A 122959-nucleotide genomic window follows, 5' to 3' on the forward strand; every position below is an offset into this window, starting at 1 on the left:
TGGGAGTAACAGTAATAATATTTTTTAAGCACTTTTTGCATGCAGAGCCCTGAATCAAGTGCTGAGAAAAAGTATGCAGGTGGGAATGAAGGGGTCAAGTCTGCTCAACCTGGCAGCTTGGGAAAGCATGTGGGAATCTTAGCTCAACTTTCAGGCTAAGGGGGAATTGAATTGAATTAATTTTTTTGGTATGGGTTAAGTACTTACCATGTGCCAGGCACTGTACTAGTCGCTCGGGTGGATACAAGCAAATCGGGTTAGACACAGTCCCTGTCCCACATAGGGTTCACAGTCTTAATTCCCTTTTTACAGATTAAGTGACTGAGGCACAGACAAGCAAAGTGACTTGTCCAAGGCTATATAGTAGTCAAGTGGCAGAGTCTGGAATAGAACTCATGACCTTCTGACTCCCAGGCCCTGCTCTATCCACTAAGCCATGCTGCTTCTCAGATGATGATGATGACAGTGGTATTTGTTAAGTGCTAAGTGCTGGGATAGATACAAGGTAATCGGGCTGGACACAGTCCCTGTCCCACACTGGGCTCACAGTCTTAATCCCCATTTTAAAGATGAGGGAACTGAGGCCCAGAGAAGTGAAGCGACTTGCCCAAGGTCACAGCGGACAAGTGGCAGAGCCAGGTTTAGAATCCAGGTCCTTCTGACTCCGAGGCCTGTGCTGTTTCTATTAGGCCTTGCCACTTCCCATAATAACAATATTTGTGTTATTTCTTAGTAAGCGTTGAATAAATACTATTGAATGCCAGACACTGTACTAAGCACTGGGGGATGGGGAATACAAGAAAATCGAGTTGGACACAGTCCCTGTCCCACGTTGGGTTCACAGTCTCAATCCCTATTTTACTGATGAGGTAACTGAGGCAGAGAAGTGAAGTGACTTACCCAAGGTCATACAGCAGACAAGTGGCAGAGCCAGGATCAGAACCCATGACCTTCCGACTCCCAGGCCCGTGTTCTATCCACTAGATCACATGAGCCCAATGTGGGTTAGGGACTGTGTTTGAAGTGATTATCTTGTATCTACTCCAGGGCTTAGTACAGTGCTTGGCACAGAGTAAGTGCTTGGCTATTATTATTACTGTTACTGTTATCGTCATCATCATTAATACGAATTTCAAAGCAGCCCAGGTGGAAAATGGTGTCGGTGTTCACAAGCACCTGGGGGGGGAGAACACAATATCCAGGAGTGCCCCTTGAATAAACTCAGTCAGCTACCTGCATCCTTTTTCTAAAAAAAATTCAGTCCCCATGGTCCCACGACTCACGACCTTCCAGTGTGTGCCCATCCACTTTCGCATCAAACAGAAACTCCTTACCATTGACTTGAAGGACTCAATCAGCTCACCCCCTTGCTGATTGCCTACTACGATCCAGTCCACACACTGTGGTCCTCTATTGTCAGCCTATTCACTGTACCTCGATCTCGTCTATCTGGCCTGGAGCTCCCTTCCACTTCTTATGCGGCAGTGCACCATCATCCCCACCTTCGAAGCCTTAGTAAAATAATAATAATGTTGGTATTTGTTAAGCGCTTACTATGTGCCGAGCATTGTTCTAAGCGCTGGGGTAGACACAGGGGAATCAGGTTGTCCCACGTGGGGCTCAGTCTTAATCCCCATTTTACAGATGAGGTAAACTGAGGCACCGAGAAGTTAAGTGACTCGCTCAAAGTCACACAGCTGACATGTGGCAGAGCAGGGATTCGAACCCATGATCTCTGACTCCAAAGCCCATGCTCTTTCCACTGAGCCACGCTGCTTCTCTAATCTAAAATCACATCTCCTCCCTGACCAAGCCCTTATTTACCCTACTCCCTCTCTCTTCCGCATCGCCCATGCCTTGGTTAATAATGTTGATATTTGTTAAGTGCTTACTATGTGGTTCTAAGCGCTGGGGTAGACACAGGGTCATCAGGTTGTCCCACATGAGGCTCCCGGTCTTCATCCCCATTTTACAGATGAGGTAACTGAAGCACAGAGAAGTGAAGTGACTTGCCCACAGTCACACAGCTGACAAGCGGCGGAGGCGGAATTCGAACCCATGATCTCCGACTCCTAAGCCCGTGCTCTTTCCACTGAGCCACGCTGCTTCTCTTCTTGGATCTGTACTCTTTTAAGCACTTGATATCCACTCCTCCTTCAGTCCCATGCGTAGCCATGATTTCTTTTAACACCCGTGTCCCTCTCTAGACCGTAAGTACCTTGAGAGCAGGGAATGTGTCTAGCAATTCTGTTGTATTCTTCCGAGCACTTAGTACACGGTGCTCTGCGAACAGTAAGTGCTCGATAAATGCCACTGCCTTTGCAATGACACAGTTCAGAGCGCTCCACTTGCAACCAGCTTAATGTGGTGACTTCATATAGAAAGTTTTGTGCCAGCTCAACCTAATGAGATGATACCATACAGAACAGGGTGGGAGGATGCAAATGACTCCTTGCCTCAGTGCTCAAATATCTGCAGTCCGGGGTCCTGTCAATCAGAGCAGTGAGGCAGGGATTTCCTGGGGAAAAGCATTCGGTGGCTCAGTTTCTTCTCCTGACCTTCTCCGGCAGAACCCCAGGAAATGTATTTAGAAGAGCCCAGGGAGGCAGACCCTGTTGAAAGTGTGCCTCAGGTGACAAGCAGAGATCCTAGGTCTTCTATGCTGTTCCCCGAACTTTGCTTTGCATGACGTTACTTTACATAAAGGAGTTACTTTGCATAAAGTCCCTGCAATTTCTTTTTTTCTGTAAGTGTGCACTGGCCTTGGAGGGAACCTGGCTGGGTCTGGCCCAGCGTGACCAAGTGAATAGAGCACGGGCCTGGGAGTCAGAAGGACCTGGATTCTAATTCCGGCTCTACCGCTTGACCTTGGGCAAATCATTTCGCTTCTCTTGGCTCAGTCACCTTATCTGTAAAATGGGAATTAAGTAGGTGAGTCCCATTAGGGACTGTGCCCGACCCGATAAACTCGTATCTTCCCGAGTGCTTAATCCAGTGTCTGGTATATAGTAAGAGCTTAATGAATACCATTAAAAAAAAATCTTTCCCAGCAGCTCTGAGATGCAATAATAATGATATGATAAAAATAATAATAATGATAATATGTGTTAGTGTCCACTATGTTTCAAGCACTGTGTTAAGCACTAAGGTAGATACGAGATAATCAGGTCCCACATGGGGCTCACAGTGAGTAAGGAGAAGAGGTATTTAATCCCTCAATCAATCGATCGTATTTACCGAGCCCTTTTTGTGTGCAGAGCACTGTACTAAGTGTTTAGGAGAGTACCATATAACTGAGCTGGTTGGCATGTTTCCTTCCCACAAGGAACTTACAGTCCCACAAGGAATCTGAGGCACAGAGAAACTAAGTGACTTGTCCAAGGTCACACAGCAGGCAAGTGGCAAAGCCGCAATCAGAACCCCGGTCATCTGAGTGCCAGGCCCGAGCTCTTTCCACTAGGCCACACTGCTTCCCTGAATCTCTGGCTCCTGATCCTCGGCCTTCTCCTCCTTGGTGCCCTGGACTTCAGAGCTCTGGCAAAGGTGGACTGAGGAGAACAGCAGGGGGTTGGAGAATGGGGGAAAGGGAATTGAGCAAGGAGCAGGATGCCCAAAATTATAGTTCTTATTATTATTGTTATCATAATTATCAAGCTGTTAAGTGCTTACTATGTACAAAGCACTGAATTAAGCACTAGGGTAGATACAAGTTAATCAGGTCAGACATAATCCCTGTCCCACATGGGGCACACAGCCTAGGAAGAGGGAGGAAGCTCCCTCTAGACTGTAAACCTGTGGGCAGAGAATTTGTCAGTTTATTGTTATATTGTAATAATAATAGTAATGATGCTATTTGTTAAGCACTTACTATGTGCCAAGCACTAATCTAAGTGCTGGAGTAGATACAGGGTAATCGGGTTGTCCCACATGGGGCTCACACTTTTAATCCCCATTTTACAGATGAGATAACTGAAGCTCAGAGAAGTGAAGTGACTTGCCCAAGGTCACACAGCAGACAAGTGGCATAGGTGGAATTAAAACTTGCGTCCTCTGACTCCCAAGCCTGCACTCTTTCCACTAAGCCACACTGCTTCTCTTGTACTCTCCCAAGCACTTAGGACAGTGCTCAGCACACAGTAAGTGCTCAATAAATGTGACTGAATGAACGAATGAAGGGAGGAATTTTTTTACAGTATTCGTTAAGCATTTACTACATTCCAGCACCGAACTAGGTTCTGGGATTTATTTAAAATCATCATTTTGGACACAGTCCATGTCCCACAGCTTAAATCCCCATTTTACAGACAAAGTAACTGAGGCACAGAGAAGTTAAGTGACTTGCCCTAGGTCGCACGGCCGACAAGTGGCAGAGCAGGGATTAGAACCCACGACCTTCTGACGCCCAGGCCCGTGCTCTATTCGCTCTGCCATCCAATCTAAGTACAAGGATAACACAGAGGGGAGAGGCCTCTTGGAGATGGGATATTAATAAGGCTTTGGAGGTGGGGAGAGTGGTGGTCTGTCGGAGATGTAGGGGGAGGGAGTTCCAGGCCAGAGGCAGGACACGGGTCGGCGGTGAGATAGATGAGACGGCGGTACAGTGAGTAGGTGGGTGCTAGATGAGTGAAGGGAACATTCTGGGTTGCAAAAGGAAGTCAGTGAGGTAGGCTAGGAGGGGGTAAGGTGATTGAGCGCTTTGAACCCGATGGTACGGAGTTTCTGTTTGATGTGGAGATGGGTGGGCAACCACTGGAGGTTCTTGAGGAGTGGAGAAACGTGGGCTGAGCCCACAGTGAATCAGTCAGTGACATTTACTGAACATGCGCTGAGGGCAAAGCTCTGTACTATGAGCCTAGGAAAGGGCAGTGGAAGAACCACCCCCATCACACTTGGTCCCTGCCCACGACGAATTTACAATCTAGGGGAAAATCCGCTAGGTCATTTTCACAAGTCAGAGCAGCAGCCTGAGCCCTGGACAGGAGGAGCAATGCGTTATGAGGGAAAGATTAGCTCAGACTTCCTCAGCTGCTTCCAGAACAGCGTGGTCTTGTGGAAAAAACACGGGCCTAGGAGTCAGAGGACCTGGGTTCTAATCCCGGCACTGCCACGTGCCTGCTGCGTGACCTTTTAATGTCTGTCTTCCCCTCTTACTGTAAACACCCCATTATGGGCGGGGAACATGTCTCCCAACTCTGTTACGCTGTACACTCCCGAGGGCTTAGTACAGTGCTCTTCACACAGTAAGCACTCCATAAATTTGACTAGCTTTCCACCAGACTTCAGTGAAACTGAGTGCATCGTTATCAACAGAGTTTATGGAGGGCCTGCTCTATACAGATCACAGTGTTTGTCACCTTGTGACTTGGCTACATACAATAAAAGTGGGACACTTGGCCCCGAACCTCAAGGATCATATTCAGAAAGATTGCCCCGAACAGAATCCGTAGCCAGGCCTCTCCCACACTGGCCGAGAAGTGGCCGAGAATAATAATAATAATGATAACGATAGTAATGATAATAATAATTGTGGAATTTTCTAAATGCTGATTATATGCCAAGTGCTGTACCGAGGGCTGGAGTACATACAATACCTGACAGACAATTACTCTCCCCCGCTTCAAAGCCTTATTGAAGGCACATCTTCTCCATGAGGCCTTCCCAGACTAAGCCCCTAATTGCATCTTCTCCCACTCCCTTCTGCGTCGCCCTGACTTTCTCCCTTGGTTCTTTCCACCGCCCCAGTCCCACAGCACTTACCTAAATATCTGTAACTTTTATTTGTACTGATGTCTGTCTCCCCACCTCTAGACTGTAAGCTCACTGTGGGCAGGCAGTGTGTCTGTTTATTGTTCTCTCACAGGCGCTTAGTACAGTGCTCTGCACACAGTAACCACTCAGTAAATACGATTGAATGAATGAATGAACACAATACAATCAGATTGTACTCAGCTCTTGTCCCACATGGGGCTCACAGTCTAAGGAGGAGGGAGAATGGTATCTTATCTCCATTTTTACAGATGAGGAAGTTAAGAGACTTGCTCAAGGTCACTCAGCAGGCAAGTGACAGAGACGGGATTAGAACACATGCATCCTGATTCTCAGGACTGTGCTGTTTCCACTAGGTCTGCCTGATAGATAAATTTGCTATTTGCTCACGGCTGCATGTCTTGGTATATGCACAGACAAACATCCAATTGACACGTGAAAACAAATTGATAACTTTCGTAGCCACCCCCAAGAGGACTTTCAGGTTCATCTTCCTCCTTCAAGCAAACAGTTGGGTTTAGCACTAAACCCTGGAGAACTACAGACTTTGAAACTACAAAATGACCTACAAATGGAAAAAAAATGACTTGTTGGCTCCACAGAGAAATCTGTGGCATTTCCCCATGATTAAAAAAAAATCAGAAAGCTTTGGTTTGGAAGATTCCATTTAATGTTTTTTCATTCCATGTATTTCCCTGTTAAACAGAGATCCCAGGTAGCTCTAATATCAAGGGTCTGAGCCTTACAGAGTGTCTCTGGGTCTGACTGGGAATCATTCCTGGCACTTACCCTGGCATTAAGGAATACTTGAGTCGGGGTCTTCTTTAGTGAGAGGGAGAAGCAGAGCAGTTTACCTCACCTCAACCCCTAGGACCGGATGGACACTTTGGATGCTGGGGGAGGGGTGGTCTCAGACCAGTCTTCCCCCTCCCCCAAACAGTGCGCCCACTTTTCTCCCCATCCCTCACACTTTATCAAAACACTTGCCCCCTCCTTTCTTCCCTCCCTAACTGCCATCTTTAAGTGTTCACTTTCCAAAGGCTTCTTCCCCACTGCTTTCAAACAAGCCCAAGTCTCCCCTATCCTAAAAAACCCCTCCCTTTACCCACGGCTCCCTTCAGCTATGGCCCCATATCCCTCCTACCATTCTTCACCAAACTCCTTGAGCGACTCGTCTACTCCCGCTGTCTCAAGTTCCTCTCCTCCAATTCTCTCCTCAACCCCCTTCAATCTGGCTTCCGTTCCCTTCACTGAACAGAAACCACCCTCTCAAAGGTTACAAATGATCTTCTTGCCAAATCCAACGGCCTCTATTCCATCCTAATCCTCTTGGTCCTCTCAGCTGCCTTAGACACTGTCTACCACCCACTTGTCCTGGAAACATTATCCAACCTCGGCTTCACTGACACTGTCATCTCCTGATTCTCCTCATGCCTCTCACCGTTCATTCTCAGTTTCTTTTTCGGGCTCCTCCTCTGCCCCCCACTCCCTAACTGTGGGTGTCCCTCAGGGTTGAGTTCTGAGTCCACTTCTATTCTCCATCTACACCTACTCCTTGACAAACTCATTTGTTCCCATGGCTTTAACTATTACCTCTATCTACCTCAAATTTACATCTCCTGACCTGATCTCGCTCCCTCTCCTCAGTCTCTCAATTCTTCCTGCCTTCAAGACATTTCTTCATGGATGTCCCGCCATTACCTCAAACTTAACATGTCCAAAACAGATCTCCTTTATCTTCCCACCGAAACCCTGTCCTCCGCCTCACTTTCCCATCACTGTAAATGGTACCACCATCCTTCCTGTCTCATGAGACTGTAACTTTGGCGTTATCCTTGACTCCTTTCTCTCATTCAACCCACAGAGTCAATCACTAAATCCTGTTGGTTCGACCTTCACAACATCACTAAAATCCGCCCTTTCCTCTAAATCCAGACTGTTACCATGTTAATACAATCACTTATCCTAACCCACTTTGATTACTGCATCAGCCTTCTTGCTGACCTCCCAGCCTCCTATCTCTCCCCACTGAAGTCCATAGCTCTGTCTGCTGCCCAGATCAATTTTCTACAAAGATGTTCAGGCCACGTTTCCTCTCTCCTCAAGAAACTCCAGTGGTTGCCTATCCACCACTGTATCAAATAAAAACTCCTCAGCATTTGCTTCAAAGCACTCAATCATCTTGTCCCCTCCTACCTCTCCTCACTACTCTCCTACTTCAACCCAGCCCACACACTTTGCTCCTCTAACGCTAACCTTCTCACTGTACCTCCATCTCATCTTTCTCGCTGCCGACCTCTCACCCACGTCCTGCCTCTTTCCTGGAACGCCCTCCCTCCTCAAATCCGACAGATGGTTTCTCTCCCCCCTTCAAACCCTTACTGAAGGCCAATCACCTCCAAGAGGCCTTCCCTGACTAAGCTCTCCACATAGTAAGCACTGAATAAATACCACTGATTGATTAAGAGGAGTTGCAGATTCAACCAAAATTTCAGGCCACAGAGCAGAGGGTAAACACTTTTCAAAGCAACTTCCAAACCACTCCCCACCCACTCCCTGGAGAAGAAGCGTGGCTCAGTGGCTAGAACACAGGCCTGGGAGTCAGAAGGACATGTATTCTAATCCTGGTTCCGCCACCTGTCTATTGTGTGACCTTGTTGTTTTGTGTCGCTTTACTTCTCTGTGCCTCAGTTCTCTCTTTTGTAAAAAATGGGGATTAAAACTATGAGCCCCATGTGGAACAGGGACTGTGTCCCACCCAATTACCTCGTATCTTCCCAGTGTTTAGAAGAGTGCCTGGCACATAGTAAGCACTTTAAAAATATAATTATTATTATTGTTATTTCTGATGTCCCCAGCAAATACTTGCAGCCTCCAAAGAGCAGCCCCCTTTTTATATTCATTCAATCGATGGTATTTATTGAGTGCTTACTATGGGCAGAGAAGTGTACTAAGTGCTAGGGAGAGGACAATACGGCGGGATTGGTAGACCCCTTTCCTGTTCACAATGAGTTTACAGTCTAGAGGGGCGGGGTTTTTATAGCCTGCAGTAACGTTGGGGTCTCAGGGGAGGAAAATGCCCTCTGTCCCTCCCCACAGTTCTGTCCCCAGTTCCTCTGCTTTGCGAAACACCCACGTTTCTCCTTCCCCAAACTACCCTACCCAGTCCGACCGGGAGCTTGGCTTTAGTTTTTACGGCGTCCAATCCGATTTGCTTGTAAAATAATAACAATCTTCATGTTTGCTATGTGCTTACTATGTACCAGGCATTGTTCTAAGCACTGGGGTGGATACAAGCAAATCGGGTTGGACACAGTCCCTGTCCCTCTTAGGGTTCACAGTCTTAATCTCCATTTTACAGATGAGGTGGCCGAGGCTCAGAGAAGTTAAGTGACTTGTGCAAGGCCACACAGCAGACAAGTGGTAGAAGCAGGATTAGAATCCAGGTCCTTCTGACTCCCAGGCCTGCCATCTACCCGCTAGGCCACGCTGCTTCTCCCAGCGGTCAGTACAGTGCCTGGCACATAATAAGCGCTTTACAAATATCATAATTATCATTATTATTTGGAGGATCTTCCCTCCTTCCCCGCTCCCTCTCAGCTGACTGGACTTTTGACCTGCAACACTGCTTCTTGGTACTGATCATTTTACTAAATCATCACATTTTCAAATTCCTTACATAGAGTTGTTATCAGCAAGGGCACAGGACAAGTCCTTGCTCACCACTAAGTTTTTCTCTTTGACTCTGCTGGTAGGGTTTTTCATGCAAACAGATGGCAGTTCAGGGTGGAGGAGGAAGGCGCTGCTTATTTCCCTGACTCAGTTAGGACCTGAAAGCATTCGGTTACAGAGTCTATCTCGGCAGCAATACTTCCTCTGTGTGTGTGTGTGTGTGTGTGTGTGTGTGTGTGTGTATTTCTGCTATTCAAACGTAACACCGTTGAGGGACGGGTTGCATAAATCTAATGGCCAAATCTCTCTAAGGTGAAAGCTTGTCTTTTTGTCCTTTTGCTTCATTCTATTTTGCTGGTTTGCTCATTTTGGGGAGAGTTGGTCTCTGGACAGGTTTTTGTGTGTGTGTGTTTTTTTTTTTTCCTGCCAGCAACTCACATACACAGACCGGGCAGGGCAGGGCAGGGACCCTTACATCATTTGACATCTCCGCTTCCTCATTTCAGTCTGACGGCTCGAGCCAAAAGGCAAAACAGGTTCAAACATTTTTCAAAGAACTTCAGTAGTTCACTCTGGACTTCGACAGACCTTGCGGGACTCTGGATTTCCTGCCCAGAGGAACGACGACGACAGACCGATTCACCAGCACCTTACTGAGTTGAGAAGTGAATCACTTCCAACTTTCTTCAGAGTGTAGCAAGAACAACGGCAGAGCTGAGGTCTGCTGCTCTCTATCTGTGGGAGAGACCTGTCGAAGGATTATAACATTTCTCCTCACCGAGAATGACCCAGCTGCAGTTCAAAGATGCCTTTTGGGTAAGTAAGGATTTGATCCTAACTTTATGAACATTCTGAGTTCTTTATTCGCAGTCTTTTCAGAAACAATGCGTTTGAAATAATCATTTTATGAAGATAGAGCGTCTCATCTTTCCTCTCCACCCCCAGTTTATTCTGCCTAAAATACTTTTTCATGATTTCCTTCCTCGACGAAATAAAGCTTGAAAACTGGGCTTCCCAATTTTAGACTAATGATTTGGCTTTTGTTACATGAAATCAATTCCTTCTCTTTCCGTTTTCTCACTTCTTACCTTGATTATTAATTGGCATCAAGGCGGCATGGGATATCATTTGAAAGAGGAAAAGAGTCTGGACTCAGTGTGCCAAGGAAAGTCCTTACTTTTGAATTCACTGCCAATGCCTCACGAAATTCTCCCTGGGCAATGACAACAGTGAAAACCTTCATTATTTATCCTGAAATAGGCATTTGGTACCATCCCCCTCGTGCAGATTTGCTCCGTTCCATTCTAGCTATAGTCACCTTTAGAAGTTGGAGATGAATTATTACTGTTGCTAATAATAATAATTGCTATCGATGATAATTCTAATAGAGAGTTTTGAGTGATAGGCCGACTCCTGTACTAAGCAGGTCCAAGTGGATAGAGCACGGGCCTGGGAGTCACAAGGACCTGGGTTCTAATCCTGGCTCGGACTCAAGTCTGCTGTGTCAACTCAGGCAAGTCACAACTTCCCTGTGCCTCAGTTACCTCATCTGGAAAATGGGGATTAAGACTGTGAGCCCCATGTGGGACGGGGACTGTGTTCAACCGGATTTGCTTGCATCCACTCAGCGCTTAGTACAGTGCCCGGCCCATAGTCACTTAACTTCTCTGTGCCTCAGTTCCCTCATCTGTAAAATGGGGATTAAGACTGTGAGCCCCACGTGGGACAACCTGCTTCCCCTGTGTCTACCCCAGCGCTTAGAACAGTGCTCGGCACATAGTAAGCGCTTAACAAATACCAACATTATTATTATAGTACGTGCTTAACAAATACGACAATTATTATTATTGCTGGGGTGAATACCAGGTAGTCAAGTCAGACCCAGTCCCTGTCCCACAAAGGGATCACTGTCCAACTAGGAAGGAGAATAGGTATTTTCCAGATGAGGAAATGGAGGCTCAGAAAAGTGAAGTGACTTGGCCAAGGTCGCGCATCAAGCGAGCCCTGGTTCTCCAACTCCCAGGCCCGTACTCTTTCTTCTAGGCCACAGATGAAAAGGTTAGAGTGATGGATAGTATTGGCTGCAGCCAGCTCCCTCTCACTCTCTGACTCACTCTAAAATATCCCTGAGCTCTTTCCTCACTCTTCTTAGTGCTGGAGAATTGGACGGGAGGAGTGGGAATGACATTTATTGAACTCACACTGATTGCAATGTACTGTACTAAGCACTTGGGAAAATAGAGCAGAAGCACAAGATAGGTTTCTGTTGCTCAAAGAGTTTATAATGGGGGAACTAGTAAATCCGGTTCCTCAGTTGGTCGGGGGAAGACTCCTGGGGAGTTTGTATCGTCCTCTCCAAGGGCTTAGTACAGTGCTCTGCACAGAGTAAATGCTTAATAGATACCACTGATGATGAATCATCTCTATTTGTTGCTGAATTGTACTTTCCAAGTGCTTAGTACAGTGCTCTGCACACAGTAAGCACTCAATAAATTTGATTCAATGAATGAATGAAGTGATTATAAATTTCTTTGCCTTACTCTACCTGCATTGGAGCAGAACATCCCTCCTGAGCAGTGGGCTGATTTGCCAGTCAGTCAGTCAGTCAGTCAGTCAGTCAATCGTATTTACCGAGCACTCACTGTGTGCACAACACTGTATTAAGCACTTGGGAGAGTACAACATAACAATAGACACGCACATTCCCCGTCCACAACGAGCTTACTGTCCAGAGAGGGAGATGGGTATTAATAAAGGCAAACAAATTATCATTATAAACGTAGGTGCTGTGGGACTGGGAGAGGGGATGAATAAAAGAAGCAAGTCAGGGTGACACGAAAGGGAGTAAGATTTGGGGAGTGGGATGGTACCGCTGAAGTTCACGGCACCATGTTCACTGCTTTACCCCCATGTGGGACAGGGATTGTGTCTGATTGCATCTACCCCACCGCTTAGAACAGTGGTTGACCTATAGTGAGGGCTTAATAAATCTTATTATTATTATTAATATTATTATTACCCATCCATCTCTCCCACTCAGCGTCATAATAATAATTATGGTATTTGTTAAGCGCTTACTATGGGCCAGGCACTGTACTAAGCGCTGGCATGGATACGAGCAAATCAGGTTAGACGCAGTCCCTTGTCCCACGTGGGCTCACAGTCTCAATCTCCATTTTCCAGATGAGGCAACTGAGGCACAGAGAAGTAAAATGACTTAACCAAGGTCACAAAGCAGACAAGGGGTGGAGCCGGGATTAGGACCCAGGTCCTTCTGACTCCCAGGCCTGTGCTCTATCTACTGGGATTGTATTTCCAATGTCACAGGGGCATGAAAGTCTCAGGCCAGGGGATCTGCAGCAGTCTGGATTCAGTATTCTGTATCAAATGGAAAGGAAAGAGAGGGCAAACCTCTCTGTATCTAGAATGTCTATTTAGAACGTCTGCCTATCTAGAATTCTATCTATATTGAATGTGCCTGTTTATTGTTACGTTGTACTCTCCCCAGCTGGCATTTGTAAGCCACTGGCTTTGGTCACTGAGTATAAATACCATCGGCTATGGGGTCTGGTAGGAGGAAGAAATCACAGATTTCAAGACGAAGGGACTCACTCTCGCTCTCTCTCTCTCCCCTTTAATGTTATTAATTAAGCACTTCGTTATGTGTCAAGCAATGGTTTTTGTTGCTGTTGTATTTTCTTTTGATGACATTTGTTAAGCGCTCACTATGTGCCAACCACTGTACTAAAGCCCTGGGGTAAATTCAAGACAATTCAGTTAAACACAATCCATGTCCCAAATGGGGCTCACAGTCTTAATCTTCATTTTACAGATAAGGGAACTGAGGCACAGAGAAGTTGAGTGACTTGCCCAAAGTCACGCAGCTGACAAGTGGCAGAGCTGAGATTAGAATGGCTGTCCTTTGGGCTCTCAGGTCCACGCTCTAACCACTTGGCCATGCTGCTTCTTTCTTTCTGCCCTAGTGAACGTAATAGGTGGAATCCTTCACAGATTAAATTTTTCATCTCCCATTGTATAGTCTCCCAACAACTAAATCAGCACTATCAGAAGTAGTGCTTTTGAATATGCCGATTTACATACCCTACTATTTAAGCACTTATTCATTCATCGAACCAGTGTTTCAGTTTCTTCTTCCTTGTACCTGAAAATTATTATGTGTACCTCCCCCACTGGACCAAAAGCTCTTTGAAGGCAGGGACCATGTCTTTTACCTCAATGGTACCCTCTCAAGTACTTAATACAGTGCCCTGCACACAGTAGGTGCTCAGTAAATACTGCTGAGTGACTGAGTGGGGCAATCCCCCCAGGTTCATTCAGTGCAACATGAGGCTGGATGTTAGTCTTCTTAATCTGGGCCTCTGCCCCACCTTTCTTTAGGGTTCAAACCTCTGAGTGAATCGCAGCGAAACGCTCCGGGCCCGAGAGCCGTATCACTTGCAGAGGGTGGAGAGGTGGAGAGAGGGGTGGAGAGGCAGGGAGAGGAGGTGGATGACGGAGGTGAGAGCAGGAAGTCATGCTGGAGGGAAAATTTTGGCTAGAACTAGGGCGGTTGAAAAAAATCTCAGTGATAATCATCATCCAAGGGGGCTGGTCCTCGAACACTCTAGAGCATCAGACGAGGCCCGGGAGCATCCATCGATGGATCCATCAATCAGTGGTATTTGTTGAGCGCATTCTGTGTGCAGAGGACTGTACTAAGTACTTTGGAGAATACAATATAACTGAGGTTTTTTTATGCTACTCATTAAGTGCTTATTATATGCCAGGCACGGTTCTAAGCCCTGGGATAGATACAAGGTAATCAGGTTGGGCACAGCCCATGACCCACAAGGGGCTCACAGTCTTAATCCCCATTTAACAGTTGAGGGAACTGAGGCACAGAGAAGTAAAGTGACTCGTCCAAGGTGGTACAGCAGACAAGTGGCAGAGTTTAGAAGCCAGGTCCTTCTGACTCTCAGGCCCGGGCTTTATCCACTACGCACACTGCTTCTTGATAGACGCAGTCCCCGCCTACAACAAACTTTCAGTGTAAAAGCATGCCATCCCCCTGCTGACCTGCTTCTTCCTGGTTCTGACCAAGGCCATGGACCCCCAAACTGTAGTGGATAGAGCACCGGCCTGGAAGTCAGAAGGTCATGGGTTCTAATCCCAGCTCCGCCATTTGTCTGCTGTGTAGACTTGGGCAAGTCACTTCACTTCTCTGGGCCTCAGTTACCTCATCTGTAAAATGGGGATTAAGACTGAGAGCTCCATGCAGGACAGGGACTGCATCCAACCCGATTTGCTTGTTTCCACCCCAGCGCTTAGTACAATGTAATACAATATTATTACATAGTACAATATTAATACATAGTAATTGCTTAGCAGATACCACCTTTATTATTATTATTATTATTATCATCATCAAAGATGGCCATGCTGGTCCAGGCTGCTTCCCCACTCATCCTCTCTCTTTGTTTCTCCGGGTCTCTTCCAACTGCTGTAAACCTTCTGCGCAGAGGAACTCTGGGTCGATACCACGCACTAGCGAAAAGTTACAGAGGAAAAAAAAAGAACCAAGAAATCCTAGGGGAGGCATTACAATATTTTCACCTGAAAATAGCCCGGAGCAATAGTCTACATGGCCATGTATAAATTACTTGCAAATGTAATGCCCTCCTGGCTCAAAACAGCTAAATCTGGCCCTTGGGGAATCCTACTGACAACCAGTAGGCTAATGGTCAGGGAACAAAAAAAGAAGAGGCCTGAATTCTATTCTGACTTTCGCAAATTGAGATGGGCTTTAGCACTCTCGACATCCTCTCGGTCCCCAGGGTGCTTGAAACTGAGCAAAACCAGTCCTACAGAGAGAATGTGCCTTCCTACTTCTGCTTGTGGTTTCCCGGGGGCTCGTCAACTCTGGAGTTGCAACTCAAGTACGGCCATTAGCGGCAGTGAAGCAACAGCCGCTGACTGATTTGCTGAAGTGCAGCAAGAACGGAGAGAGAAATGGAGTGAATGTCACAGTACTCCTCTACATATTCTTATTCTCTGTCACTTCCTTCACCTGTAATGAATGTAGTTCAACATCTGTCACCGCCCCTAGACTGTTGGGTGGGAATCATGGGCTACTTCTTCTAGTGTACTCTCCCAAAAGCTTAGTACAGTACTCTGCACACGGTAAGCACTCAGTAAATACTAAGGATTGATTAATTAAATGATAAAGAAGGCTCATTTGGAGCAAAGACCCCTATGCATCGTGAGAGATGGTGGGGGCATGTTGTGAACTTTTTAAATATCGTCAGCAGACACCAACGAAAGGACAGGAGGAACAGATGCTTAGTGGGTCAGGGGCAGCAGGCCGGGGATTGAGCTGTCCGTCTGTCAGTCGTGTTTGGATATTATCAGGATATACATTAATGCATTTAGTTACTTATGGCTTTTCTTTGGCCCTTTATTACGTGCCAGGGAAGGCACTGTGCTAACTGCTGGGATGACTATGAATTAAACAGTTCAGATAAGGTCCCCGACCATTATGAGGCTCACAGTTTAGGTCTAAGGTAGTACATAATCCGCTCCCTCGGCTTCACCTACCACCATTCATTCATTCATTCATTCACTCATTCATTCAATCGTATTTATTGGGTGCTTACCGTATGTTAAGCACTGTACTAAGCACTTGGGAAAGTACATTACAACAGTAAATGGTGACATTTCCTGCCCACAACGAGCTTACATTCGGGGGGCGAGGGGGAAAGTGAGAAAGACATCAATGCAAATAAATAAAATTACAGCAGTGCAGATGATTCCCAAATCTACTTTGCCAACCCCTACCTCTCTTCTCTGCAATTTGGTATTTCCCTTCGCCTTCAGGATGTCCCGCCGATGTGTCAAACTCAATATGTCCAAAACTGAACTCAACTTCCTTCCCCAAACCCACACCTCCTTCTGACGTGCCCATCTCTGTCTGCAAAACCACCATCCTCCCTGCCTTTATAAATCTGCAATCTTAACATTATTGACTCATATGATTCTTTTAACCTGCATAGTCAGTAACCAAATCATGTAGGCTTTATCTTCACAACATCTCCAAAATCCACCCCTTTCTCTTCATGCTGGTTCAAGATCTTGTCACTGTCCCATCTCAACTGCTGTTTCAGCCTTCTTTTGATTTCCATGTTTCCTGCCTCTCCCCTTTTCAGTCTATACTTCATTCTGCTGTCTATAACATTTTTCTAAACACATTTCTGAGCACATTTCCGTGCTCATCAAAAATCCCCAAAGGTTGCCCATCCATGCCCACATCAAACCAAAACTTCTCCTTACCATCAGTTTTTAAAGCCCTCACTCACCTCTCTCGTACCTACCTCTCCTAGCTCCTCTCCCTCTACAACGCAGCCCATATCAATACCTCCTCTAATACCAACCTTTAACTCTTTCGCTTTTGTCTCTCCCACACTCCCTCCGGTCTGGAACTCCCTTCCCCTTTACTCTGGCCACCTTCAAAGCCCCACTAAAATCACATCTCCTTCAGGAAGTCTTCCCTGACTAATCTCTTACTGCCTTTACCTCCATACTGCATCATATCTGCACTTGGGTCCTTACCCCCTCAAATTTTTGATACTCATACATTCTCTAGTCTCACTTTCATTCAATAGTATTTATTGAGCACTTACTATGTGCAGAGCACTGTACTAAGCGCTTGGAATGTACAAATCTAGTCTTGGCTCTGTCACACCTTCTCCATGACCTTGGGTAAGTCACTTCATTTCTCTGTGCCTCATTTCTCTCATCTGTAAAACAGGAATTAAATCCTACTCCCTCCTACTTAGACTGTGAGCTCCATATGGGACTGTATCTGACCCAATTACCTTGTATCTACCCCAGGGCTCGGTACAGTGTCTGGCACATAGCAAGCACCTAACACATACTACAAGTATTACTAGGTAGAGTCTTCCTGAAATTATTAATAATGACTGTATTTAGTTGTGCTCACTATGTGCCAAGCATTATCCTGTTTGTGGAGGTGGGGCTGGGGGGCAAGATGAGACAGCAGGCAAGTGATGGATCTGGGGTTAGAACCCAGGTGCTTCCAACTCTCAGGCCCGTGCTCTATCCACCAGGCAAAACTGCTTTCCTGGGCCATGCTGTTTCCCTTGCTCAGTTTTACTCAGCTACCTAACACGTCTCTGAATTGTACTTTCCAAGCGCTTAGTTCAGTGCTCTGCACACAGTATGCACTCAATAAATACAATTGAATGAATAATCAATCAATCAGTGGCATTTATTGATTAATATTTATTGATAAACAGAGATGTTTATCTCCATTCTCCAGTAGCCCAGTGAATCAGAAGAACACTAGATTCTAGACTGTGAGCTTCCTATGGGCAGGGAATGTGTCTACCAACTTTGTATTGTATTGTATTGAGATGTTCATCCCCTTGAATCTATTTATTGCTATTGTTCTTGTCTATCCGTCTCCCCCGATTAGACTGTAAGCCCATCATAGTGCAGGGACTATCTTTATCTGTTACCTATTTGTTTATTCCAAGTGCTTAGTACAGTGTTCTGCACATAGTAAGCGCTCAATAAATACTACTGAATGAATGAATTGTTGTATTGTACTCTCCCAAGTGCTTAGTACAGTGCTCTGCACACGGTAAGCACCCAATTAATGTGCTTTAATGAATGAATGTTATTCCATACTCTCCCAACCACTTTATACAGTGCTCTGCACACAGTAAGTGCTCAATAAATACCAATGATCGATCGATTAATTAGGTGGGAGTTCTGACTGTTACCCACTCTGCTCCACCTACCTCACCATCCTCCCTCTTGGTTTCCTATTTGATTGTGGCGTGGCTCCATCCTGTTTCTTCAAGATTCAGATGAGATTTCAGGAAAGGGTTACGAAACCCAGGTGTGGATCATCTAATCCCAGGACGGGCTTCACCCTACCTTTCACCAAACCCAAATTCTGCTGGGTGGGAAACAGAAGCAGTCAGAGGGACTCCCCCACAGAGCATCAAGCCCATCTGTCTGGGGAAGCAGAGCCGGCAGAGACTCTTACTTATCTCCTCGTTTGAAACTGCCGAGAAGCAGCCTGGCCTAAAGGATAGAGACTGGGAGTTCGAAGAAACTGGATTCTAATTCCGACTCTGCCACTTGTCTGCTGGGTGACCTTGGGCAAGTCAATTAATCTCTCTGGGCCTCTTTTACCTCATCTGTAAATTGGGGATTAAGACTGTGAGCCCCATGAGAGACGTGGACTGTATCCAATCTGATTATCTTGTATCTATCCCAGTGCTTAGTAGGGTTCCTAGCAAACAGTAAGCCCTAGAGGAATATCGTAAACAACAAACGTCTTGAACTTACTGCACGCTTATCCCGGCTCTGCCACTCGTCAGCTGTGTGACTGTGGGCAAGTCACTTCACTTCTCTGTGCCTCAGTTACCTCATCTGTAAAATGGGGATTAACTGTGAGCCTCACGTGGGATGGCCTGATTATCCTGTATCTCCCCCAGTGCTTAGAACAGTGCTCTGCACATAGTAAGCGCTTAACAAATACCAACATTATTATACTTGGCCAGTTCCCTTTAAATCTGCTGCTTCTTCAATCCCAACTCCTCTTCAGTGTCTCTCTAAACTGTGGCTTCTCCTACAGCGCTTCAGAAGCTGGAGGTCCAGCCACTCAGGGACCCCTCCAAAGAAGGATTCTTCAAGATCATTTTCTATCGCCACTTGTGGAAGCGGCTTTAGGAAAGGGAACCGAATTTGAGAGTGAAACCTTCTGAGGAAGTGACTGAAATGTGCACATACTATAAGGCTAGGTCTGGGGTGTTTAGTTTGGGAGGTTCATCCAATAGGCATTGGGAATGGTTTGGGAAAGAGCTGAAGGATAGCCTCCCTGCGAGAGGGATCCCGTAACAGTGGACTTTGCTTCCAGGGCTAAAATGTAGAGGTGTCCTTCGGTCTCCAGACAACACTAATGACAGCGAGAATACAGCCATGAATGTGAGAGTCATAGAGTGTGAGGGTTGTACCTTCCACACTCGTGGCCTAGTGGAAAGAGCACTGGCCTGGTAATCAGAGGATATGGGTTCTAATCCCGGCTCCGCCACATGTCTGCTGTGTGACCTTGGGCAAGTCACTTAGCTTCCCCGTACCTCAGTTATCTGTAAAATGGGGGTTAAGACTGAGCCCATGAGGGACAGGGACTTAGCCCAACCTGATTACCTTATATCTACCCCAGTGCTTAGAACAGTGCTCAGCACATAGTGAGAGCTCAACGATACCACAATTATGATTATTATTCAGTGCACGTTTTCTGATTACCGTTCAGGGTGATTGCTGCTCAGATGCCAATGGCTACGAGGGGAAAGATTTGTCCTGGTAGGGCATGGGCCCGAGGTGTCTTTGCAGTAGCGGGGATGGTTTGCATTGAGCCAATCGCATATTTTCATCAGGTCTCCTTCGGGCCAGTGACACACATCGCTAGACAGCTGGTAGGGTATCTGGGGTCAAGGAACCCCATACCTCTAAATTTCAACAGCAGCAGACACCTCGTTTCCTTACCCATTTTGTATGCCCATTATTGGGTGAGGGAAGCAGCGTGGCTCAGAGGAAAGAGCCTGGGCTTTGGAGTCAGAGGTCATGAGTTCGACTCCCGGCTCTGCCGCTTGTCAGCTGTGTGACTGTGGGCAAGTCACTTAACTTCTCTGTGCCTCAGTTACCTCATCTGTAAAATGGGGATTAAGTGTGAGCCTCACGTGGGACAACCTGATTACCCTGTATCTACCCCAGCGCTTAGAACAGTGCTCTGCGCATAGTAAGCACTTAACAAATACCAACATTATTATTATTATTACTCAGAAGTAGCCTCGTAAGGGTTGGAGAGTTTTCCTGTGAAAACCAGAGGAAGAGAGAAAAACAGAAGGGAAAGACAAAAGCAAAACCTCAACAACAGTGTGCACATTTGGCCTCCACACAGCTAGACAGACGAGAGCCTGGACACGCAAGAGCATCGAGCAACAGAGCCCAGCACCTGTGGTTCTTTCAGGGAGCAGGACAATATCACCAGATCAGAATCCTTGATCTTCTGTCTTCTTAATAATTATAGTATTTGTTAAGTACTTAATAGGAGCCAGGCACCGTACTAAGTGCTGGGGTAGATACAAGGTAATTGGGTTGGACACAGTTGCCATTCCACATTGAGCTCACAGTCTTAATCCCCATTTTTCAGATGAGGTAACTGAGGCACAGAGAAGTAAAGTGACCCTTCCAAGGTCACACAGCCAACTCATGGCGGCCACTTACCTTTTTTTTTTGTATTGAGGCAGTAGTTTTTCTCATCCAGTGCTTTTGCCATGAAAAGAACATAAAATTGTGTATTTAAGATTTTGATTTCTGGGATAGAAAAGGATACCAGATGCTGGTGATATTATAGTTGATTTTGGGTGATAAGCATTCATCTGAAACGTATTTATAGTTGACTTCAGAAACTATGAAATTCAACTTTGCTCTGTTTCCCATCTGAAATGTTCAGTTCAGCCCATGCAAAGGTTAGCGGCTGGAGACACGTCCTATTCTGGCTTTGGTTTTCTTTTCCTAATTTGATTTTTCTTCATCCAAATGCCATGCTTTCAGCCGTCATCTCCAGTTCTCATGAAATACATAAAGGCCATTTTGGGTCACTCGATTGGGCTGCATTTGTTAGTCATTTTCTCCTCGATAGTCTCTGCACCTGCTGTTCCTTTGGATCACACTATTTTGGCTGGAAATCTTCGTCCGATTTTGCTATTTCATTTCTATTGAATCTCCCGGACAAAGGAACAACTGATTTGTTGAGTTCTTGTAACAAATGAAACTGAAGTCACGCTGCCTGTAAAACCAAAGATGCTGGAACATTCTTGGCTTTTGATGCTGGGTTTATATCCTTAATAACCCGTTTATTTGTTCTTTCTGCATCAAGGGGATGGGATAAAGAAAATTGATAACCCAGTCCTGCTGGGTAAACCCCAATATGTGGTTGGGCCAATGAAAGCTTGAATGGTTTTTTTTTTGATTTACCTCTCTCTTGTTACTCAGTCATTCTACAGTAAACTTGGCAGTTCAATATAGAGGTAGTTTCATTGTTGGTAAATACACACGTTTTTGCTCCTGAGAACCCAGAGAAACTTGAAAGGACATTTATCTTTGAGCAGTAAAACATTCATTTGTAATTCCCTTCAATTTTCATTCAGTGAATTGTGGATGCAAAAATAAGAAAAATGGATCAAGTACAGAATTAATTCTTTGAAATTCATCTTCAGTGACTTCTTTCTGGCTGGCTCTTGTCAGACTATTATCCGAGTCTTAATTATTCATGCATGCGCCTCAATCTCTCCTAAGACATTGCAGTGATAAAAAATGGTTACCTGAAAAGTTCCCTTCAATTTACTTTTCCCTCCCAGTAGATTCCTATTAAATTGGGAGTGGATGTTTCTAGAATTATTATTATTATTATACTTACATTTGGATTTGCACCTTTTATTCACCCCATCCTCAGGCCTATAGTTCATATCTACAAATCCATAATTTATTTCTTCATATAACGTCTGTCCCCTCTCTAGACTGTAAGCACTGTGTGACCAGGGAATATATCTAACAACTCTGTTGTATTGTATTTCCCCAAGTGCTTAGTACAGTGCCCTGCACAAAGTAAGTGCTCAATAAATATGATCGATCGATCGATTAATTGTTTAGCACTTCCTATGAGCCAAATACTGTACTAAGCCTTGGGGTGGATTCAAGATAATCATTCAGGTTGAACCCACTTCCTGCCCCACAAGAGGTTCACAGTCTAAGTAGGAGGGAGTAGGATTTAACCCCTATTTTACACGATGAGGAAACTGAGGCAGGGGAGTTAAATGACTTGCTTAAGATCACCAACAGACAAGTGACAGAGCCGGGATCAGAACCCAAGTCCTCCTACTCTGAGGCCTGTGCTTTTGCCACTGGCCGTGCTACTTCACAAGAAGCCGCCGAGGCCGTGGCCAACGTTGGCGTATTTTGCCACCACTGTCACAGATCCCTTCTGCCTTTCCATGCTCCTGTCTCTCAAGAGGAGTGCATCTCCCAAATGCTCAGGCTGAACGCTTCCCACCGAATTCCTCTCTGAGAATGTGGTAGGCAGAAGCAAAAGTCCCGAGGCTGCTTGACAAGGTAGTCAGGGTGGCATGAGTTGTCCAGAGTGGTAGACGGGCAAATCCACCAAGGGGCCAACTAGACCCAGCATCACTTCAAAAGCTCCCGGCTCACCTAGGTTGATTTTTCACTAAGTATTTTCTCCATCAGGATAGTCTCCTTCCCCTCCTCCTGAATAACTATAAATGGTATTTAGTGAGGGCTTATTGGGTGCAGAACACTGTAGCGACCACTTGGGAGAGTACCATACAAGAGAGTTAGTAGACACGTTCCCTGCCCTCAAGAAGGTTTAATCAAGCATTCATTCAATCAAGAACATTTATTTATTTATTTTTATAGTATTTGTTAAGTGCTTACTATGTGCCAGGCCCTATCCTAAGTGCTGGGGTGGATAGGAGTTAATCAGGTTGAACACAATCCCTTGTCCCACATACCGCTCACAGCCTTAATCCCCCTTTTTCAGATGATGGAACTGAGGCACAGGGAGGTTAAGTGACTTGCCCAGGGTCACACAGAGCAGAGAAGTGGCAGAGTCAGGATTAGAACCCAGGTCCTTCTGGCTTCCAGGCCTATGCTCTGTCTACTAGGCCATGCTGTTTCTATTGATTGTCTACTATGTGCAGAGCACAATATAAGATAATTAGAAGATATGATCCCTGTCTTCAAGAAATTTAAATCTAGCAGGGAAAACACCAAATTAAGCTCCAGATTAGAGCTAGGAGGAAAAAAAAAAGATGTGTACATGAATTAGTGATTAATCCTAGGCGTTGTATATAAGGACTGTGGAAGGTAGAAAATACCCAAAGGTCTGAAAGGTGAAAGTAGATTTGGGAGTCATCCACATATAATAATCATTATGGTTTTAAAGCACTTACTTTGTGCCAAGCAATGTTCTAATAAACTGGGGTAGATACAAGATAAGCAGGTCGGACACGGGCCCTGCATCACGTGGAGCTCGCAGTCGAAGTAGGAGGGAGAACGGGTATCGAATCCTCAGTTTAAAGATGTGGAAACTGAGGTCCGGAGAAGTGAAGAAACTTGCCCAAGTTCACTCAGCAGACAAGTGCATGGCATAGGATAGAGCAGGCCTATGCGTCAGAAGGTCCTGGGTTCTAACCCCTGCTCTGTCAGGGAAAGTGAGTATTCTATCCTCATCGTACAGATAAGGAACCACACCTACAAAAAGGTGTGTCTAAGGTCTCCCTGCAGGCTGAAGGAAGGGCTGGGACTAGAACCTGGATCTCCTGACTGGGACCAGTCTCACAGTATCATGTTTAAACTAATGATTTCCAAGTTTTGGAGTCTTGCTTAGCGAGGTGTGGTTTTTAGAATTTACGTGATCTGAATGACATTATGACAAAAAACCGTCAAAACATCAGGATACCAAAATGACCCTGAATGGTTATGCAAGGGTAAATTTCCTCAGTGCTCATTACTGGTTTGGTTTCTTCCCTAAAGTCTCCTAGCTGCTGGGATTTCCCCCCATCCCCATTCCAAACCTCCTCAACAGCTCTGGGTACCTGGCAATAGCAGGGAATGGAGGGGTCTGATGTTGACTGGGTCCCCTCCAATAAGGCAGCCAACCTCCTTATGGCCTTCCCAGATTAAGCCCCATTATTCCTCATCTCCCACTCCCTTCTGTGTCACCCTAACTTGCTCCCTTTCCTCTTTCCCCTTCCCAGCCCCAAAGCACCTATGTACCTATCTATAATTTTATTCACTTGTACTGATGCCTGTCTCCCCAAATCTAGGCTGTGAGCTCGTTGTGGGCAAGGAATGTCACTGTTTATTGTTGTATTGTACTTTCCCAAGCTCTTAGTACAGTGGTCTGCACACAGTAAGCGCTCAAAAAATACGATTGATTGAATGAATGAATGGCCCAGGAGGGTGCACGGAAACCTGTAAGTGAACAGACAGGAAGTCTCTTCAAATCACCAAATTGAAACTTCGCTTTAAACAATAAAATGGTTTTGTTTAGTTTTTAAAAAGTGAAAGTAAATCTCACATGGTCTCTGAATGCATGTATTCAAGGTCGCAGGCACCCTAAAGTATGTCTTCTTCAATCCCCAGTACAGAAGGAAAACATTTTCTTTTCTTGGAGTTCAAAATACATCAGTTCACTCTCCATTTAGTCCTTCCAGAATCATCTTATTTGATCAAAACACTCCACTAGACCCAAGGGCTGGTGATTTAATGGGATCTCTTGCCACTGTGGAGAATGAAAGGGCGCTGCTGTGGAGAAGGAAAGGACGTTGCCGTAATTCACTGGAACACAATCAGGAAGTTTACATTCAATATTCTCAAAACCTGATGGGAGACCAGTCAATCCAAATATTTGACAAGCCTGGCAAATGCCAAGGACAACACATGGTGTGCAGAGTTTCAGGCAGGAGGAAAGCCATGAGAAAATGGACAGAAGTGAGAGAGCCAAGAACCACGTATAGGGAGACGGTTAACTTGACGGGAGTGAAGAGTCCAAGCTGGGGTGTGGTTGGAGAACAAAATGGATAAGTAAGTGAGAGAGAGCTGAGGGAACGAGTCTCTCCTTGGTGCAGAGAGGAACGGGCAAACACTGGAGGTTTTGGAGGGGAGGGGAAACATGTGCAAAATGACATTTTAGACAAATGAGCCACGCGGCTGAGTGTAGAATGGGTCGGACGGGGGAGATGCAGGAGGCAAGGTCACCAGAGAGGAGGCTGACACAATAATCGATTCAGGGTATGATGACCGTGTGGCTCAGCAAGTTGGCCATTTGTGGGGGAAGGCGGGGACAGATTCTGTAAATGTTGTGGTGAAAGATCTGACGGGACTTGGTGTCAGACTTGATATCAGCATTGAAAGAAAGGGAGGTGTCAAGGACAATGCCTAGGTTGTAGGCTTCAGAAATAGAGAAATGGTAGTGTGGTGACAAGTGAACTGAGCAACTTCTTTTTAAAAAAAAAAAAAAGATCCACGCAGCAGAATGATGCATGGACTGAAGAGCAGAGAGACTGAAAAGAGATTGACTAGTGCGGAGGCTGATACAGTAAACAAACCTGTATAGGACAACAAACCTGTATAGGACAAATGCCTCGGATCAAGGTTTTGCCTTTTGGACAGGAGGGGACAGATCCTGGAAATATCGTGGAGGGCGAATCAGTGAGATTTGGCAACAGACTGAAAATAGGGTTGCAAGAGAGGAATCGAGGATAATGCCAAAACTGTGGGCTTCAGAGGCAGCAGGGATGGTGGCATTGACAATTGTGATGGAAAAGTGAGGGGAGAAAGTTGAACCCTGACCTGGGCTGTAGAAGTTCGCAGAAGTGACACTAGAGTAATCAATCAATCAGGGTAATTATTGAGCACTTACTGTGGGCAGAGCACCTCAGGGATGTGATGGTTACAGGATAGGAAAAAGGACGCGCCAGACGAAGTTGCTCTCTCCTCAGCATTTTTACCCCAGTTGCTGCCAGCTGGGCTGTTCAAGTGGCTGAATGCTTGCCAAGGAGGCGATTGCTTGTGCCTCCGATACCCAAGAACCCAGGCACTGGCCCTGGGTCAGCAGCTAGGAGAATGGCCAGTCAAGAAAGCAGCATGGCCTAGTGGAAAGAGTGTGGATTTGGAAACCAGAGGACCCGGCTTCTCATCTTGGCTCTGCCGCTAACCTGCTTATGACCTTGGAAAAGTCACTTAGCTTCTCTGTGCCTCAGTCTCCCTATCTGGTGATACCTATTCTTCCTCCTCTTCAGACCCATGCGGGAAAGGGACTCTGTCCAACCTGTGTCTACATAATGGAGTGGGGAGGAGACTTCAGGGCCCGGATTGGAGAACTGGGGACTGTGGAGTCCCGACAGGCGAGTGGAAGTGCCAGGATTGGGGGTCTGTGGACAAGAAAGCAGCGTGGCCTAGTGGAAAGAACCTGGGCCTAGGAACGAAAGGACCTGAGCTCTAATCCCGGCTCCTCCACTTGTCTTCTGTGACACCTTGGGCAAATCACTTCACTTCTCTGGGCTTCAGACTAGCAGCGTGGTTTAGTGGAAAGAACCTGGGCTTGGGAGTCAGAGGTCATGAGTTTGAATCCCAGCTCTGCCACTTGTCAGCTGACTGTGGGCAAGTCACTTCACTGTGCCTCAGTTACCTCATCTGTAAAATGGGGACTACGACTGTGAGCCCCAAGTGGGACAACCTGATTACCCTGTATCTACCCCAGCGCTTAGAACAGTGCTCTGCACATAGTAAGCGCTTAACAAATACCAACATTATTATTGAGAAGCAGCGTGGCTCAGGGGAAAGAGCACGGACTTTGGAGTCAGAGGTCATGGGTTCGAGTCCCGGCTCTGCCACTTGTCAGCTGTGTGACTTTGGGCAAGTCACTTAACTTCTCGGTGCCTCAGTTACCTCATCTGTAAAATGGGGATTAAGACTGTGAGCCCCACGTGGGACAACCTGATTCCCCTGTGTCTACCCCAGCGCTTAGAACAGTGCTCGGCACATAGTAAGCGCTTAACGAATACCAACATTATTATTATTATCATCAGTAAAATGAGGATAAAGACTGGGAGCCCCATGTGGGACAGGGATTGTGACCAACATGATTTCCTTGTATCTGCCCTAGAGCTTAGCACAGTGCCTGGTACATAGTAAGCACTCTACAAATACCATAAAAAACCCCGCTGAGTATCTTGTATCTACCCCAGTGCTTAGTACAGTGCGTGGCATATAGTAAGCACTTACCAAATACCATTTTCATCATCATCAAGAAAAGTTCCAATCTGCAGACAAATATTTCCCTTAAACACTGGTTTCCTTCCAGTGGTGAGGGTTGGCTTTGTCTCTGGTTTTTCAGCGCTGGAGTTTGCAGGGCAGCTGTCAGTGGCTTCCTGGCTGTGTTGACACACTGCCCGCTCTTGAGTAACAGTAGGTGTCAACTAAAATTTCAGAGACCCTCCTGGATGGGGAAGTTGGTTGTCAGAGCCAGAAATTTCATGTCCAGGAAGACAGAACAAACCTATGTGTAGATCAGAATAACGGCTCATGACTCAGTGGATCACGGTCTTTTCGGTAAGCGATCTGGGTCAGGGAAGGCAGTCGAGCAGTCGGACTTCTTGGTGGCTTCCGGGGAGCTTGGGCCGCTAGCAGGGGCTGAGCGTTGGCTCCTCGGATAGGCTCAGCTGTGGGCAGTGATGGAGCAGCTTGGAAAGCAGGTTGGCCTAGCGGCTAGAGCACGGGCCTGGGAGTCAGAAGGATCTGGGTTCTAATCCTGGCTTCACCACTTGTCTGCTGTGTGACCTTGGACAAGTCACTTCACTTCTCTGTGCCTCAGTCATCTCATCTGTAAAATGGGGATTAAGACTATGAGCCCCACGTGGGACGGGGACTGTTGTCCAACCTGATTAGCTTGTATCTACCCCAGCGCTTAGAACAGTGCTTGACACGTAGTAAGTGCTTAACAAATACCATCATTATTATTATTACGGAGCTAAGGATGGGCTTATCTTCCGGACATCTGTGTGGCAGGCTCTCCCTGACTTGACTTGGATATTCTGTATGCACACTCACATACACAAAACTGAAATAACCCTGGTGTTGGTTAAGGGCCCCAGAGGATCCATGTTCCTGAGGATATTTATTTAATATTATATATTATTTGTCTCCCCTTCTAGACGGTAAACTTCTTGAGGGCACGGAGCACATCTATCACCTCTGTTGTACTGTACGTTCCCAAGAGCTTAGTACAGTGTTCTGCACACAGTAAGCACTCAATAAATACGAATGATTGATTGACTGGCACTCACTGCAGCCCCACAGCATTTATGTAAATACCCTTAAACTTCACTACTTCCTCTATCTGTAATTTATTTTAATGTCCATCTCCTGATGTGGACTGTAAGCCCCTTGTGGGGAGGGACCGTGTCGACCAACTCCACTACAGTGTACTTTCCCAAATGGTTCGACAAATGCCATTGACTGATTGAGCGCTGATGTGGGCTCTGTTGATGCAACAGCTCAATTCCTCCACTCAGCTGGCTTAAAGCCACGGACCCTCTAATTTTCTGGTCTCCTTCTAGGACTTCTCTTTCTAGAGTCTTCACAGCACTGTGGCACCCTCAGGCCGCATGCATACTCACATACACTCACACGGACCACCAGTCCCTGAAAGTTAAAGGGCTTGGGGAGAGATTGTTGCATGGTAACGGAATCCATCATCCATCCATCCGTCATTGGTATTGAGTGTTTACTATGTGCAGAGCACTATACTAACCGCTTGGGCTAGTTCAATGCGACAGAGTTGGCAAATACGTTCCCTGACTACAAGGAGTTTACGGGAAAGTTTACAGATGGAAAAAAAAACCTGATGCATTATCACTGTGGTATTCGTTGAGCATTGAGTCTGTGCCAAGCACTGCAGTAAGCACTGGGATTGATATACTGTAAGCAAATCAGGCGTACATCCTATCCCAAGTGGGGCTCACAGCCTAAGAGAATGTCCTCAGGGTTCCTGGACCTCCTCCAGAGACCTTGACTATCACCTGAAGGATGCCAGCTAAGAGAAAATCCACTGTCACGATGAGAGCAGTGGACGTGACTCCTCTATATTTTGGCACTTTGGGAGGCAGATTCTTTGGCCCAACATCCTGCAGCTTATTTGTCCTGACCCATATCAATCAGTCAATCAAGAGTACTTATTGAGCACTTACTGTGTGCCGAGTACTGTACTGAGAACTTGGGAGAGTACCACGCAGTTGGGGGACACGATCCCTCCCCTCAGGGGATGGAGAGGGAGACAGACATTGAAATAAATTACAGTTAGGGGAAATAGCAGAGTGTTAGTATATTTACATATCTGGAAACCTACACAGGGGAAATTGAGTGAGACTGATAGACCCCACATTTTGGAGTCTATGGCAACTACGGTTCCACCTGAGAGGCCAAATCCTCCACAGACTCAGAAGTACAAAGTGATCAGAGCCGAATATCCCCAAACGCTCCCTTCCAAGGATCTGAGACAGGACAGTGAATCAGTCGGTCTGTACCGGGTGCTGTCGAGATCACAACCTTGGGCGGGTTGGGGAGCTTCGAGTGTTAGGGGGACTGGGAGGAAGTTGAAGAGTTCAGAGTAGACTGAGCTAGTGCTTCAGACCCTTCTCTCTGAGCTCGGTTTCGCTCCCCTGACTGGCAGAGTAACTGTAGAAAGTGGCGGGGGTGGAGACCTACCCCGTCACCAGTGGCCTGATTCGGCCTCCCTCGGCTATGGGGATCCTGGAGAGAAAGTAGTAGCATTGAGAGGGGCCAAACCACACTACTTCCTGGCCTGGGCAGGGTTCCTGCCTTCACTTTTGTGGTTGTTGAAGTTGAAGGAACCGAAAGGTGGAGAATGAATTCCCCTTTTCAGTAGCAATCTAAGCCATTCATTTCCTGTTCTGCGTCTACTTGGCGGCAGAAAGGGGGAGAGGAAGAAGCACTGAGAAGAGAGAAAGAGGAAGGCTGCCAGGAAGAGGAAGGTGATGGTTGGGGGATGGGAGGGAAGTTGCTCAAGTGGCCAATCCTCCAGCAAAAGAACCAAAAAGAAAGAGAATTTCCAACTCTTCCCACTAGCACCAAACGCAGCTTTCTTCTATTGCCTGATAAGGATCTTTTTCTCCTGGATAACCTCGGTAGGGATCACTTCTCCTTGGCCCTATCATTTTTCCTTTTAGGGAGACCCTTGGCCTGCTTTTATACTGGTCAGTCTGGTTTTCGGGTTCTCTGCCCCCTGTTTGTTACTGACATGGCACTATGAGCCTCACGTGGGACAACCTGATTACCCTGTATCTACCCCAGCGCTTAGAACAGTGCTCTGCACATAGTAAGCGCTTAACAAATACCAACATTACTAGATGCCTTAACAAGAATAATAATAATAATTCATTCATTCAATCGTATTGATTGAGCGCTTACTGTGTGCAGAGCATTCATTCATTCAATTCATTCTACAGTAATTATTGAGCGCTTACTAGGTGCAGAGCACTGTACTAAGCGCTTGGAATGTACAATTCGGCATCAGATAGAGACAATCCCAGCCCAATAACGGGCTCACAGTCTAAACTGGGGAGACAGACAGCAAAGCAAAGCAGAACAAAACAAAACAAGACAACATCATCAAGATAATCAGACCCATGGAAGATATACACCTTGTTAACAAAATAAATAGGATAATAAATAATATATACAAATAAGCACAGTGCTGAGGGGAGGGGAAGGGGGAAGAGCAGAGGGCAAGGGGGAAGAGGCGGGGAGGAGGATCAGAGGGAAAGGGGGTATCAGTCTGGGAAGGCCTCCTGGAGGAGGTGAGCTCTCAGGAGGGCTTTGAAGAGGGGAAGAGAGTTAGTTGGGTGGATGTGAGGAGGGAGGGCATTCCAGGACAGTGATAGAATGTGGGCCAGGGGTCAATGGCAGGACAGGCGCAAATAGGGGACTTTGAGGAGGTGAGCGGCAGAGAAGTGGAATGTACGGGGTTGGCAGTAGAAAGAGAGAAGGGAGGTGAGGTAGGAGGGGGCCAGGTAATGGAGAGCTTTGAAGCTTAGAGTGAGGAGTTTTTGTTTCATGTGAAGGCTGATAGGCAACCACTGGAGGTTTTTGAGGAGGGGAGTGACATGCCCAGAGCGTTTCTGTAGGAAGATGATCCGGGCAACAGAATGAAGAATAGACTGGAGTGGGGAGAGACAGGAGGAAGGGAGATCAGAGAGGAAGCTGACGCAATAATCCAGTCGGGATATTATGAGAGTTTTTATCAGCACGATAGCAGTTTGGATGGAGGGCAAAGGGCGAATCTTGGCGATATTGTGAAGGTGAGACAGGCAGGTGTTGGTGACGGAGTAGATGTGTGGTGTAAATGAGAGAGCAGAGTCAAGGATGACACGAAGGTTGCTGGCCTGTGAGACGGGAAGGATGGTCGTGCCATCCACAGTGACGGGGAAGTCAGGGAGAGGACAGGGTTTGCGAGGGAAGAAAAGGAGCTTGGTTTTAGACATGTTGAGTTTTAGGTGGCGGGCAGACATCCAGGCGGAGACATCCTGGAGGCAGGAGGAGATACGAGCCTGGAGGGAAGGGGAGAGAACAGGGGAGGAGATGTAGATTTGGGTGTCATCTGTGAAGAGATGATAGTTGAATCCATGGGAGCGAATGAGTTCACCAAGGGAGTGTGTATAGATGGAGAAGAGAAGAGGGCCAAGAACTGACCCTTGAGGAACTCCTACAGTTAGTGGATGGGAGGGGGAGGAGGAGCCCACGAAGGAGGCCGAGAATGAACGACCGGAAAGGTAAGAGGAGAACCAGGAGAGGACGGAGTCCGTGAAGCCGAGGTGAGATAAAGTGTGGAGGAGAAAGGGATGGTCGACAGTGTCAAAGGCAGCTGAGAGGTTGAGGAGGACTAGGATAGAGTAGGAGCCATTGGATTTGGCAAGGAGGAGGTCATGGGTGACCTTTGAGAGGGCAGTTTCGGTGGAGTGGAGGGGACAGAAGCCAGATTGGAGGGGGTCCAGGAAAGAATTGGAGTTGAGGAATTCGAGGCAGCGAGTGTAGGTGACTCGTTCTAGGAGTTTGGAAAGGAAGGGTAGGAGGGAGATAGGATGATAACTGGAAGGGGCAGTGGGGTCAATAGAGGGGTTTTTTTAGGATGGGGAGACATGGTCATGTTTGAAGGCAGAGGGGAAGAAGCCGTTGGAGAGTGAATGGTTAAAGATCGAAGTTAAGGGGAGCACTGTACTAAGTACTTGGAAAGTACAGTTCGGCAACAGATAGAGACGATCCCTACCCAACAACGAGCTCACATAATAATAAGAGTAATAATTATGGTACTTGTTAAATGCTTCCTATGTGTTAAGCTCTGGTCTAAGTGCTGGCGTAGATAAAAGGTAATCAAGGTGGACACAGTTATTGTGTATGGACCAGTGTATTATATAGTTAAAAGCAGTCAGACTCCCATCTTCTGCTGAGTTTCATGGAAGTGGCAGCCTGATTTACAGAGATCTGAGGGGCTTGGGAGGAAAAGGTGGGGGCGTCAGGGGTCTCCCTGGAGAAGTGCCCTAAATTTGGGAACACTCGGTGGGCTTCTGCAAAATGGTGCCTATGACATTATCACGTTATGCTCAGTGCCTCTCGTAATGCATGGGATGTCACCTATTTCCCAATATCCAATATTCTCAGTAGCTGTAAGTGGCCAGCCTAGATCTAGGCCTCATGCCCATCTCCAGGTGCTAGCCATCGGCCGCCCAGGGTCACGGCTTTCTCCCTTTAAAGGAAAACAAGGCCCCCACCCTCCTAGCCCCCGGAGCCTCCGCTGAGGCTGCCAGTAAAAATATGTTGTTGCAGGTGGCAAAGCCAGGGTGGGCAGTTTCAGCTGATGCCAACCAGGTCTCTTCTCCTAGGGGCTGGCTCTGTTAGCTTTAAACAGTTCATTCACTAAATGATGCTCTCCTCCTCCTATCTCACCTCACTGATCCACTACAACCTAGTCTGCGCACTTTGCTCCTTGAGCGCCTACATACTGTCCGTACCTCGATCTCGTCTATTTTGCCGCCGACCACTTTTCTACATCCTCCCTCTGCCCTGGAAGGCCCTCCCCTTCCTTATACACCTGACCATCCACTCTCCCTATCTTCAAAGCCCTAGTAAAAGCGTACCACCTCCAAGAAATACTTTGTATAGTCCCTGGTGCTTAGTACAGAGCTTGGCACAGGGTAAGCGCTTAACAAATACCATTAAAAACACAGGTCTCCCCTGACTAAGCCCTCATTTCCCCCATTCACCCTACCCTCCGTGTCACCTAGGCACTTGGGTCTGTAATACTTCAGCACTTTGATATTTACCCTGCCCGACAGCTCTCCTGTTACATATCCTTGTACTCTCCCTCTTTTTCTATCTTTAATTTATTGTAATGTCTACCTCCCCCTCTAGTCTGCTAACTCTTTTTGGGCAGGATCATGTCTACCGACTCTGTTGTATTGGGTCAATCAGTGGTATTTATTGAGAGTTTACTATTTTCAGAGGACTGTATTAAGTACTTGGGAGAGTGCAATACAATGGAATTAGTAGACAAAATCCCTGCCCACAGTGAATTTAGTGCAGTGCTCTACATCCAATAAGTGCTCAATTAGCACTATCGATTGATCAAATGATGGATTTGTTGTGCCTCACTGACAACTCTGAGGGCCAAGAGGTTTGCCCGTCAAAGGAGAGGTACCAACAGCAATTTGGACAAGGCTAGCCCCCTAGCAGTGGGTCCTTCAGAGCAGTTAAATGGGCAAGCAAATACATTTTCAGGCTTTAGACCATAAAGTCAGACTTGATACTGACCGAACTCCAAGGGAATTCGGAACTCACGACAGAGGGAGATAATAAGAATGATGGTATCTGTTAAGAGCTTACTATGTGCCGAGCACTGTTCTAAGCGCTGGGGGTGGGGGGGGGGGAGGGCAGATACAAGGTAATCAGGTTGTCCTACAGTCTTAATCCCCATTTTACAGATGAGCAACTGAGGCACTGAGAAGTGAAGTGACTTGCCCAAAGTCACCCAGCTGACTAGTAGCGGAGCTGACATTAGAACCCTTGACCTCTGACTCCCAAGCCTGTGCTCTTTCCACTGAACCACGCTGCTGATCTACCTAGAGTAGTCATTCATCCAGTTTCCTGCCAGACAATCCAGTATTCAACTATCCTACCTCTGGCCCAGGCCTGTTACGGGAGTATTTTTCTTGTAATCAACTCATGCTGCTGAGTTCCAAACGTTTGAAGCCATGCTTGTGTTCAGGGGGATATGGGAAGGGAACGCAAAGCTTGGGAGCAAACTGGGGGAGGTCGGGGGTCTCCCATGTGAGACCCTGAGGGTTGAGGTGACCTCTAGAGTCTTCTGGAAAATATCATTATATTATCGCATGTGACCCCTACGTATCTCTTATCCCGAGAGGCTGTAAATGACCACCCTAGATCCAAACCGCACTGGGTGGATTGAGCAAGGAAGCTGATGGTTTTACTGGGTAAACCACACTAAATGAGATGCACAGGTTCCATCCTTTCTGGTCATACAACGCCAGTCACCTCATTTCATAGCCCAGAGAGAGAGATTGTCTAGAAAGCCCCTAGAAGTCCTAGAATAACCTGATTTATCCAAATTGATAACCTGCCTTATCTTATGCCGTCGAGTCATTTCCGACCCATGCTGACACCAAGGACATATCTCTCCCAGAACGCCAAATTGATAATACCTTGATTTTATTCGGTGCTTTAATTCCCAAACGTTGTAGACTGAAAACTCTTTGTGGGCAGGGATCACATCTACCAACTCTATTATATTTTTCCAAGTGCAAGTAATAATAATAATGCTGGTATTTGTTAAGCGCTTACTATGTGCAGAACACTGTTCTAAGCGCTGGGGGAGATACAGGGTAATCAGGTTGTCCCCCGTGAGGCTCACAGTTAATGCCCATTTTACAGATGAGGTAACTGAGGCACAGAGAAGTTAAGTGACTTGCCCAAAATCACAAGGCTGACAAGTGGCAGAGCCGGGAGTCGAACTCATGACTTCTGACTCCGAAGCCTAGGCTCTTTCCACTGAGCCACGCTGCTTCCCAACTGTGCACTGTGCCCTACATACAGTAAGTGCTCAATGATTGATGGATCGACATTACTTATCTCATTTTTCTCCTCACAACATTCCTGAGATGTAAGGAAATGTAAGGTATGATTAATTTCATTTTACAGATAGGGAGACTGAGGCACAGAGAGGTTAAGTGATATGCCCATAGTCACACAGTGACAAAGCTGGGGTTAGAATCTGGGTCCTTCGACTTTCAGACCCAACATTTTTTCTAATAATAATAATTCATTCAATAGTATTTATTGAGCGCTTACTATGTGCAGAGCACTGTACTAAGCACTTGGAACGTACAATTCTGCAACAGATGGAGACAATCCCTGCCCAATGACGGGCTTACAGTCTAACAATATAACTGTGGTATTTTAAGCACTTACTACTAGTTAAACACTGTGCTAAACTCAAGGTAGATGCAACACAATCGGATCAGACATAATCCCTGTACTCGACTAAAAGTCTAAGGGGAAGGGAGAGAAGGTGTTTAAACCCCACTTGACACATGAGGAAACAGAGGCAGAGTGAAGTTAAGTTATTCACCCAAGATCACACAGCAGGCAACTGGCCGAGCTGGAATTAGAACCCAGATCTCTTGATGCCCAGTCCAGTGCTCTTTTCCACTAGGCCACTTTTCTATCCACTTTCTGTTATACTACTCTGCCATGGCTGACGAGGCAGTGGGTTTTCCAGGTCCAGGATACAATGACCAAATCCATAAGACATCAGCCTTATGAAAAATGTCAGAGGATCAAACCTAGTCTTCATTTCCTCTTCCTCCACTCCTTTTGCAACACTGTGGCACTTGAATTTGCATGGATTTTGGATTTTCTTCCTCCTTCAGGCCCAAAGAACTTATGTACATATCTGTAATTTATTTATCATAACGTCTGTCTCCCCCTCTAGACTTTTAAGCTCGTTGTGGGCAGGGAACATGTCTACCAAGTCTGTACTTTCCCAATCACTTAGTACAGTGCTCTATACACAGTAAGCACTCAATGAATATGACCGATCCATCGACTGACTAGAGCAATCAATTTAAAGTCCATGGAAGGCTGGTGGCCCTTAGATTTCTCCCTCTCCAGTCCTCCTGTTTCTTCATGCCCCTGTTTCTGGTACTTCCTTCCAGACACTGCAGGCTGTGGGAGAATTTGAAGCAGGAAAGGTATTGGGGTACAGAGAGGGTGGAAGGGAAGAAGAGCTTCTTTTTCCTCTCTGTAAATGATTTTTTGTGTCTGTCTTCCTCTGCTAGACTGTAAGCCTCTTGAGGGTGGCTATCTACCCTATTTACCCTATTGTAATATACCCTACTGATTTACCCTATTGTAATTAAGTATTGTAATAAACAATACTATACTATAACAATACTATACTATAACAGTATTGTAAACAATAAACTATTGCACATAGTAGGCTTTCAATAAATACTATTGATTACCTGGTTGTCATTATTGAGAATGGCTGGGAACCCCCAGTGATCCCCTCTTTCCACCCCACAGTGGGAGGTATTACATTCATTCATTCGATAGTATTTATTGAGCGCTTACTATGTGCAGAGCACTGTACTAAGCGCTTGGAATGTACAAATCAGTAACAGAGACAGTCCCTGCCCTTTGATGGGCTTACAATCTAATTGGGGGAGATAGACAAAAACAATAGCAATAAGAAGGGGCTACCTTAGGGTGATTTGGCCCCCAAAACTGCCCTTTTTGTCTTCTGGTTGAAGTAGTTTTACCATTGGGAATGCTCATTCATTCATTCTTTCGTTCGATCATATTTATTGAGAGCTTACTGGGTGCAGAGCACTGAACTAAGCGCTTGGGAGAGGCCACTGAGGTGAGGAGCCTAAGCAGGACACTGCAAAAGATAAGCAATAAAGAGGAAACTTTATCTGTTCAGTCAAATCAAATGCCTCTCCCCAACTTCCTCTCCTCTCTCTTTTCCCTCCACCTCCAACTTTTCCCTTCAACTCCAATTTCCTCGATTGCTCTTGGAGAACCAGCTTTGCCTTTCTGAGCAGAGGGGCAGCCTAAGCTGTGTTTATGCAGCTCAAAGTAAGCCAAAGGCTGTGCTGCTAGTTACCTGAGGATCTGCGGACAGCCAGAATTGCCAGTGTAGTTTGAATGACTCAGCCTCATTATTTGGATTCGCATGGGATTACTGGTTTTTGTTTATCTGCACCTTGGCTGTTCAGAGCTATCTCAGGGATGAGTTTCCTTAGCGCTTGGGAGCCGCTGGCTGTAGTCCCCGGAGAAGATGGGGGTCAGGGCTGGAAGGTTGAAGGTTGCTTGTCTTTCTTTGGTTTTATCAGGTCCCCTTGGTGGGTGGCCACAATCTGAGGATTCCAGGCCTCACTTAGATGGCCAGGCTCAGGTTACTCCTCTGATCAGGAAATTGGAGTCACAGAGTGAATTTGACACTTCGGTGCTATCTACTAACCTTTTAGTTCTCGTTCTGACCTGGGGCAATTTAAGGTTGACCCACCAGTTAGAACTTTTGTTTCTTTTTCTGACATTGCTGAGGAATGACGTTTTGCCGCATAATACTGGAAGGCCGTTGCTGTTTAACAATTTCCTCACTACACCTAAGAAGGTAGTGGCATTTCGAGGGCTGTGTTGGTTATTTCAATTAAGTGAGCTCCTGAAAGTACCATGCATCCCCCCAGGAGACCAGCATCAGAGAGCTAGACCTTTCTTTTCCCTGGGAACATTCTTTTCCTCTACCCAGGGTCATGCCGGTCTATTACTCCGTATTTACAAAGATCCTTTCATCCCATTAGCTCAAGGTCATTTACCCACATTGCTCCAGGGAGAAGGGAGTGAATGGGAAGAAAGTACTATCAGAACTCTGGAATACCATTAGGGAAATGACTTCTGACCTCTGCAGTAAATCCTATTCACTTTTGGAAGAGTTACTTCTCTCCATCCCCAAAGGAAGTCGTTTACTCCGTTCTTTCCAGCTCCAGATCTACTGTCAAGCGTTAATCATTATGATTCCCATTTTACAGAAGGGAAAGGGGGAGGCGAAGCAGCATGGCATAGTGGATAGAGCAAGGGCCTGGGAGTCAGAAGGACATGGATTCTAATCCCAGCTCTGCCACTTGTCTGTGGTGTGACCTTAGGCAAGTGACTTCACTTCTCTGGGCCTCAGTTACCTCATCTGGAAAATGGGCATTAAGACTGTGAGCCCCACGGGAGACAGGGACTGTACCCAATCCAATTTGCTTGTATCCACCCCAGATCTTAGAACAGTGCCTGGCACATAGTAACAAACAAATACCATTATTTTTATTATTATTCAGGGTCCCATAGCGAGTCGGAGGCAGGATTGGAGCCAGAACCCTGATGTCATAGCTCAGGGCCTTGAGACTCTTTTGGATAATTTGGATATTCTTTTTTTAATGACATTTATTAAGGATTTACTATGTGCCAGACACTGTATTAAACGCTGGGGTAGAGGCAAGCTAATTAAGTTGGATGCAGTCAAAGTCCCACAAGGGGCTTAATCTCCATTTTTACAGATGAGATAACGGAGGCACAGAGAAGTCAAGTGACTTGCTCCCAGTCACACAGCAGACAAGTAGTGGAGTCCGGATGAGTCCTCAGGTCCTCTGCCTCCCAGATCTGTGCTCTTTCCACTAGGCCGTGATAATCTATTTTAACAACATTTCACTGGATCTGTCACTCCATTTGTTTTGCCTTTTCTCCCAGGAACAGACTGTCAGGACCACCTAACCTCTGACCTTAACATTTCTCTTGGGTTAAAAAAAAACCCCAACAACAAATCTGCAGGGTGAGAGGAGGACTGGACAGAAATAGGAGAAATAATAGTGCATCTCTGCTGGAGAATCAGAAGCCTCTTCTAGCTTGGCTTCAGGCTTTCAAAACTCCATGGCCTCTGCTAAGGGAAAGACAGTTTGGTCGATCCATTTCCTCTCAACTTATACAACCCTTGGCACTGGCTTTAGAAGCATGCACTCTGGCTGCTTGTGTTAACTGGCGTTTTGACTTTGGGGCCCAGACATGTGGATTTATTCAAATGCCTTTTGTGGAAGAAATAAAGCACCCTGAACTCTGGCCATGAATGGCAGAATACTTCAGTTCAGCTATCCAGATGCCTGAATTCTCCTGGCTGAAGACAAAATGGGCTAAAGAAGCCCAGACCAGTCCAAGGTGACAGTGAGACTGAGGGAAGGAATTTGAGGGAGGGGTCCTGGCGAAACTAACCCCCAGGAATGCCTCTAAAGGCTCAGGCTCACCACCCTGGCTTGACCTTCAGGTAATGTCTGGTAATGTCACTTTCAGCTTCTGGCTTTGGTTAGCAGACTACATTCTTTCCTTCAGGCTGGGAGATTCCTCCCCCTTGCCTAGTGGAAACTGTACAGCCATCAAAGTCTCTTTCTGAGATGTTCTGGAAGACTCAGGTTTGGCGACAGACAGGCTGGCTCTGAATATAGCCGCTTGCTGTGTAGACCATTGAGTTCGTAGCTCCCTGGGTCTAGGGTTAAATCGCTTCAGGGGCTTTAGGGATTTCAGCCCCAGGTCCTAGTCTGAGAGTGTGGGGTGGGTAGCCACCACTCCCGTCCCCAAGAGACATACGATTTAAGCTACTGTCATTTCAGATGGCAATCAGGAACTCCCTGACTCCACCACCTTGACCGTCTCTTGGGACCGTATGAAGGTAGTGCCTGAAACAGACCTTTCCAAGGTGGTTCTTTAGCATGCTCAAAGTCAGAGGGGGTAGGGCGGACAGATCCCTCCCCCACGTAGTGTCCTGGTTCTGCCACTGCCCGCCCACCACCCCCATATATACATAAGCGCTTTGGGGCCTGGAAAGGGGGAGAGCAAAGGGAGCAAGTCAGGGTGATGCAGAAAGGAGTGGGAAGTGAAGAAAAGTGGGGCTGAGTCTGGAAAGGCCTCTGGGAGGTGATGTGGCATCAATAAGCCTTTGAAATGGGGGAGAGTGGTTGTCTGTAGGATTAGAGGAGGGAGGGCATTTCAGGCCAGAAGCAGGACGTGGGCTAGGGGTCAGCAGTGAGACAGACGAAATCTACTATATGCCAAACTGCCCTTCTAAGTCTGGGGCAGTTGCAAGGTGACCCGGGTCCTGTCCTACATGGGGCTCACAGTCTAAATAGGAGGGAGAACTGGTAATTTATCCCTATTTTACAAATAAACTGAAGCACAGAGAAGTTAAGTGACCTGCCCAAGGTCACACAGAAAGCAAGTGGCAAAGCCAGAATTAGAATCCAGGTCCTCTGGCTATCAGGTGTGTGAGAGGCTTCCCTGCCTCCTTGGATGGGTAGAGAATGAGGTCAGGTAAGGTGATCTTGGCTTTTTTCCAAGATCTGGAGTTTGGATTCTAAATCACTCACTCACTTACCTATCCAGTCCTGTACTGTCCTGTCCCCACAGTAGGGGTCAGAGCAGTGTTTCCTGCTGTAATGAGCATGTACAAGAGTGAGAAAGTCAGAATTGAAACCCCAGCTCTTGGCAAAAATCCAAATCCACTGGGGATTGCCAACATCCAAGCCTTCCTCTTTCCTCTTCTGCACCCCTCATGAACCCACCATCCCTGCAGAGATCAAAGTTCTCCTCTCCGGAAGAGTGTCTCCAGTGAAAGGGGATGGATTACACTTGGCTACTGGGTGGGAGAGAGATGAAGTAAAGGGATGTGGAGCGGGGATTCAGAGGGACCCTGCAAGGTAGATCACCCCCAGACCCTTGGATCAGGGGTGCAGTTAATCCAGTCATGCCTGGGACTCTACTTCTTTCTCTGGTTGAGGATATATTTGTCATCCAATTCAGCCTCCCACCCTCCTCTTCAAGGCCCAGGAGATGAGATGATAGGGTTTTCTCAACTGTAGCCTGGTTTGGTTTCCAATGACCGCTTCTTTCCTTGGGTTTTTTATTCATTTCTGCCACAGGAGAACAAGGTCAACAACAGCGGGGCATAGGAACAAAGGAACAGAGGGAGAAAAATTGAGAAATAGCGACCTTCAGGTGGAAGGAAAAGTTAGAATTGGTGGTATAGTCTTTGTAGATGTGTCCAAATTATTTGCAAAAATATGCCCGGTCTGCCTAACGATAGCTCATGCAACACTTGGGAGATCTCAATGGAGCCCACAGGATAAAGTCCTCGTTACTTGTGAACTATTATTTATTTCTGTCACCTTCCTCCCTTCTCCTAGATTGTAAGCTCCTTGTGGGCAGAGATCTCATTTACAAACCCTGTTGAATTGTACTCTCCCAAGTGTTTAGAACAGTGCTCTGCAATCAATCACATTTATTGAGTGCTCACTCTGCACAGAGTACTATGCGAAACATTTGGGAGAGTATAAATCAATCAATCACATATACTGAGCACTTACTGTGAGCAGAGCATTCATTCATTCAATCTTATTTATTGAGGGCTTATTGTATGCAGAGCACTGTACTCTGGATTAAGCATTTGGGAGAGTGCAACACAACAGTATAAGATATATTCCCTGCCCATAATGAGCTTATAGTCTAGAGGGGGAGACAGACATTAATATAAATGCATAAATTACAGATATGTACATAAGTGTTGTGGGGCTGGGAGGACGTGTGAATAAAAGGAACAAGTCAGCGTGTTGTAGAAGGAAGTAGGAGAAGGGGAAAGGAGGGCTTAGTTAGGGAAGGTTTCTTGGAGGAGATGTGTCTTCAATTCGATTTTGAAGGTGGAGAGAGTAATTGACGGTTGGATATGGAAAGGGAGGGCGATTCAGACCAGAGGCAGGATATGTGAGAGGTTGGTGGCAGGGTAGATTGAGGTACAGTGCGTAGGTTGGCATTAAAGGAGTGAAATGTGCAGACTGGGTTGTAGTAGAATAGTAGCAAGGTGAGGTAGGAGGGGGCAAGGTGACTGAGTGCTTTAAAGCCAATAGTAAGGAGTTTTTGTTCAATGAGGAGGTGGAAGGGCAACCGCTGGAGAGTCTCGAGGAGTGGGGAGACATGGACTGAACGTTTTTGCAGAAAAATGATCCGGGCAGCAGAGTGAAGTATGGTCTGGAGTGGGTAGAGAGAGGAAGCAGGGAGGTCAGCAAGGAGGCTGTTACAGTAATCAAGGTGGAATAGGATATGTGCTTGTATTAACATATAGCAATTTGGATGGAGAAGAAAGGGAGGATTTTAGTGATGTTGTGAAGGTTGAACCAAAAGGATTTAGTGATAAATTATGTGGGGTGAATGAGAATAAGGGAACAAGGATGATGCCAAGGTTACGGGCTAGTGAGACAGGTAGGATGGTGGTGCTGTCTACAGGGATGGGAAAGTCAAATAGAGGACAGGGGTTGGTGGGAAGATAAGGAGTTCTGTTTTGGACATATTAACTTTGAGGTGACGGGAAGACATCCAAGTAAAGATGTCTTGAAGGCAGGAGGAAATATGAGACTGCAGAGAGGGAGAAAGATCAGAGCTGGAGATGTACATTTGGTTGTCATCCACATAAAGTTGGTAGTTGAAGCCATGTGGGGTGAATGAGTTCTCCAAGGGAATGGGTGTAAATGGGGAATAGCTGGAGACCCAGAACTGAATATTGAAGGACCCCCCACAGTTAGGTGATGGGAGGCAGAGGAGAAGCCCACGAAAGAGACTGAGAATGAGTGACCAGAGAGTTAGGAGAACCAGGAGAGGATAGCGGCAGTCAAGCCAAGGTTGGATAATGTTTCCAGGAGAAGGGAATGGTTAACAGCGTCAAGGGCATCTTAGAGGTCAAGGAGGATTAGGATGGATTAGAGGCTGTTGGATTTGGCAAGAAGGAGATCATTTGTGACCTTCGAGAGAGCAGTTTCTATGGAGTGAAGACGGAAATCAGATTGGAGGGGGTCAAGTAGAGAGTTGGATGGGAGGAACCTGAGACGTGGGTGTAGGCAACTCACTCAAGAAGTTTGGGGAGGAATGGTAGGAGGGATATGGGGCGATAACTGGAGGGAACCATGGGGTCAAGGGAGGGGTTTTTTTAGGATAGGAGAGACAGTCGCAGATAGACTGAGAAGTTCAGTGACTTGACCAAGGTCTCACAGGAGACAAGTGGCAGAGTTAGGATCAGAACCCAAGTCCTTCTGACTCTCAGGTCTTTGCTCTATCTACTAGACCACACTGCTACTCGACTTAACTTCTCTTAACTTCACTTCTCTGTGTCTCAGTTACCTCATCTGTAAAATGAGGATTTAAGATTGTAAACCCCAAGTGGGACACTGACTGTGTCCAACCTGATTATCTTGTATCTTATCCAGTACTTAGTGCAGTGCCCAGAACATAGCAAGTGCTTAACGAATACCATAAAAAACCCCTAACTCAACCAGCCTGTTAAATTTGTTTTCCTCCAGACCCATTTGCACAACTTACTATTGTATCCTCATTCTTTCTCTTGCTTACACTGTTTGTCCACATTTTCTGATTTTCCACCTCACTTCATTGTAAGATCCTGAAGGACAGTGAGAAGCAGTGTTGCCTAGTGGATAGAGCATGGGCCTGGGAGTCAAAGGACCTGGGTTCTAATTCTGACTCCTCCACTTGCCTGCTTTGTGACCTCAGGCAAATCACTTAACTTCTCAGTGGCTCAGCTTTTTCATCTGTACAATGGGGATTAAAGGCTTTATCTCCCTCCTAATTAGATGATGAGACTTCTGTGGGACTGGCACTGTGTCTGCCCTGATTATCTTGTTATCTACCCCACCGCTTAGAACAGTGCTAGGTATCTAATAACTACATGAGAAGCAGCATGGCGTAGTGGATAGAGCACGGGCCAGGGAGTCAGAAGGTAATGGGTTCTAATCCCAGCTCCGCCCCTTGTCTGCTGTGTGACCTTGGGCAAGTCACTTTACTTCTCTGGGCCTCAATTACCTCAACTGTAAAATGGGGATTGAGACTGTGAGCCTCATGTGGGACAGGTACTGTGTCCAATCTGATTAGCTTGTGTTTACTCCATGTTTAGAATAGTGTTTGGTGCACAGTAAGTGCTTAACAAAGCACCATTATTAGCATTGTTATTCTAACAAAGAATAGTACAATTATTATTATTATGTTGCTTCTTTTGTAGTCCCCCAAGTGCTTAGTTCAGGGCTTTGTATTCAGTAGGTTCTCAATAAATACCTCTAATGATGATACATTCCAATGGAGCTATGGCCAAATTGTGATATTTTTCTTAATCTGGTTCTAAAATCACTGGAAACCTAGGCCTTGCTGTTAAAGGAAACTTGGAAATGTCTGGGGAGAGACAACATAATTGATTGATCAAGCAGAAAAGACTTTTACTGAAATGTGTTAAGCCCCAAGTTTCCAGAACGAATCCATAGGCTTCCAGCTCTTGCCTGTCATTCATTCTCCTTATTCAGGTAAATATAGATTTCTTTGTCTTTGAAGGGATCTCATCTCAGAACAGAAGTCCCAGGGAGATGACTCTGAGTTTTGATTCCCCCAACATCTGATTATATATTTGCGCTGCGGGAACCGATAGCTTTAGCCCAGTGGCACTGCTATGGGTAGTTTAAATGACCTGAATACACATTTGCAAGAGGTTCATTTAGATAATTTATTGACATTTCTCTCTCCAGAAGAGCATGCGCTGAGTATGTAAAAAAGCATCCTTGGGGGTTTGGCAGCCTTGGACGCTCCTGATAACAAGCCCTGGATCAGAGGCTGAAGATGAAATTAAATGAAGAACTGAAAAAGAAAGATCTAAATGCTTTCTAAAGGCCACTTGCTATGCCAGCCTGCATTAATGGTTCCGTGGTTCAGCACAGGCTGGGTACTAGGCTTTGCAGGGCAAAGGAAGTCAGCCCTCTTGTGCTGACTACTTCTGGGTTCATTTGCCCCTTAGGCACCAACTTTTCATTTTAAGTGTGGGGGTGAGATGGGGTAAGCTTTTTTATTTTTTATTTTTTTGCCAGGGAGGGGGGAAAGGCTGGAAAGAGTTGGAAGGCCAGGAAGTTGCCCATTTGGCATCTTTCCAGCCCTGACTGGAAACTCTCAGGTCTTGTCAGGGACCTTGGATGGGTGAGGCTGAGAATCCAGCTCAAACAGCTGTGGGAGAGAATGCCACCATCATCCTCATGAACCCCACTTTGGGAAACAGGCTCTAAAACCTTTATTAGAAGCAGCTTGGCCTAGTGGAAAGAATCCGGGCCTGGGAGTCAGAGGGCTTGGATTCTAATCTCGACTCTGCCTCTTGTCTGCTGTGTGACCTTAGGTGAGTCACTTCACTTCCCTATGCCTCAGTTTCCTCATCTGTAAAATAGGGATTAAGATCATGAGCCTATGTGGGACGGGGACTGGGTCCAAGCCAATTATTTGTATCTTCCCCAGTGCTTAGTAATATGGCATTTGTTCAGTGCTTACTATGTGCCAAGCATTCTACAGGCCTGGCGAAGAGTGAGCGCTAAACAAATACCACAGACATTATTAGACGTCTGCTCAATTCTTTCGAAATTCTCCCAGCTGAACTGATATTTCAGTCCAGTTTCCCTTTCCTTTTTGTGTTCAAGATGAACGAATAGCCATCACACTCTCAGCACTGCTAAACCCAGAGTTGTCCAGTGTGGCCTAGTAGAGAGAGCGGGGGCCTGGGAGTTAGAGGACCTGGGTTCTCATCGCATCTCTGCCACTTGCCTGCTGAGTGTCCTTGGACAAGTCACTTGACTTCTCTGTGTCTCAGTAACTTCCTCTGAAAGTGGGGATGAAATGCTTTACTTCCCTCCGTGTTAGATGGTGAGACTGACATGGGACAGAGACTGGTTATCCCATATCTACCCGAGTGCTTAGTACAGTATTTGGCACATAGTAAGAGCTTAACGAAGCCTATAATGTGCATTATACTCTCCCAACCGCTTAGTACAGTGCTCTGCGAGAAGTGCTCAACAAATATCATTGATTGACTGATCATTATTATCTCACTGTGCTCAACTCTGACCACAGTTCCTCTAAGAATTATTCTCAGATCTCTTTCCCTTTGAGGGAGCTTTCTCTACCTAGCCACATCGCCCCGGCTACCTTTCTATGGCTCCCTAGATGCCTCTCTGTCATTTTAAAATAGCCTTGCCAACAAGTCAAAAATTCTCCAGTCCACTGATTCTTTTTTTCTTTACCTGCCTGATACCTCAGGAGATAACCCAGGGAGTAAATAAATGAAATTGGAATCCCTTGGCACTCCGGCTAAGCTGTTATCTTCCTGAGACCGTTAGCCCCATGTAAGACTAAAAACTAAACTCGAACCAGGAAGTTTCTACATCCCTGGAGTTTGCCTCCTCGGGTGTCTCAGCTGAGTCAGCGTATTCTTAATCCTTCGGGTCTGGTGTGGAACATGTCCGCAGAGTCAGAGGTTGTCTGAGCAAGGGAAGGATTGTTGCCGTTGGTTATATCGTAAATTTGAGTTCCAGTTAATAAATATTTAATTACCCCCTCGGTCTGTATTTGTGTGTTCTGCAACTCGGTGAGAGGTGAATGAAAAAATGTAAATAATTCTAGCTCTACAATAATTGGTAATGCTTTGCCCCAAGCCTGTTGGCAGGGGGTGAAGGCTCAGCTTTATAAATAATCCTCATTACTGCAGAACCTCATTCACCCTTTCTTCTGTAGGCTATCAACTCCGTAATTCTCTCTCCCCCCTCCCCGCCCCCCCACACATGCAGGTGACACTCCGTTTTACGGGGAAGATTTAATAGCTAAGAGATATAATGAGATCCCCGATTCTTAAGACTTTATTAGGATTACAAAAGTATCCTGTGAAGTATTTCCATAAATAAATTAAAATGTTCCCCCGCATTAAAATTAATGAGCAGAATGCCATTTGGGAGATGGTGTTTTTGATTTGCGTCTTTTTTTTTTCCTTGCAAACTTGTTCACACAACTGAGTAATGGGTCTCTCCAGAAGTTGTGCTGATTGGGTTCCTTTTGAGGCCCCTTTGGTTTGGCTAAATGTCAAGGTCACCCTGTCAGTTTCCCTTCCTTCTTAAATTCTCACGAATCCAAGCAAGTGTGCCGTTAGAGCTTCACCGGGTCTTTATGCTTATGCTTTCTCCCCTTCTGCACCCACAAACTTGTCCAGTGGAGGGTATCCCCCTCCAGCCATGGCACCCCAAACACTCTTGGTCCACTCCCCAAACCCAAATGTTCCCCTGGGCTGCCCAGGGCTCGGTAGAAACCTCAAGTGTCAAGAGGGTCTCTGGAAGCAGCGTGGCTCAGTGGAAAGAACACAGGCTTGGGAGTCAGAGGTTGTGGGTTTTAAACCCGGCTCCACCACTAGTCTGCTGTGTGACCTTGAACAAGTCACTTAGCTTCTCTGTGCCTCAGTTACCTCATCCATAAAATGGGGATTACGACTGTGAGCTCCACGTGGGACAACCTGATTATCTTGTAGCTACGCCAGCGCTTAGAAAAGTGGTTGGCACACACTTAGCGCTTGATAATTACCACTGTTATTACTGTTGTCACCTGAAAGGACTCAAACTTCCCTTCTGGAAAAACAATATGATCACCTGTGGCAAGCCGGCTCCCTATTTAGAGCTCTTCTTTTACTTCCTCTGAAGGCAAAGAGGTGCCAGACACCTCAAGGTGACTCAGGAAGTAACTGTTCAAACCTAAGTGACAGCTTGGACTTCCTTGTTGGCAATTCTCCTCAGGATGAGGACTCAGTGACTAACTGGAATGTTTCCTGAGGATTTCAGCCATTTAAGCACTTCCACTGTGACTCTCACCTAACTTGTCTCATGTAGGCCGTGTTACCATGTCTTGCCCGCTGCTCACCCTTCCACTGCCTCACTGGCTCTAGGACACAGGCCATATCTGCGTCTTCTACAGTGGTGGTGGGGGATCAGGTCACGTGTGTCCGTAGCCGCTGATCTCCTTTGTCGACCACTTCAGATGTCCGGTTACTAACGGGAGAATGATAGAGCACTTTCTTTTTGAGGAGAGTGCAGGGTGAGGGCTTCTTGGTAAAACAGACTTTGTTATTCTACATTTTCCTCAAGTAAATAAAAAATTACAAAGCTCTTACTCCACCCTGTGCTTCGGTCCTCTCGAGAGGCCCCATTCACTCTGCCGGTAGCCTGGGAAAGACTCAAAGCCAGTATTCCCTGGAAGACCTCGGGTTTGGACTGAGACGCCTCAGGAAGAGACTTGTGAGTGGGGTTCATGATGGGGAGGTGAGGGAGAGGGAGGTGTGTGAAAAGGAGAAATTGTGTGAAAAGCAGAAATTTTTCTTCTTCTGCCTTGTACTCCTACCTGGCTCCCCACCGCCTACTGGGATTTTCCAGTCCTGACCTGGGGTGTTAAGGATGAGAGTCCGGAATCACTTCTCCCTTGCTCCAGGGCCCTCCAGCCCTGATCACAGGGGACTATTTAGCCCCAAGCAGCAGTGCAACAAAATCCTTGGTGTCCTGAAAGCTAAAAGCTTAAAAGCTTAAATGTTCCTACAGAGCACCTGTTTTAACAAGGAGGAAATCGAGCCCCCGGGAGAATCGGTTTATTGAATAATTAGAGTGGGAAAGATCTTGGGAACTCATCTAATCCATCCCCCTGCCTTCTGGCAAGCCGACATGGGTTGGGAGCTACCCAGACACAACGTCATTTTCTTCCTGGAGCACTTCCTTTAACAGTTGCTTCTAGGGATCTCAGAAAGAGAACTCCAGGGAATTGAGGACCATGGTCAGAGGCGATTTGGTGTCACACAGGAGGAGACAGGAGTTAGTGACCACTGTTCTCATTATCTCCTGGGATGCAGGTCACTAATTTCTGTCAGTTGGGTCAGCCAGCAGTGGGAAACGATTCGTCTCATGTAGGGAAATTTTGCTTTCTAAGTTTCCTTCATCTGAAAGACATGCTGGCTGAGATTCCTATCAGGGAGGAATCTTTAAGAAGTCTACTTGTAAACCATAGGATTCTTGTTGTGGCCACTGGTGTGGATGAAGACTCCCTCTCACTCCAGCTGATTTGGCGACAACTAAAGAAAATCAGGATTCTGGCCAACCTTGGGTCTGGAGAAATACATGTTATGGGAGAAGGAGCTCCTCATCACCAGTGATATTTACTGAGCCCTTCCTGGGTGCAGAGCTACTGTTGTCATTTGGCCAAATGGGGCCGTTCATTAATCAGACAATCAGTGGTATTTATCGAGCACTGTCTATATGCAGAGCACTCTAATAAGCGCTTGGAATTAGAAATGGCATTTATCAAGCATCCGCTGGGTGCGCTTTATGATACTAGACACTTGGAAAGTGCAGAACAGCAAAGGGAAACGTTCCCTGCCCTCAAGGTGCTTCAACTTTAATGGGAGAAAAAAATACCTACAATTTCTCTCTGGATTCTCCCTTGTAAGGGTCATCGATACGACGCTCACACGAGACCCCCAGGCTGACGAGGTGGCGTGCAACCAGACCTGCTACCTTGTTTCTGCAAATTCAACCTAGTGTTCTCAAGACCAACTGCACTAATGTCTACTTCTCCTTTTGTTGAAAGGGCACAAGGCTAGACCTATTACAGCCATTACAATGTGAGCTCCTTTTTTTGTGGAATATATACAAACTCTTCAGATTGGACAAATATTTGTGTCCTACATGGGACTCACAGTCTGAATCCCCGTTTTACAGATGAGGTAACTGAGGCACAGAGAAGTTTAAGTGACTTGCCCAAGGTCACGACTGGCAGGGCCAGGATTAGAACGCAGGTCCTCTGACTCCCAGGCCCGTGCTATTTCCACTAGGCCACACTGCTTCTTGGGGGCAGGGAATTGTCTGCCACTTCTCAACCTAACCCTCACACTTCACTCTAGTGCTAACCTTTTCACTCTAGTGCTAACCTTCTCACTCCCTCACTTTTGCCTGTCTCACCACTCACCCCTGGTCCGCGTGCTATATTTGGCCTGGAATGCCCGACCTCCCTCCTCAAATCTGACAGACAATTACTCTATCCGCCTTCAAAGCCTTTTTGAAGGCACATCTCCTCCAAGAGGCCTCACCAGATTAGGGACCCCCTTTCCTCAACTCCCACTCCCTTCTGCGTTGCACTGACTTACTCCCTTTGTTCTTCCCCCCTCCCAGCCCCAGAGCACTTATGTACATATCTGTCATTTATTTATCTATTTTGATGTCTGTCTCCCCACTCCAGGCTATAAACTCATTATGGGTAGGGAGCGTGTCTGCTTATTGTTGCAGTGTATTTTCCCAAGGGCTTAATACAGTGTTCTGCACACAGTACGCGCTTTATAAATACGATCGAATGAATGAATGAATGGTCTCTCCCAAGCTCCCAGCGAAGCGCTTGGCACGCGACGAGTGCTCAACAAATATTAATTAAGCAGCAGCTGGCATCCACTTTTTGAGTTTCTTTCAAAATGAAAACCCAGCCTGAAAGATACTGATACTGACCCCACGTTAATGAACACGGACGAGCAGAGCCTTTAGTCTTCTAGCATTAATGGACCCTAAGTCACTGGCATCTCTCAGTGAAGATGTGAAAATAACTGTGAAAATAACGAGCTCCCGAAACCCTGTCACAGAAGCAATCACATAAATAACTCTGAATGGAGTGGAAATTGCACACTGCATATTACCAAATGCAGCCTCTCCCTGGACGAGGTGTATTTCATCATTTCCCTCCGAAACATCAAGAAATTTTCCGCCTGGGGACTGGGCCCAGTGGAAAGTTTCAGCTGATTTGAATTTTCTCCATCCTCCCATCTTCCCCAAAGCTAACTTCATCTTTTCTCCATTTTATTTCTCCATTTTATCAGAAAACTACTGGGGGGCTGGGGCAGGTCCGCTCAACCTCTCTGTGCCTCGCTTTCATTATCTGTAAAACGGGGATGAGATACCTGCTTGCAAAAACTCTTGCTTCCACCTGGGCCCGTGAGCAGGGGGATAGCTTTACATTAGATTGGGGAGGATGGGTGAACTTGTTCCAACTGCTCAGGGTGTTTTTTGGAAAAGGGTTCTCTTGAGGTCCTGATTTGAGCTCTTTAAAAACAAATGGTGCCCTCTCCTTCACTGGAGAGCAGGTGCTGCCTCCGGGCCACTGAAAGTTTCCTGGCAGGTAGCAGGTGAAACTGAATGATCGTGCCTGCTTGAAAGCTTTAGAGAAACTGAAAAGCCCGTTGGTATCTGAGCAGCAGGCAGGCGGCCAGAAAAGGTATGCTACAGTCTTTTCACCGATAAAGTGAGAAGCAGCATGGCGTAGTGGATAGAGCATGGGCCTGGGAATTAGAAGGTCATGAGTTCTAATCCTGGTTCTGCCACTTTGCTGTGTGACCTGTGTGACACTTCACTTCTCTGAGCCTCAGTTACCTCACCTTTAAAATGGGGATTGAGACTCTGAGCCCACATGGGACCCAGGGACAGTGTTCAACCCAATTTGCTTGTATTCACCCCAGCGCTTAGTACAGTAGCCGGCACATAGTAAGCGCTTAACAAATACCATTATTATTATTATTACGTGTGCAGGAGATTTTCTCCGAGACACTCGCCCTCATGGGTGCAGTCTCACCACCACTAACATCACCTTCAAACCGAAGGCCCAAACTGCCATATTATGTGCTGAGTGCTGTGCGTAGCACTTGCATCGAGACAGGTTACAGACATACCCCAGTTTGCAGTCCCCTCATGTTAAATACAAGTCCGAGGGACAGCCTACTATTTTGTAACGTCCTGACAATACAATGTATCACTGCGATATGCCAGATGGGATGAAGTAGGTATCCTCTGGGCACCACCAGCGAAGACTTGGGGATTAGGAAGCCTTGTGTCCACTTTAATTAAAGAAAGGAGATTAATCTATAAAAACGATTGAAGAAGAGACTGATGGAAAGTGGAGTTCAGAGGCGTGAAGAAGTCTTTGGAAGAAGTTGGTCTGCTAAGAGCTAAATTATTAAGACAAGAAAAAGGCCACTGTTCAAACTAAATTGGACAAATTCTTCTTTAAAGTGGGCAAACTACTATCCCTAACAGCAGAATAAGCTGTTCTTTTTGCAGCCTCCTGCAAAGACTCAAATTATACTACGACTCATTTAGCTAATGCTGTGGTATTATGCTTTCAATTATTTTAACAAAGATTAAATAATAGTTCAGTGATGCCTCACACAACAGTATAGTGCACAAAAAAGAACTTCAGATTGTTTTCTCTGAGGTTTTGGAATAGACTGAAGGCTGTAAACTCATTATGAGCAGGGAACGCATCTGGTAATGGTTGTTGTACTCTCCCAAGTGCTTAGAACAGTACCTTAGTACATAGTAAGCGCTCAATAAATGTCATTGATTGATTGATCAAAAACATCTAAACCTTTGGGAAAACATACCCCACAATACATGCAGATTTTCAAGGAACAGATCATGGATGGATCATGGGGTCTACCTGTAACTGGACCAGATACAGTCCCTGTCCCACCCAGAGCTCACAAACAAAAAATAATTATAATAATAATAATATTTGTTAAGCGCTTACTATGTGTCAACCACTGTTTTAAGCACTGGACTAGATACAAGCTACTAAGATTTGACACAGTCTTTGTCCCATATGGGACTCACGGTCTTAATCCCCATTTTACAGATGAGGTAAATGAGGCCCAAAGAAGTGAAGTGACTTGCCCAAGGTCACACAGGAGGACAGTGACAGATCTGGGATTAGAATCCATGAGTCCCAGTCCCATGCTCTTTCCACTAAGCAATGCGGGCTCCTTCTAAGGGAACATCTCCAGCTGGAGACTCCCCTCAGAGCATGAAGGGGTGAAGGAGGCATTTATTTTCTGTCATCAGTGTTTAGCTATCACGAGGAGGAAGGCAAGCAGTTATTTGCAAGGCTGTACTAAAGGATCTTTAGTGAACCAAAAGAGATAAAGATCCTCTGAGGAATGAGCCATTTAACCCCAAGTCACTTGTACAATCCCACGCTCTACTTTGCCATAACAAATTTTGCTTAAACGTTTCCCCCCAGTTATTCATAACTCAGTTAAGACAGAGCACGGAAAATTTCTACCCTGAAAGGCAACTTTTTCCCCTTGGAAAGCTATGAGTAACTGGAAAGAAGCAGCTTTGACCTAACGGAAAAAGCATGGACCTAAGAGTCAGAGGATCTGGGTTCTAGTCACGGCTCCACTACTTACCTGCTGTGACCTTGGGAAAGTCATTCAACTTCTCTGTGCCTCGGTTTCCTCTTCTGTAAAATGGGAATTAAATACCTGTTCATAATCATGGTTTTTGTTAAGCGTTTACTAAATGCCGAGCACTGGACAGAGCACTGGGGTAGATACATGATCTTTAGATCCCATACGAGGCTCGCAGTTTAAGTAGGAGGGAGAACAGGTATTGAATCCCCATTCTGCAGATGAGGGAGCTGAGACACAGAGAAGTGACTTGCCCAAAGACACACAACAGGCAAGTATCGGAGCTGAGTTTACAGGCCAGCTCTTCCGACTCCCAGGCCTGTGCTATTTCCCCTAGGCTGTGCTGCTTCTTCCTCCTCTTCTCCACAAACTGTGAACTTCATGTAAAATAGGGACTTTGTTGGACCTGATTATCTTGTATCTACCTTAGGGTTTAGTACAATGTTTGGCACATAGCAAGCACTTAACAAATACCTCTATCATCATCATTATCATCATTAAGGAAGGGGTTAGATGTGCTGCTGTAAAAAACCTGAGGTTTATTTGTCATGGTTAGAACTGGTCACTGTTGTGTGCTTTTGCACTTCCAGAGCCGAAAAATACTGTTCTCAGCACCCTTTGCTCATGACTTGCAAAAGTCCTTGGTCCATGTGGTTGAATCAATGGTACTTATTGAGTGCTTACTGTGTGCAGAGCACTGTACTAGTGCTTGGGCGAGAACCACGCATTCGTGTTGGTAGATATGTTCCCTGCCCACAACGAGCTTAAAGTCTAGACAGGAAGACTGACATTAAAATAAAGTACAGATATGTACATTAAGTGTTGCGAAGCTGAAGGCGGGGTGACTATCAAGCGCTTAAAGGTACAGATCAAAGAAGGAAGAGGGAGGAAGGGAAATGAGGGATTAGTCTGGGAAGGCCTCTTGGAGGAGATGTGCCTTCAGTAAGGCTTTGAAGGTGGACAGAATGATCCTCTGTTGGATATGAAGGGGGAGGGAGCTCCAGGCCAGAGGCAGTATGTGGGCAAGAGGTCAGCAGCGAGATAGACGAGATTGAGGTGCAGTGAGTGGGTTGGCAGGGAGAGAGCCGAGGGAAGCGAGGCTCTTGCCGTGCCGGAAGCGTCACTCCGACATCGGTGCTACTTCCCAAGGAAAAGTCTGGTCACTTGTGACTCTGAGTGACTTGGCCGTGGCGGGTCCGGATGGAGGAGGAGGAGGGTGGATGTGATTTGAGGCCGGTGACCGGTTTAGATGCCCCAGTCCCTTCCCTTGGATGGGAGCTCCTGACAAGGCAGGGAAGAGCTGGCTGACCTGGCTGTCCTGCTCAACCCTGGCTCTGCTTCAGGAATGGCAAGTGTACGTTTGGTTTTGGTTTCTCTTTTCCTTCCTTTAAACCGGGCATCCCTCGGGAGCTACGCCCTCCCCCACATCCCCGGTTCTGTGGGCATTTGGGGCTCCTGAGGGCAAGGTGTCCATCAGTGGTAATTACTGAGCGCTTACTATGTGCAGAGCACTGCAGTCAGAGGAAGGAACCCTCCTCCCTTCCTAAGTATTTCGGTGTTTGGGACACACTTGCATTCCCTTTGCCATCGCATTCTGCACTCAGTCACCTTGCTGTCACTCAGTCACTCGGTCAACCTCCCCTCACTACTCTCCTACTACAACTCAGCTTCACATTTCACTCCTCTAGTGCTAACCTTCTCACTGTGCCTCGGTCTCGCCCTGTCTCACTGCCGACCCCTGGCCCATGTCCTGCCTCTAGCCCGGAAAGCCCTCCCTCCTCAAATCAGACAGACAACGACTCTCCCCAGCTTCAAAAGGCACAGCTCCTCCAAGAGGCCTTTCCAGACCAAGCCCCTCATCTCCCACTCCCTTCTGCGTCGCCCTGACTCCCTCCCTTTGTTCTACCCCGCTCCCAGCCCCATAGCACTTATGTAATAATAATAATAATAACGTTGGTATTTGTCAAGCCCATACTATGTGCCCAGCACTGTTCTAAGCCCTGGGGTAGATACACGCTAATCAGGTTGTCCCATGTAGGGCCCTCAGTCTTCATCCCCATTTTACAGATGAGGTAACTGAGGCACAGAGAAGTTAAGTGACTTGCCCAAGGTCACACAGCTGACAAGCAGCAGAGCCGGGATTAGAACCCATGACCTCTGACTCCCAAGCCCGTGCTGTTTCCACTAAGCCATGCTACTTCTCTACATCTCTGTCACTTTTATTTATTTGTATTGATGTCTGTTTCCCTGCTTCTAGACTGTAAGCTCGTTGTGGGCAGGGAATGACACTGTTTATTGTTGTATCGTGCTTTCCCAAGCGCTTAGCACAGTGCTCTGCACACAGTAAGTGCTCAATAAATACGAATGAATGAATAATAGCTTGTTGGGGGAGGAGGGGACCACTTTGGGGGGCCAACCGTCCAGGGGAACTCTTCCATTTTCCTGGCCCTCGCCCCTACCCCACTGCCCCCCTGCCCCTTGGGTGAGCTGAAGGAGGGCAGGGAGATTTGCTGAGGCGACTTGCACTCCCTCAGATGTGCTTCCCTCTCCCATTACTCAGCTTGGGGAGGAAGCCGTGGGGATAAAGCATGGCTTGTTCCCTTGTCTTCTGAGTTCTTGGGGTGTGACTCCTGCCTCCCTGACCCCGGCCTGGTAGGACAAAGGATGGCAATCGTTCCGAGTATCTGGGCCTACTGCCTCTGCCCGTCATCGGCTGCCTGACCTGCATACCATTTGGTACGAAGGTTTCCACCAAAGAGGAAGCTGACAGGAAGCTGTGGCCCTGCAAGCTTATTAATGGGTACGCGGTAACACAAGGAGAACCACAGAATTTAAGAACTGGTACAGAGTGAAACCAGAATGGGCGTCTCCCAAGCCCTCCTCTCTGGCCCGTAAACGTGCCGAGGGCCGGAGCCCCGCTTCAGCAACCTGAGAATAGCCGCCCACCAGATCCTCCAAAGGAAACAAATCTTCGGGTACGTGTCAGATGACTAAATAAAGAAGATGAATATGGTTTCTTTTTTCTGGAAATACACATCCGCTTTTGTAGGAGCTCCGGGGTGGGTGGGGAAAGGCAAAAAAAGGTGACTCTTCTATTCTAAGAGGAATCTGACTGTGCCTGTGGACAACTTGCTGAGCATAAATAGTGCTTGGGGGTTGCTTTTTTTATGGAATTTTTTAAGTGCTTACTATGTGTCAAGCGCTGTTCAAAGGTCTGGGGTAGATAAAAGTCTATCAGGTTTGACACAGTCCTGTCCCACATGGGGGTCCCAGTCTAAGTAAGAGGGAGTATGATATAATCCCCATTTTACCACTGAGGAGACTGAGGCACAGAGATCATCATGTTGGTATTTGTTAGGTGCTTACTATGTGCAGAGCATTGTTCTAAGCGCTGGGGGAGATACAGGGTCATCAGGTTGTCCCACGTGAGGCTCCCAGTTTTAATCGCCATTTCACAGATGAGGTAACTGAGGCACAGAGAAGTTAAGTGACTTGCCCACAGTCACACAGCTGACAAGCGGTTGAGCGGGTGAGATGTGAAGTGACTTGCCCAAGGTCACACAGCAAGCGGTCAGCAGAGCTGGGATTAGAACCCAGGTCCTCTGACACCCAGGCCCCTACTCTTTTCACTAAGCTAGGCGGTTCCTCGGCCCTGTCCGATCTCTGAGCACCGGTCGACTGTGAACTGACTCCTCAGCTGATCCATGTAGGGGAAGAAAACTATTCAGCATAGGCAGGTGCTGAGGGATCTGCTCCCTTTATTCACCCCTCTCTCAACCCCGTGGTATTAATGTACAAATCCATAATTTATTTATTTATATTAATGTCTGTCTCCTCCTCTAGACTGCTAACTCGTTATAGGGAGGGAATGTGTCTACCAGCTCTGTTATATGATACTTTATTTATTGCCATTGTTCTCGTCTGTCCATCTCCCCCGATTAGACCGTAAGCCCGTCAAACGGCAGGGACCGTCTCTATCTGTTGCCGACTTGTTCATCCCAAGCGCTTAGTACAGTGCTCTGCACATAGTAAGCGCTCAATAAATACTATTGAATGAATGAATGAATACTTTCCCGAGGACTTAGTACAACGCTCTGCACACAGTAAGCACTCAGTAAATACGATTGAGTGGTTGATTCATTCACTCATTCAATCCTATTTATCGAGCGCTTATTGTGAGCAGAGAATTGTTCTAAGCGCTTGGGAGAGTACAATATAACAATGAACAGACATATTCCCAGCCCACAACAAGCTTACAGTTTGGGGGGGGGGGGGAACATTAATATAAATAAATAAATTAATTACAGCTATTTAGGTAAGTATTGTGGGGCTGGGAGAGGGGATGAATAAAGGGAGCAAGTCATGGCACAGCAGAGGGAGTGGGAGAAGAGGAAAGGAGGGCTTAGTCAGGGAAGGCCTCTTGAGGACGTGTGCCTTCAATAAGGCTTTGAAGCCAGGAGAGTAATAGTCTGTTGGATTTGAGAAGGAAGGGCGTTCCAAACCAGAGGCAGGATGTGGTTGAGGGGTTGGCGGTGAGCCAGACAAGATCGAGGTACGAAGAGTAGGTTAACATTAGAAGAGCAAAGTGTGAGGGCTGGGTTGTAGTAGGAGAGTAACGAGGTAAAGTAGGAGGGGGCAAGGTGATTGAGTGCTTGATGAGATGTTTTTGTTTGACGTGGAGGTTGATGGGCAACCACTGGAGTTTCTTGAGGAGTGGGGAAACATGTCCTGAACATCTCTGTAGAAAAATAATCCGAGCAGTTGAGTGGAGTATGAACTGGAGCGGAAAGAGAAGGGAGGCTGAGAGGTCAGCAAGAAGGCTGACAGAATAATCACCGATACAGTTGACTGATTGGAAACGACCAGTCACACTTGCAAACACTGTTCACGCCCTCTCGATTCTGGGAAGGGAATTCTGTCCCAAAGATGGAGCAGCAGCAGCAGCAGCAGGAGGAAAGTTGCCATGGTAACCCTCCCCAGCAACTTTTCCCACCATATGAACAGGGAAAAGGGGAAAAAGGCCTTTAGGTTAGCCCCAAGTGTTGGAACCCCACGGCCATTTTGCCCTTCTCCACCCTGGCTTCCAACACAATTGGGGGTCACAAGGTTGGGGTGGTCAGCTTTCCCCCATCTCTCTGTACGTAAACTCTCAGGGCAGAGGGAAGCAGCTCATCAGCCTGTCCCTGTCGTGTGCTTTCAGTGCAAAGATTTCACCGTTCACTCGGGCTACGAGGCGATTCTGCAGCGACTGATGGATGGAAGGAAGATGTGCAAGGATGTGGAGGACTTGATCAAGCAGAGGTAATATCTGGGAGAAACCTCTGTCTATGTGTGCGTGCGTGTGTGTGTGTGTGTGTGTGTCTGTGCATGTACGGGTGGGAAGGGGGAGGATCGGGTGCTCCTGAGGATCTTGACAGGGGATCAATCAATGGTATTTACTGAGTGCTTACAGTGTGCGGTACCCTGTTCTAAGTGCTTCGGAGGAGCATACGGTATAACACAGCTGGTAGACACAGCCTCTGCCCATAACGAGCTTGGCTGTTGGATGGCCTTGTGGGCCAACACCGGCCTTCCTTTCAAAGACCCCACAAGGGGTGGGAAAAGATAGACGTCACTTGTCGGGGGTGTAGATTTGGACGCTTAATGGTTAGTAGAAACAGCTAAGAGATAACCACATCCAGCCGCATGGACACTCTTCGTGTAGTTATTTTGGAGGCGTAAACAGAAATCGGGTGTAGATGGACACACCCACGGTCCTCAAGAAGCCTATAGGAGGCTCTCTTCATATCAGATCAGATTTGAGTACCTAAAGGGCGCCGCGTCATCGAGTTGACCAGAACGTTCTCCACTTAACTGCAGCTTCGGATCGAGTGGCCACAGGGTGTGTCAAATGCGTGCTGGCTGTGTTAAATGTACTTAGAGGTGTGTGCATACGTGCGTGCGGACGTGTGTTTGTATGCGTGTGGTATTTTTAAATTATCTATTTTAATACCGGGCTCTGAATTGCTAGATGAGAGGTTGCTGGAGGAGAGGAGCTCATCGAAATATATCTGTAGCTTCTCTCTAGGCCCTCAGCCTGGGGCTGGCTTCCTCCTGCCACTCTCCTGGAGATGGCAGCCCCAAACACCGAACGACTGACGGATGAGTCCAAAGGAACTTCTCGAACACCTATCCAGAATGGTATTTTCTGGGCTCTATCCTGCAAATAAAGGACTCCATAGCCAGATTTCTGAACTCCCTCTTGAATTTCAGAGGGACCTGCTTGAGGCTAAAGACCTTTTTACATTCTACAGTCCTCCCTTTTCTTTGTTAATATAGTGACAAGAATAGTGATGTGCTTACTTAGTGCTTACTTAGTGCTAAGCACTGGGATAGATAGACGAACATCAGATTGAACACGGTCCCTTTCCCACATGATGGGAGTGATAGGAAAAGCAGGTATTTTATCTTCATTTTACAGATGAGGAAAATGAGATCCAGAAAACCTGAATGACTTGCCCAGAATTCCCAGTCCCCTGTTATTTTCACTAGACCATTGTGCCTCTCTAGAGACTGTAAACCCAGTGTGGGCAGGGATCCTCTCCCTTTGCTGAACTGTACTTTCCAAGCACTTAGTACAGTGCGCTGCACACAGAAAGTGCTCAATAAATACGATTGAATGAATGAATGAATTTAAGTACTGAGCGGTCCCACAAGGGGCTGCCAGACCAAGAGGTAGGAAGAAGAGCAGGGATCTTATCTTCAATTTGCTGATAAGGAAATCAAAGCACAGAGAGGTTAAGTGACCTGTCCAAGGTCACACAGCCGGCCAGTGGCAGAACTGGAAATAGAGCTATGTTCTCGTCTCCCAGTCTCATGCCCTTTCTATTAAGCCACACCGCCTCCGAGGTGTTTTCTATGTTCCATACATGATCTCTGGCCCAAAAATAAGGTAGCAGAGAGTTTAAGTGACATGCCCAAGGTCACACAACTGACGAGCGGCAGAAATGGAAATAGAATTAGGTTCTCATCACCAAGCCTCAAGCCCTTTCTACTAGGCACACTGCATCTGAGGTGTTTTCTATGTTCCATACATGATCTTTGGCCCCAAAATAAGGTATTAGGGTTCATATAAATCACCTCATTTTATCTTTGTTTCACTCCCTCTCCACTGCCATTATCTTATTTGCTACACTTGACCACAATCCAGACATCGCATAGCCCCACAACAATCTTAATGGGTGACTTAGAATCTGGGATATAACTTGGGGTATCATGCCCCCTGCTCTAACTTTGACCAGGGCCAGCTCTGACGTGGGGTGGCGGGGTCTTTGAGGAGCAGAATTACTGGCCAATGCAATCGCTCCACCTCCTTAATCTGCCATCTCATCTTGGTCTGAATCTAGGCCTGCTTTTTCCCCGCAGGGCAGCCCTTTGTCACTGCCCCGTTGGCCAGGTTGAGGATCCTGTCTTTAATAAGCAGAGGACAGTGGTGAGGATTCCACCAGGCCGCGTGAACGCCCCGCTGACTAGAGGCTTGCAGTCTCTGCGTTCTGATCCTGTCTCTGTCACCAAACCCGTTACCCCTTATCTTCCTTATGCTTCTTTGGGAAGATGTCTTCTTAAAGTTGGTGTGAGGAATATTTGATACAATTGTTAATAAAACATCTTGAAAACATTTGAGGGACACGTGGTTTTATTTTCACCACAGTGATTCTAGAGGAACTATCCTAAGCATTCTTTTATATGGGGCAAGGTTGGATGGGGCACAGTGAAGGTAAAAGGGCGACTTAAACTGGGAGCGCCATGTGGGACAGGGACTGGGACTTACCTGATTATCTTGTATCTTTCCCAGTGCTTCGTACACATAGTAAGCACTTAACATATACCCCAATTGTCTTGGCATATGCTTTTTCCACAATGTACTTGCAGCCCCCGCTTCGGTCCTGTCTTCCTCTCCCGGATGACCGTCTCCCTCTCAGACCCAATACCCCTGGAACCTCAATCCCCTTAAGCCCCTTACTCTGGTTTCTCCTCCTTTTGGGACAGCCAGAACTCATGAGAGAACAGCACCACTACCTAATTAGAAAATGTACAAGGGGCAGACTCTTCGGGGAAACCACACACATGCAGGAGAACCCCATCGGGTGTAAAATGACATCGAGAATTGCCGGCTACCTTCCGAGGAGCCTGAACCTCTCCTACTTTCTATCCCTCTTAAAAATTCCCTCCGAAAGGTAGGCAACGAGCTTTCCAAATCCACAAACCCACACAAAAGCATTCACCCTGGAAAACAAATTGAGAGAACCCAAGGAGGCTCAGTGCCGCACCTCCTAGCAGCTTTCCTAACATCTCAAGCAGCCTGTGTGTTGTAAAGGAGAGGGATAGGAGATGTGGGCAGATGGCCTGCCGTGATATGACACCCTTTCAGAAATAAGATAAAGAAATGGCAGTCATTCTAAGCCAACATCCTTCATTCGGGTTCTCCGGCCTAGCTTTTGTCCCTTGGGCGAGAGGTGGCCGCCGGCGCTATAAGGGTTTAAGTTGGTTGGCCTGAAGATGCTGCTTGACCCAGCTGATATTCGCCACGATTCCCTTTCTCTGACTTGGAATCAATGAATGAATTTTATCATTCACAGGGCACAAGCCGAAGAGCGATACGGGAAGGATCTAGTCCAAATTGCCCGCAAAGCAGGAGGACAAACAGAAATCAAGTAAGTCAGTTCTCCTCTGTCTCTCTTCTCCTTTTTATTTTTGTGAAGGACATTTTCTCTTAAAAACTTCCTGTTCGAAGGGGCCAGGGGCTTGGCTCTTCCTGGGAATGGAACATCAACAGTGACTCAGGGCCCCGATTCGTCGATATTTGAGGGCTGCAGAGGTCATAGGGAAATCTGCACTTCCTCCCCAAAGACCTGATTCACTTCAGGCAAAGCTCATCCAGCTTCCGCATCCCTGACCGAGCTCTAGCACTCCATGCCCAGTCGGGAAAGATTGGAGGATTGGCTCCAAATTTCCATTTTCACCCCTACTGCTTGACTTCTCCTATGAACTTGGTTTCAGAAGGCCAGAGGTGGGCAGATTTGGGTTCCAGCTAATCTCGGAGAACCCGGAAGGTTAAGCTTCAAAGGAATAGGAAAACACCCGTTAGAACCGCGGTCAGGTCAAATGGTAGGAGACGACACTGGACTCTTCGCTTGAAAGGGTACGAGAGGTGGCAGAACAGGAAGTAGAATTCCCCGTGACTGCCCCGTCCCCAGCTCTCCCCTCTCTAGTCATGTTTTCTGAACCTTTGTAGGCCAAAAAAATTTGCCTCCCATCCCTGCTCCTCAGTCGGTTGGCTACCTGCTGAAAAAGGGGATAAATCAAGGCGGGAAAGGGTACGCATACATTGGAAGGGAATCTCACTTCATAAACAGTGGGGTTAACTGGCTGCTATTATTGATTAAAGTGGTAATGAGACATCCTGTCATTATAGCCATAAGTAATAATATGAAGCAATGGAGTAATAAGGTGGAATAAGATGAAGATCCAGGGTCACCGTAGTTTGGTACCCAAGGGTGGACTCTGGTCTAAACAAAATGAGCTAACGACCCCATGAGGTCACCCACCTTCTCTCCTCCAGGTCTCATTCCTTAATTGCATCCTCCTCCCCGTGCCTATTTATCACCCGGTCCCTCTGACAGTGCACATGATTTTCTGCTGGTTTTTAATGGAAAGCCTGACCTCTTCCCCACAGATGATTTCCTGTTCACTATCACGGCAAGCAAGTACCAATAAATCTTCCAAAGTGCAGTCCCCCACATCCTGTGACGTGTCCCAGATTACAGGCCCAATGGGAAAGTCATGAATTTGAACTGGACGTGAACACAAGTCTTCGGGAGGGGTCACCGCAGAACTCTTAGGCTGAACATTTGGCCCATAATGAGGGCTAGCGTAGGGGGAGTTTTCCTCTCTTGCCCCCCGGTTCTGCAGAGGTTGGCACCTCTGGCTCCCAAACCCACCAAGAGGGCCCTCACAAGAGTCAGGGAGTTCTGGGAGGAAGTAATTAATTGTCCAAATTCAAAGCTGTGAACTCCAATCCTGTCAGTTAATTTTTTGGGGGGGTTTGTTGTGTTTTGGTAATTGTTAAGCTCTTACTATGTGCTAAGCACTGGGGTAGATACAAGCCAATCAGATTTGGAAACAGTTCATCTCCCACATGAAGCTCAGTATCAGTGTTTCCAAAAGTCAGCGTCGTGGCTTAGTGGAAAGAGCCCGGGCTTGGGAGTCAGAGGTCATGGGTTTGAATCCCAGCTCTGCCACCTGTCAGCTGTGTGACTGTGGGCAAGTCACTTCACTTCTCTGTGCCTCAGTTACCTCATCTGTAAAATGGGGATTAAGACTGTGAGCCTAACGTGGGACAACCTGATTACCCTGTATGTACCCCAGCGCTTAGAACAGTGCTCTGCACATAGTAAGCGCTTAACAAATACCAATAACAACAACAAAAAAAATCAAAATCAATCTGTCAGTAACCTGACTGGTCAAAAATCTCTTCAAGGGTTATGGTTAGGGTCAGAGTTAGGATTGGGGCCAGAGGTCAAGGACTCACAATTGGACTGTTGATAACTGACACTAAATGAGTGGTTGGTTATCAATTCATCTGAAGGTATTTTGTTTTCCCTCTTTTTTTAATGGTACTTGTTAAGCGCTTACTATGTGCCAGGCACCATACTATACACTGGGGTATATACAAGCTAATCAGGTTGTACCCAATTCATGTCCCACATGGGGCTCATAGCTTTAATTCCAATTTTACAGATGACGTAACTGAGACAAGGAGAAGAGAAGTGACTTGGCCAAGGTCACACAGCTGACAAGTGGTGGAGCTGGGATTAGAAACCAGGGATTCTGACCCCGGGGCCCATGCTCTTTCCACTAGGCCATACTGCTTCACCATGTTTTCTTGTAAGGTAGTTCCCTCCACCCTTAGAGCTACAGCGCTGAGGTTCAGAGGGAGGGCCACAGTTCTCGTTACTGGTTGGATTAAAATCATGTGAATGCGGTAACCCAAAATACTAAGGAGGGGACATGCCAGGGAACAGTCAACATATTAAAAGTCCTCTACAGTTCGCTATACTATAAGCTCGTTGTGAGCAGCGAATGTGTCTAGCAACTCTGTGTTAATGTGCTCTCCCAAGCGCTTCGCATGGTGCTCCGCACTTAGTAAGCTCTCAATCATGAAACAACATGAGAAGTAGAGAGGCCTATTGGCTAGAGCATGGGCCTGGGAGTCAGAAGGACTTGGGTTCTAGTCCCACATTTGCCACTTATAATAATGTTGGTATTTGTTGGTATTTGTTAAGCGCTTACTATGTGCCAAGCACTGTTCTATGCGCTGGGGTAGACATAGGGGAATCAGGTTGTCCCACGTGGGGCTCACAGTCTTAATCCCCATTTTACAGATGAGGGAACTGAGGCACAGAGAAGTTAAGTGACTTGCCCACAGTCACACAGCCAAGTATTGTCTGCTGTGTGATCTCGGGCAAATCACTTCACTTCTCTGGGCCTCAGTGACCTCAACTGTAACATGGGGATTTAAATTGTAAGCCCCACATGGGACATGGACTGAATCCAAACTGATTATAATGAATCTATCCCTGTGCTTAGAACAGTGCCTGGAACATAGGAAGCACTTAACAAATACCTTAAAAAAATCAATATCATTGATTGATTGATTAAAATTAAGGGATCAAACAGGTCCCATAACATTCTCTCCATTAACATAAACATGGCTCTACCATCTCTGTGACCCAAGTCTCGAGAGGCTGAAAACCACATATTGTGAAAAATCACCTTATCCTCACATATCCCCGAATCTGACCTTTTGTCACTAAGCAGTGTTCCAATGGTTCAGGAAGGACTTCTCCTTGGGAAAAACAAATAAGGATATTTTGGATTCCTGAGGGACATTCCAAAACCTGACCCAGGTCTATGGTAAATCTAGGGGTGGATGTAGGAAAGTTGGGTACATGGGACAGTTAGCTTTCACTCCTCCCTTCCTCACTCATCACCCCAAATACAATGAAGTCTGGAGGGCTAATGTAATTACCACCCTAGAGCCCTTACAGGGGAGCGATAAATCGCATTAAAAGCCTCAAGTCCAAACAGGACGAGTCCTGACAGAGTTAACTTAAGCACCTGGTTCTCCCAGCAAATTAATGGACAAGTGGATATAGACCCCAGGGAGATGGATCTGAGTTAGTGGCCACTAGGAATAAATCAAGATTAAACCCGATCGACGGTCTGCTTATTCAGTCCATTCTCGGTCACCTGTGGAAATGGGGGAAGTGGATCTAGAGGACAAATGAACTAATGAACTAATGAGCCGTTAATCGAAGATCTGCCAAGATTTTAGCCAATAGCTTCACACTCTACTTCCACACAACCTTTTCCTCAGAGCAGCCAAGAAGGAACCAATCGGATTAATTTGGTTTCACCTCCCTCAACGTCGGCCTTCTCTCTGAGGCAGGGCCTGATAGGTAGTGAGGTGGCCGAAACAAGGCCAGCAAAAGGGAGAAGGAAGGAAAGCCAATGGCCCGGATCATCAAGCTCAGAATAATGGAGAATTGCCTGTTGTTATTGGCTTCGGTTACATAGTCACATCTCTGAATTCTCCGGTGAGATAACGACATCTTCTCCTTTCAGGCAGAAAGTAGCTCGGATGCCTGTGGGGAAACACAGTGCTACAGGATGCCGCATTTAGAAATTACCAAGCTATATTGGAGCCTGAATATCACAGTGGGATAGGTACTAAGGCTCACGTAACAAACCTGGCATTCTATAGACCCCTGACGAATCCTCATGGCTGTGAGGAGAAAGGGAGATTAGCGCTGACTGCAAAACGAAGGAATCTGGGGATTTTTCTGTGGTAGCCGGGGGCAACCGGGACTAGGGTAGGCCAGGAAGCACTGACGTATCCGAAAAGAGAAGGTCCACCCCCTGCCCAGGAGAAAAAATAAGATGGTGACAGGGAATCAGCATGGCCTTGTGGAAAGAGCATGGGCCTGAGAGTCAGAGGGCCTGAGTTCTAATCGTGACTCTGCCATTTGGCCTCCAGTGAGTCACTTTGCTTCTTTGTACCTCAGTCTCTTCATCTGCAACGGGAGAGCGCATACCTGTCCTCCCTCTTATTTACACTGTGAGCCCCATATAGGACAGGGACCAGGTCTGATCTGATTATCTTTTAACTCGCCGAGCACTTAGTACAGTGCTTCACACAAAGTAGACACTTAACAGATACCAGTATTATCATTAACCCAAACGTCCTGAATCTTGTCCTTGCTTGAGGCTACTTTTCAAACCAAGCAGCTCGTGTATTTTCTCAGGGAGACAGTGCCTTGCTGTCGATAAACAGAAAAGAGGCCGGGGTGAGCCAGAGTTGATGGAGATTACCCAACCCTTGATGCCGGTGGCTAAACCCACGACATGACTTCCATCACTGAAGCTAGGTGGTGACAGTGATTTCTCTGAGTGCTGGCTTGGTGCTGGCAGTTGCTCTCGGGTGTACCACAAACAAATTGGTTGGTCAGTTAGCATGATCAATCGGTGTCTTAAAGGCAAGAAGCAGAAAGAGCTTTGTGGTTGTGTGGGAGTGCTGTTGGGGGGTGGGGCAGGAGAGAGGGAAGGAGAGAAACAGGGAAATGGTAAGAGAGGTGAGCTTTGTTTAGCTCCGCTGGATTACTCAGCAAAGATTCCACGGTTGAAGCCGAAAAGATCTTACTGCCCTGGATTGAGAGTAGCTGCAGGAGAGAGGTGACAGGTGAAACTAGTGGTCTGACCATCTCAACCAATAAAAATAACATTTATAATAATAATGGCATATCATCAAGCACTCATTATGTGCCACTCACTGTTCTAAGTGCCGGGGAAGATGCACTATAAGCAAATTGGACCCAGTCCCTATCCAGCATGAGGCTCACAGCCTAAACCGAAACTGAGAGCAGGGAAAGGTCCTATCAAGCTCTCTAGTGGCTTGATGCCTTTAACTGGGCTTGGGGTTTAGTCTTGGGAAGTTCAACAGAAGAAATGCAGAGTTGAATTTTAGGTGACCTCCCCGAGATTTTCCAATTCAAGAGTTTGACTTCAGTGGCTGGGAACTAATGTCTCCTTGATGGGAGGGATTTTAATTGATTGGGAAAATTTGGAGGAATTCTGCATTTGACCCTGTTGGGGCTTAGTTGGGTCTTCCCCCTACCCCTGCATGCTAGAAGCTTGGAATTAATCCTGGGCTGGCAGAGGGTGGTCCCAGCACCAGGTCACTTGACCACGATTTTTAATCTTGGCCCTACTGGGTTAAATGACCCAGATGAGGAAATGGTGTGCTGCCTCTGAAAGAGAAGTGCTGCTGGTTACCATGGCAACCGCACACCAAACACTGAGTGGTTCACTTCCTCACGGATGGTAGAGTCACGTGTTCAAATACATCCCTATGCGATTGTGTATGCCCTCATAGGCAGGAGAAATATTTAGCCCTCAGATTTTTGGATTCCTAGCCAACGGCAGCAAAATTATTTTTATGATCTGGCCTGTCGTAGTTGGCTGGGACCTCTCCCTGCTCCACGTAAGCACTGCAGCTGCTGAGAGCGTTTGAGGTCCAGGGAGGAAAGTCGCCTTCCTCTCTCCTCTGCAGCCGCATATCCTGTGGCTTCCTCTCAGACTCTGGGTGGGGGTAGATCTGTGGAAAGCCCCCAGTAAGACGGTAGACATCCTGCCGGGCTGACTGCCGTTCGGAGTGAGGCACCCATGATCTTTGCAGTCATCCGAGCTAGACACTGCGGGCAGGGAACATGTCTACCATCTCCGTTATATCGGACTCTCCCAAGTGCTTAGTATATTGCTCCGCACCCAGGGAGCACTCTAATAAATACGATTGATTGATTAATTAATTGAGCGCCTCCCGAGAGTGGAGCACTGAACCATGAGCTCGGAGCAGTGGTACATGACGGAACTAAAGAGATTTGGTCCTGGCCCTCAAGGGACTTACATTCTAAACGGGGACGGAAGCAGAAACTGGCAAATACACACTAGGTAAAAGAGTAAGTGCAAGCAATAAAAACCCAATGAATCAAATAAATAATGAAATAAACAAGTGTTCACATGAGTGTTAAGCTGGCAGAAGGTGTAGCATGAAAGGGAAGGTGGGCATCAATGCCCCCAGAAGAGAGGGTCTTTATGTTCCCTAAAGGAGGAGGTCTTTCGGGAGAACTTTGAAAGACAGGCGGGATTTAGTTTGACAGGGAGGAGAGAGTTTGCAAGGGGGAAAAGAGTGAGTGGAGACAGGAGAGTCAGATAATGTACAATTAGAAAGTTACTTGAGAGGAATGAATGATGAGCTGAGGTATAGGTGGGAGAAGAGAGTGGATAGATAAGACAGAAACAGCTGTTGGAGAATATTGAAGCAAATTATCCATATTTTAAGGATGGGGAATCTGAGATGAGAGAGAAGAAATGATTGTCATGAACGCCACATATCAGATCAGGGACAGAACCCAGAAAATAGTGGTAATAGTATTTAGTAATAATAGTATTTATTAAGCACTTATGATGTGCAGAGTACTGTACTAATCCTTGGGAAAGAACATACTGGTGGGAAAACAGTCTAGATTTCCTAATCCCCTCCACCTCATCATATCCAGTGTCCTCTCTGCTAGACTCTCCCCGCTCTAGACTGTGAGCCCATTGTTGCGTAGGGATTGTCTCTATCTGTGGCCGAATTGTACTTTCCAAGTGCTTAGTAAAGTGCTCTGCACACAGTAAACGCTCAATAAATGCGACTGAATGAAAGAACGAATTTGCTCCACGTTCTGTACAGGCCAAGCAGAGTAAGTTCAGCCCAGGCATTAGATGGGAGGTGTTACCCACCGAAAACAAGACCCTTGGATATCTGAACACTGTCCGCCACACCCTTCACCTTTCTACTCTACTCTACTATTTGTTAAGAGTTTGCTATGTGCCAGGCACTGTTCTAAGCACTGGGGCAGTTACAGAATAATCAGGTTGGTGGCAGTTTCTGTTCCACATGGGGCTCACAGTCTTCATCCCCATTTTACGGGTGAGGTAACTGAGGCACAGAGAAGTGAAGTGACTTGTCCAAGGTCACACAGCTGACAAGGTGCAGGGCCGGGATTAGAACCCAAGTCCTTCTGACTCCCAGGCCTGTGCTCTATCCACTAGGCAACACACCGTTTCTTGGCACATAGTGAGCACTTAATAAATACCATAATGATTAATTATTCTGATCACTCCCCCACATTTCTTTCACTGCCTCTCCGGAGCAGCCAATTTAGGTGGAATTTTGCCGGGGCTCAGGTTCATTTGTTCATTCAGTCATATTTATTGAGCACTTACTGTGTGCAGAGCACTGTACTAAGCACTTGGGAGAGTACAACCTAACAGTATAATAGACGCAGGTTCCTGCCCGAAAGTCTTTATCAGCATCTTCAAGCCCCTTTCCTCTGTCTTTTCCTTCAAATCTGTCACTTAAGCTCCACCTCCCTGTCCTGCCCTGTCTTTTCTCTACATCCGGCGCCTAGTACAGCGCCTGGCACAGAGCAAGCACTTAAGAAATTCCATACCCAGCTCTCCCCTTCCCATTTCTAGTTGTTCCTCAGCAGCCTCTGCCTCTGTTGCCTTGAACACCTTGCTTAAAGAACCTCAGACAATTTGCTGGGGCAACCTCAACTTTTCAAATGAAAAATGAAACTGCACCAGAATCAACACTTCGCAGAAGCCCAGACCTGTGAAGCCCCAACTGCCTTTTGGTTCTTTAGGTCATCGGTCAGTCTCTTCCTGGGGCCCCGAGGAGCCAACGACCAAACTTCAAGTTTGGCTGCAGGTCCAGCTTTCCCCGACTTCCACTCCAGAACGAGAGTGGCTCCGGTGGCTTTCACAGATTCCACGCACTGAGAGGCCCACGGGGCCACGTCAAACGTGTTCTGCCAGGCGTGTGGCCAGACCACATGACTTCAGACCCACTATTTTCCCGACGACCTCCCCTCTCACTCCAGAATTCTGCATTCCCCTTCCAGGGCTCTGTAAATGCGGGCACCGGGTCGGAGCCGTGGAACTCGGCGACAGGATTTGAGGCGGAAGGAAGCCGGGCACAGAATAAAAATCACGGACTTTAAGATTCCCAGGACCAAATCTGATTAGAAAGTTTTTAGCTTTCGAACCAAAGCTTAAAACTGGACTTTCCGATGTCAAGTCGGATGAGTGGCCACCCTTCTGCGAACATATATGGAGGTGGCATGGCACAAAAATGGGACAAGTCCACATCCCTTCTCAGCTGATTTTTCTGGGGAAATGGGACAAAGTAATGAAGTCTAGGCCAATCCTACATGACAGAACATCTGGCAGTTCTATATAAGGCGTATCCCGGGGCTGGTCCGTCAGCTGCATTACCAGTGTCTTGTTAAATAACGTGTCGTTTTCAGTCAAGTTAAACCAGTCCCCTTAGCAGCTAAATTTAGACCCAAACTGTCTATTTGGCTCAGACGTTGAACCTGTTAAGGCGTGAGCGGAGACCTATTAGTTCCTGGGGGAAATTCAAGGTTAAAAAACAACAACTCCGAAACTGCATTATCATTGCTATTCCTCCTCTGGTACTTGGCTGATCTCAAATCATCTGTTGTTCTCCTAATCTGCATTTAGGCTCCTATCTGCATTTACATCAGACAATGCCTTCCCAGCTATGCAAAGCCAAGCATGATTGGCAGAGTTCAGAGAAGCTTTACGTTTCCTTGCATGTTTTGGTCACGTCACTCCAATGAGACATTTTTCTAGGGATGTTGTCCAGGAGACCTCCAACTTGGGGAAAACACTAAAAGAAATTTCCCTGAATCAAACAAATGATTTAAGACTCAGTGTGTGAGGAACTGACAAAGGCAGAGGGCCCTGAGATTGGGGGAAACCCGACTTGCAGAACAATGGTCTCTCAGAGTTGATAGAAAGACAGTTTCCGGTGGTTTTCATGCTGCAGTTATCAGAAAGAAAAACAAACGGCCTAGAGAGGTGCAAATTTTAATTTTCCACAGCTAGTCACCAAGTTGGAGGAAAAACCAAACTGTGGTTTTCCGGTCAGAAGAAATTTTCTCTACTGTATCTTTTGAGCCCAGAGAGAATGAGAGCATCCTAGAAGTTAGGCTAAGAGGTGTTGAAACAACAGTATATGCCCAGGAGAATCTGTGGATGAGGAGGGAATGAGAAGTTGGGAAGAAGGACATAAGCTAGGACTGCAAGTTCCTTTAGTTTGAGCTGTGGACAGGGAATGGTTCATTTTGTTATTTCTACTTCCCAAGCACCTCATACAGAAGCGGCTTGTCCTGGCAGGGAGAGGACCTGGGTTCTAATCCTGACTCTGCCCCATAACCTGCTGTGTGATCTTGGACAAGTCACTTCACTTCTCTGTGCCTCAGTTCCCTCAGCTGCAAAATGGGGATTCAATAGCTGGTCTCTATCCTACTTAGACTCTGAGACCCATGAGGGACCCGATTTTCTTGTATCTACTCCAATGCTTAGTACAGTGCTTGGCACATAGTAAGCACATCTTAGAGTGGTATGCCCTGACCCGCGTAACTTCTCCAGAAATATTACGTTCCCCTCCCAGGTCCCTTTGAACAAGGGAACTATGGTAATAATAACACTAATGACAATAATGCTAATAATAACAACTGCTGTGATATTTGTTAAGCACTTTCTACGTGCTAAGTGCTGGGACACGGAATAATCGGACAGTGAAGGGAAGACACTCGGAATCCAGAGAGAAGTCTTGGGAGTGAACAGACTATTTTTAAGGGCTGAGCATAGACAGGGCCCAAATAATGTCTATTCATTGTTATAGTTTACTCTCCCAAGTGCTCAGTACAGTGCTGTGCACACAGTAATTGCTCAATAAGAACAATTGAAGGATCGAGTGAAATCCAGATCTCACCACTTTCTCTGACTACAGAGAGATAAGTGTGTGTCTGCCTCCAATTCGTCTCCTCCTATTCGCTCCTTGACCCCCTTCAATCTGGCTCTGCTCCCTTCACTCTCTCAAAAGTCACGAATGATCTCCTTCTTGGTCGAAACCAGTAGCCTCTACTCCATCCTAATCCTCCTTCTCCCGGAAACATTATCCAAACTCGGCTTCGCTGACACTGTTCTCTCCTGGTTCTCCTCTTCGATGTTATCCTCAACTCATCTCTCTCATTCAACACACATATTCAATCTGTCACGAAATCCTGTTGGTTTAACCTTCCCAACATCCTTAAAATCCATCTTCTTCTCTCTATCCCAAATGCTACCACATCGATCCAAGCACTTATCCTCACCCACCTTGATTAACTACCCCAGCCTCTTTGCTGACCTCCCTGCTTCCTGTCTCTCCCCACTTCGGTGCGTACCTCTCCCTGTCACCTGGGTCACTTTTCTACAGAACTGCTCGGTCCTGTTCCCCCTCTCCTCCAGAACCTCCAGCGGTTGCCCATCCACCTCTGCATCAAATAGAAACTTCTTCCCAGTGGCTTTAAAGCACTCATTCGCCTTGCCCCCTCTTACCTTAACTCTCTGATTTCCTCTACAACCCAGCCGCCACCCTTTGCTCCTCTAATGCCAACCTACTCTCTGTATCTCGATCTCATCTATCTCGCCGCCGCCCACATCCTGCTTCTGTTCTGGAATGCCCTCCCTCTTCATATCCAACAGATCATCATTCTCCCCACCTTTAAAACCTCATTAAAAGCCCATCTCTGCCAAGAGGCCTTCCCTGACTAAGCCCTCATTTCCTCTTCTCCCCTGTTTTCCGTATTACCCTTGCACTTCGATTTGCAAACCCTTCTTCACCCAACCCACCCTCAGCCTCACAGAACTGATGTACGTATCCATGATTCATTTATTTATATTCATATCTGTCACCCCCTCTAGACCGTAAGCTCCCCGTGTGCAGAAAACACGTCTACCAACTCTGCTATATTGTTCTCTCTCAAGCGCTGGACACGGTAAGCGCTCAATGAATGCAATTCATTGACTGACTGATTGGCAGGTGGGATCTAGTAGAAATCTCTAGAGGCAGCATGGCAGAATGGATTAGGAGCAGCGTGGCTTAGTGGAAAGAGCACGGGATTGGGAGTCAGAGGTCATGGGTTCGAATCCCAGCTCTGCCACTTGTCAGCTGTGTGACTGTGGGCAAGTCACTTCACTTCTCTCTGCCTCAGTTCCCTCATCTGTAAAATGGGGATGAAGACTGTGAGCCTCACGTGGGACAATCTAATTACCCTGTATACCCCAGCGCTTAGAACAGTGCTCTGCACATAGTAAGCGCTTAATAAATACCAACATTATTATAGAACACGGACCTGGGAGTCAGAAGGTCATAAGTTCAAATCCCGGCTCCGCCACTTGTCTCCTGTGTGACCTTGGGCAAGTCACTTTGCTTCTCTGCGTCTCAGTTCCCTCATCTGTAAATGGGGCTTGAGACCGTGAGCCCTATGTGGGACAGGGACTGTGTCCAACCCGATTTGCTTGTACCCACCGTAGCGCTTAGTACAGTGTGTGGCACAAAGTAAGTGCTTAATAATAATTATAATAATAATGTTGGTTACTATGTGCTGGGGTAGATACAGGGTAATCAGGTTGTCCCACGTGAGGCACACGGTCTTAATCCCCATTTTACAGATGAGGTGACTGAGGCACCGAGAAGTTAAGTGACTTGCCCAAAGTCACCCGGCTGGCGGAGCCAGGATTAGAACCCATGACCTCTGACTCCTAAACCCGTGCTCTTTCCACTGAGCCACACTGCTTCTCTACAAATACCATTATTATTACTATTAGAAAAACCATCCCGGCCAAACTGTACCTCCGGGGCCCTCTGTTATTTGGTAAACAACTGCATTCCAACCAAGCCGGGGCACCCAAACAAGGCCTGCTGAATTTCAGTCCGCGAGGACTCTCACCCCAGAGACCACTGGATCTCACAGAGGTAGCTGCCGCACTCAGCCAATCAGTCGGGGGTATTTACTGAGCGCTTACTGTGTGCAGAGCACTGTACTTGGCAGGGGCTGGGTACCGAGGAGGTGGAGCACGAGGCCTTCCCGGACTGAGCTCCCCCTCTTTTTCCTCTGCTCCCCCTCCACTCTCTCCTCCTCCTCCTTCCCCCTTCACCTCCCCTCAGCTGAGCCCCTTTTCTCTCTGCTCCTCCCCCTCCCTCCTTCCCCTCCCCTCAGCACTGTGCTCATTTGTAGATATTTTTATTACCCTATTTATTTTGTTAATGAGGTGTCCATCCCCTCGATTCTATTTATCGTGATTATGTTGTCTTGTTTTTGTCCGTCTGTCTCCCTCGATTAAGCCCGTCATTGGGCAGGGATCGTCTCTATCTGTCACCGAATTGTCCATTCCAAGCGCTTAGTACAGTGCTCAATAAATAGTATCGAATGAATGAATCTCGGGCGCACGTTCTGGGGACGTCAGCGACCCTTCACTTCTCCTCCTTGGGCAGTCCTAGTTTCCCTCACCTCCCCCCCCCCTTCTTTTTGCTTTTTAAGAGAAGAAGGGTAGAGAAGCAGCGTGGGCTCAGTGGAAAGAGCCCGAGCTTGGGAGTCAGAGGTCAGAGGTCATGGGTTCCAATCCGGCCCCGCCCCTTGTCAGCTGGGTGACTGTGGGCAAGTCACGTCGCTTCTCTGGGCCTCAGTTCCTTCATCTGGTAAATGGGGATGAAGACTGTGAGCCTCAAGTGGGACGACCTGATGACCCTGTATCTCCCCCAGCGCTTAGAACAGTGCTCTGCACCTAGTAAGCGCTTAACAAATACCACCATTAGTATTGGGAAGCAGTGTGGATCAGTGGAAAGAGCCCGGGCTTGGGAGTCAGAGGTCTTGGGTTCGACTCCCGGCTCTGCCACTTAGCTGTGTGACTGTGGGCAAGTCACTTCGCTTCTCTGGGCCTCAGTTCCCTCATCTGGAAAATGGGGATGAAGACTGTGAGCCTCACGTGGGACAACCCGATTTCCCCGTGTCTCCCCCAGCGCTTAGAACAGTGGTCCGCACATAGTAAGCGCTTAACAGATACCAACATGGCTCTGCCACCTGGCAGCTGTGTGACTGTGGGCAAGTCACTTCTCTGTCCCTCAGTGACCTCATCTGTAAAATGGGGCTGAAGACCGGAAGCCTCGCGTGGGACCACCCGATGCCCCTGGATCTCCCCCAGCGCTTAAAACAGTGCTCCGCACATAGTAAGCGCTTAACAAATACCAACATTAGTATTGGGAAGCAGCGTGGCTCAGTGGAAAGAGCCTGGGCTTGGGAGTCAGAGGTCTTGGGTTCGACTCCCGGCTCTGCCATTTGTCAGCTAACTAGCTAACAGATCCCAACGTTATCATTATTCATAATAATAGCATTATTATTATTCCCGCAGGAGGCTGAATCCTGCAACCGGCCCCCTCCGGCCGGGCCAATGCGGCGGCTGGGAGGGTGGCGGGGACGGGGTTTGGCCAGCAGAGGGCAGGATCGTCCCGAGCAGCGGCGCTGCCCGCTCACTGCGATGCTCGGCTCCGCTCCCCGATATCTCCCCGCGATATCTCCCCGCGATATACCTCCCCCCCCACGACATACCTCCCCCCCCACGACATACCTCCCCCCCCCCCCACGACATCGCCCCCCGACCGAAGCCGGTTCCCGGGCTCCAGCGGCCTCTCCGCTCTGCCGCGCGGCGCCCCCTGCCGGTCACCCCTGCCTCCCTCCTCCCCCAGGACCGGCTTCCGACCCCTTAGAATAATCAGGTTCATCCGATAGTATTTATTGAGCGCTTACTCTGGGCAGAGCACTGTACTAAGCGCTTGGAATGAACAAGTCGGCAACAGATAGAGACGGTCCCCGCCCTTTGACGGGCTCACGGTCTAATCGGGGGAGACGGACAGACGAGAACGATGGCAGTAAATAGAGTCAAGGTATCTGTTAAGCGCTTCATTCATTCAATAGTATTTATTGAGCGCTTACTAGGTGCGGAGCACTGGACTGAGCACTTGGAATGAACAAGTCGGCATCAGATAGAGACGGCCTTTGATGGGCTTACGGCCTAATCGGGGGAGACAGACAAGAACGCTTACTACGTGCGGAGCGCTCTTCTAAGCGCTGGGGGAGATACAGGGTCATCGGGTCGTCCCACGTGAGGCTCACGGTTAATCCCCAGTTTACAGATGAGGGAACTGAGACACAGAGAAGCGAAGTGACTTACCCCCAGTCGCACAGCGGACAAGTGGCGGAGCAGGGATTCGAACCCATGACCTCTGACTCCGAAGCCCAGGCTCTTTCCACCGCTTCTAATCGTGTTGGTGTTTGTTAAGCGCTTACTGGGTGCAGAGCACTGTTCTAAGCGCTGGGGTTGATACAGGGTAATCAGGGTGTCCCGCATGAGGCTCACAGCCTTAATCCCCGTTTTACAGATGAGGTAATTGAGGCACAGAGAAATTAAGTTAAGCGCTCACTATGTGCACTGTTCTAAGCACTGGGGGAGATACAGGGTCATCAGACTGTCCCACGTGAGGCTCACGTTTAATCCCCATTTTACGGATGGGGCAACTGAGGCACCGAGAAGCTAAGCGACTTGCCCACAGTCACACGGCTGACAAGTGGCAGAGCCGGGATTCGAAACCAAGACCTCTGACTCCCAGGCGCGGGCTCCTGCCACTGAGCTAGTAGTGTTGGTATTTGTTAAGCGTTCACTCTGGGCAGAGCACTGTTCTAAGCGCTGGAGGAGATACAGTGTCATCAGGTTGTCCCATGTGAGGCTCCCAGTCTTCATCCTCATTTTCCAGATGAGGTAACCGAGGCCCAGAGAAGCGAAGTGACTTGCCCACAGTCACACAGCTGACAAGGGGCGGGGCCGGGATTGGAACCCATGACCTCTGACTCCCAAGCCCGGGCTGTTTCCACTGAGCCACGCTGCTTCTCAATGAGGATCGAGACGGTGAGCCCACCGGGGGACAGGGCCTGTGCCCAACCTGATTTTCTTCTATCCACCCCAGCGCTTAGTATGGTGCCTGCCACATAGTAAATCCTTTACAAATGCCCCACTTATTATTCATTATTATTATGTGTTTAGCAGCAACAAGGACTCATAAATATTTATACACCTCTCCTTATTATATTTAAGTGCCTACTATGTGTCTGGCACTGTTCTGAGCGCCGGGATAGATACAAGGTAATCGGGTTGGACACAGTCCCTTTCCCACACAGGACCCTTGATTCTACTTATCGCTATCGTTCTCGTCTGTCCGTCTCCCCCGATTAGACCATGAGCCCGTCAGAGGGCAGTGACCGTCTCTATCTGTTACCGATTTGTACATTCCAAGCGCTTAGTACAGTGCTCTGCACGTAGTAAGCGCTCAATAAATACTATTGAGTGAATGAATGACGGTCTTAATCCCCATTTTACAGATGAGGGAACTGAGGCACAGAGAAGTGAAATGATTTGCCCAAGGTGGAACCAGGATTAGAACCCGTGACCTTCTGACTCCCACGCCTGTGCTCTAGCCACTAGATCACACTGCTTCTCTAGCTCTGTCATCTATCAATCTGTCATCTACCAATTATCTATCTACCTATCTAGATGTATGTATGTAGATCTCTCTCGCCCTATGTCTATCGATCTAGAGAAATGCATATACGTACCTCTCTCTCTCATGTAATAATAATAATGTTGGTATTTGTTAAGTGCTTACTATGTGCAGAGCACTGTTCTAAGCGCTGGGGTGGATACAGGGTCATCAGGTCGTCCCACGTGAGGCTCACAGTCTTCATCCCATTTTGCAGATGAGGGAACGGAGGCACAGAGACGTTAAGTGACTTGCCCACAGTCACACAGCTGACATATAATACATTCAGTACATCTGTCTAGCTATCTAAAAATAACCAAAGGCTCCCTCTTAATCCACCAAATGAAATAAAGGCCTTTTACCCAATCAACCCTGCCATGGAAGAGCCCAGAAGCTGTCTGCTGGGCTAACCGCCAGTAAAGTTATTATGTCCCAGGCTGGACACTGGACCAAAGTGATGCCTCGGGGACCGTGTGTGCTGTGAAACACTGAACCTATCCTGGCCCGGTGGCCTCTCCTGGGCTAACAGCTGCATCCCAACCAAGCCGGGGCACCCAGACAAGAGCCGCTGAATTTCAGTCCACGAGGAGTCTCACCCCAGAGACCACTGGATCTCGCAGAGGTAGCTGCCGCACTCGATCGATCAGTCGGCGGTATTTACCGAGCGCTTACTGTGTGCAGAGCACTGTCCTTGGCAGGGTCTGGGTACTGAGGAGATGGAGCATAGGTCCAGGTTCCAAATGTGTTTTCTCATTGCCATTTCCATTTCTTCTTTTGAGTTTGTTTTTCTTTTTCTTTTTTTTTTTTTTTTGAGGTGGATAGGTCAACTGGGGTGGGAAGGACGACAGTTCCGGAAACACCAGGCGAGGAGTCAGGAGCCTGTGAGGCAAGTCCTAGCTGACTTTCTGGGTACCGTAGGAATGGATATTTATGGACCACCTACTGGGAGCCATGCGTTGAACAGCAGAAGCTCGGGACACATTCCCTGGCCCCAAGGAGCTGACTTTCTAATGATGAAGAGGACGGGGAGACAGACGTAAAAATATTTACAAATAATGGAAGCGGAGTGCTACGGGGGGAATCTGCTTTGCTTTTCCGATTAACTGGGCAGCAGCGTGGGCTAGTGGAAACGACACAGGCCTGAGAGTCAGAGGATCTGGGGTCTAATCCCAGCACTGCCATTTGTTTGTTGTGACTTTAGGCAAGTCATGTCGCTTCTCTGTGACTCAGTTACCGCATCTGTAAAACGGGGCTTCAATACCCGTTCTCTCTCCTACTTAGACGGTGAACCCCACGTGGGACGGGAATTTTTTTATAGCATCTGTTAAGCACCTACTATGTGCCAGGCAATAGTCTAAACCGGGGTCGATACGAGCTACACGGTCCACGTCCCGCCGGGGGTTCGGTCTTAATCTCCATTTTACAGATGAGGTGACTGAGGAAGAGAGAAGTTAAGTGACTTGTCCAAGATCACACAGCAGACAATGGTGGAACCGGGATTAGAACACGTATCCTTCTGACTCCCAGGCCCATCCTTTATCCACTAGGCCATGCTGCTTCTGATTATCTTGTATCTACCTCAGCGCTGAGCACAGTGCTTCGTCCATAGTAAATCCTTAACAAATACCGTAATTATTATTATTTCCCACCTGTAAACTGGGTACAACAGTAACGTTGAGCCATCCGCCTCACAGCAGTGGGCGGTGGAAGTGTGCGGGGAGGTGATTTAAAGAGTTGTCACAACGTGATTTGTAACCATAACTTTTATCACCCTCTACAGTGGTTTTGCTGATAATTTTCAGAAACCAGCTGAGAAAATCCTAGTTACCCCCAACACTTATGCTGGAGCCACCCTCTATTTACTAATGCCACCTTGCCCTCTCTCCCCAGTTCTCTTATCAAACAATCAACAGTAATTATTGAGCACTTACTGTGGGCAGAGCACTCTAGTGAGCACCTGGGCGAGTTAGCTACAGTAGAGATGGTAGACCTGTTCCCTACCCACAACAAGCTTACGGTTTAGTGTAGGAGACAATCAATCAGTCGGTCAATGGTATTGAGCAATTACTAAGTGCAGAGCACTCTACTGAGCACTTGTCAGCTATGAAAAGGGAGGGACTTCCAGGCCAGAGGCAGGATGTGAGCACGGGGACATCGGCAAGGCAGACGATGAAGAGGTAAAGTGAGGGGATCGGTTTTAGAGGCGTGAAGAGTGCAGGCTGAGTTGTAGTAGGAAATCAGCGAGGTAAGGTAGGAGGAAGAGAGCAGAGTGAGCGCTTTAAATCCGATGGAAAGGTGCAGAAGGGGATAGGCAACTACTGGAAATTTCGGAGGAGTGGGGGGACACGGACGGAACAGTTTTTAAGAAACTAATCCGGGCAGCATTGTGACGGAAGGATTCGTGAGACTCAGGCTACAAGCACCTGTCTGTAGTGCGCTCTCTCAGAGTTCGCCCCAAACACAGAAAAAAACCAACCTAGAAGAGAATGGAAAGGCCAGGTGGAGTGTGGTCAGCGCCTCAATAGATCATCTCCCCGGTTGATGACTGTCCCTGAGCACATGGGTTGCTGCTTGTTTTCACAGCTGTATTAAGGTGCAGTGGAGCTCAACCCTGCATCACTGCTGAACTGAGTAACCCTGAGTGAGAACTATCACCATCAAGTTGGGGGAGAGGTCAGGGGTCCCCCAGGAAAGACACTCCAGAAGAGGACGAAATTAGATTAATTCAGGAAGGTGGCCCATAGGATCAGGTTGGACGCAGTCCGTGTCTCGCATGGGGCTCGGTCCTCCTCTCCTTTATACAGATGAGGTAACCTAGGCACGGAGAAGTTAAGTGACTTGTCCAAGATCACAAAGCAGGCAAATGGTGGCCACTTTGGTCCCTCTAGGTACTTGGGGGGACACCCATGAAGTCACGCGCTTCTCTGGGTGTGGAATTTGAGGTCATCAGCGGCCACCGCAGCAGGAGAAGATCCAACTACGAGGCAGAGGTCTGCTTTGCTCGGTTCTTCAGAGGGAAACAAATAGCAAGAAAGGAATAAATCCCCCCTGAGCTCTTCCCCTCAGAGCAATCCAGAAGCCTCTGCAAAGTAACACCACACCCACACATATACGAACACAATCTCTAAGCACACTGGCTTGTTCTCAGTTCTCTTTAGACTTACCAAGTGAAATGGTCTCTTGGTGATCGCAGCTCTTTCTGGACGAAGCTGGCGGCAGGCTCGGAACCGAGCAGCCCATTTCATTTTCCTTCGTTCCTTTATTCTCACGTATTCTCATGTTGCTGCATTTTGTGAAATTATAGCAGGTTCCTTTGAAGAAGAGAATGGAGCTGAAAAAACCCATCGACCGTTTAAAAATTTAATGAGGTTGGCTCCCAGTCCATGGGATGCGGTTCAGATTAATTCTTAAATTTATTTTCCCTTTCTTCATTCTGTTTTCTTTTGCCCAGTCTGTTAACCCCTCTTTGGCCGAATCCTTCTGGTTTACGTCAAAACCAAATTGGGTGTATTTCTGGTGTCCATTTTAGGAGCGTCTTTAATGATGCTGATATGGCTGTGTCAAATTTCATCTTCAAATCCCCTCACCAGGGTTGAAGGCCAGATTAATTGGGAATCTTCTTGGTGTGAAATTTGGTCCACTGACCTCCACTGACTGGTCCTTCTGGCAGCCAACCCTCACCTTTAGTAGGATTTTGGGTTGAATTGTTTTTAGAGAAGCTGCCTTGTGCACTGTTTCACCTGTATGCCTAGGTTCCAGAGCACGCAAAGCTTAATGTTATCCTGTCCCATTTGGGAGATGGGGTACCAGATGGGGCATCACCCGGTGTGTGATAGCCAACCAGGAGCCCAGCTGGGATTCAGTGTCACAAGCCTGGATTCTCATTCCGGTTTGCTGTTCGGGTCTTCATCCGATTTGTACATTCCAAGCGCTTAGTACAGTGCTCTGCACATAGTAAGTGCTCAGTAAACACTATCGAATGAATCCCCGGTTACCTCTCTCCGGGGCACACATTAGAGCCCTAACTAAGCTCTCATTTCCTCTCCTCCAATTCCTTTCTGTATCAACTCTTGCACTTGAATTTGCTCCATCTGTTCACCCCTCCCTCCGCCCCATAGCGCTTATGTACGTATCCATAACTTATTTATTTATATTAACGGCCGTCTCCCCTTCTAGATTGTAAGCTCCTAATGGGCGGGGAACATGTCTACCACCTCTATTGTACAGTACTCTCCCAAGTGCTTAGTACAGTGCTCTGCACACAGTAAGTGCTCAATAAATACCACTGATTGACTGACCTCCAGCAGAGTCCTTTCTAGAGAATTCTAGAGAATTCACTAACTGTCAGGAACGATGGGGTGTTTGTCTAGAATGTCAGCTTTACCAAGCTGGAGGAGGGAAGGGAGGAGAGAGGGAAGGAAAAGGAGAGAGAGAGAGAGAGAGGAGGCAGTTTCTGGATTTTTACATCACCGACAGGCTTTAGTTCCCTCATAGAAATCCCTTCAGTTGAACCAGTTCTGTCAGCACTCCCAGGGGCATGGGGCGAACCTCCAACCTTTCCAGCTGGGGCCCAGTGCTGTAGTAAGAAAGGCTTCGGAGACGCCGAGTGCAGACGCCAGAGCTAGGATGCCTAGAAATCTTCAGTTTTTATCATTTCAGTAGTAGCCTGTCGGCCCAAAGTGGCTGCCATCTCAAATGCCAGCTACCCCGGGATCTAAGCCCATTCCCCATCCCAGCACGGCTCTTAACGACCGGAGAAAAGTTTCCCCTTTCCCACCGCTTTACTCTTGAATCCCAAAAGCAGCGCTCAGAGCCGCCGAGGAAGCTGCAGAAAGGGTCCCCTGGCTCAGCAGATGTGCCAGAAGCTGATGACCAGTTGGCTTGTACTGGTGAGCTTATTGATCTAGCACCCACTGGGTGAGACCTGCTGAAAGGAAATTCTGAATTGAGATGAGAACCCCAGCTCAGCTTCTGGATTTATTATTATTATAATTAAGAATCAGAGCAGTTGTTAAGTGCTTACTGTGCCCCAAGCACCGTTCTAAAGAGCTGGAATAGATACAAGTTAATCGGCTTGGACACGGTCTCTGTGCCTAATGGGGCACACGATCAAAGGAGGAGGGAGGAGGAGGCCCAGAGAAGTGAAATGACTCATCCAGGGTCACGCAGCAGTCATTTGGCAGAGACGGGATTAGAACCTCTGACTCCCAGGTCCATACTATCTCTCAATAATAGCAATTATAATAATTGTGGAATTTATGAAGTGCTTACTATGCGCCAAGCATTGTACTAAGCGCTGGAATAGATACAAGATGATATGGGGTTCACAGTCTAAGTTGGAGGGCGAATGGGCATTAAGTCCCCATTTTGCAGCTGAGAGAGCTGAGGTACTGAGAAGTGAAATGACTTGCCCAAGGTAACACAGCAGGTATGTGGTGGAACTGGAATTAGAACCCAGGTCTTCTGGCTCCCATGCCCGAGCTCCTTCCACTAGGCCGGGCTGCTTCTCAGTGCCCCACTGAGTGGACTGGGCTCCACCGGGGCACTGAATGAGAGAAACATTAAGCTGGAGAAGGGCAAGTCTGGCTATATGCAGGACTCCTCACTCACCCCACCCACTTCAGGCAGTCTGTTCACAGGACTGTAAGCTCCTCGTTGACAGGAAACTGGTCTACCAATTACCAGTTTGGAGAAGGAGCATGGCATAGTAAATAGAGTGCGGGCCTGGAAATCAGAAGGATTTCCTCCTCCACATATCTGTTGTGTGACCTTGGGCAAATCACTTCACTTCTCTGGGCCTCACTTACCTCATCTATAAAATGGGGATTGAGACTGTGAGCCCTATGTGGGACAGGGCCTATGTCCAACCCGATTTACTTGTATCCACTCCGGCGCTTAGAACACAGTAAGCACTTAACAAATACCACAGTGAGTATTATTACTACCAACTGTTATGATTTACTCTCCCAAGTGCTCAGTAGAGTGCTCTGCACACAGAGAGTGCTCAATAAATGCAATTGATTTGGTTACTTCACAGTGTTGACAGCAGGGTTTCCCAGAGCACCGGGCTCTGGGTCGAAGCTTGATTCCACACGTATCATTAGGAATCAAATAAAGATGGCACCGGTTCCTCTGGAGCTATTATTAGATTCCGTGTGGGATACCTGGGGCTCAGCGGGACTTGAGAAGTAGCCCTCCGGCCAACCCTGCCCGGGACTTTAGGGTTGCGTTGTGCTTGGCTGCACAACTCCTGCTCACACATCTTTCTATCGATGATGACAGATTTTCTCCCCACAGCCTCAATAAGTGTGTTTTGTTTTCCAGCACCCTGAAAGCCTCCTTTGACATCCTGAAACAACGTAAGTTTTTGCTGCTTCCTCACGTACTGTCTTTCACGTAATAATAATAATAGTATTTGGTAAGCGCTTACTATGTGCCAAGCACTGTTCTAAGCATTGGGGTAGATACAAGGTAATCAGGTTGTCCCACGGGGGGCTCACAGTCTTAGTCCCATTTGACAGATGAGGTAATACAAACAATCCCTGCCCAATAATGGGCTCACAGTCTAGAAGGAGATTTTAATGCCTGTTTTAGTTGTTCAGATGTATATATATATATATATATACATATAAAATTCTATTTATATTGATGCTATTGATGTCTATTTACTTGTTTTGCTGTCTGTCTCCCCCTAGAATGCTAGACTGTGAGCCCATTGTGGGCAACGATTGTCTCTCTCTGTTGCTGAATTGTACTTTGCAAACGCTGAGTACAGTGCTCTGCACATAGTAAGCACTCAATAAATACGATTGAATGAATGAATGATCTCCAAGAGTCAAAGCCCTTTTGGAGGGAACCGATTAGAAGACAAGTTCACATCTTCCGATTTCTTCCTGCGCTAGACTGTCAGCTCTTTCAGGGCAGAATCGGTCTACTGACTCTATTACGTTGTGCTCGCCCAAGTGCTAAGTACAGTGCTCTGCACACAGTAAGTGCTCAAAAAATACCATTGGCCTGATTGAATGTTGCCTTCTCCAGCTTATGCCAAATCTGCCCCAAAGAAGGGATGTGATCTGAGGGTACAAATGATTTGTCATCTCCAAGTGAGGCCCTCCCATCTCTAGGGAACGGAGTCTCCCGATAAGCCTCTGGGAGTTGAGAAGAAAAAAGGTGAAGTGGAGGCAGAGGAGGAGTGTGTGGGACCCTGGGTGGCTATGAAGGAACTAGGAAATTAGCGGCTGTAAAGCAATTCTGATGGTACAAGAATCCGCCGTGCGAGTCGGTGAAATTCTGCTCTTTTCTAGAAATTGAGAATGTGGGAAATTCTCACATCCAGCTAGCGCTGATGTTGAAAGAGGAACTGAAGAGTATCGAGGAGTTCCGAGAAAGACAGAAAGAACAAAGAAAAAAGGTGAGGGGTGCCGGAATGGTAAGCGCTCAATACATGTGATCGATTGATTGATGGATCAATGTAGCAGTGAGAAGCAGCATGGCCCACTGGAAAGAGCCTGGGCTTGGGAGTCAGAGCACCTGGGTTCTGGACCCAGTTCGACCACTTGCCTGCTGCGTGACCTCGCACAAGCCACTTACCTTCTCTGTGCCTCAGTCGTCTAATCTGTAAAACATGGACTAAGACCTTGAGCGCCACGTAGGACGTGGACTATCTGCAACCTGATTAGCTTCTATCAGCTCTAGAGCTCCCCTCTCAGGGTCGCACCTGGAGAGTTTCCAGTACCCTACCAGTCTCGGCTACGGGAGGGAGAGTCAAGCGGAGGCCTGTCCATTCCATTCCTAGGTTAGTCAGTGGCTAGAGAGTGGAAGGCCATCTGCTACAAGTCAAAACTCACCCATGCTGGGCAACAGCGGCACCGGAGAGAGTCGAGGGCGGAGACTCAAGTTTACTGAGTGGAAGGAGGCAGTGGAAGACCACTTCCGAATTTTTACCAAGAAAACCCTATGGATACGCTACCAGAATGATTGCAGATGGAGAGCGGGGCGTTCGGGGAGAGATGTCTCCGTGGAGTCGCTGTGCGTTGGAAACGACTTGAAGGCATGACGAGGCAAGACAAGCCCGGCACAAAGGAAACACCTAACAAATACCGTAAAAAAAAAGTAGCCCTGAGTTAGGGGCCCCCTAACCCAGGCTTCCACATCTTCCTCTGCATCGTGGGCAGTCCCTTCTTCTCTCAGGAGGCCGGCAGGTTAGCTGAGGAACGAGGGGAATCTATGTGCCTCACCTCAGTTAGCCATCGGCTTACAGTCCGCACCCTGTTCGGGGCCTAAAGTCTGTGAAAACCGCACGGAGAGTCTTGCTGGAACTTTCAGTGCCCAGATTTAGTTTATCCCTTTTGATATACTTCCCCAAGTCCTTAGTACAGTGCTCTGCACACAGGAAGTGTCCAGTTAAAACCGCTTATTGATTGACATCCACTATTTCCATGGCCTTCCCCTCGTGTCGGAGTCTCCCCTCGCCGCTCTCCCCAACAGGTGTTTTTCGAGACCTCGCCTTCTCTTCTTCCAAGATATCCCCTCTTAGCCCTCAGGAGCGTGCCAGGCCCCAAGGGACCCCCAAGTCAACCACTGGTATTTATTAAGCATTTGATTTGGGAAGAGCACTGAACTAAGCGCTTGAGAGAGTACAATACAACAGTTAGTAGACACGATCCCTGCCCTCAAGGAGCTTACTGTCTAGAGGAGGAGACAGACATTAAAATAAATTTCTGATAGGGGAAATGTGAGAGAATAAGAATAGATACATAAGTGCTATGAGGGGAGGATGGAGTGAATATTAACTTACTCAGGGTTTCCTGGCCTCTGGTTGGAAAAACTTTAGGCGTAACCACTTGCTTTTGTGACGTATGTGGTCAGAGGCTTCTGGACTGAACCATCTCACCAGGCAACTGGAGTTTTTTTGGGTAGGGATCTTGTTGTAATGGTAATTATGGGGCACCTACTAAATGAAATGCATATGCTAAGTGCTTGGGAAGTACAAAAGAAGCACTAAAGCTGTTCCCTGCCACCAAGGAGTTTATATTTTAACGAGGACATCTTACTGGCGTTTCTTGTCCACCTCCTAATGCCTAGTAACAGGGCAGTGAAGCTTGGCCGCAAACGATGCTGCTGTGTGGCCTAGCGATTAGAGCATGGGCCTGGGAGTCAGAAGGACCTGGGTTCTAATCCCGGCCCCACCACTTGTCTGCTGTGTGTCCTTCGGCAAGTCACTTCACTTCTCAGGGCCTCAGTCACCTCATCTGGGAAATGCGGATTAATAATAATAATAATAATAATGTTGGTATTTGTTAAGCGCTTACTATGTGCCGAGCACTGTTCTAAGCGCTGGGGTAGACATAGGGGAATCAGGTTGTCCCACGTGGGGCTCACAGTCTTAATCCCCATTTTACAGATGAGGGAACTGAGGCACAGAGAAGTTAAGTGACTTGCCCACAGTCACACAGCCGACAAGTGGCAGAGCTGGGATTCGAACTCATGAGCCCTGACTCCAAAGCCCGTGCTCTTTCCACTGAGCCACGCTGCTTCTCTAAGACTGTGAGCCCCGAGACGTCAGGAACTGTGTCCAACCTGATTGGGCTTGCATCTACCCCAGTGCTTAGTACTGGTCAAGAACCCTAGATCAAAGTCTTTACTGTGTTCCAAGGGAAAGAGAAGCATATGACAGGGAAGAGAAGCCAAATCCCTCATAAATTAAACCAAGATTCCAGATGGAGCATGAGCAGCTGATGAACTTGAGTCACCATGACTTCATCCGCTGGCCTCGCTCTCAGTTGCACTGGGGGTTTGGGGAAGGGAGGATGAGTCAAGAAGATGAGAGTTAGAGACCACGCCCACTTCCCTCTGAAAAGCTACTTTGCTTAGAGATCCTTTCCACACCAAGCAACAATCTGCAAAGCAAGTGTTCTTGACCCTAATTAGAGCCCCAAACATTCCCTTCACCCCCACCTCAGAATTGCTTGCCTGCATGACATGCAAAGAATAGTGGAAGAAGTCTTATCTGTACCCTTCTGGCCCGCGACTTCTATTCTCTGCCCGTCTCTTTATTTCTCTCAAATGACATTTAGCGGTGACTAAGGCAGTTTCACTCTGATTAATGGCCAAACATCCATTTGGACTGGATACCTTTCCTCAATGCTATAGATCATATTGATTCGAATAAAACCATGAATAAAACCTTCAGGGCAGGCAAAATTCCATCATTCAACCCTCCCTCTTCACTCATATACGTTGGTTTAGTCCATTCCAAAATGTTGCTTAGCCCTCTAGCTTGTTGTGGACAGAGACTGCGTCTGCTAACTCTGCTGTAGTAACTCTCCCGAATGCTTCGTACAGTGCCCTGCACATAGTAAGTGCTCAATAAACATCATTGATTGATCGACTGACTGAGAGCCAGGGGTCAGCCTGGTTCTCTTCCCTTTCCTTTATGGATTTCTAAGTTTAGAGAAAATGGAGAGGGAAGGGACCGTTTTCTTTCTATTTCTAAACTTAAGTTCTGCCCCCTTATTTCCATCACGGCTCTATTTCCCTTTTAGTGACACTGACGTTGACTGCTGGGACAAGCTGTGTGCGTCTTCGAGTTAGAATGATTGCTTCAGCTGGGGTGCAAATAGCAGGATTTCCTGGAAAGAGTCTGATGAGCTGGTGGGGTGTGTGAGGAGGTTGCCAAGTGGCGGAGAGTTAGAATATGCAACTAGTTAAAGCAGCGACATAGCTGAAACCTAGAGGCAAGCAAGGGTGGGAGGAAGAGGGATGAGACACCTGGAACCTCTACTCTGTAGCTCAGAGCGACTTTACAAATAGCCACTCTCCCAGGATGAATAAAAATCACTGAGGGCTGCTGGCAAGGTCAGAATGCTTCACCCATGATAAAAAGAATTGTGGTATTTGTTAAGTGCTTACTTGGTGTCAAGCACTGTTCTAGATACAAGTTAATCAGGTTGGACACAGTCCCGGACCTACGTGGGTCTCACGGTCTAAATTGGAGGGAAAGAGATTTAATTCCCATTTTACAGATGAGGTGAATGAGGCACAGAGAAGAAAAGTGATTTGCCTAAGGTCATACAGCAGGTCATTCCAGCAGAGCTGGAATTAGGACCCAGGTCCTCTGACTCCCAGGCCTGTGCTCTTTCCACTAGGCCAAGCTGCTTCCCTAAGGTGGAACGTCATCTCCAAATCCGGACTGGCCGGTGTCAAGCCCGTCAGCGCCTTGTGGTTGCGGATCATTCTACCAAATCTCTTGTTCCATACGCTACTGAGCACCCAGTACAGTGCTCAGCACTCAATAAGTACTCAATAAACATCCTTGATTAGGATGCTAAAAAGTACACTTCGACGGGGTTGAGACCAGAAGCAGTTGTGACATTTGAAACACAATACAAATGGGTGATGGAGTGGCATTCAGAGGTGAAAAGGCAGGATGGATCCAATAATTAATCAGTGGTATTTATTGAGCGCTTACTGTGTGCAGAGTACTGTACTAAGCGCTCGGGAGAGTACAACATAGAGTTGGGAGACAAGTCCCCTGCCCACAACAAGCTTATAGTCTAGACAGGGATACAGACATAAACATAAATAAATAATAAACACCATACTATTTTTTCCCTACATAGGATGGGAACAAAAGAATCAAGGGCACTGGTTGGCAAAATGTTGGAAAACAATATATTGAAAACCGGGGAAAAGATAGCCATCAGCCTTTCTGGGTTCTCATTATTATCGTTATTATTATTACTAAAATGGCATTCGTAAAGCCATTCGTAAAGCCATGCGTCCAACACTGTCCCAAGGGTTGGAGAGGTTACAATATAAGCAGATTACGCACAGTCCCTGACCAACACGGGGACAAGTCTAAGAGAGCAGGGCGTTCTAGTGAAGGAAAGCATGGAGTTGTCTCAATCTGGGCTCCATCCTCTCCGCCACCTCCCACTTTCAGAGGGACAAGTTGCCCTGCTGAGCATTAAGGCTCGAGCCCTCGTCTGACCCAGAAAACCAGCCACAGCAGCAAGCAGCAAACTGCTGGATTTCAGAAGACACCACCCTCCGGAGCCCTGAGCCCCGAGATGGAGGGCCTTTTGTTTCTTTTCTAATTTTAGAACCCGGAGATAGAAAGAAATAGCGAATGAGAAAATGAAAAAATCGGTCATTGCTGCTATTAATGGAAACGTCACCCAGAGCAGCCACCACAGTGAGTGTAGGTGTCACTCATGAGGTCTGTGGCCTTTAAAGTGGAGCGGGTTGCCGAGGCGCCTTTTCAAAGCAGCAGAGCCTGGTGTGCACGCTTGTGTTTACTGCCCTGGGGTTGGGCCCGGGCCTAAGATTTTGGGGGCCTGAGAGGCATTTTTAGTCATAGCTTGAGACAGAAATGAAATTGGGCCTCGGAGTTCCTGGGAAAAGGCGCTTTAACATTTAGTTCTCAAAGTTGGTCCCTTCTCCAGAACGTACATAGGTGTGAACACACACACAAACACGCAAGAGACATTTATTTCTGCTCTCAATCAATCAACAGTATTTATTGAGCGCTTACTACGTGGAAAGCACCGTACTAAACGGTTGGGTGAGTACGACGGAGTTGTTCTTGAGAACTGGGCTCATCTGTTCCACTGTGTTATTTCTCCTAGTATGAGATGGCTATGGATCGAATACAAAAGAGCAAACTGTCCCTATACAAGAAGACAATGGAGGTAGGTTCTGTGTACTCGGATGCCTCCAAATATGGGGGCCTTGGCGTTTCCGAGGTACCGCGGGTGAGTAAACTATGTGGGGCAGAGCAGAGCTCCAAGTGTGGGTTGGGGAAGAGAAGATTTGGGGTTCAACTTGGACAGCCAAGTAAGTAGCCATTTTCCTCTTCTCTCGCATTTTGCAAGGTGGAGTGAGGGTGGGTGTTTCCTGCCTGTTTTTCAAGCTTCTCTAGAGCTGGGCAGAGCTGAATAACGGCTAGATTTTCCCAGCCGCACCCTTCCAGGCTTTCCCACAGGATCCTGAGGATCAGGATCAGAATCCCTGCTCCCTACCTCACTCCCCTCAGGTGCCTGTGAAAGCAGGTGCCACTTCGGACACCGAAGCAGAAGTGGAGGCGGAGACGGGGAGGGTGGGTGCTGAAAATAAAAGCAACGGATGAAAGGCGTCTGGTGCTCTATCTATCCTGGACAGGGAACAGGCTGGTTGGGAAGCTGGAAGCTTTCCACTGGGCGGGTTCTCCTCCCTGGGGAGAAATGGAGGTCTTTACTCGCAGTGTGTCTGAACTCTAAGTTCCCGAGATCCAGACGGGTTCCATTTTCACCCTCAGTCCAAGAAGTCCTACGAGCAGAAATGCAGGGATGCAGACGAAGCCGAACTAACCTCTGAGCGGATCAGTGCTTCGGGCAACCAGAAACAGGTGGAGAAGGTACGTTATGCTTCTGTGCCGGGCGTGGGAGCCCCAAAGGCTAAAATAAGCCAGATGTCAGAGCAGCGTGGTCTAGTGGAAAGAACAAAGCAGTACTGCCTAATGGGTGGTGCACGGGGATGGGAGTCAGAAGGAGCAGGGTCTAATCCAGGCTCCAACACCTCCCCACTATGCGACCCTGGTTAAGTCACTGCATCTCACTGGGCTTCTTGCCTCATTTGTAAAGTGAGGATTAAGACCGTGAGCCCCATGTGGGACAGGGACTGTGACCAACCTGATTAGTTTGTATCCACCCAGGGCTTAGCACAGTGGCTGACATAGAGTAAGGGCTTAGCAAATACCATTAAAAAACACCCCAAAAGCAAGGAAGCCATAGAGGTAGGATCTAGTTCTGGTCTTGACCCCGATCACATAATAATAATGTTGGTATTTGTTAAGCGCTTACTATGTGCCGAGCACTGTTCTAAGCGCTGCTTAAGGCAAGTTATTTATCCTTTCTGGGGGCCTCGGTTTCCTCACATCCAAAATAAGGATACTGATACCTGCTCTTCTAATAATAATAATAATAATAATATATGTTAAGTCTTCACTATGTGCTAAGCACTATACCAAGCACTGGGGTAAATACCAGACAATCAGTTTCCACATGGCACTCACAGTCTGTAGGAGGGAGAACAGGCACGGTATCCCCATTTTGCAGTTGGGAGAACTGAGGCACAGAGAAGTTCAGTGACTCACTCAAAGTCACACAGAAAGCAAGTGGCATAGGCAGGACCAGAACCCAGATCCTCTGACTTCCAGGCCTGGCACTTTCCACTGGCCACGCTGCTTAGTATACAGGAAGGTCCTCTCTCTTCCGGGAAGGTTGTGGAAAAAATAATGAGGCTCTTGAAAGCACTTTGGAAAATTAAAAGATGTGAGAGAAAGTCAGAATATTATTATTGTTACTGTTACACTCTAGTCTTTCTGGGGGAACCTAGAGGCTTGGAGTAGCTCTAGGGAGCCCATCCGGCTGGCCCTTGAATTTTCCCAAAGTAATAATTGGACTGTAGAATGGCTGCCCTCAAGGAGTTTGGGCTTTTGGTTTCAGGATGTGTCTGTTCTCAGCTCTGTAGCCACACAGCCGACCTGGGCTTGGGCCGACTCGGAAAGGGGAGAGCTCCCGGGCCAGCAGTGTGATCCGTGAAGCTGGTGCCTGCCCGCTCTGTGGGCGGCGGAGGGGAGGGGCCGAAGAGAAGTGGTGCTCCTCTCTGCCGGGGCCTTGTCCAGTCTGATCCAAATGGATCCTGATGTCACATTCAAAAGTTACAGGACAGAAAGGAGGTGCAGATTAAACACTGAAGATCACAGGATCACGTGACTTGGAAGAGGAAAGGTGTTTAGTCTTGACTCTGCAGGGTCACCCCTGACTTTTCCTTACGTGAACCCTGGCCTTGAGCACTGGGTTATGGGGTGGGGGCGGGGAGGGCGGGATGGAAAGCAGCATTTGAATATTCACTAAACGGTTTTGTTAAATGCGCTCTAGAGAGCCTTGCATTTCTGCAGCGGCTCCCACAGTCTGAGTCTGGGTCCAGGGCCGAGGCAGAGGTTGCCATGTTTCCTTTTTTCGGATTCTAGAGTCAGAACAAAGCGAAGCAATGCAAGGAATCGGCACTCGAAGCAGGTAAAGCAATTAACCTTCTTACTCTCCCGTGAACCCGGATTCATAGAGAGCCTGGTCAGCCTCGAAGCTTCCAGGACTCGAGACACTTTCCCACTCTCTTCCCTGGCAACTCTTCTCCCACTCTCCTCTGTCTCTGAGGTGGAATTCCATGATCCAGCCCAAAAAGGGATGAACCCAATGGGATGGCCGGGGAGGGTGGGATTTCAGCACATGCATTTATCCCAAGGCGATTCTGGGACTTGTAGTCCCGGAGGACACACACGGATGACACACGGGTGCGATGTACTGTTGACGAGTTGGGTGGGCCTCCATCAGCAGGAGACCTGAGAAGCTCTGTTATGTTGTCCTCTCCGAAGCCCTTAGTACAGTGCTCAGCACACAGTAAGCACTTAATAACACGGATTGACTGAGTGGGTGAGGCAGGTGATCCTGTCTTAGCCCAAGCCTGATTGTCCTTTTCTAGGCCTTGTGCCGAGTCCATACCTTACTCTGTTCTGGTCTCACTCGCCCACGTAAGCCTGGCTAGACCACCCAACGCTATTCTGAAAATACACCGAAAATGTCCAGGTGTTTATCAGAACACGTCCGTACCCTCCAAAGAAGGTCACCAGTTGAGGCTCCCGGGAGCTCAGTTCTTTATGCCAGGGATCCCAGCTGGTCATTTCAGACCCCTTAAAACCCTTTAATAGTGTGGAAAGCCTTCGTCCCCAACTCCCTGGCAAGAGCCCGTGCTAAGCCCGATCAAGTGAGCCGTGTCTGGGTTGCGCTTGTTTTCCAGAGAGGGTTTACAAACTGAACACGGACATCCTGGAGAAGGTGCGGTGTGAGTGGGAGCAGGAGCACAGAAGCACCTGCGAGGTGAGACACTTTCAACGCCAAATCCCCTGGGCCGGCATGGGGTTTCGCCATCGTCGGCTACGGACTTGGGGCGCCCGTCCACCCGGAGGAAGAATTCGTTTGAATTCTCTGAGAGAGGAAATGAGTGAAAACCCAGAAATGCCTAAGGAGCTCATTGGCCTGAATATCACACTGAAATACTAACAGTGGCTGGGGATAGTTCTTTCCCATTGGCTGATTGGCAGTGAATATAAAAGGGATCTTTGCAATCATCAAACAGAATCTGCAGATACTTAACATCGTTCTTGGCTTTGACCTTGAGAACATCCCGCAGAGGCATTAAGGGGGTTGAAAACAATGTCCGGAGCACTCAGCCGCTCAGTTCTTTAGTTTTCAGTTCTTTGCTTTAGTTTTCCAGGCTGAAAATCATCCCCCGTCTCTCTGAGTGCCTCTTTGCTCTGAATGAGGCTGAGGCTTTTTGGTCAACAGGGCAGCTCGTAACGCAAGCTCTGACTATTCCAGAAAAGCCCATTCTAGACGTAGGAGGCTCCAGGGACCCATCTTACCTTGCCTGCTTCAGGTCTAGCCTGCAGCCTTCAGGCACAGCTCCAGTTCCCAAATCGCATCACCCCAACTCCGACAGTTTTTGACTTGCTCAGCTGTTAGCCCGGAGTACACCTGGGATCTATACCAAGTTCTCATTAAAGCTCCAGGTGGGGCTCCTCCCCTCCTCGGTAACTAGTCCTAAACAAGTCAGATTTTCTCCTCTGCTCTCCATTTGCCTCTATTCACCCGCTCCAGTCTGCCCACCATGAATCCTGACAGCTAGGGAAAAAAAAAATGTCCCTCGGGGGAAATTCCTCAGTTTTTGTCCTTCTTTCTCTCTCATTTGTCTTGGTCTTTTTGATGGCCCTGGGTTCTTTCTGCTGTTGATGAGAACAAATTGCCAACAACCAACTTCCTGACAACTCTCTCTCCCTCTCTCTCGGGCTGTAGGCCTTCCAGCTACAGGAGTCCGATCGGATCACCATCCTCCGTAACTCCCTCTGGGTTCACTGTAACCAGCTCTCCATGCAGTGCGTGAAAGACGACGAGGTATGGATACTTGAGGTTTTTCTTTTTTCTTTTAATGAAATTTCTTAAGCACTTATTATGTGTCAAGCAGTTTCTACATACTGGGGTAGATATAAAGTAATCAGATCACACACAGTCCCTGTCCCACACGGGGCTTGTAGTCTAAAAGCAGCGTGGCTCAGTGGAAAGAGCCTGGGCTTGGGAGTCAGAGGTCATGGGTTCTAGTCTCGGCTCCGCCGCTTGCCAGCTGTGTGACTTTGGGCAAGTCACCTAACTTCTCTGTGCCTCAGTGATCTCATCTGTAAAATCGGGATTAAAACTGTGAGCCCCACGTGGGACAACCTGATCGCCTTCTATCCCCCCCAGTGCTTAGAACAGTGCTTTGCACATAGTAAGTGCTTAACAAATGCCACCATAAGGAGAACAGGTATAGAATTCCCATTTATAGTTGAGGAAACTGAGGCACAGAGAAGTTAAGTGATTTGCCCAAGGTCACACAGCAGGCAAGTGGCAGAGCCGGGATTAGAACCCAGGTCTTCTGACGCCCAGGCCCGGGCTCTTTCCAATAGGCCATGCTGTTTCTTCAACTCCGAACAGAGCATTAGCAGGTCAGATGGTTACTGGTTTAACTGCATCAAACGAGAAGAAGGGTGGCCTGATGTAAAAAAAAACCCAGGCCTGTTCTAATCCCGGCTCTGCCACTTGCCTACTGCGTGATCTTGGCAAGTCACTTAGCTTCCTTGGGTCTCAGTTTCCTCATCTGTAAAATGGGGCTTCAATACCTGTTCTCCTTCCTCCTTAGAAAGTGAGCTCCATGTGGGACAGGGACCGTATCTGGCCTAATTACTCCAGTGCTAACTACCCCAGCGCTTAGTACAGTGCTTACCTAGGACCTAGTAAGCACTTAACTAATACTATCTTTAATTATTATTATTATACACTCAAGCGCCCAGATCCGGGAGCTGTCTATGGCTGGCCGAAAATAAAGAGCCTTGTTGTTATCAAAATTACAACCTGTAATTGCAACCTGGAATTCTATCAGTATTACACTGTGAAGAATTCAAGTTTTGTGCCCAGTGGGGAGACGGGGCTTGTAAGTCTCTTGTTGAGAAGCAGCATAGTTTAGTGGATCGAGCACGGGCCTGGGAGTCAGAAGGTCATGAGTTCTAATCCCGATATTGCCACAGATGTGTTGGGTGACCTTTGGCAAATCACATCACTTCTCTGGGCCCCAGTTACCTCATCCGTAAAATGAGGATATAGAGTGGGAGCCCTATATGGGTCAGGGTCTGTGTCCAACCTGACTAACTCGTATCTATCCCAGTGCTTGGAACAGTGCTTGGCACATAGTAAGTGCTTAACAAGGACCATAATCATCGTTCCGTCTGCAAGTGTGTATTAATTTGCTAATCGTTCGGGCACTCGGGAACATGGAAGCTCTCAGGCCACCACAACGATCTTTTCAGCAGGATACCTCGTGCGACCACCAAGCTGGGACCTTACTCGACCCCATTAGCCGAGCCTGACTTTGGCTTAGGACGTGCCCTGGGTCGCCGCGGACCCCGGACCGTGAGCTACTTATTACACCCTCCACTTAGACTGTGAGTCCCTAGCGGGACAAGGGCTGTGTCCAACCTGATCATCTTGTATCTACCCCAGTGCTGGGTACGGAGCTCAGCGTACAGTAGCTCTGAGCAAATACCATCATCAACATCACCCTTACAGGCCAGAAGAGTCCACCTCCCTCTGGTGTGGACCGCGACTGAGCTGCAAAACAACTTCATGGTAGGCGACTAGCGATGGAAGAGAAAGACAGAAAGTGAGAGAGGGAATGGAGGGAGAACAACTCCCAAAACAAAAAACAACAGAAGGCCCTAATTCGAACAGAAGGGTATTTCTGAACCATCTACACTGTAAAGTCCTTATGGGCAGGGAATATTCTACCAACTCTGTTGTACTGTACTCTCCCAAGCACTTAGTACAGTGCTCTGCACACAGTAAGCACTCAAGAAATACCACTGATTGACTAAAATATTGGCACTTCTGGTAATGCCAAAAAGGGCAGAAAAAAAGACAATAGCCAACCGGCTTTTCCCTCTCAAGTCAGAGAAAAAAAATATCAGTCGATCAATCGTATTTATTGAGTGCTTCCCGTGTGTAGTGTACTGTACTAAGCGTTTGGAAGCCTATAGCACCTGATATTTCCAGGAGGTTTTCTATGCAAATTCTAGTCAGGTCCCGATTCTGCTTAGCTTCCAAGATCAGACAGAAATGGACACTTCGGGGTGGTATGGCTGTAGGCATATAGGCTAGAATGGTTAGAACACAACTCAGATCACCCCTTCAACCCATCTGTCTGAAAGAGGGATTTTCCCTGTAATGAATCGATTTACCAGGACCTATCTAGTTGATCCTGGGGTCCCTATCCAGTCCAGAAATCTTGTTTAGAGCCAACCAGCCCTTCAGCTTGCAGAATGACTCCCCAGGGACTGTCTCTTTTATTTCTACGGGCGCCGAGCGCAACGATAAATGCTGATGATGATGATCCCGGAGAAGTGGGTCGTGGGGAGGTTGTAGACCTGATGTTTTCCTACTTCATTCAGCTGAAAGGCTAAAAAGGACAAACTCCCCTTCTCTCCTACAGCACTACGAGGAGGTTCGAGTCAGCTTAGAAGGCTGCAACGTAGACTCGGACATCGACTCTTTCACTCGAAGTAAAATGACGGGAACGGAGCCTCCGGGTAAACCCAGATTGGGATTTGTTTTTTCTTTTTCATCAGCCTGAGAAGTGTCTTTTGCAGTAAGCTCCTTTAGTTTCCCCTTTGCTGAGATATCTAACTTTCTCCAAGAGCCGTGGTTACAGAGGGTCTCTGAGCCAAGACGCTGCCATGCGGATATCTAGATGTGGAACTAAAGGTCAGAGAATGTAATAAGGACAAGAGAAAACTGATAAGAGCAGTCCTAGGAGGGGAAAGGTGAAGGCTGGCGGGAGGGTAATGGAGAAGGCTGGAAGGAAGGTAGAAAGGTAGGCCAGAGAAAAGGTAGAGGCTACTTCCATTTTGGTTTTTTTGCTTTGGGAAGCAGCATGGTCTTGTGTTAAGAGCATAGGCTTGGGAGCCAGAGGACCTGGGTTCTAATCCCGACTCTCCCACTTGCCTGCTGGGTGACCTTGGGCAAGTCACTTCACTTCCCTATGCCTCAGTTTCCTCATCCCTAAATTGGGGGTTAAGACCATGAGCCCTATGTGGGACAGTGTGTCTAAGCCAATTATTTTGTATCTACCCCACTGCTTAGTAATTATGGTATTTGTTCAGCGCTTACTATGTGCCAGGCCCTCTACAACCTGGCGTAGAATGAGCGCTGAACGAATACCACAATTATTGTTATTAGATGTCTGCTCAATTCTTTCAAAACTCTCCCAGCAGAACCAATATTTCACAGTGCAGTTTCCCTTTCCTTTCTGGGTTCGAGAAGAACGAATAGCCATCACATTCTCAGCACCGCAAAAACTACAGTTGTCCCGGGTGGCGTAGCAGAGAATGGGGGCCTGGAAGTTAGAGGGCCTGGGTTCTCATCCCATCTCTGCCACTTGCCCACATCTCTCCATCTGTGAGAAAGCAGGTCTGCCCCAGACTGCATGGGCTCTCCAGAGGTGGACAGCCGTATGTGACAGGATCTCGCCTTTCTAGAACAGAGTGGGTCCCCAAATTGGCCTAGTCAGGGGCATGTCGGTTTTGTCTGGCAACTTGGGCAGATGTCAGTCGACATAAATTCGATCAATTCAGCTACAATAATAACAGTAATTGTGATATTTGTTAAACTCTCACTATGTGCCAGGTACTGTACTAAGCGCTGGGATAGATTCAAGATAATCAGTTGGACACAGTCCCCGCCCCACACGGGGTTCAGTGTTAATCACCATTTTACAGACGAGAGAACTGAGCACAGAAAAGTTAAGCTGTTTGCCCAAGGTCACACAGCGGACAAATGGCAGAGCTGGGATTAGAACCCAGGTCCTTCTGTCTCCCAGGCCCTTGCTCTATCCACTAGGCCACGCTGCTTCTTGATGCCTACAGAAAAGTTAGAGCTTCCAGCCAGCAGCTGTCCTCTGGGGATTTATAATCTATAGTCGCAAGTTGTAAAATTGTAAATTTCCCTACTTAGGGTTTAGCTGACCTTTGTAGAATGGATTTTGTATTTTATTTCATTGGAAACTGGAATGGGGGACTACATATAATTGTGGTCAGATGGATTTGGGGAGGAGGAGGCGATGGTCTCATTATGCTCTATTTAATCAGGCTGGATTTTCTAAAGAAGGTGGATTTGGGGGTAAATTGTGAAAGTAGAGGAGAAAGTAACTGGGAGAATGAAAGTGGGGAGGCCACTCCAGGTATCTGGAATGGTGGAGAGGGTAATTAAGAATAGGAGAGAACAAAGAGCATTATGAAGTGGGCAGTGCTTTCTTCCAACGAAAGATAAAATGGCGGCATGAACCACTGTGGAGATTTGCACGCCGGGAACCGGATATCACTGTTCATTAGTAAACAGTCGACTTCCAAAACAAATGAAATCACCAATCCTGAGCCCTTCAGAAACCCTGGCCAGGAGAAATCTCACAAGCTGGGAGAAGTCAGGCAACTTTCCAGAATTTCAAGTTGCTCAATGGAGCTTTCAGGGGTGAGGCTTCTGGGGATTAGTGATTCCTGGATGGCCCCACTGGTGGATGGAGCTAAGAAGAGGCCACGGGTGCTGTGGCTCCCCGTCCTCCACCTGGAGAAGCATGGAAACTGCTTTTCCCCCCACAGATCCCAGGAGACGGGACCCACCCCAGGCAGTAAGCAGGTGAAGCAGCCACCTCAGGATGCATCCTGAAAAGCGATAACAGGGGTTGAAATTGTGACAGACCCAGCCCAGTGAAGCAGGGTCTATGTGAACAAGACCCAAGACACAAAGGCAATAATAATGGTATTTAAGTGCTTACTATATGCCAAGCACTGTTCTAAGCACTGGGGTAGACACAAGTTAATGAGGTGGGCCACAGTTCCTCTCCCACATGGGGTTCACACTCATCCCCATTTTACAGATGAGGTAACTGAAGCACGGAGAAGCTCAGTGACTTGCCCACGGTCACACAGAAGGCATGTGGTGGTGCCGGGATTAGGGCCCTGATCCTCTGACTCCCGGGCCCGTGCCCTAGCCACTAAACCTCACTGCTTCTCTGGAGCGAGCGTGGAGAGGGGAGGTTAGAGCCCTTCCCCCCAGATATCTATTAAGCCACGTGTGCCTTCAGCATAGCATAATGATGCCAGGTGGGATGGGGAGAAGTGAAGACAAATTTTCACCCCACCTCGGAGCAGTCAGATGTCTGAAGCCGGCCCCGCCCGGGGAAATGCTCCAAAACTCTTCCACGATAGCCCAGACCTGGCATAAGGGGGGGTCGAGATGCAAAGCCCCTCATTTTGTCCTCTGAACCGCTTGACATTTTGGCTCTGTTCTCCTACAGCTCCCATTCCTTACGAGAATTACTATGATCGAGAACCCGACGAAGGCTCCAGCAGCCCCAGCAGCCTCGCGGCTTGCGGGATGATGAAGAGGTGAGAACGATGAGCCTTCGTGTCCGGGACCCCCTCTGCCGGCGGGGGCCACCGGGGAGGAGTCCGGCAGCAGTGATGATGTTGGATATCATGGTCACCCGTGCCCACCCCAGGCTCTCAGGAGCGTCTCTGCCCCAGGCGTGGGCACGTGCAAGAGCAGCTGTGGTTGGATGCGGGGATCGGGAGGGAAAGGGAAACTGCTCTTTCTTCGCCACTGCACCAGAAAGAAGCTCTTGCAAGCCTATTTTTCAATGCAGACTTAAAAAGGAATCTGAGTGACATAGGTCATTTGCGCTTCTGTTTTCTCTTGACTCAGCCCCCCTCTTAGGGAGTCACTGAAACGAGCCTTATCTAACGCAAGCTAACCCCCTGCTCTGTTTTTCGTTTGGGAGTCACTGAAGCAAGCTTTATCTAACGCAAGCTAACCCCCTGCTCTGTTTTTCATTTGGGAGTCACTGAAACAAGCTTTATCTAATGCAAGCTAACCCCCTGCTCTGCTTTTTATTTGGTGTCCTGCCACCCCATGGGGAGAGATTTCAGTTATCCAGGGGTTTGTGCTGCCAGTAAACTGCTTGCCTTGTCCACATTTCCTTCCATTTCTCACAGCGGAAACAATTCCTCACCTACGGTTTCTGTCCTTCAGAGGTTTGAAATGGTTTCTCCAGTTTGCTCTCTCAGCTCCATCTACTCTTTGACTGTGATTTTACCATTTCCTACTTCTTCCCCTCTTTCCAACAACTACATTCTTCAGGTTGGGCTCATATCCCTACCCTGCACAGTTCATTACCATCCTCTTCCAGGCCATTAATAAAAAAAAAACCACCCAAGCCTCCTAAACCAGAGACAAAGCAATTTATCGTTGGAATTGGCTTTCGTGACCATCTATCAGCTGATTTTTTAACTATGTGACACGTTGTGTCTCATTTAACCTCAGATGATTGGAAAGAAAACATGGAGCCGTAGTAATAATAATAACAGAATTTGTTAAGCACTTACTATGTGCCCGGCACTATTCTAAGTGCTGGGGTAGATACAAGATAATCAGGTTGGACAAGGTCCCTGTCCCACATAGGGCTCAGAGTCTTAATGCCTGTTTTTTTACAGATGAGGGAACTGAGGCACAGAGAAGTTAAGTGACTTTGCCCAAGGCCACACACCAGATGAGTGGCAGAGTCAGAATTGGAACCCAGGTCCTGGGCCCTATCTACTAGGCCATGCTGCTTCTCTACAGCTACCCTACATTGGGTTCTTTGGCAAAGCTTTAAATGCATGCAGTTGTTAAAGTCAGCCATTTAGCAGTCCTCCTCTATCAAAACCACCCGGAAGCAGCCAGATAGAAGATGCTGATGGCTGAACGCCAACTCCCATAGCAAAGAAGTGGGAGATGGAAATGGCTTAGCAGGTCTCCCGATCTGGGTTCTCTCCTCTGGCAACCCAGCCATTAATTCGATCGTATTTATTAAGCGCTTACTACGTGCAGAGGTCTGTACTCAGCCAGATTTGTCTTGCAGTCGCCTTAGAACTGGTCCATTACCCTTTTCTTAGGGGTCCTTGACAGGACCCAGTGGCTTTCCCCATTAGTCTAATAATGCTCCCCTAATTCCAAGGCTACTCGAGGCTCAAGGGAAGCCCATTAGATGTTCTTAATGGAAAACATTCCGTTCTCTCAGGGTATCCCCTCTTGACGGGGACACTCCTAGAGTGAGCCGGAGCCAGGGTTGTGGCCGGGAGGAGGGTGATGTCTGGCTTGTGCTTTCGGTGCCGAGAACGACCCGACCTGTTCCCTTTCCTTTCCCAAGTGAATATGGAATTTCTTTGCTGCCCGTAGATGTGTGTCACCATTCACAGCCTCACAATGCACACTTGTGCCCAAGATGTGACAGCTCACTTTGCGATCCAGAGGGACGGGGGAGGAGGAAGAATATGAGTAACTCTCCTTTGACTTATAATTGTGGCACTTGTTAAGCACTTATCATGTGCTGGGATAGACCGAGTTCTAATCAAATCAGACACAGGAGGGACTCACAGTCTCAGGAGAAAGAAGTATTTAAGGCACATTTTACGGAGAAGGAATCTGAGGCCCCAAGAAGTTGTGACCTGCCCGAATCACACAGAACCCAGATCTCCTTACTCCCAGTCCTCTTTCCACTAATAATAATAACAATAATAATAATGATCGCCTTATTTGTTAAGCACTTACTGTGTGGCAATCGCTGCACTCAGTGCAGGGTTAGATACAAGCAAATTAGGTTGGACACAGTCCCTGTCCCACGTGGGGCTCACGGGCTCAATCTCCATTTTGCAGATATGGTAACTGAGGCCCAGTGAAGTGATCTGCCCAAGGTCACCCAGCAGACAAGCAGCAGAGTCGTGATTAGAACCCATGACCTTCGGACTCCCAGGTCCGTGCTCTATCCACTGTGCCAGGCTGCTTCTCACTGCTTCACAACCCCACCGAGGGTTCTGCAGAGGTGTCCTATGCTATTCTTTGGGAGAACAAAGCCCCGATGCACAATACCTGAACACATTTATGTGCAGTTAGTTATATATTAGGAAGCTAAACTCTCCCCTCATACTAGCTGCTGTCAGGATTAGAGTAAACTCAGCCCCTCCCACTGCCGGCTCAGAACTAACCTATCTGAAAATGAGTGTTGCAGGTGCTTTCCCTGTTTTAAGCACCCCCTACCCGCAAAGTCAGGTACATGTGTCAAAACAGATTTTCTTCTCAGCCTTATTTGTGTTTTGCAGTCATCGCTCTTCCTCTGAGTTGGATTAATGGGCAAAAAGAATTCCACCGAATGACATCAAAACATTCTGGGCAGTTGGGTCAACTGGGGCTCGGGATGGGGGAAAAGCAAATATCGGAACCAGAGTCACTAATAGCGATAAAAAAAATGGGAGCGAAAATCCGATCTGATCCAAGAGAACAATTTCCCTAATAACTGGGAGATTACCTAGCAGGAAGGTTGAACACAACTTGTTTCACTCAAAAGAATCAACCTAAGTTGCCCAACTTAACCTGTGCAGGCTTTTGCCTAAAAGTGGTTATTGTTCCCAGGGAGAGGGAGCCATGAATGATGTGTATATTTACGTACACAAATGCTTTACCGTCCTGAACATCCATCAGAGATGCTTCTACGGGTGTGAGTGTGGCTAAACAGATGTGTCCCACAAATCTTTCCCACGCTCACATGTCACTGCCATTGCCTGCGATCAATCAACCAATCCTATTTATTGAGCACTTACTGTGTGCGGGGAACTGTACTAAGCACTCAGGAGAATAAACACGATAATACAACAGACACATTCCCTGCTCACAACGAGCCTGCAGGGTTAGCTGATGCTGTTAGCAGAGACGGCTGCCACTTAAGCCCTCTGCCTCTTGGCCTGCTTGACGCCTTTGCCAAGAGCCACCCCATTCCCTAAAATTCTGCCACGTTGTCGGAAGGGGTGCTTCAGGGTCACCGGGGGGGTTTGTCCACCTGCTTCCCGGAGGTCATGCTACTCTCACCAAGCCTGACCACAGTTGCTTTGCTGTCTTTGGGACAGCATGTCAGGGGCTGGAGTCGGGGAGTGGGGAGGTTGGGGAGAGGAAAACGACCCAAGGGACTGCTGCAAGGTAAGGAATAAAAACGAGAATGGATAAATAGACCTTACCAGTTATAGTCACCTCCAGGTCGTCCCTGTCTCCTGACCTTCATCCCCGGGCGTCTTCACTGGATGTCTGACGGGCACGACAAGCATCTTGCAACTGCCCCGTGTATCAGACGGGCAGTGATCACGCGTGCATCCGCAACACTGACAAATCCAACTCCCCTCATCATACGGCTCCCGGGGGACGCTCCAAGAGGCAATTTCGCAGAGGTTGAATCCTCCTACTAATGGGAGAAGTCAATCAGTCGATCAGTGGTACTTACTGAGCACTTACTGTGTGCCGAGCTCTGTACTACGTGCTTGGGAGGGTGTAATACAAAAGAGTAGGCATAGACGATCCCCGCCCCTGAGGAACACGAGGTCCCGTACACTAACGGGAGCGAGCGGGGCGGGCAACGAGCCTCGGAGCAGTTACTGTGAATGGACAAAGTGCTCCGTCCCCAGTCTCAGGAAGCCATTTATTCAGATGAAACGGTGGCAAGCATAGAGATGAGGAAAGGCCAGCCTCTCTGAGGACATGAGAAGCAGCGTGGCCTAGTGGATAGAGCATGGGCCTGGGACTCAGAGGGACCTGAGTTCTAATCCCAGCTCCACCACTTGTCTGCTGTGTGACTTTGGGCAAGTCAGTTAACTTCTCTGTGCCTCAGTTTCTTCACCTGTAAAATGGGGATTAAGGCTGTGGGGATTAATCACATGGACTATGTCCAACCTGATTAGCTCGTATCTACCCCGGCACTTAGTATGGTGCCTAGTACAGAGTGACTACTGAAACACCATAAAAGAAATAAAACCCACTAAGTGTCAGTGCAGCGGCCAGAAGGGAAGGTGCTCTGAAGGGTCCTTGGAGTCATTTTCAGCAGGAATGCCTGCCGTGCCCTTTAGTTTCCCACTTTCTGGCCCCTAAGAGCAGGGCCCCTTCACTTTGACGGCCTCCGTGGGAGCCCCGGCCCAACCTTCCACAGATCTTCTCTCCTCCACCATTCCCCACCGCCTTTTCTAGAATTGTCGTGAGAGCCAGTATGTATCCCAGATAGAGGGCCGGACTCAGTGGGAGCAAAGGGACCAGTGGGCAAACCTTGAGCTGTGTCTCCACAGCTTTTGGGGAAGGGTAGGTAGCCTGCTTCACCCCTGGAAGCTGGAAAAGGAGCAGAGGTGGAGCCATCTGTTCACTCGCCCCATCCCGGTTAGATCATTCCCGGGTGGTCCAGGGATCTGACAGGATGGTGTGGGGCCCTGGCTCCATCTCTTGCCCCTTGCTGGCAGGAGGAGAAAAATGATTTTAAACTAGATTGTAAGCTCATTGTGGGCAGGGAATATGTCTGCTTATTGTTATATTGTACTCTCCTAAGCGCTTAGTACAGTGCTCAAATCACAGTAAGCACTCAATAAATGCGACTGAATGAATGAACAGGACACCACAGCTGCACTGCAGCCCTCATGGGACGGCGAAGCTTGGGTCCAGTGGGGGCCGGCTCAAGCCGTTCCTCTTACCCTCACCGCAGGGTCTCATGGGAAGAGCCGTCTGTCCGTCTCGTCCCTTCCCTATCTGCTCAGACATCCTGGGCCGTTCTCCAGAAAGGGGTCGGAATTCCAGGGCAGCAGCACGGACCAGGCGGGCCGCATGGAAGACTCCCGGTTGCATCGGGCTCCGTGACTAAGACGATGGAGTTGGGCTGCACCCGAGGGGGTGGTGGCCATGATTTCCTGGCAGGCGGATCTTGACCCAAGAATGCCACCGCCGCGGCGGCTCCAGAACTCTGAGACCACCCCATGCCCATGCTGGTTGAACCCCGGGGCCATCGAGTTGGTGGGGGGACGGTGACGCTTCATGAGGCCTTAGGGTGGGGGTGAGGAGGGAGCTGTTCGTGCCCACCTCCAACCTGCGCCCAGAGAGAACCGGCAGGGCTGCAGATGAGAAGGAAGAGGTTTCCTCCCTTAGAACTTCTTGCTTCCTCTTGTTTTCCTCTTTCCTCTCCCCTCTTCCGTCCTTCCCCTTTCCTCCATCTGCCCCCCCCCCCCCACCTCTCTGGAAAAACCCAATACCTTTTCCAAGCTCTGCAAGTTCAAAATGAAAAGTTGTCACACCTGATTCTCCAACTCAGAAATAGAATGAGCACTTCCTGACTCCACCAAGATGCTGAACAGAATATTGATTGAGACCTACGTCATTGTGATCTACATTCCCCCCACTCCTGTCTGTCTCTTTCTACACACACACACACACACACACACACGCACACACGTACACACCCACAAGATTTATGACCCCAGGGACCAAGAGGGGAAAGGCTCGAAACCAGAGGGCGAGGCCAAAGAATGGTCAGTGTAGCTAAGCGGCTGATGGTTTTATCCAGAGGCCAAAGGAAGCTAAAGGGAATCTCTGCCAGAGCAATCCTCCCTTGGGAAGGAAACTGAGACAGTGAGGCCCAGTCCTGAATTAAGAGGCTCAGATGGGACTCCTCCTATGCTGGCAGGAGCCTCATGTCACCCATGAGCCATCAAGGGGGCCTGCCCCATTGCCCGGTGAGTTCGGGAGGGAAATCGGTCTCAGGCTTTTCTGACGCTCACTCTGTTCTCTCCCTGTTTCGGTAGGTTTTCGGGATTGCTGCATGGAAATTCCAAAAATGAGAATGTGGCCCCCATCGCCCCTCCTGCTGGTAAATTTCCTTCTATGAGCACGCACCCCAGAGCCCCTTGGTCATCTGCTAGGGGTCAGGCTTGGGATGGCCTCTGTGCTCTCCGGTCACTGCTTGCAGTGGGTCAGAGGGAGGAGGACAACAAGGATGGGGGGGGTTCGGGGAGGGGCCGGCCATCTCAGCCTCCTCGCATGCAGAGGGCACGCGGGTAAGCGCCGGGCACGGTTCTGCCGGCACCTGAGGCTGAGGGTTTTTCTGAGCAGGGAGGGACCTCTCCACCAGATATGGGGCTGTTTCTCTCGTCCTCTCCCAAGTGCTTAGTCCAGTGCTCTGCACCCTGTAAGCACTCGATAAAGCAACACCGATTGACGCTGATCCTTTACGTCCCCCAGAGCGCAACGACGGCGTGTACGCAGCGATCGTGGTCAAAGAGTCGAACGCGGATGCCACAGGCCAGGACTACAGAGTTCTCTACGACTACAAGGCACAGGTAACAGTGTCGGAGCAGCTGGGCAGCCCCGTGGGGGTAAATAAACGCACCCTCAGCCGTTCCAGCCTCCGAGTCCTTTCGAGGATTTTACCGATGAGTGGGGACGAGGGTCTCTGGGGTGGATGTCGGGGGGAGACACTGAAGCGGGGGGGGCTGGGAGAGGAGGCACGTTCTGCCAAATTCGTGCCTCAGAGTTCGGGAATCGGTCTACTGGGGACCTCTGGCCAATCCACTGAACGAGGTGGGGGGGCTCACCTGCCGAAGATCTAGGGAAACGTAAGGGAAACTCGCATTAGAGTAGCTGACCCATTTACCGACATTGCGTGCATGTGCAAAACTGATTCTTCCGACATCGCAGAGTGTTCCTACCCGACAGGTGCAGATTGTTGGAAGAACATTTCCTAATTCCCCCTACTGCATCCTGCCCATAGTGAAAACACGCTCTATGGGCGAATAATAATAATATTAACAATAATAATAGTACTTAAGAACTTACTTTGTGCCAAGCACTGTTCTAAGCGCTGGGGTAGCTACAAGCTAATCAGATTGGACACTGTCCCTGCCCCGCACAGGGCTCATAGTCTTAATCCCCATTTTACATTTTTCGGAGGCCCAGAGAAGTTAAGTGACTTTCCCAAGGCCGCACAGCAGATATGTGGCAGAACTGGGATTATTCATTCATTCATTCGATTGTATTTATTGAGCACTTACTGTGTGCAGAGCACTGTACTAAGCACTTGGAAAAGTACAGTAGAGCAGTAGAGAGAGACAATCCCTGTCCACAATGAGTTCACAGTCTAGAGGGAACTTAGAATCCAGGTCCTTTTCACTCCCAGGCCAGTGCTGTATCCATTAAGCCACGCCGCTTCTAAACTGAACGTTGGAGAGGGTCGACGATGCAGCTGAAACACGTTTGCGTCCGACGCTGACTTGTGGCCGAGGGCCAGTCCCCGGTGCTCTCAGTACGGCACTTCCTATAGCACCCTCAGGCTCTGCACGCTCTAAATCGACGAGGACCAAGGGCCCCGTCGTTTCCATCCAGTTCCCTCAAGTCGGACTCCCTCTCTGGAGTCAGACTGGGCTTCGGGCCAGGAGTCATTCATTCATTCAATTGTATTTATTGAGCATCTACTGGGTGCTCACTGTGTGTACTAAGTACTTGGGAATGTACAATACAGCAATAGAGATAATCCCTGCCCACAACGAGTTCACAGTCTAGAGGCACAGGCTAGGGAGCAGGACTGAGTGGAAAGACCTGGCCATCGTCCCGCACTTAAGGGACCTCCCTGGGGGCAAAAGGCTGGGGATGATAATAATTATGGTACTTGGTAAGCGCTTTCTATGTGCCAAGCACTATTCTAAGAGCTGGGGTACACACAAATTAATCAGTTTGGACACAGTCTCTGGGCCACATGGGGCTCACACTCATCCCCCATTTTACAGATGAGGTAACCGAGGCCCAGAGAAGTGTAGTGAGTTGCTCGAGGTCAAACAGCAGACTAGCGGCAGAGCCGGGATTGGAACCCAAGTCCTTCTGACTTCCAGGCCCGTGCTCTATCCAATAGGTACCGGTGTGAGGAGTTGTGATCTGAGCCGAGGCAGGGGCTGAGTCCAGAACCTGGCAGGGAGGGTCAGGAGCTAAGCCCCGGCCTGTGGCTTCACTGGGTCATCGGCCAGGAAGCGACTCCGTAGCCGCGAGGCCAGGAGAAACCTCTGGGGCTCCGGGGCGGGTGGGAAGGGCTGGCGGTGCAGCCCCTGACCCGTCCCCCCTCTCTTCCCCGGGATCTCGTTTAGAACTCCGAAGAGCTGGACATCAGCGTGGGAGACATCCTGGCAGTCATCATGGAAGGGGAAGATGGCTGGTGGACGGTAGAGAGGAACGGCCAGCGAGGCTTCGTCCCCGGCTCCTACCTTGAGAAACTCTGAGCGAGGAGGAGGAGGTCGGGGTCTGGCCGCCGGCTCTCTCCCCGGGGCGGGTCCGACACGCTGAGCTGAGCTGCTCGTGGCTCGTTCTCCTAAAGTTTCGGCCACCACGATGTTTACATTTCCTCGACCAAGCCATCCAGGGGTGGGGAGGGGCAGGGGCGGATCCCTGGGTTTGGGGATGGTTTGGAAGGGGGCGATGGATGGGTGGGGAAGGGGGCTCTGCTGGGCTAACACTTTATTTTATAAATCGGAGACGGCTACCCTGAACCCGGCCACCCGTAACGGTCTGGCCGTTTGGAACCAGGGCCCTGGCGTCACGGGACACCTTCCCTCGTCTCTTTAAGCCGCTGTAACGTTTACTGGTGCAGAACGGGATGTCGTGTAGATGGGCCCCACCTTTTTGCCCGTCTCCGGGTCGAACGCGCACAAAATGTATCTCCCCGTCCCTGTGGATGTGCCCATTCCCTCGGCCCGGATGAGTCGGGGTAAGAGGGACCCCGGCTCCTCCCTCCCCGCCTGATCCTTCTCCGTTTCAGAAGGGAGTCAGCGGCTCCTGCCAGGCTGGGCCGGGGTCCCGAACGATCACGACTGCAGGGCGGGAGCTCGTCGTGGGCAGGGAACGTGTCTACCGACTCCGATGTATTGTATTCTCCTAAGCGCTTAGAACAGTGCTCTGCACACAGGAAGCGCTCAATAAATAATACCACTGATGGATTGCCTGTTTCTCTTCCAGCAGCCGTAGAAGTATAGAGGGGGCAGCTTGAAAGTCCAATAATAATAACGTTGGTATTTGTTAAGCGCTTACTATGTGCCGAGCACTGTTCTAAGCGCTGGGGTAGACACAGGGGAATCAGGTTGTCCCACGTGGGGCTCACAGTCTTAATCCCCATTTTACAGATGAGGGAACTGAGGGACCGAGAAGTTAAGTGACTTGCCCAAAGTCACACAGCTGGCAAGTGGCAGAGCCGGGGTTTGAACCCATGACCTCTGACTCCAAAGCCCGTGCTCTTTCCAGTGAGCCACGCTCCGTGCTGTCCATCCCCGTTTTTCAGTCGTCCCTACCGCCCGGTGTAATTCTTTTGGGTTTGGAGTTTAAGCTTCAGATCCTTCCTTGGGGACTCCCAATCAATCCACCTGAATGACTCGACTCCCAAGAGGTAAAAGGAAGGCACTGACCTGCTCTCTCCCCTTCTGCCTGGGGCGCTTCCTGATATCTAACCGACACCTATATCCCCCCACCGCTGCCGCGGAAACCCATTTCCCTGATTCTGCCTTTAGGGGAGACTGAGAGCAGCGGGTTACCACTCATCGTAACCCAACCCTCCGGCCAACTGAAGCATCCATGTATTCGGAAAAGGTCCAATGGGGCCGCTTGGCTCGAGTCCCGCGATGAGGTGGTCAGGCCACCCAAGACGGAAGAATGATCCCTCCGCAAGGCAGCGGCCTCACCGTCCTGTCTCCGCACGGAGGTATTATTCCTGACCACTTATGAAGGCAACACCCCTTCCCTGAGCCGACGGCGATGGGCCGAGCTGTCAATCAGCCAATCGATGGTCTCTATCGAGCGCTCACCGTGTGGAGGACACTGTACTAAGCGCTTGGGACAGTTCAATATAACAGAGTTGGTAGACGCATTACCCGCCCACGACAAGCTTACCCTTGGATTCCGCCGCGCGGTCTTCAACGGTTTATTATCCAGACAATCAAATCGAAGGCTCACCGCCCCTCCATTTGCTGATCTCTTCAGGAACAAGACACGATAGTAAACTACAACTACAACCTCGACGAAGAAGGACAAATGGATCTTCTCTTCAATGCACATCCCTCATCAAACTCTGCCCGAGTCCCACGCTAGCCTGGCTCATTTTCCTCCTCACCGCTGAGGCCGACATTTAAACCGACGTATAAATTTCTTGCCCGCCTCCTCTCAGCTCCCATAGAGCACTTATTCTGAGGGACTTGTTAACTGGGCTGATCAAATGATTTCCGTTGATGACACTGGGACATATTATGATCATGATAATAGCATTTATTAACCATTTATTATTTATGTGGTTGAGAAGCAGGAGGGCTCAGTGGATAGAGCACGGGCCTGGGAGTCAGAAGGTCACGGGTTCTAATCCGCCTGTCTGCTGTGAGGTCTTGGGTAAGTCACTTCACTTCTCTGTGACTCAGTTACCTCATCTGTGAAATGGGAATTGAGACCGTGAACCCCACATGACACAGGGACTGCGTCCAACTCGATTGGGTTGTATTCTCCCAGCGCTTAGTAAGGTGCCTGGCACATAGTAAGCACTTAACAAACACCATCATGTTAAACTCTGGGGTAGTTGAAAGGTGATCGATATGGACACGGTCCCTGTCCCAAATGGGCCGACGATCTTATCTTAATCCCATTTTACAGGAGAGACCCGGAGACGTTAAGTGGCTGACCCAAGGTCACACGGGATTAGGAGTCGGTTCTCCTGACTTCCAGCCCCGTGCTCTTTCCACTTAGCCACAATGCCTCTGTAGCTGATCTTCCCTTATCCTCTTGTCCATCAAGAGAACGGAGAAAGGAGAAAGGGGAACCACTGAGATGAAAATCCTTTAGAATCCCGGAATATCAGTACCCCAAGTCTCGGAACGCTGTGGGACACAAACTAAGCATGTGCTGAACATGCACCAGTTCAGAGGAGGAGGGGCAGCTGGAAGCGGGAGGAAGGGCATGCAGGTTTCAATCAGTCACATTTACCGAGCACTTACCGTGTGCAGGGCACTGTACTAAGCGCTTGGGAGAGGATGACGCATTCCCTGCCCACAATGAGCACTGAAAGTCAAGAGGGGGTACACTAGGTCATTCCCAATTCTGGAATATTTGTGTCTTTTTCTAAAACACCCCAGGGCGGCCTACGACTTCAGTCTATTCCAAGCTAGAAGAATGCTACTGAGAGCAATGGACTTCACTAAGCCCTCGGGCAAGGCACTACGGAAGCATCAGCCTGGTTCGCTACCTCCAAGGAGCCTACACGCTAATACCTATAGTCTAAAACATTCAACCATCTATCCCATTCCTGCTCCGGTTCTTTTCCAGCCCCGCAGAGACACCTGGTGCAAATCCCAAGGAGACGTGCAAATCCCAAGGAGACTTGGCTAGGCAAAGGCTCGGCATTATTCTTCCCACCGGTGAGACACCAGAAAATTACCTCCCTTTTTCCTAAGGAGAGGTCGGGGCTCTGTCAGATTGGCTGTTCCGGCACAACAGCTCTGACGTTCCCCAAATTGCACTTCCCTCTAGCCTCCAGAGAAAGGATTTTACAGGGAAAATTTGCCAACAAACTTTTGGAATGGTTGCACAGAATCAACGCGGGACCATCCCAGCCAAGAGCTGCCTTTGGTGCCTCCTGTAGAAAGTCCTGCCAGCTGGATCGAAAGTGATCCACCTTCAGCCCCACAATATGACGCTATCAATTGTCATCAGGCTGAGGATCAAGTTTGTGGAATGGAGAATCTGTGCCCTCTGATTCTCATTTAAGGCCTTCCACATTATGGAAAAGGAAAGGAGGGAAAACTCAAACCAGACAAGCCCCCCGAGGGCCTGGAGGGGAAGGGAGTTGAAGCAATTCTGCCTCCCTGGTCCCATTAGCACAGAAAACCAAGTATTGACCAACTCTTTTATTTTTTAACTGAAGTTTCCAATCTTTTGTCCCTGCCAAACCAAGCTGCGTATCCACAAGACCGTTCTCCCATTCCCAAGCTCTCTCTGCCAGTTACCGGCCAGAGAGGCCACCTCCGAGCTCTGACCCCAAGGCCAGAGAGCCCTTTCCCCCCCTCTTCCCCCATTCCCATCTCCACCCCCGATCCTCCCCCCTCCCCACCTCTTTCCTGGCTTCCCCTGGGGCCCTAGATTCACAATTCTCCACAGAGCCAAGGCTCAGATTCAAATCAGAGGAAGTAGTTTATACATTTCCATCAAAATGCATTAAAGTAAATGTAAGTCAAGAGCCAGAGTCTAAAGAGGCCACTTTCCTAGATTTCCAAAGAGGCCATTTTCATAGATTTCCCAGAACGGCCCTTGGGGTGGGGAAAGTGGGAAGAGGCTGGGGAGAGAGGAGAGAAGAGAGGGATGGGAAGAAGGGAGGGCTGGGAGGGTGGAAGGAGAACAGAGGGGAGAGAGGGAAAAGTGACAGGGAGAAGCGGTGGGGAGGGGAGAAGAAGAAAAGAAGAGGCAAGAGAGTAGGGACGGTGGGGAAAGATGAGAGAGATGGGGAGAGAGATGGGGGAGATGCTCAGAAAGTCAGAGGGGGCTTCTGAGGACACTTTTACTTAAAATCATTTCCAGATCCAAATGAAAATTGCCCGGGCTCCCGGGTGCTCCCTGAGCAATCCGAAAGCGTGTAGGAGGCCTGGGCCCTGGTGGAACTTACTGCTGCGTGACCTTGGCCAAGTCCCTTCTCTGTGCCTCAGTTACCTTATCTGTAAAATGGGGATTTAGACTGAGCCCCACATGGGCCAGGGATTGTGTCCAACCCTATTTGTTTGTATCTGCCCAGTGCTTAGTACACTGCCTGGCACATAGTAAGTGCTTAACAAATACAATTATTATTATTATTATAAGCAAAAACAGCACCAGGTGCTAACGACACACAACCGCACAGCAAGGGAGAGTCTTTGTGTGCACAAAATGGGGCCGGGACTGTAGGTCTCACACTGGGCTTTTCGATCCCATTTGAACCCAAGGATGAGTTCCATCCTCAGTGGCATCTACCCCTGTACCAAGGGGAGTTAAAGAGAGAGCGCAAGGGAGTGAGCCAGATGAAAGAGCAGGAGAAATGATTGGCTATCCGACTGAACATTCGTATATTCACAAGTCCCACGGATGGTTTTCGATGCAAAAGTGTTCTGGGTGACAGTTGGACTGATACGATTTCATGTGCCACCCAACTCTCCTACTAAGCGGCCCTGGGCTCTCCCACTGGGTTTCGCCGATACGGTGCCCAGACTCTGACTTAGAAAAGGGCTCGTTGAGTGAGCAGCAGCATCAGGGAGGCAGAGAGTCCTGGCAACCTCAGCTAGAACCAGCCCTGGAGATCCACAACGAATCTGTTCTCCGGGTCCCCGCTGGCGGCTTGTTTATTTAGCACGGAAACGCCGAATGCCTATTTTGTGCTGGGGAATGTGCAAAGGAGAGATTCGTTGAAGATTCTACCGTCTCTACTCTCTCAAGCACCTAGTCCAGTGCACCGCACACAGTATGCGTTCAATGAAAACAACTGATTGGGAACCAACCCCGTCCACAAAAAGCTTATAATCTACAGAGGGGACCAGACAAGAAAGAGCAAACATTAAAGCTAACGTATGCAAGTAGCTTCTAGTTGCTTCGGTCCCTCTCCCTCCTTCTCCCTCGTTCCCAGTTCAGTTCGAAAAGTCCGCAAAATCTTCTAAATTTAGGGGAAGTATCTCGGCGTCTCCGGGCCTCAGTTCCTTAGCTGTAAAATGAAGATACCTGATTTCCCTGCGAGCCGCCTGTGGGGCAGGGATTGTGTCTGATCTGATTCTCTTACATCAGCCCTAGCACTTAGCACAGTGCTTGGCCCACAGTAAGGGCTTAATAAATGCTATCCATATAATTATTATGTTTCTGCTCTTGGGTCATATGCCCTCTGCTCCAGAAGGGAGAACATCTTGGTGGGGCACCAGCATGGTGGGTGATGACCCTCAGAGGGAGAGACCGAGGTCACTAGCCCTTCCCGACGGCCCGCCCCGACAGCACAACACATCGGATGAATTCATTCTCGATCCCAGTTGCGTTTCCTCCTGGACTTGGCAGTGCCAGGAGATCTCCGGAGCACCTGGCCCCCTCTCAAACCTTGGCCCCTTAGAGGTAATAATAATAATAATAATAATGGTATTTGTTAAGCGCTTACTATGTGCCGAGCACTGTTCTAAGCGCTGGGGTAGACATAGGGGAATCAGGTTGTCCCACGTGGGGCTCACAGTCTTAATCCCCATTTTACAGATGAGGGAACTGAGGCACCGAGAAGTTAAGTGACTTGCCCAAAGTCACACAGCTGGCAAGTGGCAGAGCCGGGGTTCGAACCCATGACCTCTGACTCCAAAGCCCGTGCTCTCAGAGGCCAAGGCGAGGGTGGGAGGAGAATCCTGCATTTGCTTCTTTTCTGATTGCTCAGAATGACCCTTTAGACTTTTAGGTCCTGAATTTTCTCAGCTGAAATGACAGACTTAAAGGACAGAGAGTGAAACACCAACATCAACTTTCTGCCCTCTGGGGCTTCTAAAGAGGGAGAAGAAGCGAGTGGTATTACATTTCCATCCATGGATCGGGAAAAGGAAGTGTTAGAGCTTGCTGAAAAAAGAGGAGAGAGGCTGGGGAGGCATTACTCTCGAAGAGGACCCACAAAGCAACTAAGAAACCCAAGCTACATCACCCCAAACCTCAAGCCGTCAAGAGCTGAAAGGTCGCTCTCACCTCTGGTTTGGAGTGTTTCCCAAGCTGCCCCTGAGTGGGATCCCCGGGGCCTCCCCACTGTCTCCTGCCCCTCATTTCGGCTGATTTAATCGCTCTGATCATTATTACTGATTATAATGATATACATGATCATTATAGCGATTACTATTATGCACTTACTATGTGCCAAGCACCGTTCTAAGCGCTGGGGTAGATACAAGGTAATCAGGTTGTCCCACGTGGGGCTCACAGTCTTAATCCCCATTTTCCAGATGAGGTAATTGAGGCACAGGGAAATGCAGTGGCTTGCTCTAGGTCACACAGCAGACAAGTGGCAGAACCGGGATTAGAACCCAGGTCCTCTAACTCCCAAGCCTCTAACTTCCACTAAGCTTCGCTGCCCGGATTAAGTGCTAAGCAGTGGACGGGGGTAGATACAAAGATAACCTACAGTCCTGTCCACACGGAGCTCACAGGCTAAGTAGGAGGGAGAAAGATTTAATCCCGATCTTACAGATGAGGGAACTGAAGCACGGAAGAGTTAAGTGACTTGCCCAGGGTGACAACAGACAAAAGGTGGAGCCGGGATTAGAACTCAGGTCCTCTGACTCCCAAGCCTGTGCTCTTTCCACTAGGCCATGCAAGGATCCAACACCATTAATCCTCCAGCCGGGATCCCACGCAACAGGGATAAAACCTGGGGGCATTCGTAGCTGAGACAAGCGGTGTCGCCTCACGGAAAGAGCATGGGCCCGGGAGTCAGAGGACCTGGGTTTTAATGCCGGCTCAGCCAATGGCCTGCTGTGTGATCATGGGTTCGAATCCCGGTCCGCCGCTTTGTCAGCTGTGTGACTGTGGGCAAGTCACTTAACTTCTCTGTGCCTCAGTGACCTCATCTGTAAAATGGGGATTAAAACTGTGAGCCTCACGTGGGACGGCCTGATTCTCCTGTATCTACCCCAGCGCTTAGAACAGTGCTCTGCACTTAGTAAGCGCTTAAGAGATACCAACGTTATTATTATTATCTTGGGGAGGTCACTTCACTTCTCTGTGCCTCAGGGACCTCATCTGGAAAATGGGGGATTAAGACTGTGAGCCCCACGTGGGACAGGGACTGCGTCTAGAACAGTGTCTACCCCAGTGTCTAGAACACAGCGCCTAAGTAAACGCTTAATACGATTTTTTTTTGAAAAAAAGAAACGAAGAAAATAACCGCGCCTTCCACTAGACTCACCCCCAAGGTCCATAGCCAGTCGGAAGAATCGAGTGATCGGTCCAGCCGCTTGTCGTCGGACAAACGTGCCCTAATTCCCGCACGACGTCCTAGCCCAAGTGTGGAGTGGAAGTGAGCGCTACGGCAGAGGTGCCCGGAAAGCCGCTCATCGTTTGCACGGGCCGTGGAGTGGCCGTTTGGAGTTCCGCCGCCCTCGCGGTCAAGGTTCTCTCTTCCCTTTACCTCCCCTAGTCACTGTCCTAGATCCCCGCCCCCGAAAAGGACAACGAGGAGGGAGAGGTGGCCGGGCCAGTGGAGAGCATTTACCTGGGATTCTCTTGAGTCGCCAACAAAAACATTCACCGGCCTCGCTCCGCTCCAACACAGGTCCCAATCTTGATTCTCACCTGGGGACAGATGGCGTCTGCATAGACCAACAGCTGAACTCCATTATTACACAGATGGGCAATGAAAAACAGTTTGGGGGGTGGGGCGGGGGAGGGCGGGGAAAAGACAGTGCTGCCAATTCCTTTTTTAGTTTGGGGCAGGAGCCAATTTGCACGGTTAGGCCCGAACTGTCCCGCCGTAGAAGCCGAAAGACCCGGCTCGGGGATGCGGCATCTTCTGCCGTCCCAAGCCCAAGGCTCGGTTCGCAAGCCAGCCTGGCCGGAGTCCGCCGGGGGGATCCAGGGTGGCAATGTCAAGGATCGGGGTGTGGCCAGCCCCCCGGCTCCCCATAATGGCAGAGCGTTTCAGGTGGGGTCCCGGTTTTGGGGGGAGGTCAGCTAACTAAGCAGACGGACCCAGTCTGAAGCTCGGTTCTCCGTGGGGTCTCTCTTGGTATTCCTAGTCTGACAATTATTACTAATAGATTTTCTATTATTATGATATTTGTCAAGCACTGTTCTAAGCGCTGGAGTAGATACAAGTTGATTAGGTTGGACCCAATCCCTGACCCACACGGGGCTCCCGGTAGAAGGGAGAAAGGATTGAATCCTCACTTTTACGAATGAGGAAACTGACGCACCAAGAAGTGAAGTGCCCAAGATCACACAGCAGGCAGTTGGTACAGGCGGAATTAGAACTCAGGTCACCTGTCTCTCGGGCCCGTGCTTTTTCCACTGGGCCATGCTGCTTCTACTCCAGTCTTTCCCGTGGGGAGACTGGGTGGGTTTGGAAGTTGTTTACGTGAAACGGAAGGCAGGAGACGGCGCCCTTTCAATACAGTTCACCAGATACAAACATCGCCCCGGCCCCCCAGAATAAATGCCGGATTCTGGGCTCCCGAGAGAGCTATGAGGGGATCCTGTGCTGACACCTTCAACGGAACGCCAACAGAAAAATCATATTTCTCACTGTGGGTAGGGAATGTGTCTGTTTATTGTTGTACTTTACTTTCCCAGGCACTTAAAACAGTGCTCTGCACACAGTCAGCGCTCAATAAATAGGACTGAATGAATTGAACACTTACTGTGTGCTGGGCACATTCATTCAATAGTACAGTTCCAAGTGCTTGGGAGAGTTCGATATAACAGACTGTAGACTGTAATCCTCAAAACTTTCTGCTTGTCGAGGGCAGGGATGTGTCCGTTATATTATTACATTTTACTCTCCTAAATGCTTAATACAGTGCTCTGCACAAGGTAAGCGCTCAATAAATACAAAGGACTGACAGAGTTGGTAGATATGTTCCCCGCCCACAATGTTGGAGAAGCAGCGTGGCTCAGTGGAAAGAGCACGGGCTTTGGAGTCAGGGCTCATGAGTTCGAATCCCAGCTCTGCCACGTGTCGGCTGTGTGACTGTGGGCAAATCACTTCACTTCTCTGTGCCTCAGTTCCCTCATCTGTAAAATGGGGATTAAGACTGTGAGCCCCACGTGGGACAACCTGATTCCCCTATGTCTACCCCAGCGCTTAGAACAGTGCTCGGCACATAGTAAGCGCTTAACAGATACCAACATTATTTAAAGGGGAAAACAGACATTTCAGAAGCAGCATCGTGCAGGGGATAAAGCATGGGCCTGGGAGTCAGAAGGTCATGGGTTCTAATCCTGACTCTGCCACTTGCCTGCTGTGTGACCTTTACTTCTCTGGACCTCAGTTACCTCATCTGTAAAATGGGAATTGAGACTCTGAGCCCCCTATGGGATCGGGACTATGTCCAACCCCATTTGCTTGTATCCTCCTCAGCTCTTAGTACAGCGCCTGGCACATAGTAAGCGCTTAATACCACAATTATTATTTTTATTATAAATAAGAGATAAGTGTTGTGGGGCTGAGGGTGGAACAAATAAAGAATACACATCTAAGTGCAAGGGTGATGCAGAAGAGAGGCAGTAAGGGAAATGAGGGCTTAGTCATGGAAGGCCTCTTGCAGGAGATATGATTTTAATCAGTTCAATTAGTCCTGTCACTGCAGCAGAACTGGGTCTGGATGAGCTACCCCGGCTCCTGCCAAAATCTTTATGATCTGTGCCCCAATTTCTAGTATTAATCAGTCGACAGCATTCGAGCATTTATGAGCACAGTACTAAGCATTAGGGAGAGTACGATATAGCACGCACGATCCCCGCCCTCCAAGGGTATACAGTCTAGCAGGGGAGACAGACATTAAAATGTCACAGGTACGGAGAAGAGTATTAACATATATACATGGGTAGGGGAGGGCACGTGAATACCCGGGCGCTTAGGGTGACGAGGAAGTGCCGGAGAGATTGAATGGAAATAGCATGGGGAGAAGGGAAATTAGTCACAGGAGGCTTCCCGAAGATGTGATTTTAGGAGGATTGACGATGGAGAGAGCCGTGCTCCTCTGAATGTCAAGGAGGAGGGTGTTAGAAAGGGGTCAGGGGCAAGAGAGACGGGAAAAGGCACAGCGAGAAAGTTGCCTTTAGGAGAGAAGCATGTGAGCCAAGGTGGTGTATGTGAGTGTGTGTGTGTGTTGGGGAGGGAGGGAAGGGTGAGGATAAGATCGAGAGAATTGGTGGCACGAGCTGAGTGCCTTAAAGCCAATGGTTTGAAGTTTCTGCGAGAAACGGGCCACCACTGGATGTTTTTCCAGGAAAGGGGAGACATGCCCAACATGGGGTTTTAGAAAAAAAGATCCAGGCCACTGGACTACAGAAGTTGGAGACGGGGAGGTCTAGGAGGAGGCTGATGCAGAAGGCAAATTGGGAAATGTCAAGAACTTGGACCGGTGTGGTGAGAGTTTGGATGGAGAAGGGGTAGATTCTAGAGACACTGTGAAGGAAGAACAGTCACGGTTTGGTGAGAGAGTGAATATAAGGGTTCAAAGAGAGGACGTCGGCGTTGTTTGGATGGGAAAGTCTGAGGGAGGAGAGGAATTGAGGGGGAAGATGAGTTTTAGTTTCACAGACCCACCTCTCAGGGTCATACCTGAAGATTTTCTAGTACTCCACCAGTCTCGACTACAGGACAGAGTCAAGCGGAGGCATACCCATTCCATTCCTAGCTTGGCCAGTGGCTAGCAGGTGGCAGGCAATCTGCTACTAGTCAAAACTCACCTGTGCTGGGCAGCAGCGACGTGGGAGAGACTCAAAAGGGCAGAGACTCGTTTACTGCGCGGAAGGAGTCAGTGGTAAACCTCTTCCGTATTTTTACCAAGAAAACTCTACGGATACATTACCAGAACGATTGCAGATGAAAGTGGGGCGTTCTGGGATAGACGCGTCCATGGCGTCGCTACGGGTCGGAGACGACTCGACAGCATGAGACGGTGACAACAACCGTAGCCCTAAAGCCGTCACCATTATTCGGGAACAGGGGAAGGAGATCTCTTCCCTGGTATTCCAGACTGCCCCAAACTCCTATTCCATCACTGCCTGGTGAGGAAGAGGGAGCCCGAGGGAGTGTGTGCGGGAATCCTGGCTCAGCAGGAAAGGAAGGGGTTGGAGGAAATGGAAAGAGCATTCAGAAATCAGATTGGGGTAGCAGGGCAAGTGAAAAATGTGGGCTACGAGTGTGCAATTTGGGCTGTTACTAATAATAAAGGCATTTGTCAGTGGTGAATAATAAAAAGGGCCTAAGTCCGGGTTTTAGGCACGCTGCCCGGGTCCCTACGGATCTTGGCCTCTATCCACTCCATCTGCAGCTAAAAGGCTAGCGTGCCCTCTGGGGCTACAAAGAGGACACCTGGGCAGGTGCCTTCTCCACCTCTCGCCTTGCACCGCTTTAAGCAATTGGCAGCACAGGAAGAGCCCAAGCGGCGTACCCCCTCAACTGGCACCAGACTTGAGGGCTTCGCCCAGTGCCCTTTTAACGGGGAGGTTAGTGGCAATCCGGCCTGGGATGGTAGGGGCCAAAATGAACAAACGGCCAATGCCCTGCTCCCACTCCTTACCCCCCAATTTCCCTGAGAGTCTGACAATATTAAGGATTCTGGGGACACACAGACTTCCAACTCCTCCTACTAGTAAGTTTTGAAAGATGTAAACAGAAGCAGGAGAGTTTGGGAAGTTAAGAGTCAAAGGCACTAGCCAGAAATACCGAGCGGGGATAATTAAAATACAAGGGAAAAGTGTCCAGGAAACATTTTAACACCTCTGAGGAGACGGGGCTGAACGCTGCCATCTTCCTTCAGAACTGCAGGGCTTTCCTTCATTGCTCCCCCCACTTTCAAAAATCCTAACAGTCACATCTCCTCCCAGAGTCCTTCCCTCTATCCTCAATTCCCCCTCCTCACCATGTCACCTGTGAACTTGAATCTGCACCCCTTAAGTGCTAGCTATTCACTCCACCCTCAGCACTTACGTGCATATCCTTACACTCTGTCATTTCCCCTTATCCGTCATTTATTTTAATGCCTGACTCCCCCTTTACACTGTAAGCTCCTTGTAGGTAGGGATTGTGTCTCTCCACTCTTTTGTACTGTACTTTCCCGAGCACTCAGGACAGGGCTCTACACACAGTGAGTATTGGATAAAGACCAACGATAGCTCATTTTTGATTTTATATTCGTTCAGTAGTATCTATTGAGCGCTTACTATGTGCAGAGCACTGTACTAAGCGCTTGGAATGTACAATTCGGCAACAGACAGAGACAATCCCTGCCCATTGACGGGTTTTTATATCCTAAGACCATTAAAAGGAAAAAAAAAGATATGCCATCCTGGGTGCCAACTTTTCATTTTGCATGAAGGGACAAAAAGGCAGGGGTAGAGACTTTAAAGACAGGCTTCCAAGCTCTCACGGGCCCACAGACCACCATTTTGGGCCCTTTCGGCCCCAGATGGAAATTCTGGCGCCTTAACAGAGTCCGGGAGTCCAACTCAAAAGTGCTCTGCACATAGTAAGCACTCAGTACCATTAAGACGACTCTTCTTTCTTTTCACATTGAGGTTTGAATCTTCTCACATTCCTTTATAAGTTATTTATTTCTATTAACGTCCGTTCCCTCCTCCAGACTGAAAGCTCGTGTGGGAAGAGAACGTGTCTATCAACTCTATTACGGGAAGAAGCATGGCCTAGCGGCAAGAGCACGGGCTTGGGAGTCAGAGGTGAAGGGTTCTAATCCCCACTCCGCCGCTTGTCTGCTGTGGGACCTTGGGCAAGTCGCTTCGCTTCTCTGTGCCTCAGTTACCCATCTGTAAAATGGGGATTGAGACTGTGAGCCCCAGGTGAGAAAGGGACCGTGTCCAACTTCTTGCCCGGTGTTTAGAACAGCGCTTGGCACCTAGTAAGCGATTAACAAAGACCATCAAAATTATTTATTATATTGTACTCTCCCAAGCACTCAGTACAGAGTTCTGCACACTGTAAGCACACGATACCACTGACGAGGACGATTTCTCACTTTTCCTCCAGGAACACTTACAGACTGCTCGTCTGCAAATTCCCTCTTGAAGATTTTTCCACCCGCACAACTTTCCGTAGTCACAGACTCCACGTGCTTTACCTTCCGTTGGGTGGGGAAGACAGGGATGCCATGAAGTCCCAAGCCAAACCAACGATAATGCCCAAGAGGGCTTAACAGAGAAGCAGCGTGGCTTAGAGGAAAGAGCACGGGCTTGGGAGTCAGAGGTCATGGATTCTAATCCCGGCTCCGCCACTTGTCTGCTGTGTGACCTTGGGCAAGTCACTTCACT

The 122959-nt window shown here is 48.2% G+C and overlaps 1 protein-coding gene and 1 non-coding gene across 3 annotated transcripts; both read left to right on the forward strand.

Moving 5' to 3' along the window:
* The first annotated feature begins 9555 nt into the window (after window positions 1-9555).
* Window positions 9556-109346, forward strand: PSTPIP1 (proline-serine-threonine phosphatase interacting protein 1). 2 transcript variants are annotated; one of them, XM_029066297.2, is made up of 16 exons: window positions 9556-10254; window positions 58536-58636; window positions 61954-62028; window positions 78739-78810; window positions 84249-84283; window positions 85229-85335; window positions 90554-90616; window positions 91222-91320; window positions 92938-92983; window positions 93762-93841; window positions 94817-94915; window positions 97539-97635; window positions 100398-100488; window positions 106735-106799; window positions 107171-107268; window positions 109063-109346. In XM_029066297.2, the coding sequence occupies exons 1-16, from the start codon at window positions 10222-10224 to the stop codon at window positions 109192-109194; spliced, it is 1293 nt and encodes a 430-aa protein (XP_028922130.1). In that variant the 5' UTR covers window positions 9556-10221; the 3' UTR covers window positions 109195-109346. The 2 variants fall into 2 exon arrangements, with proteins under 2 accessions (XP_028922130.1, XP_028922131.1); XM_029066298.2 differs by lacking the exon at window positions 78739-78810.
* Window positions 85624-85761, forward strand: LOC114812468. Its single transcript, XR_003760121.1, has one exon. It is a non-coding gene; the product is annotated as a small nucleolar RNA SNORA7 (small nucleolar RNA).
* Window positions 109347-122959: the final 13613 nt, after the last annotated feature.

The sequence above is a fragment of the Ornithorhynchus anatinus genome, chromosome 5, assembly GCF_004115215.2.
Source record: "Ornithorhynchus anatinus isolate Pmale09 chromosome 5, mOrnAna1.pri.v4, whole genome shotgun sequence".
NCBI classification, from domain to species: Eukaryota; Metazoa; Chordata; class Mammalia; order Monotremata; family Ornithorhynchidae; genus Ornithorhynchus; species Ornithorhynchus anatinus.

Excerpts from the sequence above, each read along its gene's own strand:
- PSTPIP1 (XM_029066297.2), top strand. The coding sequence starts at position 10,222 with ATGACCCAGCTGCAGTTCAAAGATGCCTTTTGG. Across the intron at positions 10,255-58,535 it reads AGTTCAAAGATGCCTTTTGG|TGCAAAGATTTCACCGTTCA; the intron begins GTAAGTAAGGAT and ends GTGTGCTTTCAG. Across the intron at positions 85,336-90,553 it reads AGAAAGAACAAAGAAAAAAG|TATGAGATGGCTATGGATCG; the intron begins GTGAGGGGTGCC and ends TATTTCTCCTAG.